This window comes from Cryptomeria japonica, chromosome 11, assembly GCF_030272615.1.
Source record: "Cryptomeria japonica chromosome 11, Sugi_1.0, whole genome shotgun sequence".
Classification (NCBI taxonomy): Eukaryota; Viridiplantae; Streptophyta; class Pinopsida; order Cupressales; family Cupressaceae; genus Cryptomeria; species Cryptomeria japonica.
Window position 1 is genome coordinate 506,592,950 of NC_081415.1, and position 144,179 is coordinate 506,737,128.

A 144,179-nucleotide genomic window follows, 5' to 3' on the forward strand; every position below is an offset into this window, starting at 1 on the left:
ACTTGAGAAATCTCCTTGTGTTATCTTTACAAATGAAATAGCATACATAATGGATAGTGACAAAGACATTGATCACTTGCAGTTTTACTCATCCTCATGGTTTCTTTTGTTTCTTAAATCCTTATTGCTTTACAGACTTTAGGAAGTGTTATGTTCATTGTTTCCTTGATGTTCATTTCCTTTCTAAATTTTCTATGCCCTTATTATTTTACATCCTTATGGTTTATTTTGTTCCTTAAACCCTTACTATTTCACATTTGTGTTACTTTAGTGCACAAGCAAGTTAACAAATAACATGTCCATGGATCATTGTCCAAAAAAAAACACATTATGTAATGGGAACCATACTTCTTATGTTCAAGCAACACTGTCATCTTACATAATATATTAATTGAATATAAAAATGCATAACTATATAAAATAAGCATGTAAATTTTGTTCTATTTCATAGTTACACATATTCAACAATACTTGAATCAGGCAGCATAGATATGCAATTTTATAATCTCAAACTAGTGAACTTTTTATTTTCTGGGTTTGATTAGTAACATACTGATTTTACTTATTACCTTCAGATGAGGAAGGTAGATCGGAAGACGACCTGTGTTGGAAAGAAAAGAGAATCCACAGGGTTGCATGCTCATAAAAGAGAAGGCAAATTCTTTACAGACTATGAAACCACACCTCCAAGTTTTAGTGATCTGCAACATGTAGCACCAACAATGGGTGTTATTACAACTAAGAGGCGACCAATAATTACAATGCAATGTAAGTTGTGGCCTTCCAGTGACATGGAAGGGGCACTCAAAGATGTTGAGCAAAACAACCTATCAATAAGGGTTGCATTAAAAAAAATGGCACATCCCAACAACCACACTCTCAAAATGGTTGGGTGGTCTCATAACCACATCCAAGAAAGGACCCCCAAAAATCCTCACCAGCGTGGAAGAAGACACTATTTTTGAATGGTACAAATAGATGGCAATAATTGGTCGCGAACTCGAGATTGTCAACTTAAAGGCAAAGGTCGCTCAGATTTGCCAAACTAGACCCAACCCTTTCAAGAACAACCTACTTGGGAAGTCTTGGTGGTTGGGTTTTAAGGCTTGACATGTAGAACTCACAATGCGGATAGATAAAGGCCTTGAAAAAGATAGGGCATTGAACTTCAGGCCAACAATTGTATCTGCTTTCTACGAGACATTGTCAAAAGCATATGTTGCAAATCCATACAGTCTTTCTCACATATGGAATTGCAATGAAATTGGTATCAAACGAGCAAAAATGGGGCAATGAGGTACTAGCTAGAAGAGGAAGTAGGACTATTTCTTACATAAATCCTAAGAGTTGAGAATGGACCATTCTATCTTGTGTTAATGCTTCCAAGAAAATCATTATAGGGTTCTACTTGTTTAAGGGCAAGAGGCAGTTACAAAATTACATCTCCAACTACCAACTATGTGCTTACATGGTAGCCTAGCCACATGCATGATTGACAAAGGAATTCATCGTGAATTGGTTTCATTAAAACGCCCGCTCTATTCCAGGGGGTGTTTCACCCACCAACAGGCAAATGTTGATTTTAGATGACCATGGCAGCCATGTTGCACTCAAAATCATCCACAGGGAAAGGATGTTATGTATTGATCTACTAACATTTTTGGACCACACCTAACATAAACTACAACCCCTACATGTGAGTGTATTTTCTCCTTTCAAAACATACTTCAAATATGAACGAGCATCATGGTTGGCAAGGTTTCCCAATGTTGAAATCAAGAGAAAATAAATTGCAGAACTAGGTAGCAAATTGTTGACAAAAGAAATGAATATTTCTAACATTGTATCAAGATTTAGAAGTACTAAGATATGACTCCTTAATCCTAATACACTCGTGGAGGACATGCAGCCCAACAACACATTCCAAATTAATGATGGCAAAGATGCTTCAATGGTGCAAAACATACTTAGCCTATATGGATTTGTTGTTTCAACAAAAGATATTAAACAAAGCATTTCTCAAAACAATCATCCACCACCTCATAACATGGTGGAAGGCTAGGTTGATAATATGGATGACACTCTTAGTCTTCCCTCAAAGACAATACCTCATAACATGGTGGAAGGCCAAATTGAGAATACAAAGGATAGTCTTGGTCTTCCCTTTGAACCAATACCACCATCATGATTGGTGGATGGGGCGATCAATCTATGTATTGATTTGCAAACCCAAGAATAACATGGGGCTTTTAGTTTCCCATCACCACCCACAACTATCCCACCAGAACTAGTGCATTACTACACTAATTCTATCATTTCAGATTGTGGAAATGATGCATATTTCACACAAAACTTAGCAACAGTTGGCAACAATGAAGAGGACAACATAGAGACACAAGTAAATGAAACCCAATCTTCTCGATCGACACCGACAATTAGTAAATTATTAAAGCTACTTGTGCACATTGTGAACCAAAAACATAGCAGGGGAGCGGATAATGAAATCGGGTTGAGTCGACAATCTCATCTTTTAACATCCAACGATTACATGAATCTTTTGATGAAGCAAGAGTTGAGGAAGAAAGAATTTGAGGAGATCAAAGTCTAAAATAAAGAGCACACGAAGGAGAATAAGGAAGCACATCTCTTGGCAAAGGAAAAGGAGCAGGACATAATAGAAACAGAAATTATGTGTAAAGAGAAGGAAAGGCTCAAAGAATAATAGAAGAAGGATGAGGAGGCCAGAAAAGAGCAAGAGAAGGCAATGAAGGAATAAGAGGCAGAGGAAAGGTCCATTCAAGATAAGGCAAGGGATTTGGCAAGAAAAAAGGTGGTTAACCAATCCATCCACTCACATACCTGAAAACCATGGCATAATGTGGGATATGATCAACATAAACATCCCTAATTTTTTAGATGCAATGAATTATCTAATTGGCTCATCATCCCTTAACTTTTCTACTCCTATGAATTATATTGCAAGGCTCCCATCACATGTAACCAACATTGGATATTCAAGCCTAACTTCTACTAAAGTGACTAGTACTAGATATTGTAACCCAACTTCAAGTCAAGTGACTATCACTCCACAACCAACATAAAGGGATGAGAACATGGTTCCCATTGCATCCTCAAGGGACCAACCTACATCACCCGCTACTCATTTCCCTGTTTGGTTTTCTTGAGTTTGGGATTGATGCATAATTGAAACAACAATGGACAATTTATAGAGGCATACTTGTTTTTTTTGTTTTTGATTTATACTAGTAGATATGAACTACAACTTTGTGTTATGACTATATAGATAGGACATGCTTTTTGTTTCCAACTATATTCAATTGGTCTCACTTATATGTGGATGCAATCTGCAACCCCTAAATGGATTATTTGACCAAGGTCTCAACAAGTGCATGAACATAGGCAAGAGGCACTATGTGTTATCGAAGAACCCTTTTTATTTAATTTTGTAGTTTGTTTGCCATGTGTAACAAGAGGATTCATCTAAGATGTCAAAATTTTGACATTTTAGTGCGGTGACTAAAACTTTCCATGGCCCACCCTATCAACGTGCGTGGTGTAGCCTGTGGCCACGTGGCATTCCATCCCATGGCTACCCTTGTATCCAACTTGTTCTCATTTATGGATTGTCATCACCCCACACCCTTCCTTACAATGGCATTAACTCTGCATCCCTTCTCCTTACATCCACCGCATAGCTCGCAAATTTCAAGTAGAAAAACATACAATGCTCCCGACTGCTCGTCATTTGAGCCAACTTTCCTTCTATTCTCTTTTGCCTCTTCTTTATTGTTCGACTCATTTCACACTAGAATGCGTTCACCTAGGGTTTGAAAAAATGCTCACTTCAGATACCATGCAAACTCTTCAGGTATATGCATAGGTATATATGTGAAATGTTTTCTTTCACTAGTTTTTTCTTGGGCAATTAACCAGGGGCACCATTCTCCCTTCCACCTCAGAGATGGATACACCATCATTCTTGGGAAATTCACATCCACCGTGAAGTGGTAGTGCAAGGAGAACACGCAACCATTAGAAGGCATTTTTAGTGTTGATTTGTGTTGCATACCACACATTTATTAGAAGGCCTTTTTAGTGTTCAATTGTGTTGCAGAGCTCACCCATTCAATTTGAATGGTGGAGTGCAACATAATTCAACAGTAAAAGGATATCAAATAGCCGCATGTCCTCCTTGCATAGACCGCATACTAGGGTGGACTGTGATGTTGTATTTGAAATAAATTTGCTGGTAGTGTTGTCCACATGTCCATATGTCTAATTCGTATAGATGTTGTTGGCACATTTAAGACCCCACACATGTATTGGTTGTCTCCCCTAGGCATTAGCAACCTCAAGGACCCAACTTGATTTCACATGTGCAATAAGGATACACAACCATTTGAAAGCACTTAAAGTATTAAATTGTGTTGTATATCTCTTCCATTCACTTTGAATGGTAGAGTGCAACAAAATTTAACAATATAAGGGTATCAAATAACATGTCCCGGTTTCTACAATCACAATACAAGGATATAATGTATTTGAAACAAATGTTGTTGGTAATGTTATGCACATGTGTATATGATGTACCACATATAAGCCCTTGCACAAGTGTCTTTTATCATTTTCTATGGCTTGAATGTATTAAAGAATTAAAGGCCAAATGTGTTGTATGAAATCATATATCTACTTTCAAATTAGATATTTGGTTTGTATATTGTTTCTATTTTGTTTCCAAGCTTATGTCTATACATACTTGTCTATGTTTTCTTTTTGTAGCACAATTCAAATTAGATATGTGCACAATTAACAATTAATCAAATAAGATATAAAATTTAGATAAGATTACAATTCAAATCAAGTTTACTATGTTACAAAATGCATGAGTATACTGCAACATAAATTCTCATGGAAATCGTTTGCCAAATACAGTCACCTATATGTATAAGGTTTACAATCCAAACAAGGTGTGTACAACTCAAATTAGATATGACCTTTCAATTCATTTATTAACATGTAAAGAATATTAGGGCGAGTGTAAAGAATAAAGGAATGGTGCCAATTAAGGGCGGTTGTCAATATGGACACAATTTAGGTATTATGGATTTGTCGAACGGTTATCCAATGATAACCATTGTTACAAAATACATGACTACATTGCAACATAAATTCCCATGGAAACCATTTGCCAAATAGGGTCACCTATATGTATAAGGTTTACAATTCAATTAAATTGTCAACAATTCAAAATAAATATGAACTTTGAAAAGAGCTACTAACAATTCAGGGTAAGTATATAGGTATACTGCAACATAAAGACTATGATTAAGACTAAGACTATACATGAGTGTAAAGAAAACTAAACACTAAGATGAAGACATTAGATCAAATGCGCATGTACACAATACTACCAACAACATTTTAATCTACATACTTGAAATGGTAAACAATGTGCATATAATTTAAATTAAGGGCAGAAGTAAACAGACTAAACACCAAGATGTGCATTTACATCTACATCTACGTTTGCATATGCATTTGCATCTGCATCTGCATCTACATCTACATGAATAATATGCATACAATTTATGGAATAGGGAATATGTAAATGGAGGGCAAAGGTAAGTATTGGTTTATGATCTGATGATGAGCGGTAATAATTATGACAAGTATGCATATTGTATGAAGAGAGTTTCAAAGTGATTTTGGTGCGTTGAGATAACGTTTTTTGTCTAGGGAATGAACAAGTATATTGCATGTAATGCAAAACATGTGATGAGTTATTGAGTTCGATGAAGTAGTGATCAAGGAGCGATCGAGGCTTTCTTGAATGATGTGCAGAGATTATTATGTAATCCAGCAGTCATACTTGAACCGACTTGTTTGTAATCACTATGAGAGAATTAGGTTTTTGTTGTGTTACCAACCTATTGATTTGTTTATAAGGTCGATGAGTTGTTTTGTTTCAGAGTTGGCAAAGTTTTAGTTGAGTGTGTGGTTGCAAAACCGGATGATGTATCTGCAATTTGTGTAAAGGCAGATAGGAGCATGAAAAAGATTTGAACAAGCAAGTGTAGTGCTATTCAAACAGATCGACAAACCCCTATTGTTTTCTAACAATTATAGCAGTTTGAAATCCCCTAACCGGGTAAGCTCTAACAAGCTTAGTGTTACTCAAATCCTCTAACCAAGTGGTTCATTAGCTTGGATTTCAAATCCTCTACCGAGGTTACTCCTCATAGGGTATTTCTTCTAACAAGGCATTATAGTCAATCCCTTAACCGGGTGGTCCCTAATAGGATCTGTTCTTAACAAGACTACACTTGCTTGTTCAGATCCTTTTTGCATGCAAAACATTTCAAAGGTAATTTACCTCTATATTTACTGGTACCTCTAGGAAACCTCTCGGCCAACAATGCTTCAATCTCAACCAAACTGTAATCATCATCAACTTCTCTGTTGGATCTAGATTCATAACTGTGACTGAAATCTCTACTTTCCTCATAGATGGGTTAGAAACTGAAGCTCTAAATGCAAACTCAAATTTGTGAACACTACCATCATAACCATTTAATTCAGAAACAATAAGCTTATCAAAGATGGATTCAAGGGTTACCTTAGTTTTGTCAATAGATTTTAGCTCTTGAATGGTTGCAACTCGGATAGCGTAGACCGGTAGCGGGGCTCTTAACACCTTACTAACCACTGTGGCATCTTCCACTTTACCACCAGCACTCTTGATCTCACCAACTATCTCTTTTATCTTCTGACCATACTGTTGTATATTCTCACCTTCAGCCATCTACATGTCATCAAACTTTCCTCTTAGACTCTCTTCCTTGGCAATCTTCACATGTTCATCACCGCTATAACTCTCTTCAAGTTTCTTCCACACCTCATATGCAGTCTCCAGACCATGGACATCTACATATTCTGCATCAGACAAAGAACTGATAATAGCCTCTAATGCTTGATTGTTTTATTGTTGCTCTTTTTTTTATCATCAGTCATGATCCCACTAGCTGCAACATATTGAGTACCAACATGTTCCCAGTATTGATTTCCTAGACTCTTGATATAAATTTTCATTCAGTCACTCCATATTCTATAGTTCTCTCTATTAAACTTAGGACCTTCCTTCTTCATCATGTTCTACAAGATCTTTACCTCATGTTGTTAGGCTTAGACCTTAGAGGACCTGAAAAGCTCTGATACCAATTGATGGTGGTATCACTGATGAGGAATATGAGGGTGATGCTAATGAAGACATTATATTTATAGCCATTAAAGAGGACACATCTGATCAGAAGGCTTTAGTTTCTCGAGTGGATGATTCTGATGATTGGATCATTGATAGTGGTTGTTCACATCACATGACCGATGACCGGAGAAAATTTCTTTCTTTGAAGGAATTTGATGGTGGAGTTGTAAGATTTGGTAATGACTCGCCCTGCATGGTTAAAAGTAAGGGAACTATTTCTCTAAATGGAAAGAGCAGTCCAGATGATGTCTACTAGGTTGAAGGTTTAAAGCATAATCTTTTGAGTGTTGCTCAACTCAATGACAAATGATATCCATTAGATTTTAAGAATGGTATGTGCAAAATCTATGGGAGCAAAGGTGAACTTATTGCAACCAGAAAGCAAACTAAAGGTAACATGTTTCCCCTAAATCCTAAAGTCAGCAACTGCTTAATTGCTAAAGTAGATGATAGTTGTCTTTGGCATAGGAGAGTTTGTCATATAAATTTTGATAACATTGTTAAAGTGAGTAAGTCCAAGATAGTGAGAGGTTTGCTTCAGCTAGACAAACCGGTTAATGCTTTATGTAAGGAATGTTTAGTTGGGAAAGATGACATCCTCAATTTTCAAGAGCAAACCTTTTTCAGCGGAACATCTGTTACATTTGGTTCATACAAACCTCTGTGGACCAATAAGGACTAAAAGTATTTAAGGTGATAGATATTTTATGATCTTCACGGATGATTGCTCAAGGATGATGTGGGTCACATTCTTGAAGGATAAAACAGAAGCATTTGGTAAATTCAAGGCATTCAGGGCCTTAGATGAAAAGGAGAGTGGTAAGAAGATAAAGTGTCTGAGGACTGATCAAGGCGATGAATTTACTTCTGAGGAATTCACTAGATATTGTGAAGAAAATGGTATCAAACTACAACTTTTTGCACCGAGGACACCACAATAGAATGGTATTGCAAAGAGGAACAATCAGTCAGTTGTTGAAGCTACTAGATCGATGTTGATACAAGGAGGTGTAGCGAAAACGTTCTGGAGAGAATTTGCCAGCACAGTTGTCTACACTATGAACCGGATTTTGGTAAAAAGAGGTAAGGACAAGACTCCTTATGAATACTAGTATGGTAGATCACCTAATGCTAGTTATTTTAAGATATTTGGCAGCAAATGTTTTATTAAGAGAGGTGACTATGTTAGCAAGTTTGAGGCTAAAAGTGGTGAAGGTATATTTCTTGGTTACTCCACCAAGAGTAAGGCCTACAAATGTTATAACAACCAGACATAGAGAATCATTGAGAGTGATAATGTTCGAGTGGATGAGTATCCTGAAGTCTCAGGGGAACCAGTGTGGAGAAAAAGGATGAAGACCCTTGCATTTTATTTTTGGAACCAGAACTTGTGAAACCTGAAACTGGGAAAGAGAATGTTGTTGTACCAATTCAACCGAAATAGGTAGATTCAGAAGAAAATGATGACAATGAAGAGAAGAACCTGAAGATAATGATCATGTTATTCTGAGGTATGTGAGACTCAATCATAATCTTGACCAGATAATTGGAGATAAGGATGTTGGAGTGTTAACCAGAAGAAGAATTAGAGAAAATGCTTACATGATCTCTACTATTGAGCCTAGAACTGCTAAGGAAGTATTTGGAGATGATCAGTGGGTCAAAGCTATGGAGGAGGAGCTTGAACAAATTGAGAAGAAAAATACATGGACCCTAGTACCCAGACCGGTGAATAAAAATGTGATAGGTACTAAGTGGGTATTCAGGAACAAGTTGAATGAAGATGGTGTTGTAGTCCACAACAAAGCTAGATTGGTTTGCAAAGGTTATGCATAAGAAGAAGGAGAAGATTATGGTGAGACTTTTGCACTAGTGGCTAGACTGGAAGGTGTCAGAACCTTACTTGCATTTGCAGCACATAAGGCATTCAAAGTATACCAGATGGATGTGAAGTCAACATTTTTGAATGGAATACTGAAAGAAGAAGTATACATTGAGCAGCCAGATGGTTATGCTGACTGATGAAAAAGATATGGTATGTAAGTTGCACAAAGCATTATATGGATTAAAGAAAGCACCAAGAGCATGGTATGAAAGGCTTCATTCACACCTGATGAAGATAGGTTTTTCAGAGAACCAGTGAAGATAACAACATATATCTCAAATCTGAAGGAGATAAGATACTGGTTAGTGAAGTATTTGTAGATGATATCATATTTGGAGTTAACGATGACATGAGCAATGACTTTGCAATTGAAGTGACAAGTGAGTTTGAAATGTCTCAAGTTGGAGAGATAAACAAATTCATAGGTTTGCAAATATAGCAAATGAAGAGTGGTATTTTCATCACACAGTCTAAGTATGTGAAAGCAGTATTAAAGACATTTGGTATGAATGACTGTAAACCAGTTGGGACACCAATGGTTACAGGTTGAAGTTGTCTAAGGAAGATGAAGCCACATCTATTGATGAAAAGGAGTATAGGTCAATGATTGGAAAATTGCACTATGTTGTTCATAGCAGACCAGATATAGCTCATGCAGTTGGTCTAGTTGCTAGATTTTAGAAGAATCCTAAGGAAACACATTTGATAGCAATCAAGAGGATTTTTTAGATATTTGAAAGGCACTATTGACTATGGATTATGGTATCCATATAAAGGAAACTTTGACTTGAAGGTGTACACAGATGCAGACTGGGCAGGTAATGTTGATGATAGGAAAAGAACAACCAGTGGAGCATTCTTTCTTGGAGGAAGACTTGTTTCATGGAGTAGAAAGAAGCAGAGTTGTATATCACAGTCTACTACTGAAGTTGAGTATGTTGCAACTTATATGAATTGTACCCAAGCTATCTGGATGAAGCACATTTTGGAAGGTTTCAAGATGAAGTTTACAGAACCTGTAAAGATCTTATGTGACAATACCAATGCCATAAAAATTTCCAAGAACCCTGTTTTTCATGCACGGACCAAGCATATTGAATTGAAGTATCATTTCTTGAGGGAAAAAGTGCAGAGTAAAGATGTGATCTTGGAGCATGTTTCTACCAAGGAGTAGCTTGCAGATATCTTTACTAAACCTCTTCCTAAGACTACTTTTCAGTATCTTAGAAGTCATCTAGGGGTTGTACCCCTTCATGAAGTGAATTGAGCATGATGTAGAGTACATCAGTCCCGGAGCTACTTGCAGAATTTCACATCAAGATTGGTGTAGGAGTGGAGTTATTCCACGGGGGGAGCATCAAGTTGTGGGTTGTTGAGGCTGAACAGTGCAGTGTGACATTGCTTGTTTTACTTTCAATTAGACATTGTTGTCAAAGGGGGAGAAGAACTATGTGATTATGGGGAGAAGAATTCAGAGAGAAGATCTACAGCCAGCAACAAGCTGAAGACAAGGAGAGTACATGGTAAAATGTAAACCAAGATTCCTATTCACAATCACAACAATCAATGGTATTGATATTTGTAGCCATTAATGCCAAAGGGGGAGATTGTTGGCATTTGCATGAATATTGCATTAATGAAATATGTTGTCATTGATGTCAATTAACCAGTAATGATATTGTTGTAATGTTGTTTTGTAACCGGTAGGAAGAGCTAGTGAAGGGAACTGTAACCGGTAGGTAAGTTTGTGGAGTGAACCGGTATTGCTGAGTATTGGAGAGTTGAACCAGTAAACCCTACCTGTTGATTTGATAAACCCTAACCGATTGAGTTTGGTGAAATGGTTGTATTGGTTTATGATCTGATGATAAACGGTAATGATTATGACATGTATGCATATTGTATGAAGAGAGTTTCAAAGTGATTTTGGCGTGTTGAGATAATAGTTTTTGTTAAGGGAATGAGCAAGTATATTGCATGTAATGCAAAATGCGTGATGAGTTACTGATTTCGATGAAGCGGTGATCAAGGAGCGGTCGAGGATTTCTTGAATGATGTGCAGAGATTGTTATGTAATCCAACGGTCATACTTGAACCAAATTGTTTGTAATCTCTATGAGAGAATTATGTTTTTGTTGTGTTACCGACCTATTGATTTGTTTATAAGTTCAATGAGTTGTTTTGTTTCAGAGTTGGCAAAGTTTTAGTTGAGTGTGTGGTTGCCGAACCGGATGATGTATCTGCAATTTGTGTAAAGGCAGATAGGAGCATGAAAAGGATTTGAACAAGCAAGTGTAGTGCTATTCAAACAGATCGACAAACCCCTGTTGTTTTCTAACAATTACAACTATTTGAAATCGCCTAACCGAGTAAGCTCTAACAAGCTTAGTGTTACTCAAATCCTCTAACCAAGTGGTCCATTAGCTTGGATTTCAAATCCTCTACCGAGGTTACTCCTCACAGGGTATTGCTTCTAACAAGGCATTATAGTCAATCCCTTAACCGGGTGGTCCCTAATAGGATTTGTTCTTAACAGGACTTTTTGTAAAGCTTTAACAGGCTTGGCTCCTAACAGGGCAAACTTCAGAAGAGTTCAGGTAGTTATCTTGTGAATCTCATCTCACCATGGTTTTTCCCATTTGGGTTTCTATGTCAAAAATATTATGTCAAGTGGTGAATGTTTTTGTGGTTATGTTTTCTATGGTTTATTTTCTTAACTACTTAATCCACTTTGATAAGTCAAGATAACCGCCAGCAATATGAAGTAAGGTTTTACTTGTGTCAGTAAAAGTATTTGGATGTTTGTGAAGTTTCAAGTTGTTTACTGTTAATCTGTTATAACAGTCAACTAGTTCATTCTGACAGTGATATTAAATTTATAGTTTACTTTGAGAGGTTGATTTTGAGATTGGTGAAATTTTATATAAGTTTTTCTATCTACTGATTCACCCCCCCCCCCCACCCACTCTCAGTAGTTGATCGGATCCTTATTCTTTCATCATACCATCAAACTCTACAAACAACATTTACATCTACATACTTGTAATGGTAAACAATATGCATACAATATAAATTAAGGGAAAAGGTAAACAAACTAAATACTAAGATGTACATTTACATTTACATCTACACCTACATCTATATCTACAATTACATCTACATCTACATGAATAATATGCATATAATTTATGGAATAAGGAATATGTAAATGAAGTTCATAGGTAAACAAACTAAACACTAAGATGAAGACATTAGATCAGAGTACACAACACTTCCAATAAAATTTACATCATATGCATATATTTTTTGTTAGTCCACTTGGTGGTCTACGTGGACAACAAAAAATAATAGGTTGGAGGTATATGTATACACATATATGTATATATAAATATGAATATGTATGTAAATACATACATACACACACATGTATGTGCATATATGCATGTATGTATAAATGGCAAACATAAATACATATATCAATAGGTATATGTATACAGAAAGGTCTGAATGTTTCTTGTAATCTATAACTATAATGTTCTTTATTTTTGTAGGTGCTTGTTCAAATAATATGTATGTTTGTATGTATACATTGGCCTAACAATAGTATACATGTGTGTGTGTGTGCGCGTGTGTGTGTGCGTGCGTGTGTGTGTGCATGTGTGTGTGTGTAAAATAGTAAAATAGTAAGGATGTAAGACAGTAAGGGTTTAACAAACTAAGACCGTAAAGCAATAAGGGTTTACAAATTTGAGGAGGAATTGTGTGTGTGTGTGTGTGTGGTATGACAAAATTTGAATAATTATGAAATGGAACAATGCAGTGCAAGTAAGGGGAAGGGACGCAGAGTTAATACCAGTGCAAGGAAGAGTGTAGAGTGATGGTAGTTGATTAACCCTAATTACATAAAAATGAAAAAACAAAAAGTCTATCAACATAAACCCTACTTCATTAAAAAATATGTTTCTTTTACTTTTATTCATGTAGTAAACAAGTGACTGTAAACTACAACCCTTATATCAACAGTTATGCCTAAAAACCGGAAATAAATTTCAGAGATTCATGTGAGATTATGCGAGAAGTGAGAACCGAGCCAAGATCTGATGTCGGTCGTAGATCACATGCAACTCCTCACGCAACAGATGATCAAAGATCAAAATAGTTGAATGAAGATAATTTCGATATGAGAGAGAAATAGAGACAAAGAAGAGAATTTGGAGAAGACTCTCACCGAGCTATCACTTCACCTGCTTGACTAGTGAAGGTGAGTGTATAGTGCTTATTATATAGAAAAATATAAGCATATACATCCAAGGGGTGCATTAACTCCTATTCCCCATAAAAAGTGGGAGGTTTTACCTTCTTGATAAATGCCAAAACATGTGGCATAACCTCCTTACATGAAGACAAAAAAGGAGTTGAGAAAGTTGGCACATAAGGCCAAAAGAGGGTGTGAAACCCAACTACCCCATAACCCACTTAGGAAATGACAAAATAGTGGTTATGAGAGGTGGCACAACAAGCCAAAAGAGGGTGTGTAATTCAACTACTCATGTGAGGTGGAGAGTTACACATGTAGCTGAAGTATTTCGCCACGTGTCCTCATACAAACCACTCCTATTAACCTAAGCAAGCTTAAATAATATATGTGTAGGAAAAAATAAATATCCCCTAACATAAGGAAAATAAAAAACCTACACTAACACCCCCCCTTAAGCATAGCTTAGGTGGGTGAAAATATGGGTCCCGGCAAATGCAACCATGTTAGGTACCCATGTACATAGATAGCCCCCCCATAAGAGGAATAGCCCCCCCCCTAAATAAGGAGAGAAAGAAAGGAGGACTAAGAAGTCCCTCCTGCAGTAGACACCTGTCGTATCCCAAGCAGAGATCGCAAATGAAGGAACTTGCTTTCGGTGAAGGGTTTGGTGAAGATGTCTGCAGTTTGCTCCGTTGTAGAACAATACTTAAGATCAATGATGCGTTCCTGAATGAGCTCCCGAATATAGTGCATATGTATCTCAATGTGTTTTGTCCTCTGGTGATGAACTGGATTTCTTGAGATCTGTATAGCACTTTGATTATCACAAAAGATGATAGTAGGCTTCCTAACTAGAATAGAAAACTCAGTGAAAATATTCTGAAGCCAAATAGCCTCAGTGGTGGCATTAACTGCCCCTTGATACTCAGCCTCTGTTGATGAAAGAGCAATTGCAAACTGCTTCTTACTCGACCAACAAACTGGACCAGAACCAAGTGAGAAGCAATACCCTGAAGTGGATTTGTGATCCTGAGAATCACCTGCCCAATCTGAATTCGTATAGCCCACCAAGTCAATATCCATGCCTGCTGCATACTGAATTCCATAATTGTGAGTACCCTGAATGTAGTGGAGAATCCGCTTAGCTGCTTTCCAATGCAACTCATGTGGCTTCTGCATGAATCTAGAGACCATGCCCACCACATATGAAATGTCAGGTCTCGTATGAGTCAAGTAGATGAGGCTCCCAACAATTTGTCGATATAAAGTGCTATCAACCAAGGGTGAAGAGCACTTAGCCTCAAGTTTGACCCTAGACAAAAAAGGAGTAGGTGCAGGCTTACAATTGGCAATGCGAAATCTAGAGAGCGTATCGAGTGCATATTTGGGTTGTCCAAGAAAGATGCCTGAAGAAGATTGAGTAATCTCAATTCCCAAGAAGTAATGTAGAAGACCCAAGTCTGACATCAGAAATCTATCATGTAGAGCAGTTTTCACTACCTTGATGGTGGATGAGTGACTCCCTGTGATCAACAAGTCATCAACATAGAGAACTAGAAATGTGAGAGTATCATCCTGGTGCAGAATATAGACGTTTGGATCAGAATGGCATCGAGTAAAACCAACTGTCAGAAGGAAGGAGTCCATCTTGGCATACCAAGCTCGAGGAGCTTGTTTGAGGCCATAGAGAGACTTTCAAAGACGACACACAAGTGAAGGATCTTGAACAAACCCTTGTGGCTGCTCCATGTAGAATTCCTCCTAAAGGTCACCATGAAGAAATGCACTCTTGACATCCATTTGATGAACTTTCCAATGATGGGTTGCAGCAATAGCAAGGACAAGCCAGATGGAATTCATCTTAGCAACTGGAGCAAAAGTCTCAGAGTAATCAACCCCTGGAACTTGGGAAAAGCCTTTTGCTACCAAGCGAGCCTTATACTTATCAACCGACCCATCTGCTGCAAATTTTGTTCGATAGATCCACTTGCATCGAACAAGTTTCCTTCCCTTAGGAAGAGGAACTAAATCCCATGTGTGATTCCTTTCTAAGGAATTAAACTCTTCTTGCATTGCAGCATCCCATTCAGGAACACCTGTAGCTTCTCGAAAAGACTGTGGATAAGAAGCTAAAGCAATGAAGAGATGTGGAGCTTGCTGAAATTGTGACCTAGTTCTTCTAGAATCTGATGGATCACCAAGCCAATCTCCTGCTGACTCAAAAGTTTGTCGAGCCCAAAGAGGCACTAAAGCTGGAGAGTCTGGGGAAGAATCATCAACCTCTGAAGGATGACTATGAGAAGAATGTGAATCCTCACCATCACTGTCACCATCTGAAGTGGAGGAAGAAGACTCCTGAATAGGATTAGGAGGATTAAGATCCTCAGAAGAACTATCAACATCATGCAATGTCTCCAATGTGATAGTGGATGGAGAAGTGGTATGAGAAGAAATAGAAGAACTCTCCTCAAAATGAACACTCCTCTCAATGAACAACTCAAGTTTAGAGGGATGGAGAAGTCTATACCCTTTGACATCATCTGGATACCCAACAAATATGCAAGGCTTTCTCTGCGGATCCATAGCCTTGCGTTTCTCTGCTGGAATGTGGGCCCATGCAAGAGAACCAAACACTCTGAAATGCTTAACTGTAGGTTTCCGACGGGTCCAAGCTTGAAAAGGAGTTACCCCCTTCACAGCTTTATGAGGAACTCGATTATGGATGTAACATGCACAATTGATGGCCTCTGCCCAATACTGAGGTGCCAAAGACTTGGAGTGAATCATACAATTTTCCATCTCCTTCAAGGACCTATTCTTCCATTCTGCGACACCATTTTGCTAAGGACTGTATGGAACTGTGTGTTGCATGTTGATACCTTCTAAAGCAAAAAATTGTTCAAACTGATTATTAACATATTCACCCCCATTATCTGTATGCAGAATCTTGATGAACTTCCCAGATTGTTTCTCTGCAAAAGCTTTGAAATCTAGAAAATTCTCAAATACCTCAGACTTTTGTTTGAGAAAGTAAACCCATATAAATCTGGAAAAGTCATCAATAAATGTTAAGACATATCTAGCCCTATTGAAATATGGTTGTGGAAATGGTCCTGCCAAGTCACTATGTACCAACTCCAATAGTTGTGGAGCTCTCCATGCTTTGCCTTTATCATACTTCTCCTCGGGATGCTTACCAAGAATACATCCCTGGCAAACTCCATCAGAAAATCGAATAGAAGGCAACCCTGAAACCATGTCTTGTTTACTGAGTTGTTGCAAGTAACGATAGTTCAAGTGGCCAAATCGTTGATGCCACAAACAACTAATCCCATCTGCATGAGTGAGTAAAACTGTCAAAGGAGAGTCAGGAACAAAGTGAGAAAACTGATATAATCTGGATTGATGATCTGTGTTTCCCACAGCAATAGTAGACCCATTATGCATTTCACTGATTACCACTGTATCTGGCGTGAACTCAACTCGCTTGCTAGAACCAGTGTGAGTGATCTGATAAACAGCTAGGAGATTAGTTGATAAAGATGGAACACAAAGGACATCCTTAAATGTTCCTTCGCCCACATCAACGGACCCTCTCCCATGCACTTCAATAGGAGTGTCATCACCCATTAGTATGGAAGGCATAGAACATGGCTCTAAAGAGGTGAAATCATCTTTTGAAGAAGCCATGTGGTGCGAAGCACCCGAGTCAATTATCCAAGAATTGGGTTGTGAAGCAACAGCAACTAGGGCCTTACCCTTTCCTTTCCCTTTACTCTTATTTGTATCCTTAGAAGATCCTTCTGATGAACTCTGTTTGACTGAATCAGGCACCTTGATATTATTCTTTTCAAGAAGATTTGAAAGGTGATCAATTTGTTTCTTTAAACACTTATGTTCATCATGACCAGGCCTTTTACAATAAGAACACTTGACCTTCTCCTTCTTAGGTTGTTCACCTCTTGATGAAGAGGTCTGATTATCTGCTTTTGAAGTAGCAGATTTCTGATCTTTTTTCTTCTCTCCTTGGTTCTTTTGTTTCTTATCTTGCATACTAGACCCTTTTTGTTCTTTCGTGCCTTGATTTACAACTAAGGCATGTGACTTAGAGGGTTTTATTGTACCCATTTGAACCAATTTGTCTTGCTCCCTAGTGAGTTCTGCAACAAATTCATCCAGAGAAGGCATTTTGAATGTGGTACCTAGGGCACATTTTGTAGCATAGAATGTAGAAACAAACACTAAATAGTTAGGACCAAGCTTAGAAAGAATACTCAAGATCAGTTGCTTATCATCTTTCTTAGTTCCACACCATTCCAACTGCAATCTTACAGACTTAAGTTTAGTGAAGAAGTCTTGTATAGTATCAAAATTGGTTGGATTCAACCCTATGAGTTCATTCTCTAACTGATGACCTCTTAGCTCATCCTGCTTACCAAAGAGGTTTTCCAAAGTGGTCCACACTGCATTTGGTGTAGTGGCAGATTCAATGTGAAAAAGAAGGTCTGGAGAGACTGACATACATAGAGTACCAAAAGCTTCATCACATTTATTAAACCATTTAATCTTTTCTGCAGCATCTTGAGGTTCAGTTTCAAGTCCCATAGTAACACGATGATATCCATGTCTTTTCAGATATATTATCATCTTAGATTTTCATTCAAAGTAATTATATGGTGTTAAAAGTGGAACTATGGATGCATCCATGATAGTAGAAAAGAAGATTGCAAAGAATCGGGAAAAGTGCAAGAAAGAAGGCACAAGAGACACCCCCCCTTTTCACTAGTCTCAGAAATCACCCCCCCCCCCCCCAAATATTACAAGGTTGACACTTTATAATTAGTGCATTTACAAGGTTTTTAATCAGATTACAATTCTTTAAGAAACCAATAGAGATTTCAAATAGAAATAATTTGAGACAAGATCTGAAGCAAATCAGCCTTATAACTGCTTAATTTATCTCAATACCTTTCCAACAACTATTAGTTTTTGAAAAACAGAGTTGTGAGGAGAAAGATATGACCAGTTGAAGAGAAAAAGAAGCAGCTGATACAACCTTTAATATCTGATAGAAAAAGGCAAAAAAATTCAATTAGACTTGCAATAATGGATAGTGCTCATTTCTATCTTTCCATCAAGTATTTGTTTGCAAAAATCTGACACTCGAGGCAAAAGTTGTGCAACTTTTAAGAAATGTTGTTGAATTTCCCTGATAGAAAAATGGCTTAGGCCCTATTCAAGCTCAATTTCTGCAAAATTTATTCATTTTCTGGAAATACCATCCGAAACCCAGAAGTTTTTCAATGCTAAAACGAAAACCCAGAAATCGTTTTTTGTGCAAATGAACAAAAGTTGAAACACTAAAGCCAAAATGAAAACAGCTCCAGTAAAAAAAATTTACTCTGATTTTTTATTGTGTCCTCCAAACTCTGATTTTGGTGAAGTAAAAGTCACTTTTGACTTTGTCAAGCCTTATGGACACTCTGGAAATTCTTATTAAGCTTCCAATATTACCACAAAGTTGCAATCACCCAGATCTTACAACGACACATACATGTAAACCAGATTTAACTAGAAGTTATTTTCCTTTAAACTGTTCTGATTCTCCAGATCACACGAGAATGCAGGAGAAGAGCATACTTAGTTTTTAAGGAAAATATTAGCTATATAAAAGTCTCAAATCCCTCAAATAAATTAAGAAAAACAATGAGCTATACCAGACAATAAGCTCTGATACCATGTGGGATTCTGCGAGAAGCTAGAACCGAGCCAAGATCTGATGTCGGTCATAGATCACATGCAACTCCTCACGCAACAGATGATCAAAGATCAAGATAGTTGAATGAAGATAATTTCGATATGACAGAGAAATAGAGACAAAGAAGAGAATTTGGAGAAGACTCTCACCGAGCTATCACTTCACTTGCTTGACTAGTGAAGGTGAGAGTATAGTGCTTATTATATAGAAAAATATAAGCATATACATCCAAGGGGTGCATTAACTCCTATTCCCCATAAAAAGTGGGAGGTTTTACCTTCTTAGTAAATGCCAAAACATGTGGCATAACCTCCTTACATGAAGACAAAAAAGGAGTTGAGAAAGTTGGCACATAAGGCCAAAAGAGGGTGTGAAACCCAACTACCCCATAACCCACTTAGGAAATGACAAAATAGTGGTTATGAGAGGTGGCACAACAAGCCAAAAGAGGGTGTGTAACTCAACTACCCATGTGAGGTGGAGAGTCACACATGTAGCTGAAGTATTTCACCACGTGTCCTCATACAAACCACTCCTATTAACCTAAGCAAGCTTAAATAATATATGTGTAGGAAAAAATAAATATCCCCTAACATAAGGAAAATAAAAAACCTACACTAACAATTCATAGTTAGACCAGACGACTTCGCTTTATCTTTTCGCTTAGTGGACAAATTAAAGATCTCATCATCTGCAAAGGTTTTCAAGGAATACAGAAAGTGATTAAGCGGCCAAAGGGAAGCCTAGGGCACGGCTGTGGGGAAGCCTAGGACACGACTGCATAGAAATCATATATTCTTGTGAACAGGGAAATTCTTAGCTGTCGTCTTCTTTTGAGCCTATGGAGTTATAAAAACTTCAACAACGGCCAAAGGGAAGCCTAGGGTACGGCTGCGGGGAAGCATTAGAATCGGGTTATGAAAAATGTGGAAGAATAGACAAGACATACAAACTGTTTGACAGAATGCCTCAAATAAAAGGCTTTAGAATGGCCATGGATTGTTTAAGCAACGGAAACTAGGCAACCAATACAGATCACAAGGACACACAGAAGATGGCGGATGGTGATGGCATCCACGGATATTCAAAGAAACCCCTAGGAATGGCAAACAGGCAGATATGATGGGCAGATGTGTCATTTGACGATCATGATTTGGCTCAATTACAAACTTCTGATCGTTCTCCTCAATGGGTTTTCAAGGATGGTCGCTAGCGTGACTTGGCTTATGACAAATTCCTGTCGGCTTTGTCATATTTTCGCAAATTTACAGGTAATTTTGTTCCAAAACCTTTGCATTCTTATTATAAATCTTTTGTTCCCAAGGCATTAATATTTCAGGGCATTCTGGGTCCTCATCCTGTTGATCACCCAAAGACTCCTTTTAAGCATTTTCATTCCTTTTTTGGTTCTAAAAAACCTAGGAAGCATAGATATGTTTCGCCTCAACCGCCATTCGACATCTGTAATGGCTCTCCATGTCTTGATGGTTTTTCCCCATTAGCTTCTTTTGGATCTCCCTCCCAAGATTGTAATCCTTCCCTCCCATCTTATGTCACTTGGCCAAATAACACTTTGGTTTCAAACCCTCACTTCCTTTCTTCCCTGAATGACATTCATGTTGCTAAACGAGCTCCCTTCCATCCAAATCCACTCTCCCTTTGCATTTTCCAATTCGATAAGGGGTAATCCGCATTCTTCTGTGCAGTATAAGGTTATATTCCCCGATTACATGATTCAGGACTCTGTGAAGTTATTGCGTTCTCCTGCCCTCATTGGTAAGCTTCTTTCTCCGGTTTCTTTTGGTAAACTGTTAACATGGGCAAAGTCTAATTGGGATGGTATGAAGGATTTATTTCTGTTTGATAAAGATTCTCTATATTTCACTGTGATTTTCGATTCTGAAAAGTATAGGGATTGTGTGCATAGATTTAAAGAGTGGTTTTGTTTTGGGATAGGAATTTTTACTTATGCTTGGTCTCCTCATTTTGATATTCAATAGGCAAAGCTATAGTTTATGCCCTTGTGGGTAACTTTCTCGGGTCTTCCTTTGGAGTATCGTGATGTGTATGGTTGAAATCTTGGCAAACAAATTGGGCATTTTTATTAAGCATGATTTAGTTCCTTTTGAACGACCTCATCTTCTGGTTAGGGTCTGTTTGTTATTAAATCTATCTAAACCCATTCCCTCTGAGATTACTATTTGCTCCAAATATGGTGCATGGATTCAGCGTGTGGTGATTCAAGATTCGATTGCTATTCATTCTTGTGCTCCGTTACTTGGCCATTTCACCTCTCAATGTTGTGGTGATTCTGATGCACCTTTACAAGTTTGTTCAGATTTTTCATCTGATTTTCGCCAATGTTCCCTTTTTAAAAGTAAGGATCATCAGTCTTTAAAGGATCATAATGTTAAGGATTCTGCTCTTTTACCTCTTTCTGTTACATCTCTCATTCCTTTTTCTGCATATACAGTATGTGGTGTGCCTCTGATGGATTTTACTTTTCTCTACTTGTTGGCTATGTTCTTCTCTGTTCTATCTGTCATTCGTCGGTTTTGTTCTGTTAAGTTTCTTCCTAGTTCTTTCAAGGATTATTGGTTTTCTGAATTTCGTTTTGAACCTTTTATGTTCTCCTCTGTTAGTTTTTTTCAAATTTCTTGTCCTTCGGTTCCGTTTCCAAAACTGTTGTTACCTTCGAATGGTTGCACAAATCATTGCTTTGTTAATTCTTCTCCTCGTTCTTCTTTTGTGGGTCTGGCGGATGATACCAAAATTGTTCATAGTTTGATTTTTGATAGTGATTCTTTTTTGCCCATTCCAAGGTCTCCTTCTTCTCTTTCCATTTCTGAAGAGAAGATTCAGCTTATTGCTTCAGATATTTTATTTTCATTTTCTTCAGATCTATTTGATGAGATTGTTGCAAAGGAATTTCCTAAATTTTCTTTTTCTTCTGCTTCTGCCTCTTCAGGGCCTGTCCATGATGGTTGTCATGTTTCCTCTTCTCAACCAAATTCAGTTGAAGGTGTGGATGCGAATCTTATTGATAGTCCTTCTTCAACTGTTTCTAATGTGTATGGATTTGATTTCTCTCAGAAGCTAGCCTTGGAGCAATCTCCTGTTGTTTCCCTCCCTATTGTTAAAACTCCTAAGAAGAGGGGTCGAAAACCAAAATTGGCTAAAATCAAGGAGGAGATTGCGGTTGGTATTCAATCCACTATTGTAGAGAAATTTTCTTCCCATGTCAAAACAAGGAGGGCATGATGCTCTCCTTGTGATAAATGAGGATTTTATCTTGGAATGTCAGGGGCTTAAATGCCCGTGACAAAAGGGGAAGGATCAAGAAATTTCTTGATTCTTCAAAAGTGGACATCATCTTATTGCAAGAGTCTAAACTTTCTCAGGAATCTTTTGATAACATAATTTCCAAATGGTCCCTTTTGAAAGTTGTTCATGTTCCTTCTTTGGGTGCTTCTGGTGGTCTTATAACTTTATGGAATCCTAAATCAGTCAAAGTTGAGATGTTATCTCTTTCTTCTCATTGGCAGTTGTTAAAGGTTGACTGGTTTGAAGTCTCTTTTGTTCTGTTTAATATTTATGGTCCGACTTCTCCTTCAGATAAAACCAACTTATGGGATTCCTTATCTGAATTTTTTTTACGATATGATGATTTTTTTATTGTGCTTGGGGGTGATTTTAATGCTCTCCTTTCCTCGAATTAAAAAAGAGGGGGTAATCCTACAGCTCAGAAGGTTATTAATGACTTTTCTTCCTTTGTACAAAACAATGTGTTATTCAATATTTTCCCTTCTAATGGTTCTTTCACTTGGACTAATAGAAGATCTAAATGCCAGATTGCCTCTCGCCTTGACAGATTTCTTATTTTCCTAAACCTACGTTTGAGCAACTTTTCCTTTTCTTCTGAGATTCTTACCTCCTCGGATTCTGACCATTTCCCAATTTTGCTCAATTTTGATAAATTGGATCATGTTCCCTCTGTTAGACCTTCTTTTAAGTTTGAGAAAATGTGGTTCACTCATCCTCATTTTCTTTCTTTATTAAAGCAATGGTGGATAAGTGCTCCGTTTTGCAAAGGTACTAAGATGTTCCAGTTTTATTCCAAACTGAAATTCGTGAAATCTCAAATTATGGCTTGGAATAAATTGGTCTATAAGAATATTTTTCATGAAAAAGAGGTAGTTGCCAATGATTTGAAGGTTGTTAATGAGGATATTATTAGACATGACACTAATTCCTCCACTAATGATGCTCAAAAGAAATTGCAAGCTTACTAGGAGATCCTTTGCTCTCGGGTTGAAATCTATTGGCAGCAAAAGTCTCGTGAGGTTTGGCTTAAAGAAGGTGACAGGAATATTGCCTTCTTTCAAGCTGAAGCCAAGCTTAAAAGAGTTGCTTCTACAATTTTTAGTATTAAGGATTCTAAGTCTGGTTATGTCCTTAATTCAGATCAACAGATTAGAGAGGAGGGGTGTCTTTTTTTAAGGAATTGTTATCTCCTTCTTTTTCTTCTTCCTCCATGGATCATCATGTGGAATTGCTTTTAGATTATATCCCCTCCCTTGTTTCTCATGAGGATAATGACTTTCTTATGAGGCCTTTTTCTTTAGATGAGCTTCATTTTGTTGTTTTTTCCATGGCCCCTGACAAAGCTCCAGGTCCTGATGGGTTTACTATCTTGTTCTTTCAGAAATGTTGGGATTTTATTGGTTTTGACTTATTAATGGCTTTGGAAGAGTCTAGGAGGGGTAGGTATATCCTTAAAAAATTTAACATCACTTATATTGCCCTTATCCCGAAATCTAAGAATCCCCAAACTTTTGCTGAATTTAGACCCATTTCTTTGTGCAACTCTATTTACAAAATCTTCACCAAGGCTATTTATTTAAGACTTAAAATTCTCCTTCCTCATGTCATCTCTCCTCAACAAGGAGGTTTTGTTCCAGGTCGGGAAACTCATGAGGGAGCAATGGTTGCTCATGAAACCTTACATTCCATAAATTCGTCCAATATCCCAGCTTTTGTGGTCAAACTTGATATGATGAAGGCTTATGATAAAGTTTGTTGGGCTTTTTTGCTCAAAGTTTTGAGAAAATTTGGTTTCTCTGAAAGCTGGTGTAAATGGATCAAGAGTTATATTTCTACTGCTTCATTTTCTATCATCATTAATGGAGCTCCCTCTGGATACTTTTCTTCAACCCAGGGTGTTAGACAAGAAGATCCTTTATCTCCTTTCTTATTTATCATTATGGCAGAAGCTTTTAGTCGATTGGTTATTAAGAAAAGGGATCTGGGCTTTTGGCAAGGGGTATTAATTCCTAACTCTGATATGTCAATCACTCATAACCTTTTTGTCGATGATACACTTTTATTTGGGTCTTCTTCTATTCAAGAGGCTACTCATATTAAATTTATTCTGGATACTTATACTGCTGGATCTGGCCAACAGATTAGCCCCCATAAATCCAAGATCTTCATTTTTAATACTCCTCAGTTGGTGGCTGATAGACTTGTGAATATCTTAGGTTTCCCAGTAGACTCTCTTCCTTCTACCTATTTGGGGATTCCTTTCTTTATGGGATCTGCTAAGTCTTCTATTTGGAATTCGGTTATTGACAGACTTAAATCTTGTATTTCTGCTTGGAAGGCTAGGTGGTTGTCTCTTTCAGGTAGGATACTTCTCATTAAAACAGTCCTAGCTGCCATTCCCAATTACTATATCTCAGTTCTTCAAGCTCCCAGATCAGTCATCTCCCAAATTGAAAATATTATTCGATCTTTTCTTTGGAAAAACAACATGACAGAAGATAAAAAGATTCCACTGATTTCTTTGACCAAGATGTCTCTTTCCAAGCAAGTTAGTGGTGCTGGGATTCAGGACTTATCTAAAAGAAATAGGGCTTTTAGGGGCAAACTAGTTTGGTCTATGTATACTAAGCCCCAATCTTTGTGGTGCCAAATTATGCAGGCTAAGTATTTGGATTCCCAGAATCGTGCTAGGATCTTCATAATTTCTAATCCTCCACATGGGTCTGCTATTTGGAACTTTATGATCTCATGTAGGGAAGTGGTCTCTAATTTCTCTCCTGGCAGATCCATTCGGGGGAGGATTTTTTTTTTTGGAAAGACTCTTGGAATGGCTTTCCCCCTCTTTCGCAGCATGATTCTCTTGCTTCTGTTTCAGTTGTTCTTTCTCAATCATGGGGAGTTAGATTGGTTGATTATGTAGATAGTGTTGATCTATTTTCTCACAAGGTCTCATGGAAGGATCCCTCTACTCTGCCATTGTCCTTGCAGGAAATTCAAAATTTTAAATCTGTTTTGCAAGACCGAGTGGCTTTCCTTTCTAACATCAAAGATCAACTTATTTGGTGCCCTTCTAAATCGGGAAACTACTCTGTTAAGGAAGGATATTTTGTTGTTCAACAAATGGCCAATCAAAATGCATCGTGCCTTTTTGTTATGTTGGAATAATTCAGTATTACCTAAAGCTGGTGTTTTTTCTTGGCTCGCGCTGCAAAATAGAATTTTGACTAGTGATCGTTTAGTCAAATTTAATATTGCCGTCTCCTTTTCTTGTGTCTTATATGGTAAAGCTCTTGAAGATGTCAATCATCTTTTTCTTCATTGTGAGTTTGCGAGTAGTTGTTGGCATTTTTTCCTCCAAAAGTTATCTCTTTCATTCCCTTTACCTTTATCTTTATGGGACATGTTTCAGTCTTGGCCAGTTTTGTATTCATCTTCTCTATTTGCTTGTTTGTGGTTTATAATTCCCTCTTCAATCATATGGGCCGTTTGGTGGGAAAGAAACAAGTGCATTTTTAGATGTGACTCGTCGGATTTATCGGTTGTTCTTGGGATTTTGGAAAGAAGTATTATTGAGCAAGTTAATGCTCATGTCCAGAAATATTTTAGCATGAATTCAGAGTTCTCGCATTGGGACAATTTTATGATCTCTTCTTGGAAAAGTATCATTATTCTTGTATCACCCACCTTTCCAAGGATTTGGAAAACACCTATAGACAGAAAATCCATAAAATGGCATCCTCCTAATGCCCCTTTTTGTAAATTGAATTTCCTCCCGTGGAAATCTTGGTGATTCGGGAATAGGGATAGTTTTTCGTGATCATTTGGGTTCTCTATTAGCATTAAAAGCTATCCCAATTTCTCCTGGCACAAATAATATGGCCGAGGCTTGTGCTCTTTTAGAAGGTCTTGTTATGGCTAAGGATTTGAATTTTAAATACCTTCATATTGAAGGTGATTCAGCTATTGTCATTAATGCTTGCAAGGCAAGAAAAGCTAATAATTGGCATTTCCGGTATGTTCTTGAACAAATATGGACTCTTCTTGAAATGTTTGAGCACCTCATCATCTCACATGTTTATTGTGAAGGTAATGCATTGGCTGATTGCCTCGCTAATATGGGTTGTGACAAAATTGTTATTGATTCCTCTCAATTGGGGGGTGATTTGATGAGCTTCCCAAACCTATTAATTATAGCCTGTAGAGAGTTGAGGATTTAATCTTTCTTATTATATGATTGCTCGTTTATACGAGTTGATATTCTCTTCTCTTGGTGAGGTATTTCTTTTCATAATTCCATTTGGTTTTGATTTGAGCTACTTTACCTTACTTGATCATCACTTGGCATTCATTAATGATGAGTTGGTTGTTATTGATGTTGTTCATGTGTTTGGTACTCTCTTCTGGTGCGAAATCTGGAGATATTTATTTTCACATTGGGAATCCGTCCTTCATATGTCATTTAAAGTTTGGCGTAGCGTTGTTTTCATGATTATCTCTGTACGCCGCTTCTTTTGGTTTGTCAGTTTTTTTATGATATATCTCCTCTTTCTTTTCACTTATGGCATAAAAATTTTGGGCTTCATTTCTCTCTAGCATTTCCACATTCACTTCTTCTCCTTTGGCATTTGTCTATAATGGTCGACCGTAGATCTCGTGTCGTTGGTGTCAGTCATGTTTTGGAACCTTACATTTCTTGTAAATTCTCTGCGTTCTGTAGTATATATATATTTTGGTTGCAGTTGTTTTTTTGGTGCAGGGGCATGTCAATTTTGATTGCAGGAGATCTTTGTTGCAGGGCCTTCAAGATATCCCAGGAACTTATCTTGTAAATAAGCTTGCATGCTCCTATTCTGTAAAACGAGCTTGCATGCTCCTATGTGTAAATGAGCCTGCATGCTCCTTTGCTAATCTCTATTTTGTAACTAGCTCCGGCTAGAGGATTGTTCACTACTTCTCTTCTATAATCATGTTGATGAGCAATGACCAGAGTTTTTCTTGCTAGTTCTTTTCTCTGGGAGCTTAGTTTGAACCAGTTTTTAAATATATTGTAAAAATTATTTATTATTAATAAAATATATTAAGTGGCACTGCCACCTTGCCAAAAAATAATAATAATAATAATTATAAATAGTGAGCTTCATTTTTTAACCAACAAAAATATAATTTGTAAATAGCAGTGAAGCTTGAATAGAAGAGTATTTCCCTTTGTGATATATGTGTGTTTATGAACATAGATTGTAGTGTTCATAAAGACAAAATACCTAAAAACTTTGCAAAACAAGCACCCACAAATAAAGAGAACATTAGAGCTACAGATAAAGAAAACAAGCAAGTTAACAATTTGTCAGAACGACAATCCAAACAATAACCCACAAATTTTCACAAGAATAACTGAAAAAATTAGGAGAAAACAAAACATACAAGCAAAAATAAATAAAAATAGGGCCTTAGTGAGGAATAATCCTCACCTGGGTTGAATGTAGGCTCTTGAAACACCCATCAATCCTCCTCTTCGAGGTCGTGCAAGATTCCTCCTATCGATACCTGCAAGACGCAAATGAGAGGAAGTAAATGCAACAATGGCGTCGGCATTTTCGCTTTTCATGCAAAGAAAAAACATCTGAAAGTAAATGTTTCACGTGCGCATATACCTTAAGGGTTTGCATGATGTAACAATCACCGAAAAGTCAGAACGTAGCCATTGTCGAAGATGAAGCTTGCATGGTATTTGAAGCAAGCATGTTCTCAAACCCCAAATGAATGTGTTATGGTGTGAAATGATTAAAAAAATTGAGAAGAGACGGGAGAGAATGGAAGAAAAGTTGGCTCAAATGGAAAAGAGTTGGGATCATTGAATGTTTTTCCACTCAAAATTTGTGAGCTATGTGATGAACATAAGGAGAAGGGATGTAGAGTTAATGTGACTGCAACGAAGAGTGTACGGTGACGACGGTTAATAAATGTGAACAAGTGGGATACGAGGGTGGCCATGTTGGAATGTCACGTAGCCATGTCCATTTCAGGGGGAAAATCATGCACATTGATGGGGTGGGCCATGGCAGGTTTCGGTCATCACACCAAAATGGCACAATTTTGACACCTTGGATGAATCATCATGTTACATGTGGCAAACAAGCCAAAAAAAAATTTTAAAATGTTTTTTGTTAGTCCACTTGGTGGTCTACATGGACTGCAAAAAGAAAGGGTTGGAGGTCCAAGTGGACCCACAAAGTTAAGGTGTGCAAGTTCTGGCTCCCCTCCCCTACCCTAAGCCTTTAACTATCTCTCTATATGAAAAAAACTAACTTGCAAGGTTTGCCTATCTAGGGGTCCGGTACTGGTCCAGTTCACTTTGGGTCCAGATCTCGGTCCGATTCACCTGCAAGTCTAGCTAGGGTCCATGCCTGGGTGAACCCACATAGTTGGGCACCCAAAAAATGTTATTTTGTTGCAAATTTTAATAAAAAATTTAAATCTGCCACTTGGAAAGGAAAAGTAAAACTCTAAAAGTGACATTTAAGACACAAACTTAGTTCATTTTTCCTCATTTGTTTTGCAAACAAACATCATTTTTTTCATTGCAGGTTGAGAAAAGTTTGGGTTCCAACATCAAATAGGAGTTGAAAATCAATTTTTGAAGCTTGAACAAGTGTTGCAACATCATTTCTACACATTTGCAAGCTTCCATTGGCTAAAAGAGGTAGGTTTTTGTACATTTTTTTCAACCATTTTTGTTTCACAATTATGAAACATTATTTGTTTAGTTTACCTTTTTGTTTTTTCATTATTTGTTTTTGAATATGTTGATATAATTTCTTGCCATAGGAACTAGAATGGCATTTACCTCTTCCTCCATAGGCACAAATGAACAACAAAAACATAAATCAGATCAAAATACTCCTCTATGGAAGTATGTTGACATTATACGACCACTTTCAGGAGGTGGGGGATTCCATTGGAAATGCCAAGGATGTGATAAAGAACATAATAGTTCATATTATCAGGTGGTAGGCCATTTGTGTGGAATACTAGGAAGAGGCAACAAAAAATGCCTTGGAAAAAATGGTGTGCCTATACCACAAGAGACAATGTTAAAATATATAGGAAGCATGAAGAAGCATAAGAGAGAGAAGCCCATTGATTCAATCAAACCATTTCGAAAAAAAACAAAAGGAATGCAGCCCCCATATAATCCCAATATTGCAGTAGAAAACCGCCCATTTTTTCCATAACTAAGCCTAAAAGTGAAGCACCCATTGCATGCAAAAGATCAAAGGAGCCTTTAGAAACTGCTTTTCAAAATGGAAGTCAAGACATTGTTGACCAAGATGTAGCAAGATGCATATATGCAAATGGGTTGGCTTTCAATGTTGTTCGCTCCCCATATTGGAAAAAGATGTTGAAAAATATTAATAAAGCTCCAAGAGGGTTTAAGAGCCTAGGTTATGAGAAGGTACATGGAACCTTGTTGGAAAGAGAGGTGAAGGGGGTTGAAGATGCATTGAAGTCCATAAGGGATTCATGGGCTAAGACAAGTCTATCCATTGTTTTAGATGGGTGGAAAGATTCCAAAAATCATCCCTTGATCAATGTCATAGCAGTGTCCCCTACAGAGGCAATGTTTTTGGAAGTTGTTGATTGTGAGGGCCAAGTAAATGATGGGCAATATATTACAGATATTTTCATCTCTTCCATTGAGACAATTGGACCTCGTAATGTTGTTCAAGTCATAACAAACAACACGAATTGTAGATTTGTTGGTTTATTGGTTGAGGAACACTATCACCATATCTTTTGGACACCTTGTGTGGTCCATTCACTCAATCTTATGTTGCAAAAGATTGGGAATAAGACTGATTGGATCAAACAGATGAATGCAAAGGTTGAGGACATCCAGATGTTCATCACAAACCATGACATGTCTCAAGGGATTTTTTAGATCTTTTTCGAGTTTGGAGAGCTATTAAAGGAAATTGAAATAGTAATTTAATTTTATATTTTCTAATTTTTATTTTTTTCCTTGTTCATAATTTGATTGTGTACACTATATTGTTTATTCTTCTTTAAAGTTATCTTTATTTTTTAATCATTTTGGCTTTAATTTCTATTATAGGTTGCTCAGACCCGTTTTACATCTAACACAATCATCTTTAAACGAATCGTGAAAGTTAAAGTGACACTTTATAATATGGTGATCAGCCAAAATTGGGTTATATGAAAGTAAAGCAACATTGAGAGAGCAACAAGAATTAGGCAAAGGATATTGGATGACTCATGGTGGGATCTTGCGAAATATCTCCTTAGTTTCACCGAGCCCATTACGAGCATGATTCGCTACACTAACATGGATAGGCCTTACATTGAAGAGGTTTATGATGGCATTGACTCATGCTTGAGTTGACGAAGTGCATTATAAATGCAAAAGAGTAAAGACCCCGAGGAGACTTTTTTAAAACAATTGCAAGCAATTGTTGTAGAAAGGTGGAATAAGATGACCACTCCTTTACATCTTATTGCCTATGCCTTGACACCAAAGTATTATAGCAATGAGTATCTTGATCAACCAAAAATGCTTGCACCATGGAGAGATTTAGAAATGTTTGATGGGTACAATGCAACATTCCTTAGACTCTACCTTGAATATGATGCGTGAGATGTTATTACAAATTATTCACAAATTTTGTGAACGCAAATGGTCTAAGTGTTGACACTCTTTTGTCATAGATTCAAGAAGGATGCTCATAATTGGTGGTACTTCCATAGTACATGCTTACAAAACCTACAACCCCTCACAATCAAAATTTTATCACAAGTTCGTTCAATTAACTTTATTTTATCACAAGTTTATTTATAGTTTATTTTGTCTTCAGAAGTTGCTAGTAATTTTATAACTTTAATTGTTTACTTTATCTTCATAGGTTGCTAGTTCATTTGCATCAAAAAGAAATTGGAGCACATATTCTTTCATCCACTCAATAAAGCGCAATAGATTGCAATAAAAAAGAGCAGAGAAATTAGTATATGTGCAATCCAACTTGCATCTCCTTTCACACAAGCAACATGACGACAAGCGAGGGGAGCCAAAGATGTGGGATATAGAGCCAAATAATACTGACTTGGATGCTTCCACTCCTCAACTTGTTGCGTTTATGAATCGGAAAATGAGCACACTAATAGTGCGTGTGGCACCAACATTGGTTCATCTCAAAGAAGCAAAAAACTACATAAAATCGCGATTATACGTGATTAATCGCAGATCGGGCAAGTTGCCAATTTTTTCCCTTAAAAAATTGTGATTTTATGGTCAGCATTTTTTAACGATTAATATGCGATTAAATCACGTTTTATTCGGCTAAAAAATTGCATTTAATCAACTTTTAAAAAGAAGAAAACTCTAAACGACACCTGCAAACAAAAATCGCACAATGGTTTTCCAATATCTCCAACGTGAAGGAACAGTCGGCGTGGACGAACAGTCGACATGACGGAAGAGTTGTGCTTGCGACAAGAGAGTCGGGTTGCATCGTGAAAAGTTTCAGCTTCTACATTTATCGTTTGAAATCACATTTTCCATCTTATACCTAATATTTTTTTTAAATGTTTTGTCAACATTATAAATAGGAATAGAGTAGACATTATTTTTTGTCAGGGATATTCAATAGTAAATTTATTTTATATGAATATTTTCTCATATACAAATTTTATTAAAACATTCAAATTTTTTTATCATATCTTTATTTTTATAATACTTTTAATTTTCTTATTGATTTATATAAATAAAATCAATATTTATACAATGTAAATTAAAGGAATTTAGAGATTATTGTTTCCTTTATATTTTTAAATAAAATAAAAAATATTTTTATTTCTATGTATAATTTAGAGAATCAATATAAAAATTATTTATTTTGGGATCCATTTTTATATAAAACAATCAATATATTGACTGGAACACATCTTTCTATTTAAACTTTCTTTTAGATCTATATGCAATCACTATATAAATAACATAATCAATTTTTTTAATTTCCTAAAATTTATATAACTCAACTTTCTTCTCTTTTCTATTTTTTCTTTAAAAAAATAAAATTCTAACCGCACTATATTTGGATTTTACTCACATTTAACCTTGTGTAGGGTATCATTGCTACCCATACCAAAAGCTTATATTTTAAGCAATATTATAATTATTCTTAAATCTAAATGCTTAAATGATAAATCTACTTATAATATTAATTTATAAATTATTAAATTGATTCAATTTTAATAGGATGTGCATTAGTAAATGGGTGAATACATACAATGAAGGTTTGCAAGTCATGGGTATAAATTGCAGCCACAAATATAGTACATCAATCAAGTCTTTTCACATGACCTTTTTGTACAAAGCATAAAGTAGTTTGCGTTTAAAATCTTATATGGTACAAAACTTTATATGTTTAGAAGAAAAAACAAGGAATATATTTTAACAATTCATGGGTTAAACTCTCCTTATATCTCTATGCGATGGAAATGTGCTTAAATTATAAAAAATATTTGTCTCTTTGTCTATATTTTTTCACTATTTTTTGCTGATTTTTTCAAAAAATCTTATACTTCTGGTTTGCCGATTTATTCCCCAAACAATTTTTGCTTATTTGGTTCATCTAATGTCAATGTCAATGACGAGGAGGATGAGAATGATGAGAATGATGATGTTGATGATTTAAAGAATCCATTTGATGATTAAACTTCAAAAATTAAAACTATAGTTTGAATTGTTTTTTATTAAAAAAGCAGCGTTATCTAGGGCGCCAACCCTTAACATAGTCAAAGACTATCAAAAAGACAAAACAAACCAAGGGAGCAAGCCCCATTACAACAAACAGATCAAAAAATAAACTAGACCCAACTCAAGGAGGGGAAGAGACACCCAAGCCTTGAGAGGGAGAGGTTAGGACAAGGGGGGAAGACCTCCCTTTCCGCCTTCGACGAACCACAGTCCAGGCAATACAATAATCAGGACCAAGAGAGAGATCAGGTGGAAGTGATTCAACAAAGTTGTGATCAGAAGTAGTTGCAGAGTGTTGATGTAGAACCGTAGTAAGAAGCTGAGAAACAACGGCAGATTGTTGCAGGGTAGGCTATCGAAGCAGAGCAACACTAGAAGCAAGCTCAACAGTAGTAGAACAAGGTCGTTGAACAACAGTGAGACGATCAGTAGAAGGTTCAGCAGCAGTGAGATGCTCTTCATCACAGGAGGAAGCATCATCCTCATGAGAGGAACAAGTAGTATCCAACGCATTGACAGTCAAATGTTCAATGGTGGCATCTTTCCACCAAGTAGCAGCACCCTTATGGCGAGGAAAAGAATAGTTTGAAGCAAGATGTCCCGTTGAGAAACATTTTCGACAACGGAAGGGCAGGCCCTCATAATCCAACAGCTAAAACCAAGGCCTATCCCCAACCATAAGAACAACATCCTTGGGGAGAGGCGAGGAGATGTCGATGTCGACCAACAAGCGAGCAAAGGTAGAGTGCCCCATAGAAGACGTGGCCTCATCCATTTTCAAGAAACGACCAATGGAGTTGCCAATGGCCTCGTAGCAAGAGAGTTCCCAAAAATGGAGAGGGAGATTAGGAAGGCGAACCCATATTGGACGCACAAACAATGATTCAGTAAGGGAATTGAAAGAAGTTGTCCAGGGCCTGACAGAAAGAGAGTGATCTCCCCAAGCCCACACTTTGTCCAAAACCAAGTTTCTATCCAAGGTAGAAGTAAAGGATGCAATAAAAAAACCTTCCCACAAGGAAAGAGCTCAATGTTGTGGGCAATCAAGGGTTTCCAAGAGTTACTCACCCAACAATGGAGGTCTAGAAGAGAGGGCCAGAGCCCAGAAAATCTACACACCAAAACATTACTCTGATAGAAGTCAATATTGTCCACAACATACTGGCCACAAACCACCACAGGGGAAGATTTGGCACAGGGAAGGGGACAAATCCCCTTACTAGTAGAAACCCTAGCCGCATGAGCGTAACTTCTTCCACTAGAAAGAGGAGGTTTGGGAGCATCCACACCTTTGCCTACAAAAGCAACAGCCGAAGAAGCAACAATGCCCTCAGTAAAGGGAAGACCCCCCGCACCAGAGCCCACGAGAGAAGGGGGAAGGTCCGGGCCAGCCAAAGCATCATTGGGAGAGACAACGTCAACCGACACAGAGCAGGAGGGCAAGGGAAGGTCACCAGCAGCCCCCATGCCAAGGAGGGGGGGAAAATCTGCAAATGAGGGCATGTGGGCAAAGATGGACGGAGCAGCCCACACACGAAACCCAGCACCAGTAGCAGAAGCATCAATCGAAGCGGGAGAGACATTTTTTGACAACTCTTGCTTTTTAAACTTTATTAGTTCCAATTGTTGAAACAATGATACTAGATATTATTATTTTGTCATTTTGATATTGAACTTGATGCATATGATGCTATATATATATATAATTTTTACATTGTTTTTGTACTAACAAACCCAAACCCCTTTTCAAAATCTTGACGTATTGGCATACCGGGTTCTCAAACCCAAACTGGCAACTTAAGAAAAAAAACGAAGTTGCATCTACAGATCTCTAAGCTGCGTGTCTACCAACCTTTCGAGTGTTGATTAAATAATAATATTAAATGAGTAGTCCCTTAGTAAACTGCATATCAAATTGGTCATTTTGTATAGGACCATGCCACTTGCATGTTCAGGAATCAATACAGCAGGAATACTTATCTTGTACACCTCCCAATGTGTGTTAGATCGAGTTCTATGTGAAGGATGCTACTTTTCAGGGGACTAATATTTTTTCTGCAAAAAAGGGAAAAACATTATCAGGTGGTTTACTGAGAGGCTTGTAGTTAGTCATTGGAGGCTTGTGAAAAAATATTTAAGCCTAATTTAGATTCAATCAGTGTTAACAACACAAAATTTATGTACTTGAACTGTTCAATTATCAATAATCTATAAGAACACTAATGTGAAACACTACCATAGTACCAAATACAGTACTACTACATTCCGAATGATAATTTTCATTGAGGTAACAATCAGACTCTCAATAGACATATTCCATTGAACACTTAAATTGCAGCAGAGTACAACCCATGTGATTTGTCATCGTGCGTTCCTTCAAGAGGACAAAGAAGCAATTAAGCCATTTAGACATTGATGCAACAAACTACTTTCAGGATCCTTGCAAAACAGAACAGTGCTCTTCAAAGGAAATAAGCACTTGCAAATTTTTACGTCTATCAAGACGAGTGTTGGAAAGGTATTTTTCAGTTGTAATTGTAAATGGTCATCAAATTAAACAAATGTCAAATTTGAGCTGAAATTCTCCAAAAAGCAGTTCTACGAAATCAATCAAGAACAAGTTAAAATAATCATTTGATCCACAAATTTGTCAATCAACTTCTGGTTGCTGTTTATTTACACGACTGCCATCCCTTCCATAAAGCCAGAAAAAAAATACCTGGCTATAAATTAAAATAATACATTGGAGAAATTAATGTCACAAACTTAGTCACTATTCTTCGAGGATTCTGACATCGATCCATCCTCGTCATCCTCTTCATCCTCATCTCCAGACTCGGTATCAACATCAACCGCTTCACCAGCCTCACTGTCTTCAGCTTCAACATCTCTGGCAAAGTATTTATTTTCATATTTCATATCTACATCCTCAAACTCGTCTTCTGTAGCTTGTGCATCTTCACAAGCCTCATCTATATCCTCATCCTGTTCAGATGATTCGCCAACGTTATCTTCTTCAATGTAATGGTGATCTACATTGTTCTCACCTTCTCCAAAATCATCATGCCTTCCCCATTCCTCTCCTTCAATGCTCTGGGAACCATCACTTGGTTCATCATCCTCACCCAATTCTACAGAAAATCGTTTTTCAATGCCCATACCTGAATTTGTGAAATGGTTTGGTTGCTTCTCTTTTACATCCCTCTTTTGTATACCTAGCTGCCTTTGTCTAGAACTACCAGTGCCTCGACCACGTCCCCGTTTACTTGCACGCCCTCTTCTTGCCTGGCCTCTTACTGTCTTTTGGTCTTCATTAGTACCAAAAGTTCCTCCTCCAGAAAAATGAAGCTTCCGCTTTGAATCCTTGTTGAATCCAGACTCTATTCTTGGTGTACTATTTTTGCCACCACGACCACGACCTCGAGGTCGACCTCCTCTACGACCACGTGTGTTCCGTCCATTAGCAGGATCTGTCCAAGTGTCTTCTTTTCTTTCTTCATCAGATGGTGAGCCTTTGTCACAAGCCTCCAATTCTTGAAAGTTCTTGACAGCAACATTTGACAGTATCTTCTATAAGAAACACATGCAAAGTTTTGGTCAACAGAAATTAAACTATTTACTTGAGTTTCACCTTTAATCAGAAGTGCAGCTGTGAAGTTATTAGAAAGTAAAGTCTGTAGAATGCTGCACTTAAATACAGATACAAGATCATTGCACATTCGAGCAAAAAACATCACTTACACTTGTATCCTCAAAATCATTTGCTGCTTGCTTCTCTGCTTTTTGGTCCAAGCTGTATGAAAGAGAATGGTCAAGTGCCATAAGGCGCAGGGCCACAGCTGCCGTTGTGTGAGGTATCCAAGGAAGAACAGGAACCTCACTTAAATGGAGATTATTTTCCTCAAGTCCCGTATCACCTGAAATAAAATCTAACAATTCTTTTGTTGTCTCAAAGGTTGAAGAAAGCCAATCACGGTTTACAGCTCCCTCTAATTGTGTTATTATCTGCAAGAATACAAAATAGTAATTGATTATGTATATAAAAACAACAAATCACACACCATTTCATCAGCAATTCCTTAAGCAGAATATATAGTGTCTTTGAATCACTCCATCCTTGAACAGGTAGAATAGTATGAAACACTAAATCAAACTCAACATAGTCTGCCAGTGTTGGATATTTACACTTTTAACCTATTATTGACAGCGACAGGTCGTACATTTTACACATTTAATATCCAGTCATGATTAAAATGATAGTCATCATGATTTCAAATCTTGTCACAAATGATAATGTCCTCAAAGATTGCAACAAGATTTTCAAACTTTATTAAAAACAATTGTCAATGCAAACAGTGAATGATACCATAATAGAAGACAACAACCCAATTTTATAATCTAAATTAAACACAAGTAACGAATTCAACATGAGGATTCGTTACACCTTTAATCCTGAGAAATAAACCAATTTTATTCATATACACCAGATTCAAAAGATGTCGGCATATGAAATTCTAATATCTTATGGCACATTTCACATATAGACTATCAGGAAGGATAAGAGCCCTCGTCTAAGCATAACCATAAGGCGTTGAATTATTGAGGATATTTGTGTAATCTCGGTGTTTTTCACTATGTTACGTAACAGTTGCAGAATATGCAAGATAATACACAGTTAGTCTGGAATCTCAGTTGTCCTTTTCAGTATATTTTTTTGAGGTTGCCAACTTCCACCATCTTGAGTCAAAGTGAAATTATGCAATAAAGACGTGAGAAAATATGGGCAAAAGCAAGCAGACCTGAAGGAGTTCAGCTGGAGATGTTGCAGATTTCAGAGACAGGCCCCATGACCTCCGATAACCCTCTGTCCAGAAAGTTTTAAGTGCTTCTGAAGGAATAGATGCCTGTACAACAATCATCACAGATAAGAGAGAGATAACTCTTGCAATCCAAATTATTATTACATTCTCAAAAGACATTCAAATGTCTTGTCAAAATAATACTCAAACGGGTCTAGCAATATTCACCAGTAAACAATTAAGAGATAAGAATTTTCTTAGAAAATGAGAAAGAAGTTGGAAATGTAATCTCACCTCGACTGCAGCAATTGCAACTTTTAAAAGCTGAACTCTTGATGGCAAGGCCCAGGTTGGACCTTCCAACCTCCAACTTGGATCTTTTCTCCTTTTCTTTTCTTCACAGTCGAGGACATGCTGAGGAAATTTTACTTCAAACTTATGTGAGCTTTCAAAAGTGCAATGGCAAAAAGAACAGTGTCTGTCTCTTGACCAGTATACCTCATGACACACTTCACAACTACGCAACAACTCTAAACATCTTTTCTTTTTCAGCTTTAGAGCATTAAGAGCAGATGGTTTTATGCATTCTATCCAGAGCCATTTTTCAAAATCCATGTACCTCTCCAGTGCATGTTTGTTTTCCACATTATTTCTCCCAAGGTCAATAGAAAACGATCTAGACATGTCTATAGTGCCTCCATGACCAGCATCCTCCATTACACAGCCAGGATAGGATGTCCTCTCTGCAAATTCTGTTTTGACCTCCTGTCCAAAAATTAAGTCAATCTCCTCTCCCAAAAATGAACGCTTTCTCACGGCTTGTTTAAATGAGCTCTCTAATTTCTGCAATACAACATGCAAGTGGGCCTCCCTCACACCCCGTGTATCCAATGATGCTAACAATGCATCAAATGCCTGCATACGACAATCCAAAACAGAGTGTTTTAAATAGTTAAACAGGCAAATATTTACAAAGTTAGGAATCTTCAAACAGAAGTATATATAAACTACTCAATAATAAACTGTACACCTTAGAAGCCCCTGCAGATCTGTTGATGCCAATTCCCAAGACCAATTTCAAAGAGGAAGTATAACGATTTAAAATAGGAAGAAAATTGCATACAAATTGGCTATGACCATATGCACAAAAAACTCAACAGTATAACATATTGTAAAGCCATATACATTTAATGTTCCTTGGAATTTGCTTATCCCTACATGCCAAATGGCATCTACCTATGACATGAACAGGATGATGACATACACCCATTACGTGATACCAAAAAACTTAATGCTGAGGCCATGCTCCTAACTTTTTACTTAGCAAGCTATTAGGGGGCTATGCTGCGATAATTTGATATTTGTAATAGCCCAACAGTGTCAAGACAGTTTGTACCATTGATGATAACCAATCCATCCATCGGCCATCCTTCATACAAATGTAGCAGTCCTTTAAATACAATAAAAGTTGACTTATTATTCTCTTGCTCTTATTTTGTTGCCCTGAGTTTTTCATGTTCCATTGGTCTTCTACTGTGATACCATCTTAGTTACTTTGCAATGCTGAAAATAATGGGTATATGACGTGGATCAATGTGTGGTATCAAAGGTATTTCTAAGCAGTTTGGAAACAAAATACTATAGAAAGCAAGAACAAATCAGGAAACCGTAACTAATGTTCTCGTATGACCAAAAGCACATCAATGTGACTCAAAAAGTACATTTTAGCTGTAAAAAGGTACAAGGGTAAAATGGACCCCAAAGGTAAATAAAACAGTTAATTCACAAATGTAAATATAACTAGAGGGTTACACAAAGTATTTATATCCCAAACCATAAGAACTAAGTTTCAGCACAAAAAGTCGTAATGGGAGCAATTCTTATGAAGCATGATACAGAAGACGACAAAAGTGCAGGAGACCAGTGATGTCACCACAGAAATGAAGATCATATGCTTCTAAATCAAAACAAAATATATTCAAGTTACAAAACAAAACAATATACAAGTTATATAAATCAAAATTACAAAAATCTTAATTTTTTGATTGCTCCCTGAAATCAAACTGAACTGCTTAATCAAACTGAACTGCTTAAAGAATGACAAAATACAAAATTTTTGCATTATTCAAGTAGTTATTTATCTTCAGAAAGAGGAAAATAATAATCTTCCATAAATAACTGAAAGAGATTAAGCGTGAGTAGTTCAATACAAGACCAAGTAGTTGAACCTTGCTCTGTCCATTGCCTTCAGGTTGTTGAATGGAATCATGTCACTTTCTCTTTACATATCGCAAGGATGAGATTTGCAAAAGAAACAAACAATTTGAGAGAAAACTTCCACAGCATTAAGCTATATGATTGTCCACTAAATTGATTATGATTATTTCTTAGTTGGGTGCATCACATAGCCTGCACTCTCAAAATACTTCAAACTTGGGGCATGATGTGCACTAATGCTTCTGTTTGGATAGGATAATGATTGGTATAAGTAGCTCGCATGTCCCACTGATCTTTCCACTTAAATGTGTTGTGTCACTAACAAATTTATGTTCAGTGTATATGTTTTGTACACCTAAAACACTTGACAATATTTATATATTTAAATTTATATATTCAAAAATGTTTCCTTAAGCCAAAATCCACTTTTGTGGTCACACAATTCATGCATACTCATGTATGTGATCAAAGTAGCTTCTATGTGATTTGCTTGTTCTATCTTTAAGATTTATTTATTCAAGGGTGCAAGATGGAAGTTTTAAATCCTTAAAAATCTCTATATCTCATAGTTTTTTCAATTTGTCAAACCTTGGTGATGTTAAAATAATATTAATATCTTCTATAATGGTCATCTTCTATTTTTAGCAGTCATCTTAGTTGTCGACTTATTTAGCTTGTTAAGTTAGCTTTTTATTATTTAGCCTTTTAAGCTTATTTGATTTCACTTTAATTACTAGTTCTATTTATAAAACATCGTCTTGTAACCTCTATATATATACGTGTGTAAATCGTTCAATGTAATTATCCGATTATTGAATCATTCATTCAATTTATTTTTCATGGTATCAGAGCATGGAAATTTAAAAAAATCGAAAATTTTTGTTATTAAAATTTTTCGAAGTTTTTATTGAAGAGATTTTTTTAAAACTCTTTTTTTTTAAAAGAGCAGGTTCTTTTTCTCTTCCTGGGCGGATTTTCTTTTTTTGCAGGTTGAAAATTTTCCTAGGGTTTCTACAATTTTCGACTAGGGTTTTGACCCTTCAATTCAAGTCAAAAATTTATTATGGTTGCAGATTCTTGGTTTTTCGAGACCTCAACTGGGTTGTCGTCGGATTTTTCTGGTGCATCGTTTTCCGTGACTCGATTTTTGAGCCATTGGATCTGCATTCTAATATCAGATTCTTGGTGGGTTTTTTCAGAGCTTTTCTGAGTTGGTCTCAGATTTTTTTGGGTGCCTCATTTTCCGTGCCTCGAATTTTGTGCCAACAAATTTGCCTTGGACTTTAAAAACAATCCCCGATTTCTGCTAATTCTGTGGACGTCAGGAATTTTGGTGTCTTCTGGGCGCCGTTTATGTTGAACATCCGACCTTAGGGTATTTTTTTATTTTCTGCAAATTATTATTATTTTCTGATTATTTTTAGCAAAAATTTCAAGTTTTAAGTTTGCAAAAAATTTTAATTTCTGGGTTTCTTCCAAACCTCGAAATTCGCACCTTTGAATTTGTGCCACAATTCTCCTCTAAGGTTTTAGTTTTTTTAGCAACTGCTTCTATTCTGATTTTTTTAAATCAGATTCTTGTCTCTTGCTTTCACTCGGTTGACCTTGTTCAACCTCGATTTCCGTGATGGCCTCTTTGACCAACATCATGTTGGAACACAGTTAGAAGCTCAGTGGCCTCAACTACAACACCTGGAAACAGCGCATGTTCACGATATCTGAATATCGTTACCTTTATCAGATAGATTTAGGCCAGACCTCATCTTACAGGTTCTAGGGTTTTCACGATTTTTTCCTGAAAAATTGTATGTCGGTTTTCTGATTTTTTCCACAAAAAATCATGGGTTAGTTTTCACAGATTTTTTTCCTCAAAAATTGTTCGTAGGGTTTCGAATTTTTTCCTTAAAAATTATTATCTGTCATTTGCAAAGCTTGCGTATGATTTCTAGGTTTTCATAATTTTCCCTTCAAATATTGTTTGCTGGTTTTTACGATTTTTTCCTCAAAAATCATTTGTAATACGCGAAGTTCGCGTGGGATTTGTGATTCGCGAAGTTCTTTGGTTTTGATCGATTTTTCTCCTCAAAAATCGAGCTTTGTTGCAGTCAATTTGGGTCACACCTGCCAGGGCGAACATCTGCAACCGTGGTATCTTGCAGTCAGTTTTGGAGTTGGTACTCTTTTGCAAAAGGGTTGGCTGATTTTTTCCTCAAAATCATGGTTTCAGGTTTCCGTAATTCGCGTGTGCCGGATCTCTAATTCGCGTGTGAACGCTACATTAGAGTGGTTGGCTTTTGGTACTCTTGGTCATTTACATTTTGTAGCAGCAGAGTGTTTTTTGCATTTGTGATCAAAACACATGCAGTGTCTTCTGTAGGGTATTGAGTATGATGACCATTAGGGAAGGTGCTAAAATAATACTAATATCTTCTATAATGGTCATCTTCTACTTTTAGCAGTCATCTTAGTTGTCAACTTATTTAGCTATTTAGCTTTTTAGTCGACTTATTTAGCTTGTTAAGTTAGCTTTTTATTATTTAGCCTTTTAAGCTATATTTAGCTTTTTAAGCTTTTTAGCTTATTTGATTTCACTTCAACAACTAGTTCTATTTATAGAACATCGTCTTGTAACCTCTATATATACGTGTGTATATCATTCAATGTAATTATCCGATTATTGAATCATTCATTCAATTTATTTTTTAGGTGAAGTCTAAGAACCAAATCCAAGTACAAGTAAAAAACCAGCTTGCTGGGTCTAAGCCAAAAGTCCAAGTCATGAAACAATGAACATATGACTCATATCCCATAAAAATTAAAATTTGCCATCAATATTTAGTATTTACTATTATGGAGTAGTATTTACTATTATTGTCATCCAACTATCTATTAACATGGTGCATTAACTGCAAATGGAAAAAAGTTTCTATGAATTAACTCATTTAGGTAAATAAACAAATTAATTATTCAAACTTGCAGATACTTCTTGTCAAGTTTATAAATATTATAAGAGAGTCTACTATGATGCACTGCACTTCTTTATTATCGATGATATATATTAGATAACTCATTATACTTAATTATTAACTAGATGGATTCCCTTATTTCTGCAACAAAAAACAAATTTACTAAGAAATTACTAATCAGTAAAATAAATTGAAACATCAATGACCCACTACCAAAGTAAACATGTGGAAAGTACAACATTTTGGTATAATAAATGTGTAATCGTTTAGAAATATGAATACCTCATCTGTATCAATGACCTTCCAGTGTCCCTCACCATGTGACTCAAAAAATATCCGACCCAATCCTGGATCATTCCCTGATGGACACGTCACAAATTGCCAATAGCGATTATGTCTGCGATCTTGTCCCAGAGGAATGGACCTATAAACATATAACTCTTCTGCCCTTAGACCTATTGAAGCTTTAAGTTGTGCACGTGATTTTTCACTCGTATATCCAACATGTGCCATGGAAGTTTCCTGAACAGGTGAATTATCTGGAAATAATAAATTCTTTTCTACTGGAATTGCAGAGTTTGTTAATGCTAAACAATGATTTGTAACTGAGATCACATCTACCAATCCCTCACATTTAGGTTGATGTAACACAGATGCTTCACTTCCCTTGTTATCCAATCCAACAAAAGGGTTCTGTCCACCTTCAAACAAAGTATTGTTATTAGCTCCTTCAGACTTTATCCCTCCAAATGGTAGAACTTGAGATCTTGATAATTGCTCTTCTTTCAGCCGTTTTTTATCAAGTTGTGCCTCTGCCCACATTTGGCGTTTTAATGCATTTGCTGCTTCTTGGCGTTCCTGCCAACAAAGATGAACTACAACGTTTCATATAAAGTTTAAAATGAATCAAATGTACATAGTGCTATCAGGATATTGACTTCAACCAAAAGGGAATTAACATAACCTTAATCAAAGCAATTACCTCGAGCACAATGCGTACAGTATTGCCTTCATTTGCAACACCAATTAAGGCAACAAGAGCATTCAAACGCTCTTCAACACTCAGGTCAGAATATTCCCCTTCCATCAGTCCCTGAACCCAGGGATCTCCTGTGTGACTCTCATCAATCTCTGTCTCTCCTAGCATATGATTCACCTTATGACTATCAATATCACCATCACCATTGGAGCTGACATCTTTAAAGTTATCTTGTTCAATATCTTTAGCACTTTCAAGAAGAATAGAAGATTTATGTTTTGGATCCCTATCAACTTCTGGTGACATACTTCTTCTGTCACAAGGTTCGTTTGCCTGACACTTTTCTTTCTCAATACTACCCAATGACTTTACAACTTTTCCTTCTTTAAGGCAAAAAATTACTTTTGCTGAGTTAACAGGACCATCTAAGTCATCTGCATCTGCATCTGCATCTGCATCTTCAACATCATCACATTCATATTCTTCATCTCTTTCTCCCTCTTCTACATCCTCTGTATCTTTCTCGGCTTCCTCTGAATCTGACAAACCACTTTGAAATGACTGTATTTTCTCCCTTGCTGCTTGTAGCACGGCCTGTGCATCATTAGGATCTTTCCGGAAAGCTGGCCGGACACAGTACGTAGAAGGGGCAACTCTTTCAAAAAGGTTTGAATCTCTTGATAGTGCAGCAGCTATTGATGCTTCTGGAGTCTTGCTTGTTGTAAGGTCTCGCAGTCCAGATTCCTGAATGGCCAAAGAAAGAAAAAAGATAAGAAAAAGAAAAAAGTCCAATAGAGCAATAATTTGCATGATGAAATATAGTAGGTTAAAATTTAAAATGACAGTGAATAATATCTTCATGTTTACCTGAATCTTTTCTGCAACTTCCAGGATTGTTAACCCATTGCCTCCCTCCAAGGACAGGACATGAAAGGCTGCATACTTGACTGTACCAGGTGTCAAGCGGTACCTGCATCTGCGTGAATGGCCTGAGCCTCTGCCTTGCATCATAGCAACAGCACTTGCTGCCGCTGCACCAGACCGGAGAGTTGATACTGCATCTTCACCTTCCTGGCTCTGTGCATCATAGCAAACAGGAGCAAATCATTTGTCATATAAACCAATCTCACACAAAAGGAAGTTTCCATAATGCTCAGTGATGAGCATCAATATGCAGTATAATACCAAATCATACTTCAAAATATTTACCTTTCAGTGTCTATGAGACATGATATCATACCTAAAAAGATTTATTTACCCAAACAAAATTAAGTGATTGCACAAAAAAATAAAATCTAAAGCCACAATGCCTAGAAACCATGTCAAATGTGCCAACAAAACATGAAAGCTGTAACAATAAAAACTTAAAGAAGTGATTTATATCATATTCATATTGTATTCAAACATCACCTGCAATATTTTCTTCACATGTTTAGCGTGTGTATAAATTTGACTAACAAGACCCATTCTTTAAATTCTTAGAAAGATTGTGAATGTTTAATAACAAGAGCAAACCATAATCAATTTCCTAAAGCTTTTATTTGCATGTTTAAAATTATCCTACCAAGATAATACTTCAATTTTAAATATAAACATTTTGTCTGTGAAGAACATAAAAGGATATATCCAGCAAGGTAGCATATCGAGGAAAGGTTTTAAAAATCTAATTTGGCATTTGGAAGAAGATAAACCATAAAATAAAGAAAGCACGTCTTGACCTGACAACATTTAATGCCTTTTTATACAAACAAAATAGCATGAGAAGAAAATTATATAATTTCCACCATATCATTCTGCAGTTAATAGGAGCCAATGGTAAGAATTTACGTTAATTGCATCTTTATAAGGTCATTATTTCAAATCTTAATAAATGTGGAAATATCAAACATCTCTCACACACGCGCATAAGCACATAAAAGTTATTTTTGAAGAGAATCACTTTTTATTTGAAAAAATGTGCAAGAGAATCACTCATTTTTAACTTTTTTTTAAGCCTACCAAAAATTTGCCACTTTTCCTTTTTAAGGGATGTCTCTGTGTGACCAAGAACAATGCGTGAGCTGTGGAAACTATGGCCAATAGGAAATTGAAGTTTAAAGATAGGTACCCCGTCCTTGTACCCAAATTTCCTGGTAACTGTATTTAAATGTAATATAGCAGTAGCCTTACTTGTGTTTCATATACTTCAGAAGGAGACATCTGGGAAGCATCTCCTAGCATTTGTGGTCAGGAGTATGAGCTTATAATAAGGAAGATGTAACCACAATCAGCAATTATAGTGTATAGTTGTATAGCTTAAAATTGTCAACTTTCTATGCCAGAGCAAAAGTTTGATCAAAAGATGTGTAGATTTCTATAAAATTCAAAGGTCAACACAAATCATCTACATCATTAGTTGGAAGCTTACAAGAAGCATCAAACACTTTACCTCGTTGTCATCTCTTAAGTGCTCATGAAATGATCTACATTTCTTCCACTGAGGTCCAAAGCCAGCTGCTAATGCGAATTGACGTAGAACTTCAGGCCAGGTTAAGGGATTTAAATATTGACGCCATTCTCTTATGTCAAAACCCCATGCAAACGCCTGTAACCATAAGTTTAAACATTATTTTTACTAATGACAAGAAGCATTCAATGTTCTATATCAGAACAATAACAAAAAAAACACCCAATGAAAGATGATGCTTACAGCCTCAACAAGTTGTGGATGCCCCCCTCCAGCCAGACCAACATTATTCTGGTTTGCTCCAAGTCCATTAGAAGTGGCACATGCCACATCTTCTATGTCCTTAACAATTGTTTTTAAAAGGCTGACATGTATCTCTCCCAATAATCTTGAATCCTTAAGTCCCATGAAAATAGCAAACAAGCATTCAGTATGTATGTATGTATATATATATGTGCATAAAACAAAACACTAACAGATAAAACCTCAGTATTTACATAGATAATATTGGCACTCACATAATCATGTAGGGCTTGGACAAATTCGTCCAAAGTGAATGGCCAAAGACCAAGAACATCTGCAAAGGTAATTATAAACCTCCAAACCTGTAGTACAAGTCAGCAGGGGCATTAAGTGCACTAAACTGTGAACATTCACAAATTTTCTATTACAGCCTCTCATAGCCAAAATATAATTGTTGAATGATTCTCAATTTGAAAATTTACTAGATATGAAAGCAATGGAACGTGTTCTAATGCTATGTATGTCATGTAGGCACACAAATATAATTATACTAAGAAAAAATCTTTAGGCTACCCAACACATCAAAACTGCTACAACTGGAATAATTGATAGCGCATAGTAGAATTACACTTGAAAGCTTCACAATGAACTCTGAGTAATCATGAACCACCACATTTGTGTGCTGTTTCCCACATTTTTCAAAATTTGTTAATGAAATGTTTTCAAGTACAACTATCCTTAGTTTGGCTCATTTTTCCAAGTAGGGGTACAAAGATCAAAGCATGACATAACTTGAAACTTTTAGCTAGTGATTAATGCTAGCGCATTTAAAATTTTCTTTTTTAGTTTCACTATGAATAGATTTGTTTTAGAGTTAAAATTTTGAACACCAATATGGATTTTTCTTTCAATTTATACCCTCATGTGAGCTTATGTTAAAAACATGGGGTTGCCCCTAAAAGCTGTGCTCCTTGAGGTACCACTTGACTATTTTAGGACCAGCCTTATGGTTTTACAAAAACCTCTTAGATGAAAGTAAAATGGCTTTTTGTAAAATCTACTCTTTTATAATTGGAATTTTTTGAAGTATTACGTCTATTTATAATCTCTACAAATTACATTTGCCATTCAAAAAAATCAAGATTTATATATTTTCATAAATGTTATATAGATTTTAGTTTTTCTAATTTTGTTATGTTTTTCCCATTATAAACCTGGGTAATTAAATTCCATTTACAAATCTACCATTCCATGTCAATAATGTTTAAATGGAATGCTACTATAAATACAGTAAAATACTTAAAAAGCCTAAGCATACCAACCTTATATGTAAGACAACATGGCTACCCAACTCAAAAAAATCAAGATTTATATATTTTCATAAATGTTATATAGATTTTAGTTTTTCTAATTTTGTTATGTTTTTCCCATTATAAACCTGGGTAATTAAATTCCATTTACAAATCTACCATTCCATGTCAATAATGTTTAAATGGAATGCTACTATAAATACAGTAAAATACTTAAAAAGCCTAAGCATACCAACCTTATATATAAGACAACATGGCTACCCAACTCTCTAAGATATCACTATTGAAGAATATTATTTAAAGCATACGGTTTTCAACATATATTATTTTCTTAAGCTGAAACCAACATTACAGCCTCCCTAAAAAATGTTGTGTGATGATAAATATGGATAATTCAGGTGACATCCGAACCACAATGATCAATCAAAAAAAATAAACTAGGAGGTCCACATTATAGATATTACCATCAATAAATTTCCAACATTCTGCTGAGAATCTGTCCAAGGACGAACTGCAAATGGTATCTTCATTTTAACTGATTTAGGGGGGAATACACCCAATATTCCTGCAGGTAAAAAATGCATATTGATCATTCATCACTTTGTAGACAGAACAAGTAGACCTAAATTCTACCAGATATTTTAAAAAGATAGACCATATGTAAATACATCAGAAAGGTAAAAACAATAATCACAAAAAGCAAACATGTATAATGTTGAATCCAGAGATATGAAAATGAAGGAAAAGATGCCATTGTATACATTAAGGTAAAAACAAATGATATAATCCTATTAAAAAATCAGAAATGAAAATTTGTGTTTAGGATCTAAAATGATGATAAACTATATGTTTATGTCCCATTGAACATATAAAAATTGGCAAATACATGTTAAAATTTTGTACCACATACACCATCCCTCATGCTTCACACTACATGTCATGTGATTTTTCTCTTCCCTTGTCAATAATTGACTTGCAAAATAAATTTGATTGTCCAGCTTGTATATTGCAAAAATGTACACCCAGTAGTGTGCATGCCTGATCTACAAACCATTAGAGTTTTTTTGCTTCCATTAGTGGATTATTCAAGAAGCTAATTAAATACAAAAAATTCATTTGGTATTCATACACTAACTCATTCAGTTGCAATTTTCTGCCTGAAATTTCATCATTCCTACTTAATCCCTTAAACCTAAGGCATCTTTAAATTGCTTCCAATGTTCATATTCTGCTCCAACTCCATTGATACAAGCCAATCCACAACTGTGCCTCTTAAGGTGGTCGACAGCAACAGTAATAAATAATCTTTCTCAAAGATCACTTTACTTGGCATGCAATTCCACATAGGAGGATGTCATTGTTCTTGATCCAATAAAGTAAGTTTTTGTATTTCCTGCTTAGGTGGTTAATTCAAGTTTAAACTTCAAATCTCTACAGCCTCTCTACCAACCCCAAATGTTCATAGTATGTCTTAGTAAACTATGATTCACAGTTACACTGCACGCATGCATTAACAAGAATGAGTAACAACCAATATGATTAAGACATACATATGGTACTAAGAAGCTCTCACAATAACTTTGAACTATGATAGCAGCCACTGTGAGCCAATTTATACACCTTTTGTGTGACATATTGCAATGTCTCCGTATTTAAAGATATTCAACATGCAATTAATTATCGTCCGAAAATGCAAGAAATTCATATGCTAGAATTGGAGAACAAAAAGAATAATTAGAGCACACTTTGATTTTCTAAGCTACAAAGAACCTCATCAGTATATTCGCACTTGCATGTTGGTGAATGTTGCCTCTGAATTAATCACTCAATGTTGCCTCTGAATTAATCACTCCAAAACCATCTAGGGGTCTCACCTAAAGACAACTTGACTCTAGCAATCCAAAAAATTCTACAAAGTTGTTTATAGACACCACAAACACTTTACAAGCAGATTAGACATCAGAGAATAGGGCAAGTGGGGTTCTACAATCTGTGTTTTGCCAGTTCAAATTCCACGCATCAATGTTCAAATTTACAACAATTGAGATTGAACCTGTGGCACTCAAGATTGAAAAACGGGGTTTTGAGCACCTATTTTGATTCTGAGACAATCATCATAGCAAGGCCACTGAATTCTAGAGATAGTGAAACAATTCCATACATCACTAGCATCATCCTTTAGTCATCAGTTTTAGAGCTAAGCCCTCCATCCTCTCATTTAATTATCACATTTACTTATTTCAATTATCAATCCTAGCTATATTTGTTTAAGTTTATTTGTGCTTTAATAGATTGTAGTTTATTTAATTGGCCTAGATAATTTCTGTGTTGGTATTTTGCCCAAAATTGTTGTTTATTTAATTGACCTAAATAACTTATGTGGTTGGTATAATACCCATTACAGAACTATAAAGCGATGTTATTGTATTGCACTCGTATTTACTAATTACCATTTTAATTAATTAAAAATTAGCTAATTAAAAATTAGCTAATTAATAATTAGCCATCATCAAATTTGAAGTTCAAACAATCAACAAATGTCAAAAAAAATTGAACCTAGGTTTGGCAGATAATTGCTAGGATTAAGGTGCCATCAATCTTGTAAATCCTAAGTATTTAATTACTCCTAGCCATTGTTGAAAAACTTGGACTCAGCAAAAAGTCGGTTAACCCAAAAAATTTAAAAACTCGGGACTCAGCAAAAACTTGGCAAAAAATTTGCAATAACACAGCAAATTTATTGAACATTTGAAAATATATAATTTCTTAAAATATGCTTAAAAGCACACATGTAAAGCGAATTTGTAGGACACTAAGTTACTGGTACGGGTACGGGTATGTGGGTACGGTACACCGGTACGGCAAAAAAAAATTGGGGTGGGGTCGGGGGGGGGGGGGTTGGGTACGTCCGTACAAAAAACTATAAAAATCATAAATACATATATGCAGCCTAAAAAGTAGAAACAAAAATTAAATTTAGAATCCTAAATATCATCCATATGCTAAACAAAACTTGGAACTATCATATAAATATAACAAATCTACTATAAGTCTAATTTGATATCCATTTATCAAAATTTGAAATGTTATGATAGATATATCGAATTCATTGTTCATCGGTTCAACAATAAAACAGCACAATTAATAATCAGCATCATATGGGTCACTAAGAAGATCAAGATCAGCATCATCATTGACATTAAATGATGTAGCTAGATTAGTGGAGCCACATGCAGCCTCACTACCACTTGCACTAGCAGCAAATTGGCTATTGGGCTCCCCAGAAAGTAAAGATGGTGTGGCAACTGAAAAATCCAAATCAGTTCGCTCTGGATCTACATCCCACAACTTTGTGCCCCCTTCCTTGTACTCATTTTGTCTATGAGTAAGAAGGTGCAAGTTTGAATGAACATAAACTAGCTCTTCCGCCTTGCTGCCAATCAATTGCATTTCACTGAGAGGATAAAGGAGTATGTGCTCCAATTTCGCCCAGATGAAGAGGAACTGGCAACCTATTGAATAATTGACACAAAGTTAGAGGGCTATAATTGACAATATAAAATTAGAGAGCAGTAAAAATTAAGAAACTTACTGCGATAAAAGTTTGATTGCAAGAGTTTGAAGGTGTGGTGATGTATGGCCATTGATGTACCACCAAGCATGAGCATCCTTCTTAGACCTGTCACGGAGAGCGGAAACACATTGACCATTGGAGGCTACAAACCAGCAAACTCACTTGTCATTAAATCCTCCATTTCAAAATCGGGGAAGAGTTTAGTAAGTGCTGTCCTACACCCTTCACTAACTTTTCAATCTCTATATGGTGGTACCCTTAATGGCTTAGCAAGCATTTCATCACTATAAAATTTGGGAGTCAATGCAAATGCAAGAAGATGTAGTGGGGTGGTCATTTTGTTCCACCGCTCAACACAAATTGATTCTCTTTGAAGAAAGTTTCTTTGGGATCTTGCTCTTTTGCATTGATGATGACTCTCATTTTCTCAATCATTGAGTCAAATGCCATCGTATACCTCTCCCAAACATGGGTGATCCATGTCAGTATAACGGATCATACTCATGATGGGCTCAATGAAACTCAGAAGATATTCCACTCGTTCCCACCAAGCATCATCTAGGATCATGTGCTTTACATTTGTTGCCCTTTCAGTATTGGATTGCCTCCATAGGGACCAACTATGACTAATTACCATGCTAGCAAGTGGCTCCTGCACCTTCACAAGTAGCCTCAAGACAATTGTGTTGGATGCAAATCGAGTCTCAGCAACCTATTCAAAAATTAAAAAACAAAGAAGACATGATCAAATTTAAAAAATAAGTTAGTGATTACTAAAGTGAAATGTAAATTTTAAAAATTGAAGTGTTTCAATTACCTTTAGCAACTCCAACTATGAAAATGATCAGAAAATGGCATGTGACATGCTATGGTTTGTGATGAACATTTGGATCTCTTTAGCCTCAACATAGATTTGTTTGATCCAATGTATTTTCTTACCCAACATTTGTAGCATGAGGTTGAAAGAGTGGACAGCACAAGGTGTCCAATATATATGTTCAAACCGTGTCTAAATCAACATACCTGTAGCTCTACAATTCTTTGCATTGTCCGTTATTACTTGGACAACATTTTCAAGTCCCACATCCTGAATGCATTGTATAAGGATGTTAGCAATAAATTGTGCATCCTTCACCTGTCCCTCACAATCCACAGCTTTCAGAAACATTGCCCCTTTAGGGCACACTGCAATTACATTAATTAATGGCCGATTTTTGGTATCCTTCCATCCATCAGAAATGGACACCCCTGTTTGTTTCCATGAATTTCTAATGGGAGCCAATGCATTGTCTATGTTTTTTACCTCCTTTGCTAGTAAGATGCTACGCACCTTCTCATAACCTAGCCCTGTGTGTACCCTTGTGGAGCCTCGTTTACCTTTCTCAACATATCCTGCCAATATGGTGATCGTACCACATTAAATGACAAACCGTTTGCATATAGACATCTTCCAACGGATTGATCTACAATCTCTCTAGCATCAATCTTAAATGCTCTCTCTAATGGTCCCTTGCTTCTCTTCACAGTAACAGGTTCTTCTTCACCAATTTTGTCCAGGAATGGGTGGCTCTCTACCACGATATTAGGAAAATTACTATGAGATGGAGAAGTAGGGGGCCTCTTTGATCTAGTTCCTCTTCCTATCAACAAATGATATGATTTGAGGCACGAGCAACTCTTGCATCTGCTTCCTCTTGCTCTCTAATACATCCTGCTATTTGTTGAGGTGGTAACCCATTTTCATCCTTTCTTGGACATGGTTTGATTCCTTTTTAGGGAATGGCACAAAAATGGGCTTTGACACGACTGTAGGAGCTAGTATATTTCACATTACAAAAATTGCATATCCAATTAAATGTTCCACTTCCTTTTACTTCTATTATTTTTACATATTTCCTCAAAGGTGAATTTGGGTTAGTTTTGAAGGTCCATTGAGGAATAGAGCTAGCAGTCGTTGCCATTATGCTATTTACAATAAGTTAAAAAATAATTATTAAAATTTAATATAAAATAATAAATTATAAATGTTAAATATTTAAAATTAATTTAAAATTTTGAAGTGAAAATGAAATTATTAATGATTATGAAAGTAAACATATAACAATATATTTACAAACCTTTAAATTACAAAATAACTAAATATTCCTATTTAAATTTTTTAAATAATAATAATACAAATTAAAATGAAATAATTTAATTTAAATTAGTATTCTTATTATTTTAAATGGAAATATTTAATTATTTTATAATTTAAAAATTTGTAAATATATCATTAGAATACTGAATGTATAATAATATATGTTTACTTCAAAATTATTAATAATCTTATTTTTATTTTATATTAAATTTAGATATTTAACATTTATAAATTTAATTCATTAAAATTATATTTCAAAATTAAATTGCTAAACAAACAAATAATTAAATAAACATAAAAACAACAATATAATAAACAAATAAAATAAACAAACAAATTAAAATAAAAATCTAAACTATAGTTGAAAAAAAAATTGAAACCAAAACACAAATGAACGCCTACCTCAAACTAACTGTGTTGTGTCGTTCTACTCCTCCCCGTCGTTGTGTTTCTCCTACGTCGTCGTTCTCCTGCCCGTCGTGTTGCTACTGGATCCTGCGTTGTGCTGCTGCTAGGTCCTACATCGTCTTTTTACCTGCGTCGTCTTTTTAACTGCGTCGTCTTTTCCTACTTGCTACCCACTGCACACGATAAATGAAAAATGTAGGGTTTTAGCGTTTTGGCTTGTTTTTCATCTAAAATGGGGGAAAAACCTCGAAAAGTGTGCCTCACGTCAAAAAAACACGCGATGGAATCACCACGTCACTCTTGAGGCGTCGAGATTTGCGATGACAAACATGGAAGCGTTTCAAGAGCAAATTTAAGGAAACATGTCCAATTCCACAGGGATTCGAAGGCGATTCAAATTCAGAAACGCCTCGTACCTGGAATCGCCAAGAAATCTGGAAGATTCAGTAACTTAGGTAGGATATATATTATATACTGATTTCCACCATATATAAATCAAAGTTTGAGTTAAATACATATCAGCTATGTACACATGTTTATATTATAAGATTATTCTAAAAAAAAATTTAAAATTTATTAGCAAGTCTTTAACTTTTGCAATAGTTGAAAAAACATGTTAAATTCAAGAGAAGCTGTGAGGGTATCAATTTCCAAAAAAGTTCAATGAAGGCTTAGAACATAGTTGATGAATAAATGAGAAGGTTTGAGGCTTTGAGCACAAAGAATGAGTTTTAAACCACATACAAACATTTTCGAGTCTTCAACAGAATATAGTAATGGCCAATGACTCGATGGAGACTAAACAAAATTGCTAATGGTTGATGGAGACTAAACAGACCTATCGTGCACTGCTGTTTGTCGCTCTTTCCTTCAGATTAGGTGCCAAACGTGGTCGACAATAACCAGAATCAGCTATACCTTTTTGAAAGTTGGGGTTTTTCCTAGCGAGCTTATAGACAATAACGTGTGATCTTCAGCAATTTTTTGAAAAAAATCGTGGCGAGTTAACAATTAAAATCGCTGCCAAGTGTTTTGATAATAATCAAACTCGGGACATACCTTTTCGAAAGGTGGGATTTTTTTCCCAGCGAGCTTATAGACAATAGCATGTGACCTTCTGCCAAGGGACATCCCCCTGCCGTCCCCAAAATTGCAAAAATTGTGGGAAACATCCCAGAAAGTTGGGTATGGCAGTGATTCTCAAAGGGGACATCCCCCCATCCCCAATATGGTTTGGGGACGTCCCTCCGTCCCCTAACCATCTCGGGGACGGCCCCTTTTTCCCAGCACATTTTTTTTAAAAAAAGACTCAAATGCTCAAAAAAAACATTTTTTAATTTTATTATAGGTCTGTAAAACTGAATTTTCACTAATATGACGGGTAAACATGTCTGAATCACTTCCAAAAGCACTTAGAAATAATGAGCAGCAGCCTGGTAATAAATTTTACAAACACTTAGAACTCGGTAGTGCGTCAAAAAGTAGTTGCAGGTCTGCAATATTGGACTTTTCACAATTATGAAAGGTAAACAGGTCTAAATCATAGCCAAAAGCACACAGAACTATGAATAACAGCTTGGTATAGAATTTCACAAACACCCAAAATTTTGTAGTGCATAAAGAAGTGGTTGTAGGTCATAATAGAAATGGAAGACTATCAAAATATCCTCCAGCCAAAAAGAAACAAAGAACTACATGCAAACAAGTGCTGGCATACGGACAATGTATTTTCAATTATGAATGCATATTGAGTATTGACAATGAATTTTGAATTATGAATGAATATTGAGTATTGACAATGAATTTTGAACACAAATGTGGTATGTTAAGGTTCTACAATGTACATAAACCTGCTTTATCCATGTTTTCATATGAATATAATTTATATATACATGCTTTATCTATTTTTCATATGAACATTTAAAATTTCCCTATAATTTATATAGTCATCCCCCTGCCATCCCCAAAATTGGTAAAAAAATTTGCTGTCCTGGAAACTCATCCCACCGTCCCCTACCGTCCCCATCCTGGAAACTCGGGGTAACATAGGTTAAAATCGCTGCCAGGTGTTTTGACAAGTGACTTGGCTAGGGTTTTGTTGTGACGTTTTCACACATCGCCCCATTGCAAATGGGGACCCTTGTTTTTTGCTTTTTAGGGTTTGTTTTTTTTAGGTCTTTTAGGGTTTTGTCAGTTGGCTTTTGCATTTTTGAGTGTTGTCGAGGAGATCAATAGGATAGCAGGTCCTGCTGGAGTGAAGTCCTGATCCTGAAATTTGGCTAAGTCTAAAAGTCCTGATCCTGAAATTTGGCTAAGTCTGGAATGTCCTGCTCCTGAATTTGACTAAGTCTGGAAACTGAAAAACCTCCAAAAACTAGATTTTGCAATATAACTCCTGGAGGTCTGAAACCACTCTCAAACATCCTGAAAGTATATATGGAATATAACTTATACTTAAATGTTATATTCCATAAAAATTATCCTGATAGAGAGTTCAAAAAGTCAAATTTCGCTCTTGTCCTTCACTGAGGATCCAGAGCGAATTTCGCTCCTGTCCCTCTCCAAGGGACCAAGACGAAGCGCTCCTGTCCCTCACCAAGGGTCCAGGGCGAAAAGGCTTATTTGAGTCATTCCTTTCAAATTGAAACATCAAAGACACAATGAAGGACGAAATGAGCATGATAGAGCATCCAGACTTGACAATGAAATGATGAAGTTTTTTGCCTAGAAGGTCAAATTCGCTCCTGTCCCTCACTGAAGGACCAGAGCGCTTTTCTTTATATGCACAATTTTAGACCTTTTTTGGACATTAACTTTTATTCATAGCATGAAGTAAGGTGAAATCTTCCCTAGCAAAGGAAATTTGAGATGAAAATTGTAGTGATTTGGCCTTGAGGACAAAAATCGCTCCTATCCCTCACTGAAGGACCGGAGCTTGAATTCCGAATTTGCATTATCCTCGCAAGATTTAAGTGATTTCGCGATTTGAAGAGGTCAAAAGAAGTATGTTTTGCCCGTTGAATATAACTTGAATAGGCCACAAAGGAGAGAATCAACCCAAGTTGCACTAGGCGCTCCTGTTCCTCTCCAAGGGACCAGAGCGATTTTCTCACAAGACAAACTTTTGGCAAAAGAAAAGCAAGTTTTATGTTTGAAATGAATGAAAACGGGCGTGATTTATCCATTGAATATAATTTGGGAGGCTAGCAAAACACAAGTAAGCTCATAGTTGCAAAATCGCTCCTGTCCCTCTCCAAGTGACCAGAGCGAAATCTTCAAAATGCCTAAGTGCCTAACATTTTGAAATGCTATTTCTTGTTGCCAGGACTCAAGATGAAGTGGGGAGTGATGTTCTACGTCTAGAAAGTAATTCGAGGTTGATATGATCATGAGTTTGTGCAATGAACCAAAAGTCGCTCCTGTCCCTCACCAAGGGACCAGGGCGAAAATGTCCTAAGGAACACTCCTTCCAAAGATCGAATAAATCAAACTCAAAGTTCCAAATGAAAATCCCATTTTGGACGTCCCGGAAGAGATTTTGAACGTGAAAGCAAGAAATACAAGGCCAAAATGAAAAGGCGCTCCTGTCCCTCTCCCAGCGACCAGAGCGAGGTTATTAACAAATTGATATTTTTACTATGCCTAAAAGCTAATGTCCTTCAAATCACATTAAATGCCAATTTCGCTAAAACTCCAAAATATTTTAAAAATCAAATTGACATTTAATAAAAGCGCATAGCATTTAATAATTAATTTTGAGCCTTGGAAAATCGTTTTTTTTTTAATTATTAATTGAGGCATTTCGAAGTTAATTATTATTAAATTAAAATTAAAAGAGGAAGCACTTGAGGTATTATTTTTATTCATTTTATCAAGTCGGCCTCTTCTTTTTTTAATTTTTTTTTTTTTTTTGCCTTTATTTGCAAGGTCGGCCTCATGGGTAAGTGGAAGGTGAGCGCTTTATATATTGGAGGTGTTTTTTTTCACAATTCAAATCATTCAATCATCCTTTCAAGTGCGAAATTGGAGAGCAATTTGAGGAGCGAAATCTTGAAGGCTATTGGAGAGGCGTATTTCTTGCTAGATTGGAGGATAATTTCCAGATTTTTGAAGACATTTGAAGGCGAATTTCCAGATCTTGAAGAGGCTAGTGGAAGATGGAGTTATTTTCCAAGCTAAAGGGGGCGCATTTTGCTAAAGGGAGTCTTGATCTACATTTTGCCTAGCGAATTCTCCTATTTTTGCATCATTTTTTAGAATTAATTCCCAAGTGGAGGTATGGCGTAATCACCTTAGCACCATTTTTGAAGATTTAAATTTTGCTTTGAAAATCCTAAATTAGGAAATGATAACTCAAGATTTATCATGAGGTTTCCTAAATTAAAATCTTGAATCTTCCTTTTAAAGTTTAATTTTTAGATTTCAAGATATATTATTAATTGTGAAATGTTGTGTAGGTATCAAGATGGCGACTCCCAAGCTCGAAAGATCTACAAGTCGAAAGACTCTTCTCAAGGAAAATCAAGCCAGATCAAGGACGGTCTCATCAAGGACGATCAAGCTAGGACAAGGGCAACCTCCTCCAGTCTAGCATTGACAAGGACGACCTTCTTCGATCCAGCATCATCAAGATAAGGGCGACCTCTTCCAATCCAGCATTCCAAGGCGAGGTACATCATCATCCTGCAAATCAAGGACACAAGAAGTCAGAGCAAAGGGTTCATTGAAGAAGCAGATAGTTCCAGATGAATTAATTAAAGCTAGCTTCTCAACAACATAAAGTTGAATATCTACCAAGTTACAAGTGTCGGACGAGGTGGCATCCTAGTCATCGCTCGTCCAGTCAGTGTGGTCCACCTCAGCATTTCCAGATTCAATGTACCTAACTCATGGAAGGTGGCACAAACTCCGATGTACCTACCCCAGCTATCCATTGGTGGAATTTTCTAGAGAGGACATGTGTCCAAGCAATACAATTTTATCATTGGTCAAGCATTAAATGTTATGTAATGGTTGTAACAAACCCTAATTAGGGTTTTCATTGTTGAATCTTGGCCATTGATCTCGAATTGATCTAAGCCATCGAATTGTATTGAGGGCACTATATAAGCCCTGGCATTTCATTTGTAAAGATAATTAGAAAGAGTTAGAATATAGTTGGAAGCAGTTAGAAGACAGATAGAGAGTAGTTAGAAGGTGATTAGCTAGTTGATAGAATAGCAATTAGAGTAGAGTAGAGAGAGAAGGCAAAGATTGTTGCCAAGATGTTGTTGTAAAAGACTTGTAACTTCATTGAAAAAATGGTGAAATTTATGGGTCGGTTATGTTATCACTGTTTTAAAATTGGGTTCTTCTTTTCCCATAATTGGCTATGGTTCATTAGAAAATTTTCGAATAGGGTATAGTCCCAAGTGCTTCAGTTTTATTCTAAACCAAGAGGGTTTAAGGGTTTTTTAAGTTTCAGACCTTATCTTTTTATTTTAAACCCTCTGGTTTCTATTTTGCCGTTACTTTATTTCACTTAAGTATGGGTCGCGGGGTCATGGGAAGTGTCCCCCCTTGTTATTAACCTAGGCGGTTACGTTGATTATTTGAAAAAATTTCGCCTTATATTATTTCGTTCTAAAGTGTCGGGCCCAGTAAACGTCGATCAATTTGAGAAAGGATCCGACGGTTGGCGCTATTTCGCAAGGGTAAAATGCTTCCCCTTTAAGGCCGCGAAATAGCAAGAATGAATGTCAGCCGTCCATGTGTCATGACGGAGGAAGTAAAGGATGTGGCTGTCAAAAAAAAAGTGGGCCCCCCGTGGTTTTCTTCTGGCGTATTAAAAGGTAGCACGTGGCACAAGTCACCACCGTCAACGGGTCAGGATTAAAGGTTCAAAAGTGGGCCCCAAAGATGAGTCAGGTTGCAGGTGGAGATGACCTGGCAGGGACAGCTCTTAACAATTTATTGAGACCCCGTGGCTCCTTCCAGCAAATGACAGAATGACAAGTCAGATCCGAAAGTGACAAGGCGCCAGGTGTCCATTACATGTCCGTGGGCCCACCATTTCTGAGAGCCTTTTCGAAGAGTTTAAATGCTGATCAATTTGAAATATGATCTAATGGTCGACGCTATTTCGCAAGGGTAAAGTGATCACTTCTTAAGGCCGCGAAATAGCGAAAATGAATAAGGATCGTCAACGTGTCTTGATGACACGCGGTCTGAAAGGAAACTGTGGGTCCCTATAGTTCCTGCTTGACAAATGAGAAATTGACAAGTCAGCTCCGAAAGTGACAAGGCGCCATATGTCCGTGACGTGTCCGTGGGCCCACCATTTCTGAGAGCCTTTTCGAAGGGTTAAATACCGATCGACTGCAGAGATGATCTGACGGTCGGCGCTATTTCGCAAGGGTAAAGTGCTCACCCTTTAAGGCCGCAAAATAGCGAGAATGAATGTCAGCCGTCCACGTGTCTTGATGATGACGTGGGAGATAGACCTGTTGAAACGAAAGTGGGGCCCCCATGGTTTTTCTTCTGGCAAGTGACAGAGTGACAAATCAGCACAGCAGGTGACTAGGTGCCAGGTGTTAGTGACGACTCAGCAGGCCCACCATTCCTGAGAACCTTTTCAAAGGATTAATTAGTGATCAACTTGAAGGATGATCCAACGGCCCGCGCTATTTTGCAAGGGTAAAATGCTTCCCCTTTAAGCCCGCGAAATAGCGAGAGTTAACGAGGGCCGTCCACGTGTCATGATGATGACATGGCCAAAAGGGAAAAATGTGGGCCCGTCACAGTATAAAGGGAGGCATTCGGCCAATATCGAAACGGAATGTGAAGGGATTTTCTAAGCCAATGGTCGGATGTCGCGTGGTATTATGTAGCCAATAGAATAACGGGACCCAGACTAAAGACAAAGCCGTCAAAATGAAATTAACAGTGAGACACTTGCAGGAAGGTTGCGACCCGTTGGAGCTAAAATATGAATTCTCGTATGAATTCGATTTTAAAAGGACGGCCGAAGCATGCGGAATCAATGTTATAGTTAAAGCCCAGAGTACAAGCATTTGATTTCCTAACAACCAAGTAAGGATATCTTTTAAAAGATTTTTGCAGAAGAGCAGACGTAGAGTTATCCTTTTCTGAAACAGAGCAAGCGGTTCAGTTGCAGAGCAATTTCCTTCAAGCAAGCATCAGGTTCGCTCATATTTTGTAGCAATTCTTGTAGGGTGTTTTAAGTAAAATCATTCTCGTGTTGCAGGATTGTTTAAGAGTGATATTCATTTTCTGGCATTTTCAAATGGCTCCTAAAAGGGAATTTTCCGGCAAGGTTAATTATTTAGAACGAAGTGTATGTGATGATTTTTTAGAACAGTTGACATTGTCAACTAACCAGGCATCAAAGGCCAAAGAGTTAGTGCCCAGGGCTCCCCGTCTGAAGATAGGAGAAGGATTATATGACAAAGGTAATTGGTTAAGAGACCCACAGGTTGGACTGTCTGGGTTGGGGCTGTTCAGAATCGGATTTGGGATGAGGAATTCTCCTGCTCCTCAAAATAGCATTTGGGAACTAGATGTCGGGAAATTGGTAGTCCCAGGGGTGTTCATGGATACAGACTTGTTAACCTAAATGGCATTGAACTATGATTCAGTCATGAGATGCATCCGGGATGTTAATGGAAAAACCCTTGTGGAAATCAAGGCAGAGAAATTGAGAACAACGTTTGGGCTCAATGAGTTCACCAACTTCCTGGAACCCATAAATTTCACACAATTAGCCCAAGTGTACAGTGCACAGAGGAGTCATCTTAGGAATGGGCCTCTTAAAGAACTTTTCCTAAAAATAGGAGGGTTAGCAGTTGTAGGGCCCAACACACGAGCCTTTTTCATTGAGTATGTTTACCTTAAGGGCTAAAGGCATGTATTGGGCACTTTGCCAAGTTCTAGGAGAGGATGCTGAAGCAAATATGCCAAATCATTACTTGTTAATGATTGTTCAGATTTTGAATCCTTCTCTTGCTATCACATTTGATTATGCTTCTTATATTGCCGATGCTATCCATGGAGGGTTGATAGGAATAAAAAATGGGAAAGTGGATAGGCCATTCGGATGGTACTCACTCTTGATACACCTTTTCCTCTTCAAAGGTGGTGATTATTTCGCTAGTGGAATGGACCTGGTAAAAGAGAAGGAAGGAGAGAAGATGCCAGTACAACTATGGAGCACTGTGTTGTCATGGGACAGAGAGGATGCTAGTTTCCTAAAGTTCGATAAATATTTTGCATCCAAAATAAGGACTCTCCTTTGCTCTGATAACCCAAGAGTCCCCAAGGTTCTTCTGGAATTCCTAAGGCCAAAAGAATTCGCAGAGAACATCAAAATTGTTCATAACTGGGGTGACATGTACTTATATCCAGTCTCCACGGTTTTCAGAGTTTTTGGTTTCAGAGGTACCCCATTTTTGTTACCATACCAGGTCCCTCTCAAAGTGGGAATAGCTGAGATCCTTAGACAAATTGGTGGCCTACAAGAGGCAGAGCTAACAGGCAGAGGTAAAGGGACTATTTTCCCTACAGCTACAATAGCCCACCAATTTGTAATTACAAAGGGAGGCTGGAATTGTTTTGAGGATTTCCTCAAACCCTACCATTTATCCACTGCAGTGTCCAGATGTGCTGATCCAGAGGACTTCTACAATGGTGTGTTCAAGAAGAAGGTAGCATGCAGAGGTAGGCCTCATCAATTCCACTTTCCTGAAGACCTCATTAGGAATGAATTTGATTTAGATGAACAGGAGTTGAGGAAAGAAAAATGGGTGGCTTACAAGAAAGCCTTGGATTTTGTGCATCAATTTGATGCTAGCTATGACCCATTGTCTAGCTTCTTCCCGTTGGAAGAAAAAATAAAATTTTTGATTGTTTGCTTCGAAGATGTGATGCAAACACTAAAGGAAAAGAGGGAAGCTGTAATTAAGAGCAACCCTGAAAAGGCTAGAATGATTTTGGGCAAGTCAGCTTCCACTAAAGCAATCCCTCCTGGTGACTACACCCTGCATAAGAAATCAGGTTACAGTGTGCTGGTGCCTACAACAAGGGAGCCCTCTTCATCCAAAGGAAAGAGGAAGGTGCAAGATGTCATTGACATCCAGGACAGCCCAAAGAAGCAAAGGGTGGGGAAGGAAGTGCAATCAGATACACCCTTGTATTCCCCATCCCAATCCCCTATCCACATAGGAGATGAACAAGCAGCAACTGAATACCTCTCGCAGTTGGGCAGCTTGGGGGAAATTGCATACACTTATGATGAAGTGGAAGAAGGGATGCCAGAAGAGCCCACTGAAGCACAAATGGACATCACCTCAACTGAACTTAAGGGCCAGGAGTGGGATGCTGAGATAAAGAAGGCCAGTAGTGCCTTTTTAGCTGATGATAACTTTGTCACATCTGAAGCATTCATGCAATTTGTCTGGAAGCAGCATATAGATACATATAATGCTAGATGTGAAACAAGAAAGGCAGAGCAGCCTAACAAAGATCCAGCCTCAGTGGAAGAAGAAATAAAACAGGAGATGATGGAAGAATTCAAAACCATCACTCCTGAACAGGGAAGGGATCTAGTAGCACAAGCTGGAGTGCTCATTTTACCAGAATGGAATATTGCTGATGCTCTGGTGCTAGATGCAGTAAGAAAAGAGACTAAACCCATGGAAGGGGTTACATTCAGTAAGGACAATGCTGCACTAGTTATGTGGTCCCTCAAAAGAAATGAGGACAAGAAAGGTAAAGACACTTCAGGGTCAAGTCACCTTGGTGGATTGATGGTCAAAAGAGTACAGAGTACAGGAGTAGTAGAGGCTGCTAGCACTGTGCTGGAAACTGCAAAATTTAGTGTTGCAGTGGTTGAGAAGGAAGCTAAAGAAAAGGAAGCCCTCCAGATTAAATTGGAAACAGTTTTGAAGGCCTATGACAGTGTCAAGGAGGAGGTAAGAGGCAAGGATAGCATCATTGCCAAATTGCAGAGCCAGCTAATGGGACAACACCAATAAGGTGAGTCTTCAACATTGATGATTGCCTCTTCTCCTGCAAGACCTCCACCTACTAGCCCCATTATTGAGCTCCCACCATCTCCTGCGCCTTCCAGCTCCCAAATGATTGAGATAACTCCACAAGAATTGGAGAACCTAAAGCAAGCTCAGGTCTTTTATGCAGGGAAGTATGAGGAGAAAATAAAAGCCACAATCTCCAATTTTGCAGATACTATAAATGCCTCACTGCTTCACAATAGTGTGGGAAGGGTCATGGAGATATGGAATGAATTAAGGAGAGATAAGGCCATTTTGACACCCATTTTTGATAGATGGAGGCCTAGGGAGCAAGATCTAGAGTTCATGTGTGTATCCTGTGATGAAGCAAGAGCTAATCCCATTATCAAATCCACTTCTGATATCGCTAAGATCTTATTGCAATTGACAACAGAAGTGGATAATGTGGAAAGAAGGGTTAAATTACTTAAGGAATACACTGATCAAATTTGTGAGTTGCTCCCAGGAATTTTTGCCAATCCGGATCAGTTGAAAGATAAGCAAATATGGCTTAAAGAGATAGAAGTCAAATTGTCAGCAAGGGTAAAGGGAATCATTGATCTTGATGATACCTCTTTCTTTGTTATAACAATACAGGAAATAGAAAAAATTAAATCACACTATAGTTTTCTTAATTCAGAAGTCAACAAACTGAGAAATTCTTGGAAAAGGTTGACTAAAAGTAAAGATGATGTGATTAATTTTTCATGGCCGACAGAAGAGACATATAATGAGTGGGAAGTTAAATATTCCACCCATGATCCGGAGCAGTTGGAGAGCGCCCCTGAAAAGCCAGAAGAGGTTGCAACTAAACAACCTGTTGAACAGACTGCAGAGGCTGAAAAGAGCGCATAACTGTTTCACGTAAAAATTGTAACCTCATCAATTTTGGAAATAATTGTAACAAACTCTCCTCGAGAAGTCCGAAGCTTTGTGCATCCATGGTGTTATAAATGGATACCAGGACTAGAGGGAAAGGGATCACAAAATTTTGTAAGAAAACGCTGTAGAAATTTATCTGAGCTTTTCTAAGTCTAATGGAGAATCAGAATTTATTGTAATACTCTTTGAAATGAATATCAATATACAGGCCATCGGTTTTGAGTAAAAGTTATGTGTTGTCTTCACGTTTGTTCACAAATTTATTTACTGTCTTTATTCTGAATAATCCAGGGTTGTTTAGTTTGAATGGAATTGCAAAGCAATCTCAGTATAAGTGTTTGTTAGCTTTTCTCTTTAGGAGGGAAATTAAATACGCGGGATCACTCATACCAGTAAATTCTTTGGAAGGAACTTTGAATTTTGAGGACCATAGCTTAGTCTAGAATGATTGAATTCTTGTATGTGTCAGGCATATATCAGGATTAGTGGAAACCAAGCCGACGGGAAGCATAAAGATATTTTGTTTTCAGGAGTTTTATTTGAGTTCAGGTGACTCTGTAATCTTGGATAAGGCACTGGTGTTAATCGAGGTTGTTTATTGCATACTTTGTTGATCAAAAATGCTGAAGTTAAGTACAGTTTCTATTCATTGTTTTCAGTTGATTTCAAGGTGAATAAATCCACTGGTTTTCTGGACTGGTTTGCTGTGGGTTTATTGTTTAAAAGTGTGAAGTTAATTCACAAAGGTATACCCACCTGGGCTCTAAGGAAGCCCGAAGTGTAGAAGGTTTAATCAAACCTTGTCATATGTTGTCTCTGGAATTTCCTTATCTTTGATGTTTTCTCTGCACCCAGTTTAGACCATATTATCTTAAGGACATTGAAGGGAATCAAATTTTGAGGACAAAAGGTTCGACAATTTGCATGGTCTCTATACTTCTCGTATTTGATTTCATGTTATTAGATGAGTGGAAGAAATGTGCTTGATTGATGGTGGAATTCGTATATCCATACTACTAGCAGTTTGTTGATTGCAGACTTGTCTTGCGTAGTCAACTGGAATCGTTCAGCTTAAGCCTAACTTCAATTGTTGATTCTTCATTGATATGCATCAACCTGATGGTGTCTATGCCTGCAGTGATGATTTGAACATCATAAAGCTTTCCTTCGAAGATCGCACTAACCTTGTGGAGATGTTCCTGTGATGTCAAAACAAGACTTAGTTAGATTTCCATCAAAGATCATTCATTGCTCCTACATTCTTAGTATTAGAATTAGATCCTCTCCTCGCCCTCGTCTTTTTTCCTTTTTTTTTTCCTTTTTCAAAGCTAGTAAGATCCTGTGTTCCAGCAATATTCAAAGCAGATCAGAAGTTCAGTCATCAAATGTAAGTCCCCTTGTGATTCCAGCAAATCACATCATACCACAAAGAGCTTATCCACACGTAGAGATGCTACAACGAAGAACCTTGGAGTCATCCTGATTGATCCTTTTTCGCGATATCTTCAGCAATCAGAGGCTTTATTCAAGAGAGGATAAGGTACCCTTGGGTATTTTATTCTGTGTTTGATAGTGTACAAAATACACGTCAACAGGTTTCCACCCCCACATTCTCACGAGTAAAGCAATTTTTTCCGGTTTTTTCAACACTGCTCCTAACATTGTTTGTAAATTACCCATAAGGTATAAGGTTTCGTTGATAGTGGTGATTATTTTTTACAACCACGATTTTGCTAAAATGATAACTTATATTTATTGGGGATAGTCAAAATTATTTACCAAAAGCTATTTACTATTTACCAGGTAAATCGTCTTAGTTCTACGAGTGGTTTTGGGTGCTCAACTTCCCATTAGGTTGTTTTGATACTTAAAATCAATTTTGGGATGGTTATCAAATGTCTTTAACCACCTTGGATCTAACAACAAACTAGGTGCCTAAATGGAGTAGATTAGTAATTTGATTGTAACCTACATTGGCCTATGTTAAGCAAGCTTGTAAAATTCCAAGAAGGTTTCTTGGGATGTGAAACCAACTTAAAGGTCCCATTTAGGGGATAAAAACACTATTTAAGAGATGCTTAAGGTGGTGAAAAGAAAGAGAAAATAAGTATGAAACGTGCTTGAGGAAGTGTAATATGTCAGGAATATCTCTATACACAGATGTTGTCGAATTAAAGACATCGAATGAGTGATGGCAGTGAATGCATTGCACTCTTTCATTTGATAATAATATATGCTCAGTCTCTCTTCTTGATAGGATTTTTCCACGTAACTCTGGTGTTATGATATGATCTTCTAGAGTTTCTTGCATTCTTATGTTGTTGATTTCTGCTTCTTTGTTGCTGCTATCTTATTACGTTGATAGGCATAACCTACAATGACAGCACTATAGGAGCTCAGTACATCCATGTAAGAAAAACAAAAGGCCAAAAGAAAACAAGGCAAACAACATGGACATGTTTCCATTTAGAAGATTTAAATATTGGATTTGATTTGTTTTTATTTCCACCATATAAAGCATAAGCATGTTTCTATTTAAAAGATTTAAATATTTCATATTGGATGTGATTTGATTTTAATGATTGCAACTTTCTTTTTTTTTAAATATAATAATTTTTAAATGGAATAATAGACAAATAAATAATTGCTTTAATAATGATATCTATTAACATTTTTCAGAAGAAAAAAAGTTCTAAATGTAGGTATGCATGGTGGTGTTATCTTCCTTTATATTATTATTTTAAGTTCATCTACGGTGGTTGTATCATGCATGTTAAAGTGGCTGATTTAAGCATCATAAAGAGGTTGGACATTTACATGGTAACTCCAAATTAAGGCAACTTAATTTCAGATATGGATACAGTTTTCAGATTTTCATATTGTAGTAGTCTAAGCCTTGTATCTAACCAATTGGTATCATAGTATGAATGGAGCTTTCATGATTAACAATTGAACTAGATATTGATCATTTATCCAACAATAATTAAGTTATTAACTAAATAATTCGTCAGATAATTGTTTAATTGATTATTTCATTATGTTTTAGCAATATATTCTTATGTTTGTTCTGGTAAATTTAAAATAACTGAATGAATTAAAGAAATGATCAAAAGATCATTAAAGAATTACAAAACGATGTTTCTATTATGAAACAATCATAAACTGAAGAAAATTACAAACTACCTAATATTTACATTAAGATACAATATTGACCATTAATAATAAGTAATTAAGATATTATTCCAATAATGTTAAACCTAGTGAACAAAGGAAAATTATTACAAGACACATCAATTGGATCCTTACACATGTTGGCTCAATGGTTCTGAGTTATTATACTGCTCCACAAGAATCTAACAAAAGATGGTCAATATGTTCAAACAAATGATAGGAGCACACCAGGGATTTAATTACATTTAGAAGGATCCACGCTGCAATAAAAAAGTAAAAAAGCAATACCTGATGCTCAGATTTTCTAAAACCTAAATCTCCAATAGCAGTAAGCTCCTGTGTGCAGTCTAATTACAAACAGCGTATTGCCCATATGAAAATAGTACAAATTTAAAACTATAATAATAGATGCTCTACTGACAATTTGTGACAAAAAACTAACAGGAAGTGCTTGAATCCTTACATAATCTTTTATCAAACAGTACCATAGTAGATTGATAATTTTAGTAAAAATTATAAAGTGTTAAATCATGCTAGCTTTTACAGTGTCTAGTGAAGCTTCTCAAGCTAAAAAGTTGGTGGAATCATTCTCATTTGCAACAAGAGATTGATATTTTGCAGACTATATCCTGAAATGTTTTTAATACCTTGTCTTAAAGATGAAAAGCAACGTCCAATGGGAAGTTCAACTAGGTTTCATCAAAGGATAAAACTCTAAACCAATTTTAATTCTCTTGTTTGTCTACTTCTTATCCAGCCATTAAATGCACATCTTACTCTCAGCTACAATGTGAGCTGGAGTCTAACAATAAGGATCTCTGTAAATATTATTATCATCACAAAACTGACAACCATTTGAATGAACAATTTATCAAACAAAAAGGACAGAAACACTTGAAAATGCACAAAAAAGTTAAGTATAATCATTCACAACCAGACATGTCATTCTCAAGAAAGTTTACATTGCTAATTCTCAATTTGTATTAAGAGCAAAAAGGACCAATAATAACAAATTTTGAAAGCATACCACAAAAAGGGGAAAAATCCAGTATTTGGAGCCCTTCAGCACAAACTAATAATTGAGGACAACATTCAGCTGCAGAAGACAGACAAATATTCTCAAAATCTATCTCGCCCATTGCACTACATGTCAGCCTCTTTCATCATCTTATAACATAGAGCTATCAAGACAGCCAAAAATATCCACCATCCTTTATAGAAGATGAAATGTAGACTCAAATAACATTATACAGCCTTAGAGAGAAAAATACACCTCCCAATCTTATTATTAAGGAGAGAATTTTCATTTATATCATAAATGGGAAAATTCCTCCTTGAGTTGAGGATATGATAAGGACATGTGCATTGGGATTACTTTTCTTATGCTTGCAAAACATTAACAGTTGCCATACATCAGTTCTTAATGTTTTTATAAGACCTCAGTAATTGGCCTACATATTTTATGTCTTTGTGACCATTGTGTCTTGAGAAGGTACTACTCCTTGTAAGAAAATTTTTTGACCTACTACAAATTCCATCTAGTGGATTTTAACTTGAATTTTCTAAATCCAGACCTCGCAGTAAATTCATTTTTCTATTGACAAAAAATTTCTTCCCTTTAAAGTTGGACATTTGTCTTAGTTTATTGTCTTGCTTGGTTACCAATATAATTGCCTTCTGTTGACACTAGAGAGAAACAACTAAATTTTGAAGCGAAGTGAATAAAAGGAGCTCAGTCCCTCTAATTACGACAAGCTTGAAAAAAAAAAGTGGAGAGAGACCAATCAAGAAATTGCCACAATTAATAGTAAACTTGAGAAGGAAATGGATGCAAACCAAACAGCAGATGAGGAAAAATATTGTTTGAGGCACTTCTCATATTCACTCTCAAGAAATATATGATCAAAAAGATATAAAAAACCTTTGTATGCTTCAAGTTGTAGCAAGATATCATCATCAAGCAGAAATATTGATGAGAGGCCTTTAGCTGATGCAGCTGCTTCCATAAGCTCTAGGCGCTCATCTTCAATAAGTTCCATGGATTCTCTGGCAAGTTTCCGTGCTGTGGCCCTCTCATTGGCAGCTTTTTGCCTAGCAGCTTCCTTTTCTCTTCGAAGTTCGTCCTTGAGCCGCATTTTTTCAGCCTACATCAACAACAACGGCGATAAGACTTCTCATCAACCACAGAAAGTTAGACTTCACTTTAATCTTCATCTGATTAAAATCATCAAAAATTACCCGTTTGCTTTCCTTCTGAAGTATCTTTTCCCTTCGTTCAATCAAGCGCCTGTTTTCCCGCTGCAACCGCTCTTCCTCACGCTGTTTTTCACGCATCATCCTTTCTTCTTCTTTACGTTTTTCACGATCTTGCTTCTCCTCCATCTGAGCCAACAACATATTTATAAATATAGAGATTCTCCAAACAAAATTCTCTTAAATTTGCTATGTAATATGTCATATACCTTCCGTCTCATAATTTCCTGCTTTTCAAGCTCCTTTCTGATCCTCCTCTCATGAGCTTCAACTTCCTTTGCTATTCTTGCTTCCTCGCTCTGAAATGGATTGACAAGGCTCTGAGAAATAAGCCCTTTAGATTTAGAATGATAAACAAAACCATGCATTCAGAATGTAGAACTAGCTCTTCATGATTTTTAAGCATACCTTGCGTTTCTTCTCTATCCGAGATTGATCTTGGTCCTGATAGAAGGCACGTTTCTCAGAGTGCAAGTATGCCTCATCTGCCCCTAGACCTTGATGAGATCCAAAGTGACCATCATACCCAAATCCAGGATATGAATCTTTGTGCTGCAAGCCCTCATAATCAACATTATCTCGAGAAAACATGTGAGCAGACCTGTTTTCTTGAGGTAACATAGTAGAGTTTGAAATTTGGTTCGGGAAGCTATACCCTCCAGTCAACTGATCATGTCCATGCAGCAGATTTCCTGTAGTAGATAATGAGGGGGCATTTGATGACAGTCCTTCAAACGAAGTTTCATAGAACCTTGATTTCGTGGCCCTTTCATAGGCATCATGCCTCCCACTTGGTTGCTCTGGAAGGAATTGGTATTCTTGAGGGGCTCTACTACCAGGTTGACTATGAATGGTGGGCACATTAACCATAACTGCTTTCCTCTTGTTGGATGTGGTTGCCAATGGTGCATGTTCAGTATGAAGCATCCCAGATGATCTCTGACAAAACAGATTACCATGATTTTCAGAATGCTATAGGAGAAAGCTAAACACTAATGAAAACAATGTGGAGGCCTTCAGAACTAAACAATCAATATAATAAGAACATCCTACTTATAGCTTCTTGTGTTTCATGCTTAACCACTTGACTAGCATTAGTAAAACAAAGGTATTATAAAGCTTATTCATCTTATTGTCTCTGATTTAGATATTGTTTCACTGCCATTTCAAACCAGCATCCATTCATCTCAAACATGTTTGATTTTTTGGATGTAATGTCAGTATTGTAGCATAAAATGTTATAGTTGATATGCAGCTCCCTCACAAGTAGTGCTTGATACTCTTCAATGTTAGACAAAGTCACCAGACACAAGATGTAGTCACATGTTTCATAGATAACATGAGCCACCCACCGAAGTTCCAGGTATGGTACAGAGAATGCTGGACTCAAAACATATAGAAATTGTTTATTTTTGTAGGGAAAAAGATTTAAATCATGGTTATCAGAATGACATGCATGTCATTTTACTGTCTCATTGTATTTCTGAGCTCAGAGAAGGGGTCCAAGCCATACACCAGGTTGATTAAGATTGCGACAATGCTCAATCATAACAAGTTTCATCACTAACTTTCTAAGTATTGTAACTTGCCAATCCATCTGAAATTTGAGATATATCCTTTCTTTTCTTTAGGACTTTACCCCAAATGCATAAAGTGAAAAGGTTGACAAAGAAAAAGTAACTGTAAAAATAACTTTACATTATCCCACACTCCAAAGCAAAAATTCACAGAGTGAAACTCGTTATAAAAAGACCACCAGACTGTAAGACTGTTATGGTTTAGAAGAAAGAAGCTCTTGTGCACAAGCCTGAAGGCTCTGTTTGGCCAAGTCATCAACCATACTGCCCTGGATTAGAACTGAACGAGTACCCATAACATCTCAGAAAAGCAAAACTCTTTCTATTAGAAATTTCTGTACTTTTCCCAGTTTCCCCAAATATTGGTCCCAGAAGTTTCAGATTTTTCAATTCCATTGTATCATTTACAGATTTTTTAATCTACAGAAAACTCAGAAATATTTGACTATTGATTTCCTTTTCAAAATTTTAGTTTCAAAACCACGAAGCGAAAAAGATCCTGAACTGTCTGAACTTCAACAGCATTTGGATTTAGTTTCCAGGTCAGATTTCAAGTTTCAGACCTAGGGTTTTCAGCAGGATGGCCAGGCACAACTGGGTTTGCTACAAAAATGAAGCTACATCCATTTATTGCAATCTATAATTTTTGTTTTCTGCCTCTTTTTAAAAAAATTACAAGTGTACGTTGCAACAATATATAAAGATATTAAATAAAACCTCCCAGAATAATTATCAGTCTTTCAGAAACCATGACATCCACCAGAAGACAAAACCCCAAAATGGAAAAACGAATTGGAACATTAAAATTCAAATGTCACTTAAACGAGTTCATGGTCAATATAAAATCTAAGCGAAAAACTGTAGTCAGAAATTTCGAGAGAGTGATAGGTGCCTTAACAATGATTATTAGAAACTTAACTGTTATTTAGAACTGCTATCACAAGACCACCTGTCAATATAAGCACTAGTGTTATTTCATAGAATATAAAGTACATCTTTGATTAGCTTCTGTGTTTAATATAATATGAGAAGCACGCATTGCAGAAAGCACAAGTTGCTCACAACTAGCAAAGCTACATTGTTTTGTACAATTGGCATTACATCATTCAGAATAAACAATAGAGAATGAATACATCCCAAGTATTAGTATCATGGGATTTATCAGCTCCTGTGAAAGATTAAGGTAAAAATGCTGTGGAATTTATGTCCTTAGAACATGTTAAAAATATTGCCGGGTTTTATGGTGTTTCAAGAACTAAACAACCAAAGGCAAAAGACACTGCAAAATACAGTATAACAGAAGACATGCAGCTTTGAATCATAAATGTGCATTGATCTACAGATACTACAAACTTTTAAACTCCCATTTAGAACTCAAAAAATGTCATGTGCCATTGCAAGAACAAAATAAAGACCTGGCAATAGGAGCTTGAGAACTAACTTTGTTGGATCTTGCATCTTGTCCATCAAACAATTTTTCATAATGATGCCCGCCCTGCTTGTATTGCTCCAATATAGGTGCTGCGAATAACAACATAAGCAAACATAAATTCTTACTAACTTATTAAGCATCAATGTTTTAGTGACCTATAGTTACACTAGGAAGTAGAATTTTATGGACCTAGTCAAATGTTAATGTATGCACCCTTAAATTGTCCAGTCTACCAAGGTTTGGACTGAATAATTATTTTGACAACAGTGCCTTTGCAAAATCATTTTTGTGTCTACTTGACTTGGGACAAAGTAATCACAAAAAAAAAAGATTTCCAAAATAGATATGGTTTTCAAAATAGAAATCTGCCAAAAAAAAGTTGTGTTTCTCATTCATGGTATTTTCCATAGGCATTAGGAGACACAATATATATGTACTGTGATGGAGACATGAAATATGGTACAAGAGTCTATATAAATAAAGGTATGACTATAGAAAATATAGTCTCCAAGAGATTTGTAAATGTCAGAAATGAGGTCCCTCTGTTAACTACAATGAACCAAACCAGAGGTCATTCAGTAACAAACACTTTGCATACAATCTCCCATAGCAGCTCACAACATATATGCAACAAAATAAATTGGAATGAATCTAATTTCAAACTTGAGAGGCCTTCCCCCGCTCAAAATCAAAACAAACAAACCCAAAATAATCAAGGTGAGGTCACTAGGTAAAATGTGTTCAAACGAAAAAATTGCAAATAAAAGTTTCACCAGGGTGATTCCTCCTAGGATTAGGTGCAAACTCTTAGTCATCAGGAGGAATGAGATGAGTTGAATTTCAAACTTGTGAGACCTTGAGCCTCGCCAGCTCAAAATCAACAGGGTGAGTCAAATAAAAAACTTGAGAGACCTTAAGACACCCCAGCTGAAAATCAAAACAATCCTGAAAAGCTGATGGGGGATCAATTGGTAAAAATATGTTCAAACCGAGAAATCGTAAATAAAAACTACACCAGCGTTATTCGTCCTGAAATTAGATGTAATCCCCTGGTCATCAGGATCGGTGGGGCTAAGGCGAATTTCAAATTTGAATCACGTTGAGCCTCCCAAGCTCAAAATTAAAAGAAATGGAAAAAATCACAGTAGGTCAATCGGTGAAACTATGTTCAAACAAAGAAAATTGTAAATAAAAACTACACCGTTAGGTTGCTGTTGGTTTCTATCACCTTACCACGGTGACCAGTGCCAAAACTATTCGAGCTCAAACAGGTCCTCGGGCATTGCATAACGAAGAATTTTAAAAAAGAAGAAGAAAAACCATTGCCAGAATTATGAAGCGTGACGACATACCGGTCGGTGAATCAAAGGCGCCGGGAGGAAGCGGATCAAAGTCGACGCCGAGAATGGGGCCATCTTCCTGCAACGGCTCCCCCAGCTGAGCTTCCACTGCAGCAATCGCCCTCACTTCCGCGGGACTCAAATGCTGCAGAGCGGGCACCTGCGCCTTCTTTTTCCACACCCCTTCCTCGCAATTAGGCTTTAAACCTCTCTGATTGCGTGAGGCATCGAAGTCACCATAGTAATTGGCCATCAACGCCGAAGGAGGAGGAGGGGAAGGCGCAGGTTGTTCTTTCTCTTTCTTTGGCTTCTTGTCCTTGAGCCGCCTGTGACAAAACCACATCTGCAGCTGCCTGTCCGAGAGCCCCAACTGAACCGACAGCTCCGCCCTCACTGCCTCCGACGGATAGTTATCATCTGCAACACACAAACAATAAGCCTTCCAATTTTTCTCTCTCTTCTCTCTACACAAATTGAACAAAAATTATGGATCCAAAAAACAAATCCTACTTAAATACGTTCTCTCCAGCGTCTCGAGCTGCGTGGGAGTTTTCATTTTTCTCTTGATGTTACCACCGGTTTCCTTCCTGTCGGCCTCTGCCTCCGCCTCCATTCTTCTCCCGCCCGCTTAACTCGCCCTTCGCCTTCACAATCTACAAACTTTCATGGCTTCCACGAAAACCTAACCTAATATTCGATCAATCTAGGGTTTGGGAAAAAAAGTGGTAAATTGCATTCCGATACGAAAACTTGGCTGACTGTCTTCTCTCCGTCTTCTTTTCCTCGGAAAAAGAATTAATTCATCGCTTTCCATTTCTGACGTTGATCATCTAAACTTATTTATTCCTCGAGAACTAAATTCCATCACTTATCAATCCAAATTTTCCACCGTTTTAACTTGTTTAAATCGACCTTGTCCACGACGGATTTTTATTTTTTGTTTCGCACGCACGAACTCCATCTTCCACTTAATTCAAACGTGTGTGACCGCGCTGTATTTCCATTTTTCATTCGCATAGCAGATCATAAACCACAAAAAGTACACCAAAAAGGAGAATTTTTTGGAAATTTGGTATGACGATCCGTTCGCGGATTTCAATCGCGTTTAAACAAATCCGTTCATCATCATGCTTAGACAAATCAAATCCGTTCATATCTTTACCTGCACATTTACGTGAATAAATATATATAAATCTGGAGGAAAAAATATTTCCTAACGTGCAATTCATTTAAAACTATTTTGTGTTTACAAGTGGCACGTCTCCTTCCTTCACCCAATGTCTTTGGAGTAATTGAAGCAAAAATCTTAACTCCCAAAATTAAATTCATAATAAATAGCAGTTGCTCCCGTACGTCGATGCCATGGAAAGACAAAAAGTGGAGTCAAATGTTTAGTTGGTTGATTGAATGTTCCATTCGAAAAGAATATACCAAAGATTTTATTATTATTTTTTTGAAGGTTCAAAATTATGCAAAATTTAGTGCTTTCTAGCATTAGTTAAGCTGAAAAAAGAAAAGACAGGGGAATGTAGAGTTATTTTTCCTTTTTTTAATTATTGTGGAAAATTCCAATTTAGTATCATTTAGGTATCTATAATAAAGTTTTTGTTGTTAAATTAATTTGAAATTATTTTTTACATTTCAATAAAGGTTTTGTTGTTAAACTAATTTGAAGTTACTTTTAATTATGGGAAAAGGATAAATTAGAATATTTTCTTATAGTTGTTTTTAAAGAAATTGACATGTGGCTTCATCATATTTTTCCCTCTTCTTTTTATTTTGCCTACAAGAAATATTACCAATAATTTCATTTACAAAATGATATAAGAAGATTGCATAAAAATAAGCAGCAATAAAACAAGTGGCTACTACTTGCCTTGTTTTTAGTATAGTTTTAATAATAATTATGATTTAATTTTGATAATGATTATATTTTAAAAATTATAATAATTAAGATTAAAAATTAAATATAATTATTTCATAATAATTAAAATTTTACTAGAAAAAAAATATAAATTAAAGAAATCCTAATAAATTTTTAATTTCACAAAATAAAGTTAAATAATTGAAATAGTTTTAGATTTAAATCTACTTTAAAAACTAAAATATATTAAACAAAAATGTGTAAACAAAACTATATTAAAAATTAAATATTAAGAAAAAATAAAATTAATAATAAATAACAATAGTCTTGATAGATAATAATTTTATTAAGTCAAACTAATTAAATAAAAATAGTAATAATTTTTTAAATTCATTGTAATTTAAATATAATAAAATATGTATAAAAGTATAATTAGTTTTAAACATATTAATTCAATAAAAGAAAACTGTAACTAAAAATAACAAATCAATTTAATTTTATTCAATTTCATACTTTTATTATTTGATTTGATTATAGATCTATTTATTAAAATGCATCACAAAAATAAATAAAATGAGACCAATAAACTTAAATTAAATTAAAAAATATGGATTAAATTTTAGTAAAGACTCTTGAAATGAAATGTCTTTTTAACATGATTGGTTCAAATTAATTTTTTTAATAACTAGTTAAGTGGAAAAACAAAAAACTCATTACAATAAGTGTACAAAAAATAATTTTTGTAATTTATAATGTTAAAAATTGTACAATTAGACTTTGGCAAATTAAAAGATTGAAAAAATTAAAAGTTAAAATTTGTTTGTGATTGGTTCAAATTAATTTTTTTAATAACTAATTAACTGGAAAAACAAAAACCTCATTATCTAGAGAGAATATAGCGAAGAATATGGGGTTATAATAAACATCTATTAGGAGAGGAGAGGTGTGAATGTTAAAATATAGAAAGTAAAATTGTAGACATAATTTGTGTGGTGTAATTTTGAAAAATGTAAAAAGTAAACATATTAATAAGCATTTATTAGGAGAGGAGAGATGTAAATATTAGACTAGCATTGCACCAAAAGGAGGTGCAATGGTTACACAATAGTAAGATATCTATATGTAAAATAATATATTAGAGGGTACAAATTGAAGAAATAGGGATAATTTATAGTATGTCATGGTAAACATAAATCAACAAGTTGAGATCTTCGTAATTCCTTTAGGATACTTTATTGTATTATGTAGCTTTTTAACAATATAAGAAAACAATTAATTTATGAAAGAGATTATAGTGAATAGATTTGATCTTGATCATTGATATGTCTTCTTTGTTAGTGTTAGATATAGAATTAGGGTTAGGGTTATTGTTAAGGTCAAGTTCAGGGTCGTGGTCACAGTTAGATTAAAATTAGGGATAGAGTTGAGATTTGATTAGGATTAAGTTTAGGGTGTTAGTTAGAAATTGACTTAAGGTTAGCATTAGTTTTAGGGTTAGAATTAGGTTCGAGGGTTGGGGATGGGGCTAGGGTTACGATTATGATCATAGTTAGAATTGCAAATAAAACCATGACCTTAATTACATCCTAACCCTAATATAATACAATTAACACTGATCATAATACTAATCCTAACCTTAATACTAATTGAACCCTAACCCTAACACTATCTCTAACCCTAATTTATACCTTAGGAACACCAACTCCAATCATAATTGAATCCCAATGCTACCCCTAACCCCAAGCTTTATCCTAGAATTGTAATCTTGTACTTGAATCCTAACACTAACTATAATCTGAATTGAGCCCTAACAATAACCCTTGCCCAAACCTAAGCTTTATTTTATAATGGTAACCCTAATTTTAACCAACCCTAATACTAAACTTAAGTTAACATTAACCCTAACCCTAACTACAATTAAAAGATGGTATATATTATTTGATATTTACATTGCATTCAGAATTGTAATCCAATTCATAAAAGATGGTGTTCTATATATTGTAATAAAATAATTACACAAATTTTCTTCAAATTAATTTTTATTGTAAAATAATTTTTAAATCATTTAAATTTTCAATATTTTTAAATTTGTAATAATTCTTTTTTAAACTAAGTTTAGTCAAGTTTTAGTAGGACAATTCAAATATTATAAAGCATAAAATAATTGTATTGAAAAAAAAGAGGAGAACATTATATATTTTCAAAAATTAAAATAGTTGTACATTGTTCATTATTTATTTTAAATAGAAAAATACTAAGACATTTTTATAATAATTTTAAACTAACAAGTATTATTTTTATTTTTTTTATTATAATAATTAAATTAAATTTAGGCAACACTAACTCTAATGCTAATTTAGCCCTAATACTAACCCTAACCTAAAATTTATCTTATAATAGAAATCTTACTTTAAACCAACCCCTAGCTAACCTTAACCCTAACCCTAACTGCAATTAAAAGATGTACATATTATTTAATTTTGGTATATATTATTTAATATTTACATTAGATTGTATTTTTCTTAAAATTATTCTCCAAATCATTTCTTAACTATCTTTTATCAAGTGGAAAAAAAAAAGCAGGAAAATGCGAAGTTGCAGAGAAAGGAGAAAATCAGCGCCAAATGCATCGAAGGAAAAGGGGCAAAGGCAGGTGTATGCCACACGGCCACAAAGCATTACAATTTTCAGTCCTGCGCGAAAGCCCTGTCATGCCAAAGGGTTTGTAGATGACAGGTTGAATCTTAACGCCCGTTGCGAAAAGACATTTCAACAAAATGGGCTAGGTTCTGGGGAAAAAAAATTCATTCGGCAGCACGGCCTTGCCTCTGTCCAACGGAATTTGGCAGACTTTTCATTCCAAAAAGGAAAGAAAGAATATCAGAAAAGCTCGAACAGTTGTCCACAACCCCCGTCATGCATTTCCTCCACTGACTGGCTCGAATCGGATTCCATTGGGAAGAATTAGGGTTTGGAGCCCTAAGGCGGGAGATATATTCAGTTCCCAAACAGAGGTGAATGGTAAAAAATGTAGTATCCACAGCAATATGTTGAAAACCATATGGGACCAGTATGAGCAGAATGGAGTATATGTCAAATGGACGGGGAAGGGCATTGAGTTCGAGCAAATCATTGACTGGTGGAATAAACAATACCCATATCAGGTAAGTATCACTAGGTTAGAAAATGATTTTTTCTTCATCTTAGGAAATAATAATAAGATTAGAGATGATATACTGTTTGGTAATTTGAAATTATGCTATGGTTATGGTTTCATTTGTTGTGCATGGCATCCGCATTTTGATCCTTGGACATACAAACCTGGTGATTGTTTAAAATGGTTTGACCTAGGGTATATCCCCATAGAATTTATAAACCCTAAAATCTTGGAAATAATAGGCAACCAATATGGGGATTTTTATGGGTGTGAGGGTTTAAAAAGAAAGGACCTAACCAGTCATGTGAAAATTCTTATCAGAACAGCCTTGGATATAAGCAATATCGAACCACTGAACATTAACACAGAGAAAGGATTCTGTAATATTTACCCCAAGCTTTATACCGGGGCTTTAGACTGTACGGACATATGGCTCAAAAAAGGGTCAGATATGAACGTTCTAAGTAACATGAACCCTAGCAATAGGCCCGAATCAGAGAACAACATCATCCAACCTGAGGAAAAGATACCGGCTTCTCAAAATCAACAACATTCAACACGGCTAAATGATAAGGAAATTGTCGTCAAGGAAATAGAGAACCTTAAAGAATTAATTAAAGATACAGAGCTGCTCAAAGCGGAAGCAGAATTAGCTTTAGGCAATATAGTCACCACACAAGATGAAGAAGTTACATCAGGTCTGAGGTCACCTAAGGTAGATTTAATCTAGAACCCTTCTTACGAAGAGGAGATGGGCACTGAACCTCTTTTAAATGCAGCTATGGAAGTTTTCGATAATAATATTGTGCAAGATCTTACACCAGAAGAGGAAGAGGAACACTGCTTCTTATTCAAGGAACTAATGTCGTCTATGGAGGATGAAGACATTAGAGAAGCTAGGAGAGAACTTCGTTACCCTGAAATCAATAATCATAGGGTGGACCCACTAAGCTCTCCTATACCAGTCAGGACTGGTTCTGGAATAGAAACTCAGGATGTACTAGGGATTAAGAATTTCTATTCAGGGAAAACTCAACCTGATTGTGCCAAGCTTGTCAAATCTCGAGGAAGGAAATCCCTAGGAGAGTTAAGATCCCAGGTGGGGAATGCAAAGGATCAAGGCAAACTAACTGCCTTTTTTGAAAATGGGAAAGGGAAAAGCCTTCCCATGACACAATGAAAGTCATAAGTTGGAATGTTAGGGGCATGAATGCCCCTAACAAACAGCGCTTGGTTAGACGCTTCATATCTAACAATTATAGTGAATTCATCCTTCTCCAAGAAACTAAGCTAGCTTCAAGCGAGATTGAGGCCTTTAAAAAAAAAATAGGTATATTAGAATCTGTATTCGTGGAATCTACAGGTGTAGCAGGGGGTTTGGGAATCATTTGGAATCCGAGGAAAGTTTCATTCCTTCCAATGGTTGGGAACAGACATTGGCTTGGGGGGGAGGTTATTAGACACAATAGCAATCTTTCCTTCTACCTTATTAATGTGTATGGGCCAATTCATGATAGAGACAAACGAAGGGTCTAGTCTGAGATTAGTAATTGGCTGAATAGGGATCTGAATAAGAATTATATTATAGGGGGTGACTTTAATGCAATTTTGGACTTATCGGAAAAGAATGGAGGTCTACGAAGAGAGTCTCAATCTCTCAAAGACTTCCGAAATTGGGTAAATCAGGATAGCTTAGTAGACATTAATACCAATAATGGGTTCTTTACCTGGAATAATAGAAGAAATGGATTTACCCAAATCGCAGAAAGACTAGACAGATTTTTATTCAAAGGTGTGTTGACAGCCTTTCCATTCAATTTATCTGCATCCCTATTACCATCCTCGGGATCAGATCACTTTCCGATACTCCGTCACATAGAGGAGGCGGCATCACCCATCCGCTGCCCATTTAAATTTGAGAGAATGTGGCTTCAAAATCCCAGATTCTTTAAGCTTGTTGAAAAATGGTGGGGAGAAGCAAATTTTCAAGGATCCAAAATGTTCTGCCTAATAAGCAAGATGAAATATGTTAAGAATATGCTACTTAAATGGAATAGGGAAGAATTCGGTAACATATTTCTGGCTAAAACATCTATAGAAAAGGAACTAATGGACCTAAACGAAAAGGTGTTTAAGGAGGGGATGAATCAGGACTACTTTCTCAAAGAGAAAGAACTTCTTGGGAAATATGAAGATATCCTTTCCAAAGAAGAAATATTTTGGAAGCAAAAATCTAGAGCGAACTGGTTACAATATGGAGATAGAAACACCAAGTTTTTTCATAATTGTACTAAAGTGCGAAGAGCAGCTAATACCATAACCAGAATTATGGACACCAATGGTAATCTGCTGGAAGATCCTAAGAGTATTGCTGCAGAGACGATCCGATACTTCAAAGGGACCTTCAATTCGGAGCATTCTGACTTGGACAACACAGTCCAAATAATCAGGAACATCCCCAAAGTGATTACCGTAAGACAAAATAGTATTCTAAATAGGAAATTCACAGAGATAGAAATAAAATCAGCTCTTGACCAATTTAATCCGGATAAAGCTCCTAGTCCAGACGGTTTTCTAGCTTATTTCTTTCAAAAATGTTGGCACTTCGTAGGAAGGGATGTGGTGGAAGCATTAGAAGCAGTAAGAAACTCAGGCAATATTCTTAAAGAAATTAATAATACATTTATTACATTAATTCCAAAGAATACTGAGGCTAGGAGCCTGGATGATTTTAGACCGATTTCTCTTTGTAATACTATCTATAAATTACTTACCAAGGCTCTTGCCAATAGGTTAAAATCTGTGCTTCCAAGTATCATATCAGAGGAACAGACAGGGTTTGTACCAGGCAGATCAATATTTGATGGTATAATAATTGCACAAGAAGCCATACATTCATTACAAAAAAATGGTAAAGAGGCGATGATGATCAAACTAGACATTAGGAAAGCATATGATCAGGTAGATTGGAGGTTCCTTTGTAAATGCCTCGAAGCCTTTGGCTTTTCAAAACAGTGGGTGAATTTAATATACTCATGTATATCCTCACCAAAATTCTCTATCCTAATAAATGGATCTCCAGAAGGTTTTTTTGGAATATCCAGGGGTATCAGACAAGGAGACCCGCTATCACCTTTTCTATTTATTATAATGGCGGAGGCCCTTGGAAGGACCATAACCAAGGCCAGATTAGAACATCACTTAGAAGGGATCAAGATCACTGAGAATACGGAAGCCCTCACGCACCAACAATTTGCGGATGATACTATGCTCCTGGGTAGTGCTAATAGAACGGAAGCTATGACATTTAAGAGCATACTCAACCAATATGCATCAGCCTCTGGGTAGAAAGTTAATCATGGGAAGTCAGAGATTTTTTTCTTTAATACCAATTATAGGATAGAAACTGAGATAAGCAGAATATTGGAATTCCCAGTAGGGAAACTCCCTTGCAAATACCTAGGGATTAACTTAGATGAAGGTAAAGACAAAAAAGATTTATGGAAAAACTTCACTGAAAAAATGAAACGAAAGCTGGATTCTTGGAAGAATAAGTGGTTATCTTTTGCAGGAAGGCTGACGTTGATCAAATCTTGTTTGTCAGCTATACCAATATATTAGATGTCATGTATGCAACTCCCTAAATGTGCCCAGGTTGACATGATTAGAATCATGAGAAATTTTTTCTGGGGAACAACATCAGAAAAGAAGAAATTCGCCATGGTTGCATGGGACAAAGTCAGTCAGCCAAAGAACAAAGGGGGGGTGGGTATTAAGGATTTGGAAGCCCAAAATATGGCACTTGGAGCAAAATTGGTGTGGAAATTATTCTCCGAGCCCAATCTTAAATGGGTAAAAATCATTAAAGCTAAATACCTGGAAAATTTTGACCCGGACTGTTTTTTCCGTACTGAAAACCTCCCAAAAGGGTCGAAAGTTTGGGACTTCCTGGTTAAGTGCAGGGGCCTAATTAGGGATTGGCTAACTTGGGATATAGCGGATGGTAACAAAGCTCTCTTCTGGGATGATTCGTGGGGAGGGCATGTGATTCTAAGCAAATCAGGAATAAGTGAGGAAGGTATCGATTTATGCAAAGTCCAGAGGGGGATGCATGTAAGGGATTATGTATCCTTTAACCACAATGATCCGTCATTAGGATGGAAATGGAAGTCCCTGGAAGATTTGAACTTAACTATTAGAGATAAGGAGATTCTAAGAAATACATTAAGAGAAAGACAAATAGTCTTCCGTAGCGGGGAGGATAGGTTGATATGGGCTGGTAGTTCTTCAGGATTATACAGGGTTAAAGAAGGATATGACATTTTAAAGGGTAGACAAATTAACACAAATTCCAATTCTAACCTGTGTTGGAATAATCTGGGGCTGCCTAAGGCTGGGTTATTTTTATGGGCCGTATCTCAGAAAAGAATCTTAACCTCAGATTGGTTCAAAAAACTTAGCTATTCAGGGCCATCCAGATGTCCGTTATGTGAAGCAGAGGAAGAGAATGCAGATCACCTTCTTCTTAATTGTTCATACAGCCAGAGGTGTTGGGATTGGCTTTGTAAGAGTCTTGATTGGCAGACGCCAAGGCCTAATGATATAAAGGATTGGATTGCCAGTTGGCAAACCCCTTCGAACCTAAGTGTTTATGCTATGATTTGGAAAATAGCACCTGCCATTATAATCTGGGAAATATGGAAGGAAAGAAACAGAAGAATTTTTAAGGATAAGCAGATGACTGTAGAGTCCCTTATTAACAAGATTGAAGCTTTTATAGTAGAGTTAACTAACAATAGATTAGATGCTTTGCAGTTAAGGAGCATTAACTTATCTAGGGGTGACGAGTTAATCAGAATGAAATGGAATGGGCTCAAAATCCCACCTTATATTGGTCCCGGGGGGAAACAGACGTCATCCCTTAGGGAGGAAGTTAAATGGTTACCACCAAGATTTGGGTGGTGCAAACTGAATTTTGATGGTGCCTCCAGAGGCAACCCGGGTAGAGCAGGAATAGGTTGTGTCATACATCAGGATAACGGCAATATTTTGGCTAGCCTGAATAAACCTATTGGGATATCTACTAACAATATGGCTGAAAGTCAAGCTATATATGAAGGGCTTATCCTAGCCAGGACACTGAAAATTAAGAAGTTGGAAATTGAAGGCGATTCAGCGCTGATTATTAACGCAGTTAGAAATGAGAAATGCACTAACTGGAAACTGAATGCAGAGATTGGTAGGATTTTGGACATAATCAAACATTTCGAAGAGGTGTCTATTAAACATATTTATAGAGAAGGAAATAATGTGGCAGATAAGCTGGCAAACGCTGGGGCTGATGGGAACTCATCTATAAACATAGCAGGGGATACTTAGGATATTAATGCGAAGATAGAGGGGCAGACATATATTTATAATTATGTGTATATATATATATAACAGTATATTGCTTACTATCTTTCCTGGTTTGGTCCTTTTGTATATAGATAAATATATAAAGATACATATATATATATATATATACAAATATATATATTTATATATATATATATATATATATATATATATATACAAATATATATATTTATATATATATATATATATATATATATATATATATATATATATTTATATAAATATAGATTGAGATATATCTCTCTATAAATATATAGATATAGGTATAATAATTAGCATTCTACATCCATATCCATGGTATGCTTGTATAATATATATATATATATATATATACATATATATATATATATACATATATATATGTATATATATATATGTATGTATGTATATGTATATGTATATATATATATATGTATATATATATATAGATATATATACTTATATATTCTGTCATTGATTTATATATAAATATACCGAAATACCTTATATAGCTGTATATATATATATATATATATATATACCCATCATTGGCTGGTTGTCTCATAAATATATCACATTAAGCACATCCTTTAAATTGCGGGACAATCTCAGGTCATGATTACCTATATCATGATATCCTTCCAAACAATCATAGCTTGCGAAGAGATATTAGGGAATATTTGCGGATGTATAACAGGTGGATTGGCCTCACTCGGAGGTACGTTCGAAAACACAGATAGTTAAGAAGAGGACATGGTAATAATAAGGTATGGTACAGTTGAAGCAAATTGTTCCCAGAGTCCCGATCCCGGTGGTGGAAGATAATGAAAATTTCGAAGCCAGAAAGGAAGAAATCTGTAGGAATGTAGATTTGTTCTGGTTGTTGCAGGTTAAACCACCACACGAAGAGGATTGGTTCGAGGATTTTCTTCAGAAAGAAGGCATTAGTATCAATGCCGAACATAGTCCACCTGGTCCTTTGGGTTAAGTTATAGACTAGTATAGTATTTATAGATAGTTACAGGGTTATAACTAAAAACAGTTAATACTTGTTTACATGGGGTGCGGTATTCTTAGTAAAGGAAGGAAATGACTGTTTTGTTCGCTCCTTCCAATTTTGATAGGATTTACGGTTCCGTTAATTAGTCTTAGCATAAGTTTGGGCCCTGTTTGCTTTGATTTTTTGTAAAATCTTGTGACCCATAGATTATATGTGGATAGATATATAAGAAGACATATTACTTCTAACATGGTATGCTCTGTCAATGATTTTGATATGGATTGTGGGTATATTAGGTAAAAGAAGTGGAAATGGCTTAGGCATATAAATGTATGCAGATATATAGAAGGATGAATATATGTATATGCATAGGTAATTGCTCGTTTGTCATTCTGTCTTTTCATATAGATATGTAGATGTATATGCAGATATTTATGGCAAGTTTGACATAGATGAATGTATAAATGCATATACATATATATATGCATGATGTCTTTATCTAAAGTATGGCATTAAGAAATTGGCTATGGCAAAATATGCATACACAGATATATATGTGGGATAGAAAGGCATATAAACGTAAGCAGGATGTATACTTGTATATACATAGGTAATTGCTCTATGGTCATTTCGGTGTTATCATATATATATATTTAGATGCATATGCAGAAATATATGACAGGTTTGTAATATATATATATATGTATGTATAAATGCATATGCATATACATATATATATGCTTGATGTTCTATCTAAATTGGATATGGCAGAATATGCATAAACAGATATATATGTTTCAGTTCTTATCTATAAGTATGGCAAAAATGAATTTGGTTATGAAAGAAGCAGTAGCTTTGAGAATGTTATGTTGGTACTAACCCCCTCCTCACAGCTGGCTGAATTGTAGCCTGGCTAATCTCTTAATTTGACACCTACTTGACTAAAGGGGTCTCAAGCTAAGGGATAGCGAGGCTATAATCCCCCTATAGAGGGTGGTAGGTCATAGATATTTGTTGAATGATTTTGAAATTATATATGTATACATTGCTACTAATTGTTTGGTGGAGATATATGCATTAAGATTTTTACAGGTTCGAGGGAGAGGATGGAAAGATAAGGCCCTTAGCACTAAAGATCTCGCCAAGACAGACTGGACTGAGCCTCCAAGGAAAGATTGGCAAAGAAACTTTGTATAGAAACTTTGTGAGAATTGATATGTATATAAAAGTCAGTCTGTAGCCTCAATAGAGGAATTGTAAATAGTACAGATTCTTTGTATTATCTGATCCTGTAAGGGATCTGGGCTAGACCGGAGGTTTTCTTATCTCCATTCTTTCCTACCGGTGCCCACACCGAATGGAGATGTAATATTTATTATAATAAAAATAAATTTGGCCTCGGCCTTTTATCGATCAAAAAAATATTTACATTAGATTGTGGATTGTGATTCAATTCATAAAGATGGTAATTTACATATTATAATAAAATAATTTTATAAATTTTCTAATGAATATTTTCAAAATAATTTTTAAATCAATTAAAAAAAATTAAAGTTTAAATTCTTTAATAATTATTTTTTTATTTTTTAATAATATTTTTTAAAACTTATAATATTATTAAATATAACATTTGGTTGATATCTTAAAAGAAACGGCAGAGAGGAGGGAGCTAGGGTTTCACATAAACCAGGGCCTTCATGGACCTGACAAATGGCAGAGATTGTGGCCTTTCAACCGGAGAAATGGTGCTCATACTCATATTTTCACGTGGTGGTCACCACAGTAAGCATGGAAGGCTCCGAAATTTTTTAATAGAGGCAATCGTAATAATAGTAATGAGAATCCTCCTTGGCAGGGTTTTAACTCATGAAATAGATGGGGGTACGTTGATCTGCAGACAAACAAGCCAATGGACTTAAGAAAAACAAAGCAGAAATTTTGGAGGCCTGAATCGCAAGGTGTCGCTCAACCAACTGAAAAGATAAACCCTACACCTGAACATACAATGGTTATTTCTTTATTAGTTAATGGCCAAGCCTATAATGATATGGTTAGTCAGTTTAAGGAAAAGGCCTTCTTTATGAAATGGGGTGGTGCTTGGCTGGCTTTTTTGAAGAGTTGGGAACTGGTGTAATGAGCATTGGGGTGAAGTGTTTATTTTGAAAACCTTACCAAATGGTTTTTATCTTGTCATATGTCCAAGTGCCAAAGAAAAAGAGTGGGTTTTTAACAACAGTCCTTTCTTAATGGGGGGTAAAGGTTTCTTTATCAAAGACTGGACTCCAAATTTCAATCCAAAAACTGAAGCTATGATAGAGGTGTCGATTTGGATATGGTTGTATAACCTACCCCGTGAATATTAGGCTTTGGATACCTTAAAATTGATTGGAAATAATTTAGGGGTTTTTAATAAGGTGAACAAAGCTATAGAGAGCAAAGACTTTAGTATGTATGCTTGTATTTGTATCCTATGGCAGGCGGTGCATCCACTTCCCAAAAAAGTGGAACTTGAAATAGGGGAAGGAGTCTGCAAACAATCGATTGAAGTTGGGGAAACAATGGAAATGTGTTCCTTTTGTAAAGGGTTTGGACATCCAGTAGGAGAATGCACTCGTCTGGAAAAAGGCAAAGGTTTAGAGCAAAATACATTAACAGATATAATGTTAGAAAAAGAAAGTGCATTTTAGGCTGAAGATACCGACTTCCTAGAGTCTATGTTGAATAGGTGGGATTGTCCAGATGGGGAAGCTCTTGGTGCAAGAACCTTTGGAGGATGCAATAGTTTGGGGTCTGAGAGTAAGGATTTTGGTGCTCTCATGGAAGTTGAATTTAATGAGGGAAATGGAAGGGGATCTACTCTCCCTGATGGATTTGGTCTTTCGAGTTACCCTTTGATTGGAAAGGAATCGCACAGAGGGAGAGTTGTTTGGCAAGGTGAGGGCGGTCTCTCTTTGAATGCGGACACCGATTGCGAGTAGATTATGTCTTTATGTCTCCTCAGGGGATAGGTTTGGAGGAGAAGTCAGATTGTGGAATTGAAACTTTAAAATAAGGGTTTGATAGCTTTTTCAAAAAAGGTTGCAAACGAGGAGGATCTTAGTTTCAAAGGAAAACATGTTGGGGAATGCTCCCTCAGTCAGATGTTATCTCCTAGAATCGACAAATAAGATATTTGGAATAGTCTAAGGATGGAGAATCTAGTTGAGGAGGTGATAGAGATCTTGAACTCTATAAAAAGGCCTCTTGTAGAAAAGGTTCTTCCTGTTTTAACAAATGATGTAGTCAAAGATACCTTCAAAAATCAAGTCATAAAACTAGATAGTTCTTTAGCATCGGGAATAATGGAGGACTCTTAGATACAGTGTATGGATGAAAATATTGATGATAACAAACATGTATTCAAAGATATCTAGATCTCCCCAATTATAAATTTGAATAGTTCCTTTGAGGAGGCCCAAGAAGAGGGTGGCTTCTATGAAGATTTGGATTCAGAGACTCCAACTGATGAAGAGATAATGGCGGTGATGATTTGGGTTTTGGTGCGGAAGTTGGTATTGTCGAGAAGAGAACACTAGAGAAATCTATGACAAGATAGGTAAAGGTGAAGGTTGGTGAGAAGAAGAAAAGAGGACCATTTAATTCGTGCAAGTGAAGCTAGAGATGGTTGGCAATGCAGTCGGGCAAAAAAAACTAAGATCAAGAAAAGGCTATGCCTTTTCCCGGGAACAATGAAGGTCCTTTCGTGGAATGTCAAGGGTTGTAATGTCCCTAACAAGATTTGTTTGATCAAAAGGTGCCTTGATCAAACGAGACTAGATGTTGTTTTTCTACAAGAATTGAAACTCGGCGGGGATGATGTTGATTCCTTTTTTGGTAGCTGGAAGTGTAGCATTGTTGAAGCTATGGGAGCCTCTAGTGGCTTAGGGATCTTGTGGAGGGATGATGTTGTTGAGGTTTAGGTAATTAGATCTAAAAGGCCTTGACAATGGGCTAATGGTTTTTCCAAACAATTACTATCGAGTTTTTATGTTATGAATGTTTATGGACCGAATAATTTAGTTGACATGAGAGGGGTTTGGAAAGATATCTCAGAGGTTTTGTCTACTGAAGGTGACAATTTTTTTCTTTTGGGTGGAGACTTCAATGGCATTTTAAGACCTTCAAACAAAAAAGATGGTTCAGGATGGATCAATCTTAAACAGGGAGACTTTACTGACTTTGTGAGTAGCAATGGTCTACTAGAAATACAATTCAAGAATGGAGAATTTACTTGGACGAATAGGAGGAGTGGTTTTTTGAATGTTGCTGAGAAATTGGATAGATTTTTCCTAGCTAGGAATTGGGCAGATTTTCAATGGATCTTTCAGGCTGACATCCTCCCTATTATGGGCACTGATCATTATCCTATATGTGTGAGAATTCAGGAGGAAGATGGACCTGATCAGTGTCCTTTCAAATTTGAAAAAAGTTGCTACATGATGAAGGTCTCGTGGAAAGGATTGTTGATTGGTGGCTAGGGGTACCACCACATACTGGGAATAAAGCCTTTATTTTTTTTTTAAGTTGCAATTTGTCAAAGAACAACTAAAAAAATGTTACAAAGAGGTATTTAAGAATGTTTTTACAGAAAAGTTTCGACTTGAACAAGCATCAGGGGAGTTGCATTTGAAAGTGATTGAAAGGCGTATGCTTGAGGCAAATTTTCCTAAATTAAAAGAGCTCAATAAGAAATATGCAGAGGTTTTCACTATAGAAGAAATTTATTGGCGACATAAATCAAGGAAGACTTGGCTTAAAGAGCGTGATTATAATACAAATATTTTTTTCATAATTCAGTTAAAGTTAGGAGGTCCTGTAATAAAAAAATTTCAATCCAAGACAAATATGGAAATGTTCTTAAGGAAAAAGATGAAATATGTACTGAAGTGGTGCGCTTTTTCTTGGAAACTTTTATGTGTAGTCAAATAGACACTTCCCAGATGGGTGATTTTGGAGGTAATCCCTTTGTGTGTATCGGAGGCCCAAAATGCAATGCTTGTAAAGGTTGTTACTTTGGAAGAGGTCAAAGTTTCTCTTTTCAATCTTGGTGGTGATAAGGCGCTTGGGTCAGATGGCTTTCCTACTCTTTTTTTCCAGAAGTTCTAGGATGTTCTGGTTACAGACCTTTGGGAGGTTGTGGAAGAATCTAGAGCAGGTGGTTTTATTTTGAAATATTTAATTAATACTTTCATTACACTTATTCCTAAGAAAGATGATTTGCTCTCTTTCAATGACTTCAGACCCATTTCCCTCTGCAATACGATTTATAAGATTATTTTGAAGGCGATGGCTAATAGATTGAAGAGTGTTCTAGATGCGGTGATTTTCCCAGAGCAAAGTTGTTTCTCCCTAAATCGATCTATTTATGAGGGTATTATTGTAGCTCGTGAAGTGATGCATTCTATCCATATGGCCAGAATAGAAAGAATGTTGGTGAAGCTGGATATTAGGAAGGTGTATGACGAGGTTAATAGGGACTTTTTATTAAAGGTCCTTAGGAAATTTGGGTTTTGTGATGCTTGGGTGAGTTGGGTTGAAAGTTGCATTAAAACCCCTCATTTCTCGATTCTAGTAAATGGAAGCACACAAGGTTTATTTGAGTCTGAGAAAGGATTAAGACAAGGAGACCCAATTTCACCCTCTTCGTTCATAATAATGGTTGAGGCACTGGGAAGGTTGATCTCTAAGAAGCAAAGAGACGGTCTTTGGAAAGGTGTTAAGGTGGTAGATGGCATTGATTCTCTCCCCCACCTTCAGTTTGCGTATGACACACTTTTGCTTGGGGAAGTATCATGTAGGGAGGCCCGAGTGATGAAGGAAACTTTGGATAAGTATAGTCAAGTTTCTGGATAGTGTATTAATTGGAGAAAATCTGAAATCTTCTTTTTTAACACCAACTATCAAAAACAAAGGGAGATTTGCTCCATTATGGGAATGAAGATGCGCTCTCTTCTGGGGAAATATTTGGGAATCCCTTTGTTTGGGGGATCTAATAAATTTGTAATTTGGAAAGAATTGGTGGATAGTTGTTTGAAGCGTATGGATGGTTGGAAAAGTAAATGGCTGGCCTCGGCTGGTAGAATTCTAATGTTAAAATCTATTATCTTTGCAACCTCAATTTTTTCAATGATGTGTCTCAAGTTACCAAAGAAAAGTTATTAAGTTTGTTGGGTGGAGAATGAGAAGATTTTTTTGGAATGGTGTGAATGATCGGGATAAGATCCCCTTACTTTGTGGGATAAGGTTTGTATGGCAAAGGATAAAGGTATGATTGGTTTGAGAGATTGGCATATTATGAATGAGGCCTTGGGTGCAAAACTAGTGTGGAATATTTTTATCTCAACCAAATCAACTATGGGTTCAGATCCTCAAAGCAAAATATTTAGATTCCATGGGAGACAATAGGATTCTTACAATATGTAACCCCCCTCTTGGCTTGACAGTATGAAATTTCATTATTTAATGTCGACGGGTTATTACTAATCATATTACATGGCGGATTGGGAACAATCGGATGATGAAGTTTTGGGATAATTCTTGGGAAGGGTATTTGGCTTTAAAAGAGAATGGGGAGCTTCATGATCTTAGACTCTGGTTTCAACAACATTGGGGTGACGAGGTGAGCGACTATCTGGAATTTCATGGGGATGATTTGGGTTGTGATTGGGGTTATAAATCTCAGCAAAATATCATGATTTTAGATCAACATCGGGCTTGAATGCTGGAAATTTCTCCTGAAGAAAGTTAGTGAGGTCGAATAAGGATGATAAGGTTGTTTGGTGTGGTGTTGTGGATGGAAAGTATTCAATCAAAATAGGATACCAATTCCTAGATATAGGTGTAAGGGGTGAAGAGTGGTCGGTCAGTTTATGTTGGAGGAAGAAATGTTTACCAAAAATAGGAACCTTTGCTTGGTTGGCGATAAGGGGGTGGATTTTGAGTGGGGAAAGGAGGAAAAGACTGGGCTTTTGCGGGGCGTTGAAATGTGTTATGTATAATGAGGCAGAGGAAACAATAGATCATTTGCTCCTCCAATGCAAGGTAGCTACCTCATGTTGGTAGATGATTCTGGGAGCTTTGGGATGGCAGAGCCCACTTCCGGAATCATTAAAGAAAGTCTTTGAAGGTTGACCTCTAGAATGGAAGAAATTGACTCTCTCTTGCATTTGGAAGGTACGCCCATTCATTGTAGTTTGAGAAATTTGGAAAGAGAGAAATGGGAGAATTTTCTTAGAAAAGGAGGAATCGGTTGAGAGATTGAAACTTTGAATTAACCTTTTTTTTTTAGGAAGTTGTTGGGGCAGCGACCTCTCAATTATTCAACTCAGGTATTCCTTATACTTTAGAGGATAAAAAAGTGCAGGAAAGTTGGATAAGCATTCGTATTAGGCCCGTTAAGGGGCTTGGATGGGTTAATTTAGCTTTGAAGGAGACTGATGATGTTGTTTGGGAAAAAATGACAAAAGGGTGGTGGAAGATTAACTTTGATGGGGCTTCCAAAGGAAACCCGGGGCCATCAAGAGCTGGCTTCATTGTTCGAGATTGGGAAGGTAATATTATGGCCCTAGGTAAAAAGATGTTGGAGGAAGGGATGAACAATGTGGCAGAATCACTAGTGGATTTGGCAGATATCAGACTTGGTAAGAGGTTGGGTTTTCCAAGAATTCATTTAAAGGGGACTCTCTTACTATTATTCAAGCAATTACGAAGGGGAGAATTGATGTCTGACATCTTCAGAATATCATTGTGAATATTGTGGAGGAGTTGACATCTTTTGAAGATTTTCGTATTAGCCACGTAAGGCGATCTGGCAATGTGGAAGCAGACAAAATGTGGAAGCAGACAAACTCTCAAAATGGGCATTAACCTTTGACTGGGTTGGTGAATTGCAGGTTGAAGACTTTAGGAATGTAAGTTTAGAGGGGAATGTTTAAAGGAATGTTTTCAGGTATGTAACATTAATGAAACTGCAAAAAATACTTAACCAAAATAAATGCAGATTTTTGGAAGGGTGGCAGTGCAATTTTCATATTTAGCATTAATGACAAATTTAGGATTTTGTGGAGGTTGGTTTAATGTGAAATTAATTCATTTTTCTTCTCGATGCTTCAATTGAGTTTTTTGTGGAGGAAAAATCTTGAAACAACGAAGTGAAAGGCAGTTTCATTGCAGACATAGGAAAATGGAAGCAAATTTTACGTTGAGGACAATAAAGCAACTATGCTCGTTTATTGACCCTACGTCAGAAAGTAGGCTTAAAGGAATCTTTCATTACAAGGATGAAAAATTGGTGAAGTGTGTTCAATTGATTTTAGGTGAGGGTTTTGGTGATTTAAGGCACAAATATCAAACAAACATGGATGTTTACTCCTTAATAATGGTGTGGGGCTTGGATTTGGAGGACTCGGTGGACACTGCTAAGGGAGTAATGGAAGCAATTGTGCCTTAAGATTACCTGGAAGGGATAGAATCAATACTTGAATGGGCAGTCCTTGGAGTCAGGTTTGATGTGCGGGAAGGCATTGAAAATACCAATCATGAAGTCTTTGAGAAGTGTGTTGCCTTTGTACGGTGGTCGGAAGGGACATATAAAGCTTGTTAGGGTTTCAAGCAGATCCGAAGCAAATATGAACTAACAATTATATACAGATTTAAATACAAAAGATAAAGAAATAAAACAGGACACAGATAACACAAAGATTTAACGTGGTTCACCCAGAATGGGTTACGTCCACCATACACAACCGTCCAATCTTTCTTATTATCCAGCAAAAATAGTACATCAACCTTACAATGCCTTAAGCATCCTAGCCGCTTATAACATATCAACAATCTCCCACTTGGAGACTGATACTAGACAACACCACTATACTTGCAACATCCACTGGATAAAATACTTGGACTTGACTGGTATAAATTCCACACTTATCAATCAACAGAAACTGATGAAGAAATCAGCTTCTCATGTGGGACTGTCTTCGTGAACATATCAGCAGGATTCTCACTTGTGTGAATCTTCTCAAGCCGTAATTGACCCTCCTCCAAAATAGTCCGGATGAAGTGGTACCTAAGTTGAATGTGCTTTGTCCTTGAATGAAAAGCAAAGTTCTTTGCAAGATGAATGACACTCTGGCTATCGGTATACAATGGGCGATCCTCCTGTGTCAGACCCAATTCCTCCAGAAAACATTGTAACCAAATCATCTCCTTGTTGGCTTCTGTAGCAGCAACATACTTAGCTTCAGTGGTTGAAAGTGCAACAACCTTTTGCAGCCTAGAAATCCAACTGACTGCAGTTCCCCCTATAGTAAAAACATACCCTGTAGTACTCCTTCGTGAATCAATATCACCTGCCAGATCAGAGCCAACGAATCCTCTCATAGCAGCATTAGATCCTTTGAAACATAAAGCCTTTGTAGTAGTTCCTTTCAAAAACCAAAGAATCTATTTCACAACATTCCAATGTTCTTTACCCGGATTACTCATAAACCTGCTCACAACTCCCACTGCATGTGCAATATCTGGCCTTGTGCAAACCATTGCATACATCAGACTACCAACAAATGATGAATACAGCATGTTAGACATTTTCTTTACCTCTTCCTGTGCCTTTGGGCACATTTCCTTAGTCAATTTGAAATGACTAGCCAAAGGTGTACTAACTGCTTTTGCATCCTGCATGTTAAATCTTTTCAACACTTTCTTTATATATTCGCTTTGGGACAAATTCAAGGTTTTATTTTTCCTGTCCCGTGTAATCCTCATACCAAGAATTTGCTTAGTTGCACCCAAATCCTTCATAGCAAATGACCTTGCTAATTTATGTTTATGATCATTTATATGTTGCATGTTAGACCCAACAACAAGCATGTCATCAACATAAAGCAACAGGATAATGTAACTGTCATTATCCAATCTCTTAAAATATACACAATGATCAAAATGACATCTATGATAATTGTGTTCAGCCACGAAACTATCAAATTTTAAATACCATTGTCGGGGTGCTTGCTTTAGGCCATACAAACTTTTCTTCAACCTGCACACCAAGTTCTCCTTACCTTTGACCTCATATCCCTGTGGTTGCAACATGTAAATTTCCTCCTCCAAATCTCCATGGAGAAAAGTTGTTTTGACATCTAATTATTCAAGATGTAAATCATCTGCAGCCACAAGACTAAGTACAGTTCTAATTGAAGTCATTTTTACAACTGGAGAAAATATTTCATCATAATCTATACCCTTTTTCTGTGTAAAACCTTTTACCACAAGTCTAGCCTTATATCTTTTCTGACCTCCTTCCTCCTTCTTCAGCCAATAAACCCATTTGTTAGGCAAGGCTCTTTTTTTTGTAGGTAAAGGGTAAGTCCCAAGTCTTATTTTTTATTAAGGAGTCCATCTCCTCTTTCATTCCTATCTCCCACTGTTGTTTGGCATCCACCTGCATTGCTTCTTCATATTCTTCTAGTTCACTAGAATCAGTTAATAAAATAGAATACAAAGAAGAAGAAAATATTTCAGGGGGTCTACTTGACCTCGTAGAACGTCTAACACTTGCAAGAGTTTGTGGGACAATCTGTTGTTGCTGAGCATTAGGTACCTGTGGCATTTCTTTTTCAGGAATCTCACCCAACACCACATATCTTGTTTGTCCTATTCGTGCTTATTTTCTTGCATCTATTCTTTATACATAACCCTCTCATTGAATATAACATCTCTACTTCTAATTATTTTCTTATTTTCAAAATCCCATAACCGATAGCCATATTCATCTATCCCATATCCAATGAAGGTACATTTATGAGATTTAGCATCAAGCTTGGTTCTGTTTTCTTTGTCAATATGGACAAAAGCTTCACAACCAAAGGTTTTTAGAAAAGAATAATTTACCTTTTTACCAGTCCATGCCTCCTCTAGAATACCACCATCCAAAGGGGTTGAAGGTCCTCTATTTATCAAATAGATAATAGTATGTACAACATCTGCCCAAAAATATAAGGGCAATCCAGCATGCAATCTCATGGTCCTCGCGCGTTCCATGATAGTCCTATTCATTCTCTCTGACACACCATTTTCCTGTGGAGTTCTTGGAATTTTCTTCTGCTTTCGAATCTCATTTAAGGAGCAGTAATCTTCAAATGCTTTGCTGCAATACTCACCTCCATTATCCGATCTGAGACACTTCAACTTTTTTCCTGTTTCATTCTCAACCAAAGCTTTCCATTTCTTAAAAGTTTCAAAAACATCTGATTTTTGTTTTAGGAAATATACCCATGTTTTTCTGGTTGAGTCATCAATAAAAATAACATAATAACAAGAGCCACCAAGAGATGATACCTGAGCCGGTCCCCATACATCTGAATGCACAAGCTCTAACTTCTCACTCTTCTTCTCTTTCCCAACCTTGAGAAATCTGACTCTTTTCTGTTTACCATAAACACAGTTTTCACATAACTCTAAATCAATCTTCTTTAGTCCTGGCAATAGATTTTTGGAGTGAAGGATTTTCATCCCTTTCTCACTCATGTGCCCAAGCCTATGGTGCCACATTATCGAATTTGTTCTTGCAACATCTATTGTTGTTGTCCCTACAGTAACTTTATCTATAGCAGCTAGGGTAGAGTAAGTGTTACCAATACACAGATATAATGTGCCTACCTTCGCACCTTTAGCTACTACTAATGATCCTTTACTGACCTTCTAGATACTGTCTGGGAAGGTAACTATACAACCTTCACTACCTAGTTGCCCTGCGGAAATTAAATTTCTTCTTAAATTAGGAACATGTCTTACCTCCTGCAGAAACCAGTCATTTCCATTTTGCAACTTGATCTTTATCTTTCCTTTTCCAACAATTTGACAAGGCTCATCATCACCCAAATATACCTGTCCAAAATCACCTTGAACATAATCTAGAAAATATTTTCTATGGGGTGTAGCATAAAATGAAGCCCCAGAATCTATTACCCAGGAATCATGAACATTATCCAAATATAAGATAAAACATCTTGTAAAGTATTACTTGCAATATTAGCTTCCTTACTGTCATTTTCATTTTTGTCTCCTTCTTTGTTTTTTCGAGACCAACAGTCTTTCTTTAGATGACCAAGCTTTCCGCAGTACCAACAATCTTTCTTTCCTCTAGATTGAGAGCGTCCTTTCTTTGACTTCCCTCGTGACTTCTCATTCCAAGGGCCTTTTCCTCTTTCCTTTGATCTTCCTCTGTTTTCCACATTCAAAACACTACTTGATGATGTTGGAGTCTCACCTGTGCTTTTCCTTCGCATTTCCTCGCTTAGGATAACACCAACAATATCATCAAATACCAAAGTATTTTTACCAGAGATAGAGTTACTTACAACCATAACCAAGCTATTCCAGCTTTTTGGCAAAGAACATAAAATCAAGAGAGCCCTAACCTCTTCTGTAAAGGTAATTTTTACCGAAGACAATTGACTGGTAATTGTATTAAATTCATTTAAGTGCTCCGCTACAGATCTTCCCTCACTCATTTTAAAATTAAACAAACACTTCATAAGAAATACCTTATTCGAAGCCGAGGGTTTCTCATACAACTTAGCCAATGTCGCCATCAAATCTATAGTCGTTTTTGCTTCTATTATATTGAATGCTAAAGACAGTGCAAGGCACGATAGAATGGATCTCAGTGCCTTTCTATCTAAAATGTCCCACCCTTCATCTGACATTGTGGTTGCTTTCTTTGCCTTTCCTTCCAACAACCGCCACAAATCCTTTTGATATAGGTAATCCTCCATCTGCATTTTCCATAACAGATAATTCTGGCTGTTAAACTTTTTGACCTTGAATTTGGAATCCTCCATTGCTCCCACTCAAATTTGAAAGTCCTTCCAATTTACAGAAAACCTCGTTCTGATACCAATTGTTAGGGTTTCAAGCAAATCTGAAGCAAATATGAACTAACAATTATATGCAGATTTAAATATAAAAGATAAAGAAATAAAATAGGACACAGATAACACAGAGATTTAACGTGGTTCACCCAGAATGGGTTACGTCCACCATACATAGCCATCCAATCTTTCTTATTATCCAGCAAAAATAGTACATCAACCTTACAATGCCTTAAGCATCCCAGTCGCTTATAACATGCGTTTTTAGGGCAACAAACAAAGTCGGCCTTTTTAGAGTTTTATTACAATGTCAGTTTTCATCAACAAAAAAAATGGCTGAGTGTACAGTACTTTGCTGATCAGTCGCCACATATCAACAAAGCTTGTTGCAGAGAGGAAGCTCGACAAGAGGGGGTGGCATTGAAGTTGTTCGTGCAACTGATGGAGGTGGAGGCAAAGTTGAACTAGGCAAGGTTGGAGGCGGGACTCGTGGAATGCAAAGCTTCTCGATCGAGAAAGAGGAAGGTGGCGGATTTACAAGCTTGAGTTTGGTCCCGAGTAGTTGTTTTTTGTTGAAATTTTTTTGGATGCAAATGTATCTAGCAGAAGTTCTTGGTGGGGCTTAGCCCTGTAAATGTCTAGGTTTTAACTGGTTCGATTGAGGGCAGGACTATAGAACCCTGTTAAGATTACTTTGTTAATTTTGTTCTTTTTGAGTGGTGTTTTGAGCTCAAGGTGATAGTTTAAGCAGTTTTTTAGAGGGATTTTTTCCTTGGATGGTACTAACAGTGAAAGGCTATTTTTTGAAGTTTGGGTGGTTTTATGGTTTTATAGACTTTAATGATGTACCTATCTTTCTTTTATGAGCAATAAAAATCAACTCTTATTACCGATCAAAAAATATATATAACATTTAAACATTAAGTTTTTTAAAATGACAACAAATAATATAATAGAATGAAACATATCCTACAAAATTGAATTAAATCAAAATTAAAAATCACACAAATTTCGTTACAATAGTACTACAACTTTTATTGATATTTATTTTTTTAGAATTACAACTTATTAAACCATAAAACTTTTAAATTAACTCTAAAACTAACTTAAACTCTAATTATTAATAATCATTTTGTCAGTTGATTTTTCTTTAATCGTCAAATCTTGTAATTCCTTAATATTTTTAACATCTCCATATCTTTACGGTTGTGATAAGCATTTTAGTATAATCCAATAATTTAATTTTTTTTGTTATAATTTAAATTATTAAAGAATATTTTTAACATACTAAATATGCAATTCTTCAACTCATCCCTTTCAGGTAGGATCTTTAAGTTAAATTTATAAAATTTAAATATTTAAAACTAATAGATTTTGAAAAAACCCTTATTTTAAGGGAATCCATTTCATGAAAGTTCCATAAATAAGAAAGAACATTAAATAGGATTTTGTCCAATTGCACAGAAAGAGGTGAACATTCTGAAATGACAAGGGACAATGTTGGCAAAGGTAGGTCATTGTATTCTCATTAATTTCATTGTTGACTTTTAAACTTTTCACTGTTGACTTTTAAACTTTTGTTGGCAACCAGAAAGAGGCGAACATTCTGAAAGGACGTGAAGGAGCAGTGTTGTCAGTTACTACCTGAGTTATGGCAAAGGCAAGTTGTTATATTCTCATTAATTTACTGTCGATTTTTAAAACTTCACTGGCAATTGGTAAAGTTTTCAAGCATGAGAAATGTGGAATCTAGTGGAGAGTTATCCACTATATATAGTTTGTCGGCTAAATATAAAAAGTAAAAATGTAGACATAAATTATGTGGTGTAATTGTGAAAGATGCTAAAAAGCAAACATATTAAACCATTGTTCTGTTTTATCCATTCATTCATTTATTTATTTGTATTGTAGAAGATTTGAACTTCGCACCATTTAGGTGCCTACAATATGGACTTTGCCATTGAACCAAATGCCCTTTGGCTAAACCATTGTTTATGTTATGGTGACTTTACATACCTGTATCATTTCCTAATTAGGATAGGTCCCTGTGTAGCTACTTAGCTTATTTTGGCTAGTGACCATTGCTCAACTTTTTAGCAACGATTTGTGAAGCTATTGACCCCATGAACGTTCAATTTTGTTGGTTATTTTTTAGTAGTCATCCTAAGTTGTGTTTTTAAATGAGATTATTACTAAAAAAAATTATTGCAATTAAAATTTGGTCCAAAAATTCAAAACAGATACAAAAGAGGGGAAAAAAATTGTGGAGTCATGTGTCATTTTCCTTAATATGCAATTGTTGCTTATTTCCAGCCCCTTCCCCCCTTTTTAGAGATTTTTTTCAATTCTTGAGCAGGCGTTGGTCTACTTAAATAGAGAAACATTCCAATTTATTGTTTTTCCTCAATGAAAAATTTGCATGGGAAGACTCTAGTTGCTTTAATTAAGTAGAAATTGTACTTAACCGATTGCATGGGGACATGGGGTTAGTTTTGAACTTATTTTGAGGAGAGTGACTTAATACATAGACATATTACAAATTGTATATTTTTCTTATACAAAGTCGAGTCTCTTGACCTATACCTCCTACATATATGTTACAAACCTTCTTATACACTTATCTCTCACCTTGTCCTTATATTCACACATTCTATAACATTTGCCTTGTCCATACATTAGTTACACCTATATATGCATATATTGTTGGGACTTAGGAATTATATTCACTTGCAAACCAACTTGGGTGTGTTATTGAGTAGAGGAATGTTCTACAATAAGTTCACAAAGAGAAAGAGTTTATCTACAAGCTGGGAAACAACTGTAGAATCAAATGCAGTAAGATATAATGATTTTCATGTGTTGTAGTATAGCATGCATGTTGGTTTACATGTGATGATGGTGTGGTAGCAACTGCAAGTCATTTAGAGGAGATTTCATAAGTGCATATTTAGTTAAGTGTTTCTAGAAGCATAGATGATACAAGTGCATTTGTGGCAGAGCTAAAGTTTTGTAACATAATTTGGTTCAATTATGATAATATTTTAGAATGACACAAGATACCATAAACAATTGAAAGTCCTGAAATATCTGTATGACTTGCCACAAGTTTCAATGTTGTCAGTGGTTGCTATACTAGAAAATGTGTACATTGATAGTAATTGATGACTAACTATTGACTAACAATGTGTGGTAATGTTTACATATATACAATTATTTTCTATGTGGATACATCGTGCATAGTTATGTGTGATATGCTAACATCACTATAGGGATAATGATTAGTTATGTGACTTTGGTATTTCATGAGTTGGTTGGATAACTAGATAGTCATGATTCCATAGTTATATGTATCATCTCATGTGAATGTGTTAAGCTTGGACAAATGAGTTAAGGTAAGTTAGATTTAACATTTAGATATGATGTGTTGTTGGTGTAAGACTTTAGAGTGATTGCAAAAGAGGTATGTTGTAGCTATAGATTAAGACTTTGTAAAAGACTCGCTGCATTGAAAAAAACCTAGTTCTAAAACAAATAATGGTGATTGCCTTTTGGTGATGGGTTTTCTCCTATAAGGATTGTCGATGTAAATATTCATGTCTTGTGTAATCTTGTGTTTTTATAATGTTCCATTTTCTTTTGTCAATATTGTCAAATAGATTCAATAAATACTAATAATTATTTTTTAATCATATTATCCTAAGTTGTTTTATCCTAGTATATTGTCCATTTTTATAGGGGTTGAAATAGCTAATATATGGTATCATAGCATATCTAGTTGTTTTGGCATACACTACATTGTTAGGAGTCCAAACCCTAGCGTGTGTTATGGTAAATACTAGAACAATTGATTTTTGGTAGCTCATGTATAGCTAGTCACAAAGAAGAAATTTGAAAGATTTCATGAGACAATAAATTAGTATTAAATGTATGGCCAACACACAAAGGTTTGAGGTTAAACATTTAAATGGTTAAAAACTATGAACTATGGAAGTCGAAGGCGGAATATCTTTTGGCAAAGAGAGATTAGTGAGCTACAATTTTTTTCTGGTAAACCCTTAGGTATGTCTAATGAAGAATGGGTAAATTTCAATAAAAGGGTTAGGAGCACCGTTCAATTATGTATTTTAGATTCTGTGCTTATGAATGTGTCTAAGTAAAATATTGCCCTATCATTATGACGCAAGATGAGCACATCATATCAATCTAAAAGTCTAGTTAATAAACTTCTCTTGAAATAGAAGTTGCATTCTCTGAAAATGAGAGGAGACTCGATAACTAGTCACTTCAACACTTTCAATTAGTTTTCAAGTCATGGAAAACATTGTATTACTTTGGTCTTTCTCTAATTCTTGAAAAAACTTAATAATGCTTATCAATAGTAATGTTGTGTCAATGAAACTAGATAATTTTATAAACATTATGTTAAGTAAAGAAATAAAAAATAAGTCCGTTGATAAATCTCTCATAATGCCCCAGTGGTTAGATGCAAGTCTAAGGAGAAAAGGAGTAGACAAAAGAATGGAAATAAGAATTCCAATGAAAAAGGCATGCCAATTTTTTTAAGTAAATCTAAATTAAAATGTTAGAACTATGGAAAGACATGTTGCATTAAGAAGGAATGTGAATCAAGAATAATATCATTTGATTATTTTGTCACATCATAATGATGAGTATAATAGCAATGCTTTCATTTTAGATAATATCAATGTTGATGACTCTTGGTTAATTGATGTATGTCTTATCATATGGCACCTCATAGAGAGTGGTACTCTAAATATACAGTGCAAGGAAGGACAAGTTCTTCTTGATGATATAACTATTTAAATATAGTTGATTGAAAGAAAAGGTAAATATTTCTTTCATGGTTTGAAGAGCAAGAGCAGTTTTAGATGTTCTAAATATTACATATTTGGCTTGGAACCTCATGTATGTGACTAAAATGACTAGACTCTTGAATATATTTTTACATTTGATGGTAAAAGTTTGTAAATTGGCAAGATGCAACTTGGTAATTTCTAAGGGAACTTATGACAGAGTACTCTACTTGGGTTGGATGTGTCATCATTATCAAGATGTGCTAACATAACCCAATTTGATTTGGGAATTTTATGGCATCGTATATGGGTCATTTGAGTGAAAATGTATACAAAACCTTAGGGGGTAGACATCTATGGTGTATGGAATAATTTTTTGTTGGCATGACTTTTGTGAACATTATGTACTAGAAAAATATAATAAGGTGTAGTTTATCTTTGAAAGTACAAGGGTTGAGAAATATTGGAGGTGATACATGTATAGTAGTGTATTTGGTCTCATGAATTTCAATTTCATTAGTAATTCTCTATATTATGTATCATTTATCGATAATCATTTTTTAGTACACTTGGGTGTATTTTCTTAGGAAAATATATAATGTATTGCTCAAGTTTATGGATTTTAGAGCTCTAGCTAAGAATCAAACTAGTAGGAAAATTACATTACTTAGATTAAATAATGGCAATGAATTTTTCTGAAAGGTGTTTAAGGCATTTCCTTAAATACACTATAAATATGAAGCAAATAATAACACCCTATACAGTACAATAAAAAAGAGTGCTTGAGAGGTTGAATCGAACCTTATTAGACCAAACTAGAAGTATGTAATAAGTATTGCCAATTTGAGATAGGATTCATAGATTGAAGCAATAAGCAAGACATACTACTTGAAAAATAGGTCTGCTACTCTTGCACTAGAAAACAAGACGCGATATGAAATGTGGGCTAATATAAAATGAGTGTTTGTAAATATTTAGATGTGAGGTATTTATTTTTTCCCTATAGAAAATACAATCTAAGATGAATTTAAAGGGAAAAAAGGTATATTTTATTGGATATGGTGAATATTTTAAAGGTTACAAACTTTGGAATCCTAAAATACTCAAATTTTTTTATTCTAAATATGTTAGATTTAAGTAACATAGATTCTCATCTAAGTAAGAACAATCAAAGGAGAACTAAAGGGAAAAGTGTCATATTCCTTTTTGGAGATTCGGAGTTGTGGCTTCCACCTATCCCATGTCAAAGAGTTGTCAGTGGTCGAGGATTGAACGTACTTCATGATGCATGTCAAGAAGTCATCAATAATTGAGGATCAAACCCGTTGCCTAATGCATGCCCAAAAGTTGGTGAAGATTGGAGTTTGGGGATATCGTCTAACTAGTTTTGGAAATGAAAGGATAACATGAACTTGATGATGCAATGGGTTCAGGGATTTGAGCTATCACTTGACCTGGGCCTAGTTGAAAGGCTGGAGAAACTTGAAACCCTAGACAAAGAAGTTTGTAAGGCCTATAAGAATGACGTGTGATGTAGCATGTAAAAAAATAAATTTGGGCCTTGGCGCCATTATAGGTCTTGGTCAACTAATTGGGTATTTGTGTGTTAGCGAGCATATATGATTGGGAAAATATTTTAATTGTCAGCATGCATGTTATGTAGTGTCCACCCTTGATTTGACTTATTTTGACTAGAGTTGACTTTTATATTATGCTTGATAGACTTATCTAGACTATATTTGATAATTTGGATGATGATTACTCATGTGTTTCGGTGACTTATTATGGATGTTAGACACTATTGGACATATGCTATTTTGATTATCTATATGGATGTTGGTACTATCATGATTGATCGTATGATTTGATGATATATATACTCGATGGATTTTATATGCTCACTTTGTGATGGTTTAATAACCCACCTTACTTAACCCAACAAAATTTGACCACCTTTTTTTTTGTTTACTTTAATCATTTGTGTTTGATTCAATCGCATACTCTGGGCATCCATCCATTAGAATTAGGCATTCATCCATCTGGGATGAGCATCTAACCATACGGGTTAGGCATCTGTCCATACGGAGTAGAAGGTTTCATCTATCCAATACGGAATAGGCATCTACCCATACGGGGTAGGCATCTATCCAATTGGGATAGGAGGTGCTCTGGCCAAAGACTTAGACTCATCGGGACCATTCGGGTCCCGAGTCACTCACTAAGCACTACACTCTTCTAATAGGAGTGCACTGAGGTCACCGTCCTTAGGAGAAATCAAAATAACATAATACAAGCTTGAATTCTACCTTGGAATTTGGCTTAAAGCCTTGGGAAGTCAAGCGAATCCATACGGGATTCCTTCCAAGTATGCATTGAATTACTTTTTCCTTTTTATTATACTTATCTTTCAAATTAGGATTCTTCTCAATCCTTCTTCTTACCAAAACCTAGACCCCATCCACCAACGCCTGAGTACTAGGAGCAACTCCATCCCTAGACTTCCTACATACCCGTTTCGGCACGAGATCAAGGCGTAAAGTATGTAGTTCTATTTTCTACTCTATGGTTTGATGTAAACTGATTAGTGGGTACATGGTGCAGGAGCACCCATGGTGGAAGGCAAATATATGGTCAAAGTCATCATTTGAAATATAATTGATATTTGAAGGTCATTTATAATGTATTTGAATCCATTTGGAATGATTTGTAAGGCTTGGAAGCCTAAAAATGTAAGCAAGTCCTGATTATGTCCTAGTTGTCCATATAGGCCCTTATAGGTCAAGATGGTCAAAATTGTATAAAAGGCCATGAGAAGGCTATCAAGTATGTAAAAGGTATTAAATATATTATTTGGACATGTTTAGGGGGTTTTTACAATTTGGAGAGTCATTAGGAAAAAGTGTCAAAGTTGCAAGAAAATTGCAAAAGTGCAACATTTGCAAAAATTGCACATAAAGTTGTAAGAGGGAAGATGAAAGGTCATAAAGGTAGTTGGATAGTTTATAACTACCAAAGAGTCTATAAATATGTTGTATTGGTTGAACCAAATCATTATTGGAAGAATAGAGAAGAAAGGAGAACATTTTGGATACATTTTGGTGCATTCTACTATTGTTATTTTGGTTGGCTTTCCAGTTTTTGTGTTGGTTCCAGGCCTTGTATGACCATGTATGGCCTGGAAATCTTTCTATATGTATAATGGATAGTTAGATATTTTAATTACCTTTCTTTTCCTTTTGGTTTGAAGTTATTATGTTTAGAAATGAAGAAGATATGGAAGTTTTGGTGAAAGTTGTTAATTGCAGATTTGATACTTCCTGAGAACAGTCACATTGCAGTGTATGGTATGAACTCATATGAGATTATTCAGACCTCTAAATAGACTCATTGGAAAGATATGTGAATCATATTTCTTTTCCCTTTATTTTGAGGCGTTTTTGTTTTTATTTGTGGAAGTTATGAAGATTTTGGTGAAAACTGGTTTTAAACTGTCTTAAATGGAGTTGCTGGAAAGGGTTTGTACTTATCTTGTGATTTCACCATTGGAAAAATTAATGACTTGAATATTATGAAATTATACTCAGAGGGATTTCATTTTAGTATGGTATTTTTTTATTTTGGTTAAGTATTTGTTGTGAAATATGATGCCCTAGCAGGCAGCAAGCATACATTTTCCAGATTTATGACAGTCAAAATTGGTCTCGGTGAAAAGATGATAACTTTTTATTGAACCATTGGATCTTTATGAATTTTGGATATGTTGTCTATAATATAGTTATTCAGGGTTTGACCGAAGGGATTGAGATTTTTAGTTATTGTTAAAATTTTATAGACCTCTGTGTATAGGTCTATCCAAAGGGGCAGCAAGTTGGCAAGTTTGATACCTAGATTAAGTTTTCTTGATTGATTGATTGTTGAAGAATGAGGAAATATGCCTCTAATTAATTGTTATCATGATTAAAATATGGATGTATCAACATGATCCTAGAGTTGTGATTGGTTTTTCATGATGCTCTGCATTAGTACACAACCCTTTCTAGGGTCAATATCTTAGACAGTTTCTCTGCAGTTGCTACCCACAGTGGTAGCACTTAAGCAAAGGCTCAAGGTGGCCTATTGCTTGTTGCCTAAACAAAATAGATCATAATACCTATCATAAGTGTCACCCTTGACCCAATTGCCAATCGTTAACAACTCTTTGAGATTAAATCAATTTCATAAAAGCTTTTCACTCAATCAACCTTAAAGGGGGTTTACTATGGTTTAACTCAGCGGATGTAAAATCATTTAAGGATTATCTTATTAGATTATCGATTCAAGGGGGATTACCCGCCCCTTGGATTTTAACTTCCAAGTGTCCCTTATTACTCCCCGATGATTTATAGGGACGATGCTACAAACGTCGTTGATGCAGCTTTATTAGGTGTTAAGTGTAGTAGTTCAACATGACGACATTACCCATAAGCGTGACCCAAAGGCACCGTAAATACCGAATGCTGCTAGGTTTTGGTTTTCCGACTTCCTTTATTTAGTTTTCTTAACTAAGAAGCTATGAAAAACATCATGCTTGGAAACAATTATGAATTGAACGTGCATAATTAGACATTGCAAAGCTTCATTAATTGAAATAACTACTTGATGAACCTTGTGGAATAAAAACCATAACTAAATTATTTAATATTCAAAACTTGAAATATAACTTGCATAATAATGACAATTATGAAACTCGCATATTAATAACTAAACGTGTAACTTGCATGAAGATGAAGAAAATGTAACTTTGTCATTAATAAATACAATTAATGTATAATTAATTCACATGAAGCAAGGATAGTGTAAGTTACATGCAAGGTTAAGCAATGTGTTGATTTCTACCATGAGAATAATCACTTACAGAGTCACTGGTCCCAAAAATAGCAATTAGTTTAGACATTTGGTTCAAATCATATTAATAATGAATTAATTGCTAAAATGCCAACTAAGTGCCCCAATGGATTCTTAAATAGATTGAATAATTCTAATTATAAAATTTGATATAATTTAATTTACAATTATAAAATTTACTAAAGACAAATTAATTGTAAATTTACTAAAGATAATTTAATTATGAATTTACCTAAGTTTAAATTTTATTAAACTAAGATTTAAATTAAAAAAAAAGAAACTAACAAATCTGATTGTCGAAAATTAAATTTATGTAGTGGCTTTATTAGTCAAGTAGGAGTGGGGGCCACGAGTCCCATCACCAATGCGGATTTGCGGGTGCAGGCCCGCAGTGATGAGGGGACCGTCGTGGTCCCCTCCACTCCCCTGCGGCCACTGTCGTAGCAGTGGCTGCAGGGCAGTGGAGGGTACCACTCCCGACGGTTGTCATAACTCCCCCCCCCCTTGCGTTAGCCCGATATTTTATCCAAAATAAATTTTGAAATCACTTTGTAGTATCATTTGGCATAAATTTAATAATATATATATGATTTTTGTTCCAGTTTATTTAATAATATAAGAGAGATATGTATATATAAATGTTATTATAAAAAAAATAAGAATAAGAATTTAATCACAAGAATGAAACGAAATAGAGAAATTTGTTTCAACAATATAACAGATAACTAGATTATCACAGAGATAGGCAAATGTTTAAATTTTGATTTCACAGAGATCATATCCAACAATTTTGCTCTTATGTTGAGATAAACAACTTTCTTTGAGAGATTTTCAAGAAAATAGTATTCACAGAGAGAGATTTTTGGAATAAATAAATAACAGAACAATAATGAGAAGAATTCATACTTGATATACTATTTCTCATAGTGAGATTCCTACATACAAATGATTATATGCATGGAGAGAAAAAAAATTACTTACAGAGATAGAAAAAATTTGAGTTTTTCAAAAAAATAAATAGAGATGTTGAAAAGCATGATTTATCTTCTTTTTTTTAATTCAAGATCTTCTCTAGATTTCAAAAAAAACAGAAAAGCAGAATCCGATTTCTTTCTTTTAAATAGATTAAATAAATAGATTAACGAATAAAAGAGAAATCTGCATTTGTATTTTAAAAATAAAATAAATTTTTATCACTGCATTTCTTTAATGAAAAATAGATTTCCTTTCTATCTAACAATTAAGAAATGATTTCTTTCAGAAAGCTATATTCAACTAAAGAATCTAGGAGGAGATATTTCCTTTGAAAATAAAAAGGATTTATATAAGGAATTAACAAATGCGAAGAGGGAACCTGGAGAAGCCTTTTGATGTTGAATCCTCTCCAAATCTTCAAGCCTAGCCTTCCTTGATCCTTCCTTCCAAGCTTGGAACAAAATTCTTTAAAACAACCTTAACTATTCTTCCAAATGAAAATATGACTACTAAAAGCAAACTATTGAGAAAACTTTCTTCAAAGAATAACCAACTCCCTCTTTTGAATACTTGCATACAATATATAGGAAAAATCCCTTAATTCCACTATCTAGAGAAATTAATTAAGAATGAGATTCTTTTTCCAATATTGGACCCATGCAAAATTGATTAATATCCTAGTGGGGGAGTTACATGCAAGGTATTGAAGATTCCTCTAGAAGCTTCTAATTCCTCCTACATGTGCCATAATTGGGAATGGAAAAATAAAAAATAAAACTAAATAATGCCTTTTGAATTATATTCTCCAAGTGTGTATGTGGGTCCATTATTTATTTTTTTATAATATTCATTTAATTATTTTCAATAGCTCAACCAAAAAAATATAATAGAATTGTATCAAATCAAAAAGTGATAAAGGAGGGTTGTGACAGATGGATAATTGATAGATTAGATTTGTTATAATTTTGATGATGATTATGATTACGCTAACCCTACTTCATGATTACATTTGATGAGATGTGTTTGACTATTGTTTGACTATCTTCGTGATAGAGATGATTCCACATCACTTATTGCAAGCGGGATGTGTCGTCATGATTCTCTATCACTTGCTTGTTCTATATATGTATATGTATATGTGGTGTTGTCGTTTTGTGGTTGTAGGATTTTGCAGGTACCAGACATTGACTCCACCTGGCTTCACAGGTCTGAGCCTATCTTTTGTTCCAATGGTTTATGTGGTTTTGAGATGGCATGAGTTCCCTTCACATACTCTAGGTCTAAGTTGTTCACTATGAGTAGTTAGCGTGTTGGCATAATTCACCATGTCAGTTAGTAAGCTTGGTCTTCTTGGTATTGTGAGTCGGTTTATGTCGGTTGATTTACTTGTTTAAGTATTTATGTGGCTCTTGATGTGTGGTTTTATATTTAGTAATGTTTATTTTAATGTATTTTAATTTATTAGTTTTAAATATTTAATTAATTGACATTTATATTTATTTGATAATTAACGTTTATTGATTTATTTAATATTTGGTAAGCTTTATTGTTGTTTAAGATTTATTTTATATTTGTGATTTAATCTTTAATGTATTTGATTATTTAATTATTTATTTGACTTTCTATGGTTTAATATTTATTTGATATTTTATCATTATTTGGTTCTTTATTTTTATTTTTTTTATTAGTAATTTTGGATATATTAATTTTCAGAAAGTTTCAACAATCTGCTAGGGCCAAAGAGATATCAACATCAGCCCAAAAAATAGTTTGAACCTACTATGCAAATTCAGCTAAACAAAAAATAAAAGTATAACAGTACTATGCATTAATGCACGAAATATTACAGTAATCCATAAAAGTTTTTTAACAGAAAATTCAAAAGAAGCATAAAGCAAGAAAAGCTCCATATTTTGCACCATGGCCGCTCAGTCCGAGTCACTCTGGTTCAACTTCTTCAACTCCATGTCATTGATATCCGCCAATGCTTTCCCTTTGGCCGCTTTCATCTTCATTTTCGGGATGCAGTCCAGGGTCCCAAAGTCTGGGTCACCTTCCTGACTGGCTAGGAACTGAACCGCTCTCCCCTCCTTGTAATGGTCCCGGAGCTCTCTTCCCACCTCCATTCGCACCACCACCTTCAATGCCTTTAGCACCTCGTTCGTTCGAATCAACTTCTCACAAAGCTTCATGGCTTCCCAGCCAATACGAGCTCGTTCCCTACATTGCTCCTTTAGCCGACTCTCAGGTCCTCTAACAAATGGTAGAATCTCCTCGTTTGCTTCTCCTTCCCGGATACAGATTCTAGTTTGGGGGATCACCCATTCCAGAATGGAGTCCATATTGATTAGGTAATCCCCATCAACGAGCTTTGTCATTGTTAGTTTGACTTTCTCCACTTCAGGTTTGAATTCACATACCCATGCCATTATCAGGGAGTAGACTTCCATGTTTGTTCTGTACTCGAAATGGATATACACCAATTCCTCCCCCAACATCAATCTAGCCGCACTCCACAGCTTATCATCCTTGTATTTGAAGAGACCCTGTAAACGTTTGTCCGAGACCTTTCCCAGGAACGGGACCAATTTCTTCTCTGTGCGGAGCGTGAAATTTGCCTCCATTAAAAGCTGCTCGAAACCTGTAAAAAACCAAAAAACTAGACTGTAAAGACACCAACAAGCTTTATTAAACTAGATTTTGGCAAATACAATGCACAATAATCGAATTTGTAATAAATCTGTCGTAGTTTGCGACATGATATAAATGCATGATCTGTGAAATAAATGGAAAGATATTTCACATCAGATTTCCTGCCCTCCGCCATTGTCTCAGACCAATATCTGTGCTTTTGAATTGTCACATTTATTACCAAGCCAGTGGGATTGATTATTTGTCCTTGTGAGCCGTCAAGAATGCTTGCTTGTTTAGCATTTCACGAACTGCATTAATACCACTTCCAAACACTCCCATTACCCTTCCACCATCTGGCCACTTGATCTGACAAATCACATCCGACATTTGAGAGGAGATCCACCACTACGTTCGCACCTCTCTAGACATGGGAAACCTGAAAAGCTTCAAATGAGGTGAGTTTTTCGCATATTATCTCTACCCAATGAGCTAATTTCTAGGAAGGGGTGGTACCTTTCGCTATTGCATTGATAACTACTTGAGAATCTCGTTCTAAATGTAGTTTGGACACTTTCATGTTAATAGCCAATTACGTAGCCATTAGTGCCGCCTGTGCTTCTGCTTCGTTGTTTGACCCATTCTGAAGCCGTCGAGCCCCTTTGAATAGGATAATCCCCTTATCATCTCTTGCCACTACTCCCACTTCGGAGATACCCGGGTTTCCCTTAGACGCCCCATCAAAGTTGATTTTAATCCACTCCTTAGCTGGCGGTTCCCATTTAGGCTCGATTTTTGTTGGTTCGGACAGGGGACTAACCTTCCAGGACCCATTAACGGGTTATTTGGTTCTTTATTTTATTTAATTAGCTTTTGGTTTATTTAATTTTAATCCCCATTTGGATTATTTATTTATAGCTTATGTTTATTTAATACTTTGACTTTTATTTCCTAAGTGGGGTGTATGAACACATTAAATTTAAAATAATAATAAAACACTCTCACTTAGTTGGATACGTATATTTTATGTTTACTCTACCTACCCTTTACTCTCATTGGCTAAATTCAAAATGGGAGAATAAATTATAATATATGGTGGGTTAGTAAAATATATTCCAAAATGGAATATTTTGATTGGTTGAGATTGAGGCTAGGGTTTTTTGGTTATTATTGCTTTTTATTTTCATTCTCGTGATGGTTTTCGGGTTGGCTATTCTTTGGAAAATTTTCCAGCAAGCTTTCTTCCTTGGTTTTGGATTTCTTCACCCTTGGTTTTGGCTAGAGCTTGGATGGATTTTGGTTTGGCTTTGTGGGAGCTCTTCTTCAGCTTCATTCCATAACTTCAGGTTGCAAGTTGGAGTTTTATACCTTTGCATTTTGATTTTAATGGTTTCTTTGTGTATGCATTGTGTCTGGAAGTGTTTTGGGCTCGGGTTGAAGTATTAAGTTATTCTATAGTTTTTAATATGGTTAAAGATTAATATTTGGGGAGGAAACCTCATATTATTTGGGTTTTCATATAGTTGTTGGATATATATATATATATATATATATATATATATATATATATATATATATTGGGTTTTTTCCCGTGTATGTCGTTTCTCGACTCTGTGAAATTCTTGTGAAAATATCTGGTGATAAATCTTTGTTTTGGTATGGGAGTTTGAGTGAATAGCTTTCCCCTTTCAGTTTGTGAGTGTTTGGTTTTGGTTCCATTGGATTCTCTATGAGTTTTCCAGCGGTTCTGTATGTTTTATGTCGTGAAGACATTTGATTGAATCTTGGCTTATAGTCTGAGTTGTTTCATTTTGTTTTCACCTACGTATTCCTTGTTTCTGGGTGTCTCTTTTCATTTCTTTTTCGAGCCCTTTGGTTAATTGTGGATTTTATTATTTTACTCGAAAGTTTTCTGAGTTTTCCGTGAGATTTGTGTAAATGTGATATTTCTATAAAAGCGTTGTTTTAATGCTTAAAAGTGTTGTTTTGTTTTGTATTTGTGCTACTCTGCGCAGCATAAGTGTTGTTTCAAAAGGCATAAACATGAATCTGGGTATGAAAGCATTGTCTCAGGATACGTATGTGTGATTCTAGAAATGAAAGCACTGTTCTATGGAATGAAAGCGTTGTTCTTTTTGACAGAAGCGTTGTTCTATGGGACAAAAGCGCTAAACTGTCTGTGTTCTGTGTTTTCTCAGTTTTGGTCATTTTTGAGGTATTTTCTCGAATTGATTTTTGTACCAAAGGCTTTATTTGAGGTTTGTTAATATTTTCTAGTTTTGAGTTTGATCAGTTTTGATGTATTTTTATGGTTTAAGCATTTTTATTTATTTTTGATCGATAAAAGGCCGAGGCCAAAGAATTTTATTAATTAAAAAATAGATAGATTTACATTTACACCTCCATTCGGTGTGGGCACCGGTAGGAAAGAATGGAGGGAAGAAAACCTCCGGTCTAGCCCAGATCCCTCAAGGATCAGAAAAAAAAATTAAGAATGCGGTACAAAATGGAGATACAAGATCAGAAAGGGAACATATCCAAAACAATGAAGATTGTATGTAGAAATCCTCTGTGTGAAGTTGAGCAACAGATTGCCCATCTCTTGGGGTGATGCTACCATTTGTGGGCGATGGTTTAAGTATTTTTACTTCTCTACGCCATTGTGGATATTTTAGACTCTCTTCCATGTGGATAGGCCATGCATGTTTGAGACAATTATTATGCTGTTTTGGATCAACAAGTAGGTAAGCCTTGCTGTGATGTTATCTTTTATTTTGATGGCTTGATATGCCTTTGTTTATTGCTGGCCGAGAGGCTCATTTTGCTATATTGATGTTGTTGTAGCCTTGCATATGTTGTGAGAGTATGTGTGGAAGTTTTTGGCTGCATTAAGTATTATTTTCATGTATATATGTTGGTAGAGCCTCTTGTGATTTATTGTTGGGCCATGTTAGGAGGAGTGGGCTTGCTTGTGATGACTGGTGTCACGAGAGATAGGCTTGCATGAGGTTCCTTGTAAGGATGCATGAAGTTTAGACCACCAGGGCACACTGGAATTTTCCATGATTTGTAAATAAGTGATAACCTAATAATTGATGGGTTGGGTAGTTAGATTAATTAATAAGATGATAAATTGATGTGTGCCTCATGACTTAGTCCTAGGGAGGATGTTTTAGGATAAGCATGAGAAGGTCATGAAGACGGTAAGCTAATCTCCCTTAGTCTCTCATAGGTTGAGATGGCTCTACATGTCCATCAGGCTAGTGCCTTGTGTAATTATGTTATTATGTTATGAGGATGGCATGTGATGACATTCCACTCCTACATGTGTTCCCCTTTATGATGTATGATTATGCTTATTGGATGCATTTATGTCTTGATGAGTTTTACGCCTCTGGGAGTTCTTTCTTGTTGTATTGTGTGAGTTCTTGCTTGAGAGTCCTGGTGTGGTTAGTCTCTTTGGTTATAGGTGCCAGCTTAGGTTTAGAGTGTGTGTTGGGTGTCATCTCCTAGCACAGGGGGTGGTTCCTTTGGTTCCATATGGTCGGGAGGTTGGTGCTTTTTAGCCATTGGGATGTTCTCTTGGATTCTTCTTGTGTGGATGTGGATTCTTCTTCATGATGGACTATGGATGTACCTTGTAGCAGATATATGTAATGGATAAGATGAAATGTATGTAATGTAATATTCTTGTATATAGTAGACATATTCTTGTAGTAAAAAGAGCTATGCTCATGATGTATTTAATGTATTCATATTTGTAAGATGATTTGTAGTTGGAATTAGAATTAAGACATATTTATAATTGTACTATTGTAGAGATGTGATCTTATGAATCATGGATATAAGTGAATTATAGTTGGAATAGAATGAATTTGCATTATGGTTCAGTTGTATTATTTCATGGAATGCTAGGAATCAAGTTAGAATGAAAATTAATCTTGAAAGAGAAATATTCGTAGATAAGAGATGTACATGTTAGAAGATGTTAATTGGATCTAGTGAAGATGAATGATTCATATAGATGCATTGGTAGAAAAGAAATTATGCATATCATGAGGAATAAGTAATGTTGTAGGTTGCATATCTCATGGTTAGGGAATGCAAATATGATGCATTAAATGAAGATGAAATGTACCTATCATGTGTGTAGTACGTTATTGTGGTAATAAATTAAGTAATGATGTTGAAGTACCCTAGGGAAAGTTTAATGATGTTATGTTAATTCCGCTTGCATTATTTGATGAAATGAGAAATGATGTATGTTCATATTGGTTAAATGGTTAATTAATGTAAATAGATGGAGATGTTATGTGTTGCATTAGTTGTTATTAGATGTTAATTAAATTTTTTTTTATCTCCATTTGCATATTATTGTTTAGTTTCTTTAGGGTATTTTGGTGGGCATTACATGCTATGTTATTATTATCTTCTAGGAGCTTATGTTTAGTGATCTTATATGGATGAAAACCCATAAGATACTGTGATCAATGAATGCAAACCCATTGATTATTGGAATTAGAGGACAAAAACCATTTGGTTCTTTACAAAATTCTCATTTAGGAAGTGTATTGGAGCTTCAAAAATTTGTATGAAATCTCAATGGGTCAATCTATGCATTTTTGGTTAATGTTTTATGTTGTTGTGTAATGATTTTAATAGCAATCCCTCATTGTAGAGATCAAATAATAATAAATATAAGTTATTGCTAGAATTAGATCATTTGGTCAAGTTTATTTGTGTTGTTTGAGTATAACTAATTATTGTAGTTTGAATAGAATTTTGTGAAGCATGTTTTTATGCTATTTGGTGACTATTGTAGTATGTGTTTCAAATTTGTTATTTCATTATAATTTTAGAAAGGGACATTACAAAAAGGTACATTTTGAATCAAAGTTAGAGCAACAAAATACATCTAAAGATGAATAGCTAAGTGGACATGATGGTCTAGATGAATATGAGGAGAGAACATATGATGTAAACTCTAAATAAGAATATGGTGTAGACATACAAGGATATACTTCACTAATAATTATAAGGTCTATATGAAAAGTTATCTAAATGGTAAAATCCACCTTATTTTCATTATTTTTTCTCTAATCTATATTGATAGTAAATCAAGTCTTTTAGAAGAAGATCTCATTTCCAAAGAGTATAATTCTTGGAACAATGCCATGCAATGGGAGATGTTGGTGTTAAACTAGTATAGGAATTAGTACTTGATAGATTTACTTAGGATGGGAAACCCATTAGATATATATGGGTGTTCAAGAAGAATTTTAGAGAAGATAAATAACTTGAGTTGTACAAGGTGCATTTGGTGGCAAAGTGGTATTCCCAAGTTGAGCAAATTGACTTCAATGAGATCTTTTCTCTAATAGCTAAGTTGATTTCCACTAGGTTGTTGGTATCCATAGCTATGACATATGATTTTGAGATTAAGAAAATGGATGTGAAGACAACATTCTATGATTTAGAGGAGGAAATTTACATGGAGCAACTCAAAGGATTTAAGGTGAAAGGTAAAGAGAGACTAGTTTATAAGTCAAAAAGGTGTTTATATTGATTAAGGCAATCCCTATATATGTGAAACCAAAAGTTTGACTTGTGTTTTTTAAAGTTAGATTTTGCTTGAAACGATGGTGATCATTGTGTCTTTTACAAGTAGGTAAATAATAACATTTTGATTATTATTTTAAATATCCATGACATATTAACCATTGTAAATAACATTAATCAAGGAATTCAAAGCTCAAATTTTTAGTAAGTTCGATATAAATGTCATATACTTCTATATAAATAACTGATATGGATATATATGATATAAGATTAATATGATCATGGCAAAATTAAAGAAAGTATCTTGAAATTATTCTACAATTTTTCAGAATGTAGGAAAGCAAATTGGTAAGTACATCCCTACTAGCTAACATCAAATTGAGTGTGTAATAGTATCCTAAATGTGTGGAGTAATGTTTCATATTGGGAATATTTCATTGGCCAATGTAGTAATAAGTCTCAAGTATATGATGACCTACACAAGAATAGACATTTCCCAAGTTGTAAAAGTTCTAAGTAGGTTCATGGAAAAGTCAAGTAAGGGACATTGGACATAGGTAAAGAGAGTGTTCAAGTACTCGAGACATAAACTCTAAATTAATATTTGACTTATCATGGTATTGATAATATAGCTACAATGTTTTGATTGAATGAAAAACAGGTTTTACAGACCCGAAACCAGTACAACATAGTTAAAATAAAAAGCTGAGAAAATAGAGTCCTCATACAAAGTGACTGGTCCAAAAAACCAATGAACAAAAAAAACAGCTAAACAACAAAAAACAACTAAGAACCCAAGGAGACACTACATAGTAATTTTCTTCAGCAGATCCTCTGCCTTAGTCACCAGCTCATCATAGGTCGCCCCAACTACTTTTAGCTCCTCCAGGTCCTTATTCACTTTCTTTTCCTTCCTCTTTCCACGGGTACGAGTTCTGGGACCTTGGGCTTCCCCGGTTCCTTCTGCATCCAGGTCAATTTCCTGGGTTTCCTTTTCATCATTGAGCTTGCTGATGAGGGCATGGGTGTTGTTGGCTGAAATTTTCAGAATGTTGAGACTCTGCTCTGCAATGTTCTTGAGGCACTCCTCTATCTCGTCCACTTTGGCAACTGTATTCGAGAGCATTTTTTCGTTAGTTTCCTCAAACTGGGGATTAAAGGCATCTCTGATGTCTTCTGCTTTGGCAATTGTGTTCTTCAAATCTTCAATATAATTGGCCATAGTGTTCCCCTCTCCAATGTTAATGGTCTCCAGGATCATGACTCTATTGCAAAGTTTTTTGTATTCATCCACAGTATTCTTATTCCCGTCAATAAGCCATTCAATGGTTTTCATAAAACCCTTCAAGGCCTCGGGGTGAGGACCAGGAGAAGGAGTAACTTTACTAGGGGTTATCTGTTCATCTTTAGCAATATGGAGGGCAGAAATAGTGTCAACGGCCCTGAGGGTCTCCTCCATAGTCTCCATCTCTAGACTTTGTTCAGCTTCCAGGGTTCTTGTTTGCTTGTCCTCTTTCGGTTCCTTGCCTGTGTCCTCTGGATCTTTGCCAATCTCCTCTGTTTTCTTTTGCTTCTTCCTGGGTTGGGCTTGGATTTTAATTTTTTCCTTCAGCAATCCCTTAGGGTTCTTCTTCTCCTTAGGGAAATCAGAGTCCTCTTCTTCCGAAGAAATACTACTCAAGGGTTTGCTTTGGGGTTTTTTACTCTTAGAAGAAGAGGGTCTTGATTTCCTCTTCTTGCTCCTCTCATACTCTGAGTCGTCAGAGCTTTCCTCATTTTCAGTTGAGGAATCATTATCTGAATCCTCCTCCTCTGAGAAATCAGAATCAGACATTTCTTCTTCTGAATCCACAGAGAGCTGCATTCAATTGATTTTAATGGCCTTTAGATGATCATAAATGAGGACCATAAGTCCTTGGTGCATTGCAGTGTCACCTCGAGGATTTTCTTTATATGCTTTTAGGGATGCATTCATAGAATAGAGCAAGAAATAAGGGAAATTCACCTTATCGTTATGCCTAAAATGATTTAAGAGGACAAAGTGATATCCATATACTTTCGTAAACCTGCCATCTAGAGTTATATACCTCATTAAAACAAAGAGAATTTCTCGCTAGGGCTTTGCAAAAGCCCCAGACTGGTAATAGGTTTTGCTCAACTTTACCAGTCTTTTCTTCTCTTTCTCTGTGACCGAGTACCTTTCAATGGCTTCCCTGCTGACCTTCCTGTCTCTGTAGAAATTGCAGCCCTCCCTTTTGAGTCCCGTAGCTTTAGCTATTAACTCTTCGTCAATTTCCACCAGTTGGTCGCCCATTTTAAGCTTGCCCTTCTTCCAATTTTTGCAGAAGAAGCTGGTTATCTTTCCATCACGGCCATGGAGTCTCTCAAGGAAGCTCGAAAGACCACCCTTCTGCAAAATTTCCCACACCTCTTCTTTCTGTTTCCACTCCTTGCAACTTCCTGGCTCATATCTTCTCCTATTTCCGCCCATGGTGTCGTTTCTCACAGTCAAGTTCAAGTTACAGAGCTGGTGAAACAGAAAGCTTTTCGAAGCTAAACAAAAGCCCAAAAAGTGTGCGTAGCATTATTGATTTGACAAGTTATAATGCATGTTCTGATAACTTTGATGTTATAATGAGTAATTCCCTCATTATCGAAGTAACTCGAAGAGCTTACTTCAGCACATATAATAATTGCCTTGTCAATTAAGATTCTTTGGGGTACTTCAATATCTTTCATTTATTATGATTTGTCTTACATCTCCGGGAAGACCGCTCTCACCTGTCCACGTGGTTATTGTATCATTCTTCACCGCCACGTTTGCAGCCCAATCAACAGAACAGTTGGCCTCCCGATATATATGGGATATGTGGCATTTTTTGAAGGTTCTGATGATGTCAATGGCAGAAAAAATTATATTGTGGATCGACCAAGAGGGCTGAGAGGTCCCATTGAGACACTTAATAATATTGTTGGAATCCCCTTCGATCCAGAGATGGGTACAGTTCCATTTTTTGGCTAGAATAATACCTTGAAGGGCTGCCATAGCTTCTGCCTTATGATTGGTTTGAATGTCAATAGGGACAACAACCATACCTTTGCAAATGCCTCTGTTGTCTCTGAGAATAGCTCCACAGCCTAAAGGACCTGGATTTCCTTTGGCTGCTCCATCAAAATTGATTTTAAGCCAACCATGGGGAGGGGTTTGCCATTTAACTTCAAGCCTTTTATTGTGGCTAATATTATGACCATCAGTGATCTTCATATTCCAGGCTCTTAAGATATTTGACTCCAAAGAGTTGTTTGAGTAACAAGAGACCTCCATAGTTCCCATGTTTTCCTTAATAGCCCTTTGAATTTTTTGAAAAACAATGTCTTGATTTAAGGACACATCCCTGAAAATTCGGTTGTTTCTTTCCTTCCAGAGACCCCACAGAATGTGAGGCAGAGAGAGCTGCCACATACACCTCAGAAAAGAGTTGGTCCAGTGAATTTGCCAGGAAGAGAACAAATCTCTGATGTTACTAGGAAACACCCAAGCAAGACTAAAGCTTTTGAGGAAGCTTTCCCAAATAGAGGTTGAGAAAGAACAGTGGAGGGCAAGATGGTCCATTGACTCTTCCTCTTGAAAGCACAACACACACCTATTTGGAAGGGCAAAACCTCTGCATTTAAGGTTGTCAACAATAAGGATCTTATTCTGGAGAATAGTCCAGAAGAACATATTGATTTTAGGAGTTAGCCCTTTTAACCAAGCTTTAGACTAGAAAGGATTCATAGGAGGGGAGGGGGAGAGGATACAATACATTGAAGATACAGTAAAGGTACCTTTGGGGTTATATCTCCAGATCAGGGAATCCTCTTCCTTATTCAGCCAGATAGCAAACAGATGGGTTTTGAGCTTGGAGAGACTGGGATGAATACTATCAATGTTCTGCCAGTTGTTCCCATCCCAGTAATCTGCCACTAAGGTACCAAAAGAGTCAATACAAGAGGGGGCATGGGAAGCCCACTCATAGAAATCCATTAGGGGTTTGTCAAAAAGCCAGGGATCCTCCCAGAATCTCACTTTTCTACCATTTCCAAGTTTCCATGTCACACCTTTAGCAAACACCTCTTTACATTTAGAAACATGGTTCCAGATATGAGATCCATTTATACTAAGATCCGAATTAAGAAAATAAGATAGAGAAGAGGACATAAGAGAATACTTACTTCTCCAAATTTTGCACCATTCAGAATCAGAGTTAAACCATCTCCAAACTTGTTTTGACAAGAGAGCTTCATTTAAAGTGCGAATCCTCCTAAGCCCCAGACCACCTTTGCTTTTTGGCTTGCAGACTCGATCCCATGCCACCAAGGACATTCTTTGCTTTTCCTCCACCCCAGACCATAGGAATCTTCTTTGAATTTTCTCAATAGCTTCAGCATACTTGACTGGAATTCTGAATAAGCTAAGAGCATAAATGGGGATACTTTGAAGAGTAGCCTTAAGAAGAAGGAGCTTACTAGCTTGACTTAAGAGAGCCCCTTTCCAACCTGCAAGTTTTTTGTGAAATTTATCAACCAGCGAACTCCAATAGGAGTCAGGAGGGGCAATCCCCATGGGGAGACCAAGGTAGGTAGCAGGAAGGTCAGCAATCTTACACTCTAGAATTCTGCTGATCCTTTGTTGTCTTTTCTCCGAAGTGTTAATGAAAAAGACATCACTTTTGGCCCAGTTAATAAGCTGCCCTATTGTAGAAGCATATTTACACAAGGTATTCTTTAGAACTTTAGCTTCTGAGATGCTTGAATCCCCCATAATTATTGTATCATCAACAAACTGCTGGTGTGAACAAATAAGGTCAACAGAAGAAGGTTGGAGACCCTTAAAGGATCCTATCTGCACCAAATTTTCCATGGTCCGTCCAAAGAATTCTGCCATAATAATGAATAGGATGGGGGAGATAGGATCTCCTTGCCTAAGACCTCTCGAAGCTTGGAAAAAGGTTGAAGGAGAACCATTGACAAGAACAACAAAGGACGCAGTAGTGGTAAGTTGGGATAAAAGATCCACAATTCTTGGGGCAAACCCAAAAGCAGTAAGGACTTTCTGTAGAAGAGACCAATCCACCCTATTATAGGCTTTGGAGAGATCTAGCTTAAGAATGAGACCCTGCTTCTTCGCTTTAACAAGAGAGTGAATATTCTCATGAACAGTAATAATGGAATTGAGAATTTGTCTTCCAGGAACAAACCCATTTTGCTGGTGTTTAATAAAAGTCGGGAGAATAGACAAGAGTCTAGAGGTTAGGACCTTAGATATGATCTTGTAAAAGGAATTGCAGAGGCTAATAGGTCTGAACTTGTCCAGAGAATCAACACCTTGAATCTTGGGGATAAGAGCAATAAAAGTACCATTTATTTCCTTCAAGAGTTTTCTAGCCCCAAAGAATTCCTTAACCCCATTAGCAACATCAGTCCCGATAATGTCCCAGAACTCTTGAAAAAAGAGCATTGGGAAGCCGTCAGGACCAGGAGCTTTGTTTCCATCAAAGGAGAAAACATCATTTTTAATTTCTAAGGTGGAAGGAATGGAAGAGAGAAAAACATTATTTTGGGCATCAATGAGACGAGGAATGTTCTGAAGAAAAGAGGACCAAGCTTCAGCATCCAAACTTTGATCCCTCGAAAGGAGGTCCGAGAAATACCTCTTAGCTTCATTCCTTATTTCATCTTCCTTGACCAACTCCCCATTGTCCACAACTAACTTGTTCATCCTGTTGGTAGCTTTATGTTTGATAGTTGACATATGGAAGAATCTTGTATTCCTGTCTCCTTCCTTGAGCCATTTGCATCTCGATCTCTGCTTCCAGAACATTTCCTCTTTAGTAATAATATCATGGTAATTATTAAGAATCTCATTCTCCTCAGCAATAGAAATAGTACTAAAACCATCCTTTTGGATCTGGTCCTGTATCTCTTTTAGGTTTTCCTAAATTTTACTCTTAGCCTCAAATATATTCCCAAAGTTGTTCTTATTCCAGATTCAAATGTTGTCCTTCACACTTTTGAGCTTCTTAACCACTTTGAGCATTGTCATTCCCTCAACTTGGATACTCCACCATTTTTTAATATACTTTTTAATATCAGGGTGAAGAGTCCACATTTTTTCAAATCTATAGGGATAGTTTTTTCTTCTTTTGATCAAATCAGCATTAAAAGTAATTGGAAAGTGATCGGAACCAACCTGAATATGTGCAGATAAAGAACAGAAATACCGACTGTACCAATCATCAGAAATAAGAGTTCGGTCAAGGCACACTTGAATAAGGTCATTACCATTTCTTCTATTTGTCCATGTGAAATTACAACCCTGTATCTCCAAATCATTAAGAGCTAGAGAATTAATAAAATCCATGAGAGCCATTCTACTTTCCAACTGAGGCAGGCTGCCTCCAAATTTTTCCTCCTCTTTTAAAGGCGTATTGAAATCCCCCATAACCATCCAACTTAGATTTTTGAAACTTTCCCTAGCCTGTTTTATCCTTTTCCAAAAAGAGTTTCTAGCCTTTAAGGTATTAGGAGCATAAATGTTTGTGAGAACCCATGAAAAACCATCTTTAAGATGCTCAAATTTAATACAAGAAAAATTACCTTCCTGAATAATGACCTGGCCTTTAACAGTGTTAAGATTCCAGATGGTAGCAATGCCTCCAGAAGCACCCTCATAACTTCCCCCACTAATTTTACCATTTTTGAAAAACTTCAAAGATTCAACTTTTTCTCTACTCATTTTGGTTTCTTGAATGAGAAAAATGTCAGGATTGCTATCTCTTATCATATTCCTAATAATATCATGTTTATGGGGATTGTTTAGACCCCTTAACTTCCAAGAGATTATCTTCATAGTTACTTACCAATTCCCAGCTCCTTGAGAGTTTTCTAAGTTCCATCTGCTATGTTCTTGCTGGCCTCCATGTCTCTAACTTTGTGATTAGATGGTCGCCCTGGGGAAGAGGAGACGTATCCCACATCAACTTGAGCTATTTTGTTGGATTTCCTAATCAAGGATATTGAGGGTGTTGCTGCTTTCTTACTCTTGTGTTTAGGCTGCTTCTATTCTGTTTCTGACACAGGAGCCACTTCTGGATTGGTTAGGATTTTGGAACTTTCATCTTCATTACCCCATTTAGGAGTTCTGGACTTAGTTGAAATAATATTTGTTGTTCTTGAATGCTGATCTGAATCCAAAAGACTCAATCCCAAAATTGCACACTTTTGGGCTTCTTGTATTTCAAAACTAGGTATGGCTACAAAAGAGTCTATCCTTTCAACTTGTTGATATGGGATCTCACCTTCCTCTGGTTGATAGTCTCTAGCTTCTACTGCCTGATTTTCATATGTGTCATCCACCACTTCATCTTTTGCTTTTGGAGGATCATTCTGATCGTTCAAATCCATTTTCTGCGTAATTTTTATGGGACTAGCTTTGGTTGTTTCATTCCTATCTGCCTCCTAAACAGTGGGACTGAGGATAGAGTTTGAGGCTTCCTTTTGTTCCCCCAAAGGAGAAAAGTGATTTGGATTTTTTTCCTTATTTTCTATGTTTTTAACTTGCCACACCCTTTTCTCTAGCATATTCTGGCTTTCAATATGAGGTTTTAACTGATTAGGCTCCGCCTTTTGCTTTTTTGGACAAGATTTTGCCCAATGACCTACCTTCTTACAATGGAAACAAGCAAAAGGAATAGTTTCATATTCTATATGTTGCTTCCAGGTTCCCAGTTTTGAAACGAGATCAATCTGTTTCAGCATATTTGCCTCAGGGGCTACTCCAACACAGAACCTTGCATGGGTTAATCTTCTTTTTGAAGCAGTGACTGGGTCAATAGATAGCAGCTCACCAAAAGAACTTGCTATTCCAGAGAAGATGCTTTCTGCCCAATACTCGAGAGGCAATCCTGGGAGTATTATCCATACTGGAACCTGCGCTGAAATAGAATCATTCATATTTAATTTCGGATGCCATTTTCTTAGAACCAGGGCTGTCTTTCCTACCATCCAGGGACTCCCGCATAAGATCTTAACCTTATCTTCTTCACACGAAAAAGAGAAAGACAGAAGACCTTTGGGAAGAGCCGAGAACTCTACATTTCCTTTTAGTGTCCATTTTCGATTAACAAAGGCCCTAACAACTTCAATATTTGGGCGCAGACCCATAAACTTCCCTACCAAGGAGTTTGACATACTGTTGATATTATGGTCCAGAACCTGGTCAGGGATGGAGATAACAAACTTACCACCAGAAGGGTCAGAAATGTTCTTAACAGGAGGAAGGGAGGATTTACCAGTTGGTCTAGATCCAAAAAGGGGAGACCATTTTTTTCCCTCCCTCCCGTTATCCACGGAGTCTACAAGTGGCATAGGCCCCCCATTGGACCCTACCCCCAAATGTCCTGAAGAATCCGTTGTCACGACAAATAGAGTACCACCAGATTGTGAGTCAGCAACCAGAACTAGGATGTCCGGGGGCTTGTCCTTATCATCTATAGGACCAACACCATTGATCTGGCCGCTCTCACCATTGGAACCAGGGTTCCCGCCTTGATGGAAATTTGAAATTTGAGCTCCCGCTCCTCCCTCTCCTCCCGCTCCTCCCGCGTCTCCCATATTTCTTAAACTACTAAGGATATTATAGCTACAATGTTGAAAGAACAATGATTTGTGGATTCTAATTAGGCCAACAATCTTGATAACTAAAGGTTGGAAAGTGATTATACTCAGATTATTCTATTTGGTGGAGTAGCTATTGGATGAGAAGTTGTAAGTAGATATTTGGGATAATCATGACTAAAGTAGAATATATGGATGAAACACATGCTCATAATTGGTTTTGAGAGTCACATAGTGGTGGAATAAGATTTGCATGGTTCAATTTATTTGGTAATTGTGTAGGGGGAAAAGTGAGACTAAACAAACAAGTCCTAATTCCACTCTCATGTACACACTATGGAGTAAAAAAGAGCCTAGGGAGGTAACACACTTTGGTTATTTCTTGTGAGGAAGAGAGAGCCAAGGATGACCTCTTAGGGTTTCTATTCTTTTATTGTAAATGAGGGGAAGAAGTGATGCAAGAGTGCAGATTTGAATGATTCAACCTAGAATATAAGTATGCATAAACAACCCTAATCTGAAGATGCAGAACTGAGAATAACTGATATGCTGCTAAAAAGCACAAATTAAGAGGCAAATTCAGAGGTGCACCTATGCCAAAAATCTAAGCAAAAATGTCTAGGACCAGGGTGCTACGCCACTGTCCTAATTCTGCAGGCCTGAAGTTGTACTGGTGAAACTGGAAACTGAGATTTGAAACCTGCTTCTCTGTCAAACCTTGTTGAAAATGGGGATGACCAGGGTGCCATGCCCCTATCCTAGGCAGGACCAAGGCACCACGCCCTTGTCCTAGGGGTTTTTGGTGAATTCTGGCCCTCAAAACAGTCCATGTGCACTCTGTCGGTCCTGAAACTTCCAATGACACTTGGATCTGAACTTGCACCTGTAGCTGAAAAATAGGGTTATGGGTGGCTATGTAGGGTTTTGCCTTAGTCAAACCCCCGTTTTGGTGATTTCCACCTCAACGAATAACCGATTTATAAAGTAAAATAGTGTGTGCAAGAACCTTGTGTGTGTGCAACATCCTAGGATGAGAGTAAACAATCTAGAGCAACCCTAAGAATAAACCCTAATTGCTTGTAATTGATAAAGTAAATGCTCTAAATCAATGATGCAAAGTGATATAAAGCATGAATGTAAATCAAATTTATGTAATGAAGCTCATACAAAGACATAGAAACAACATGAAATCATACCCAACCCCAAGGGAGAGGTACAAGCCAATCTTCAATTGATGATCTCCTATTGCTTTCCCATATCTTCAAAATCCCCCAATTGATGAAATAATTCTTGATGAATACTTGATAGGTTTGTTGAATTTTGTTGAAGACTCCAAAGATCTACTCTTTCGCTACATAGAAGGCTCATTGCAATCGCTCCAACAGCTTTTTCAGATTTGATTCCTTAGACCTTCAAATGAAGAAAGAGAGCTCTTATGTATGAAACCCTAGATCTTAATTTCATCTTTAGGATGACTTAAGATTTGAATTTCCCACCAATATTTTGGGGTTAAGCATTATAATATCATAGAATTATACTCTCGAAATTTCGAGAAAAATATCCAACCAACTTTTTGCCAAATTTTTGGGGCCATTAGATATGATGATATTAGAGCGAATCCCAAAGTTACAGCTGATTTCAAGGTCTTTTGATATGCGAAATCAGGCCTTAAAGATCAAAATAGGACATAATTAGGGTTTATGATAAAATGATTACTTGGAGGAATAAAATGAAAAGGGGCACGCTTAGGATAAAGGGCCCAAATTTATAACATATGAAGAGGTGAACTATGAATTTATATTTAATTAAATTAATTAATTAAATACTTAAAAGAGATGAGAAATGCAAGATGCAAAACACACTAAGGCGGGTGCTAAACCAAGCGTGGAATTGTACCACCCTAGCAAGGGTGTACAATTTATGACTCTACAGTAATAAATCCTATTTACCATGCTATAACCAAATACATTGATGTTTAATATAATTTTGTGAGTGAGATGGTTAAGACCAAGAAGGTTTAAATGGTGAAAATTGAATTCAAGTAAATATTATCAATTTTTTGGAAAAAATTGTAAGTACTACCATGTTCACGTGATGGAGGGATGATCTCTATAAATTTCTCATTCCTAAGCATGAGGTTAATTTCTTGGGTTTTATACCACATCTCTCTTGTGTTAAATATAAAGTGGTAGAATATCAGGACTTAAAATAAATCTTTATTTATAATAAACGATTCCACATGACCCCATCATATAAAAACATGTATATAAAATATTTAGAATCTATAATGCATTTGAAAACATAAACAATCAAGATGGCACTATGTAAATAGGGAAATCTCTCATGAGGGAAAATCCTAACCTCCAAAAGTAGTTGCACACTCAATTTATTATTTCATAAACAAATATTATTAATTCACTTACAAAGTCTCTATGCAATACTTTTGAATCATCAAGATCTCCAACTGTACTTGATGTGAACAAGAAAATGAGAATGACATAACCAAACATCCCAAGTCTTACTTCCTCTCCCCACATATGAGACTGACAAGAGATGCTCAATCAACCTTAGCTAAAATCCAAAGGTTATGATGCTCAACCTCTATAATTACTCATGTGCTTGCTTTTATAGAAATAATATTACATAAAACAACCAAGTGGCACTATATAAACTATGTACCTAATACCATGTGATTTTAAACCATTTCGTCTTCAATTATATTTTGGTAAATTTAAGTTTTCCTAATATCAAGTACTTTTGCAATGTGCAACTCACATTAAATATAATCCTAATGCTACATACATCATACAAAGTGACCCCTAAGGATGTCTAACCCATGTGATGCAAACATACCTAAATTCTCTAGGTGAACCACTAATAAATTCTAAAAACATATTAAAATCATAAGGTAAGGTGAACAACACACATTTTTCCTATGTGGTTGGTTGTGTGGGGTTGTTTATACCCTAGGCTTGGGTGTGGATGAGTGGCAGAGTTTTGGGAGCGGCTCCTTTGGCGGCTGGTGTTCTCTTTTGGAGACACCCACTCCCCCGTGTGATGATCCTATTTTTTCAGGTGTTTGAGACTTTTGAGCTCTTTGCGATGGGAGACAGTTGTTGCCCTGCTTCATGAGGATGGGGGTCCATTTATGGTCTATGATGGGAGTGGAGGGGAACTGACTTGGTTGCCTCTCTAGTGTTTGTTTGGGGCTTTTGCTTGCCACCTTTTATCTTTGTGCTCTCTTGGCATGGAGGGGAGGTTTGGGATCTGGGTGGTGTTTCTAGGGCCTGGTTATTTTCTAAGTTGGGTGTGCGTAGAGGGATGTGTTGAAGGGGTGTTGTTCTCTATTAGGCCCTGATGGCCTCTTCTGTGGTGGTTTGGCTAGGTGATCTAGTCCAGACTTCTGATGGGTTCTTCCCTTTTGAGGTCTTTGTCCAGATTGGGTCGTGTCTGTCTGTGGGATTGATGGATGACTTTTTCCTGCACAACTTTGTGATCGTTCGGGGGTTTGTTTGCTTTCCCGATTTCTCTCTCTATTTTCTCTCTTTTGGGTCAGGTGTTGAGATTTCTATTGAGGTGATCCCAACCCCTTTTGAGGTGGAGTTATTTCTCGCTCTTCTTCCCAAGAGCAGATGGAGGGAGTTTTTTTGAATGGCTGCCTTCCTTCGGTGATTGATCTGGTCTCTTTTCTTCATGGTTATGGGTTTTTTGGGTTTGGGGAGCCTGTTAAAACCTAGTGGGGTGGATTTCTTTGGTCTTGAGTTATGTATGATAGCCCCTATTTTCTTTTTTCAACAAAAGGTTAAGGGAGCCTTTTCAAAAACCTTATTTTTGATTGTTTTGGGAACTGATCTTTTCTATGCTTGTTTGGTTTATCCTAGTTCCCATTTTGATGTTGGTACTTTTATCCCTATCTACCGTAGCTTCATGGATCAGTTTATTATGCTTTTATATCTGCATCTTGGGGTTTCTTCAATTAGTCCTATTAAGGTGGACCTCTCTTCTATGGAGGTGGAGATGGAGGTAGTTGGAGGAGACCTTTCTCTTATTGAGTTGGATTCAGATGTTGTTGGTTACACCTGGAAGCCTATATCTATTGCTGAAGGTACTGGGTGTTGTGTTAAGACCCTATTAGGTTGTGGGAGCCTCTTAAAACCCTCTCTCGAGGTTAAGGGAGCCTGGAAAAGCCCTTGTTTTTCTACTTTGGACAGGCTGGATGTTGGCAATTTTCAAGGGCCTAGTTTGGCCAGTTTGTGTTTTTGGTCAGGTTTAGGTTTTATTGCTGGTGAGCTGGAAATTGCGTTACAGGTTAAGGGAGCTTGGAAAAACCCTATTTTTTTGCTGGTGGTGCCAGATAAACCCTCGTTTTATGCTTCTCAGGTCTATAAGGCAGTTTAGATATGTTGTGGTTGCCAACTTGGTTTGTATTATTTTTCTTTTGTCTGGATGGCGGTTGTTTCATTTTGGTTGCTCTATCCTACAGCCTTTGGTGCCACGAGTGGTGTATTCCTTTTGTATATGATTGTGGCTTTGCTACTGGTTAGCTCTATTGTATCTATCTGCAGTGTCCCTTTGATGGTTTTAGATCCATGAAATATCCGAGGGTTTCAGGTCCCTTCAAAACCTGTTGTACAGGGTTTTTGGTCCCCTCAAAACCTGTTTATCCTAATAAAAAACACACATTTTTCCTATAGGAAATTGGACATGATATTCATCTATGGAGTAGCTTGGGTGTGTTATTCACCAATGAAATGTTATGCGATGAGCACTTGAATAAGAGAGTATATCTACAAGTTGGTAAGCAACTGGAAATTTAAATGCATTAAGATGTAACAAGTTTCAAGTGTTGTGGAGGATAGCGTGCATGCAGGCTCTCGTGGGAGGCCGAGCTAGGACTTCGATGCCCTAGCTCGAGGGAGGTGAAGCTGCAGGTGGGTCATCAGGGGAGGGAAGTGCAGGCACGACAGGGGTGTGGAGTTGTAGGCGGGGTTGGGCAGGGTTCGGCGGAGGGAGTGGAGGGTGAAACGGGAGGCTGCGGGTGAAGCGGTGACTGCGAGCGACTGGGCTTTGGGGTTGCTGCAGGTCATGGGCATTCAGGGGGACAGGGGTTTCGATAGGTTCCCTCTCACGGTGGGCTTGGGGGGTGGGGTTGCGGGTTCAGTGCTTTCCCGAGTGGCCCTTTGGGGTGTGGGCCTTTTTTTATATTTTTTTATCTTGTATAATTTTTCGGAGCTCTGATGACGAGTGTTGGTGGTGAGGACTCACAAGTACCTCCAGCCATGGATTTTTGCGCTACAGTGGGCTCAAAACCCCCATTCCAGAGTATAAAGACTTTTAATATTAACCTTTTCTCATCTGAATCAGGTTCAGGGATTGCTGGTAGTTCTCGCATTATGAAGATTAATGGTTGTCTGGAGAGATGCAGGGAGAGACCGAAGTTGGTTATTCCTCATGAGTTGATAGCTGAAGACGTTGAGTAATTTTCAAAACACTCGCTTTATTGCAAGTTTTTGGGAATGAGGGTTTCTTTGCAGTTTTTGGAAAACTGGGCGTAGAGGACTTGGGCTCCGGAAGGGGAAATGGAGATTATGATGCTGGCAAACAACTATTTCATGGTTACCTTCAAATGCACCAAGGATCGCAATAGGGTATTTGAAGGAGGCCCATATTTTTACAACCAGGTGGGGTTGTTCATCAAACCTTGGCATGCGGGGTTTAACCCTTTGGAGGAGCTCCCAAATAGGGTTCCAGTGTGGGTTCGTTTGCCACGTTTTCCTGTGGAATGCTATCGGGAGGATGTGCTATGGTTGTTGGCCGCACTGCTTGGGAAGCTAGTGGGATCTTCAACGCAAACCCTAGGGAGAAAGGTAATGACCTTTGCACGTATCTGTATTGAAATTGATCTTAGTAAACCTTTTCTAGATGTTATAGATATGTGTGCGGGCTCTTATTCATGGGTTCAACAGCTAGATTACGAGACTTTACCTTTTCATTGTCATCTATGTCATGAGTATGGTCATTTACAGCGTAAGTGCCCTAGATATAAACCGGTGGTATGCCAACCTCAACAACAGGCCTAGAGTCAAGATAAGGCTGATAAAGGAAAAGCTACTATGTCGGTCGAGGTAGAGGGTGCTGATGGTTTTGTCTTAGTTAAGACAAGGAACATGAATCAATGACAAAAGAGGTCCTTACAAGAGAGACAAGAGGAGGATACCTTTAACAGATTTGAGGCCTTGGACGACCTTAGCCATCAGGAAGTGAATCTGGGGTTAACTCCTTTGGACTAAGGTGCATCAGGGGGGGGGTCTGGAAAGAGGTATTGAGGATTTTACCCAGGCCCTGCAAGTGATTGGAAGCCAACAAATGGAGATGGATCAGACAGTAGGGGTCTAGTTGGGAATCATTCCTGGTTCAGAGGTAAATTTGGTTGGGGGGGAGGGCTCTCCGATAGCCCTGAAATTGAACTGGTTGGGGCTAAAAGTAACAAGTCTTCCATTCACCTGGGTCTACATCAAAAAGATATTAAGAAAAGTGCTATGAAGAAGAACTCAAAGGTTGGCAGAAAGAAGGATTTGGATAAAATCAAATTGATGGGTGAAAATTTGGTTGAGTGAGGGTCAGTAAAGACTTTGGATTCTCACTTTTCCAATCCTCCTAAATGATTGTGATCTCATGGAATGTAAGGGGCTTGAATAGTGGCCCTAGACAAAAAGTTATTCCGGATTTGATTAGGAATCATTCACCCGAGGTCCCGTTCTTGCAAGAAACTAAACTCTCGGTGGAGAGTATGATGGGTCTAGTGCCGAAGCTCTTGGGGTCAGGTGAATGTCAGTGTATTGGGGCTGCTGGTTCCTCTGGAGGGGTGGCCTATCTTTGGAACCCTTCAAGGATTTGCCTTGTTTGGTGGGTGGCTTCTAGATCTTCACTATCCAGGGTTGCCTCCAATCTTGAGACTGGAGATCTTATTTTGTTTACTAATATATATGCTCCCACCGATCTTCAGGACAAACAAAACTTCTGGTCTCATATTTCTTGTATGCGAAGGCTGATCCCTTTCCATTCTTGGATTATGGCAGGAGATTTTAATGCTATCCTTGAGTTGGGTGAGAAGAAGGGGGTGTCATGTAGTTGGAGCCCTCTTCTCTCCTTTTTCGTGATAGTATTTCATCATTGTATCTTGTTGACATTAAGCCTGGTAATGGTTTGTTCACTTGGAACAATAGGAGAGTGGGGGAGTGTTGGATTGCAGAGAGGTTGGACCGATTTCTGGTTTCTAGTTTTTGGGTTGGTGGGGGTGGTCCACAAGTTCTAAGATTCTTGACTGGAGAGGGTCAGACCACTGGCCTATCAAGTTGGTTTCTCCTTCTTCCCGGGTTGCTCGCTCTCCTTCATTCAAATTCCAACTTATGTGGCTTCGGGATCCTGCTTTGCCGACTCTTGTTGAGTAGTGGTGGAGGAAGGGGAGGCCGACCTTTGACACTACTATGTATACTTTTGTCAAGAAGTTGTAGTTTGTTAAGTTCCAGCTTAAACAATGGAATTAGCAGGGTTTCGGGAACATTTTTCACACTAAGAAAGCTGCCCAAACAATGTTAAATGGCATCACCAGTGAAATCAGAGAGCATGGTTTGTCTGAAGCTTTGCTTAGGGAGGAGGAGAGGGTTGTCAAGGCTTTAGAGGAATGGGAGCTCAGGGAAGAAATTTACTGGAAATAAAGAGCCTGTATTGATTGGCTTCAAGTGGGCGATAAGAACATGACTTTCTTTTTCAACTCTGTGAAAGCAAGACGTCATGGAAATTTTATTCTTCCTCTGGTCAATGATAGAGGTGAGGTGTTATTATCCTTGTAGGAGATATCTAGGGAGGCTTTACAGTATTTTCAATCCCTCTTCAGTGAGGATTCTCAGGGGGAATCAGTGGAGAACCAGGTTCTTGCTTGTATTCCTCCTCTTTTTACTGGGGAGATGAATGAGCAGCTTATGGGCCCTATTTTGCTGGAAGAACTCGAGAGGATTGTTTTTCATATGAGGAAAGGAAAATCCCCTGGACCGGATGGGTTCCCGGTTGAATTCTTTCAAGATTTTTGGGATATCATCAAACTGGACTTACTGGAAGTAGTCCAAGAGTCCCAGAGGAATAAACAGATGCTTCCGGCCTTAAATGCGACTTTCATTGCGCTTATCCCTAAGTGTGAGGGGGCTGACAGGTTAGGCCAGTTCTGCCCTATATCTCTCTGCAATGTGATTTATAAGATTATCTCTAAGTTGATTGTAGAGAGGCTGAAGAAGTGTCTGGGGGGTGTTATCTCTGAGGGACAAAGTGGGTTTGTGGAAGGGTGTCGAATTCTAGATTGTGTGGTCATTTCTACAGAGTCCATTCATTTTATGGCAACCTCCAAGGAAAAAGCTATGTTTATCAAGTTGGACATGGCTAAGGCTTACGATAGAGTTCATTGGTCATTCCTCCAGAAGATGCTTAGGGCTTTTGGCTTTGCTAAGGAATGGATTCAATGGGTTATGAGTGGAGTTATGTCCACCTCTTTCTCAGTGCTAATCAATGGGGATCATATTGAGTTGTTTGGTGCATCTAGGGGCCTTCGTCAGGGGGACCCCCTCTACCCTTACTCATTCATTCTCTTGGTCGAGGGCCTGGGGAGGGTGATCAAGCATAATGTGCGTTAGGGCAGTATTCAGGGTTGGAGCTGGGGTAATGACTTGCAACTGTAGTCTCATTTGCAATTTGTTGATGACACGACCTTGATGGGACTTGCTCGAATCAGAGAAGCTACGAATCTGCGTAAGGTTTTAGATGTTTATCTGGCGGCCTCGGGCCAGTTGATCAATGAAGATAAAAATTCTATCATTTTCTTCAACACCCCCGAACTATTCAAAGGAGGATTGCTCTTATCTTGAGATTCCAAGTTGGCTCTTTGCCCTTGACTTATTTGGGTATTCCTATCTCTCCTGGTAACCCCCCTCGGGAGTCATGACAGGGTATCTTGGATAAATTTTGTTTGAAGGTTGAATATTGGACTCATAGATGGTTTTCATTTGCTAGGAGGGTTCAATTGATTCAGTCGGTGGTTTAGGCTCTTCTGATCTATCGATGTATGCTTCAAGTGGCTCCTAAGTGGTTCTTGAAGGGCTTGGACTCTTTAGCAATACAATTCTTATGGGCAGGCAATCTATCCTCATCCAAATGGAGCCTTGTCAATTGGGACTTGGTATGTAGCTCGAAGCAATTGGGGGGGCTTGGTTTAAGGCAGGCTATTCTATTCAGGGAGGCGCTGGCAGCGAAATTATACTGGAGGTGGTGTGTCGAGAAGGATTGTGGTTGGGCTAAGATTTTGGCCTTCAAATATATGCAGAGTATCCCTATATGGGAGGTCCCAAGATATCTGCTTGAGGATAAAGGCTCTACGATTTGGTATACTCTCAAGAAGGGGGCCTCTCTAATTAAGGAAGGTCTCTTTTGGATCTGCAGGAGGGGGGAAGAGGTCCTTTTCTGGAACAACTCTTGGAATGGGTATCCCCCCATCCTTGATCAGTTTCCTAATCTTGGGAACCTTTGCTAGAGGTTTTTGGAGGTAGGGTGGTCAAGGGTGAGTGATTTCAAGACTGTTTACAGGTGTGGGTGGCTGGAGATGGAGCGGTGGAAGGATCCTAATGAGTGGTCGGTTGCTGGGATGGAGGAGGACTGTGTTGAGTTACAAGGCATTCTGGCGAGTAGACACTGTAGTGGCATCAAGGGTAGGGATGGACTTGCTTGGTCTCCGAATCCTAAGGGCATCTTTATTGTAGCTAGTGGATACAGGGAACTGTTGAACTAAAGATTGGAGGGAAGAGAGGTGCACTAGTGGAAATAGGTTTGGAACAATTCTTCTTGGCCAAAGTGCAACTACTTCTCTTGGACTCTGGCCTTGAATAGATGCCTAACTTAGGATAACATTCGCAAGTGGGGATTCTTGGGGCCTTCAATTTGTGCTTTGTGTGGTATTGGGGAGGAAGACTCCTCACATCTGTTCTTCAGATGCCCCTTCTCTATGCTTATTTGGCATTACTGGTGGGGGGTGTGGAAGTGTCCTTGTGTTCACGTAGAGTCTCTGGTGGAGTTTTGGAGTAGTTTGGGCAGACCTCCTATCTTTTCCCCCTTCTTTCAGACGGTCTGGTATATTGGGCCCATTTTCATTCTCTGGTAGATCTGGCTTGAGAGGAAAAAAATGATATTTCGTGAGGCCAGACTGTTAGTGCAACAAGTGTGGAATATAATCATGGTTATGATTCAGGAGACGGTGGAAGCTAAATGTGAGGTGAATTTTCCTTTGGATAGAGATGAGGCAAATATCCTGAGTAGGTTTGGCTGGCAGGAGTTGTCTCCCACCCCTGCTTGTGTCAGAAGAGGTAGGTGTGCTATGAAGAAGGTCCAAAGGGTGGGAAGGTGGAGACCCCCCCAGGATGAGATTATCAAGATTAACATTGATGGCTCCTCTGGGGGTAACCTAGGCCCTGCAAGGGTTGGTGGTGTTGGTAGGAATTGTTTGGGGGAGGTGGTTTTCTTCTTTTCGATGCATAAAGGGAGGCAATCTAATAATTTTATGGAGGGACTTGCTATTCTCTATGCCCTGGAGAGAACTTGGGAGTTGGGTAGAAGGAGGGTTATTTGTGAATCGGATTCACAAATTATTATGAATTTGTTGACTAAGAAGGAGGTGAGTGGGATTCATTGGCAGCTGACAAGGATTGTTCATCAGATTCTTCAAATTAGTTCTTTAATCGAGTAGGTGTCCTTCATCCACATTCCTCGTGAATGGGATAGAGCAGCTGATTATTTGGCTAAGTGGGCTTCGAAACATGACAATGATTGGAAATTTGAAGGTTGGAAGCATCTTTCCCTGGATTATTGTGAGGTCTTGCAGAAGATTTTTGCTGAGGATATGGATAGTAATGATGTGGGCTGATCTTGGTCAGAGCCAGAGGCTCTTTTTGGGAGCCTTGGGGCTTGGGCCCTCCTTGTAATTTTTGTGTTTGTGTTTCAATAAAGTTTTTACCCCTTTGATTCAAAAAAAAAAAATTCAAGTGTTGTGATACAAAGTTCATGTCAATTCACATGTGGCAATGTTTTGGTAGCAACCACAATTTATTTGGAAGGGAACTCATAGCCACATACTTATTTTAGTGCTACTAGAAGCTGTTAGGGTTTCAAGCAGATTTGAAGCAAAAATGAACTAACAATTATATGCAGATTTAAATACAAAAAGACAAAGAAATAAAATAGGACATAGATAACATAGAGATTTAACGTGGTTCACCCAGAATGGGTTACGTCCACCATACACAGCCGTCCAATCTTTCTTATTATCCAGCAAAAATAGTACATCAACCTTACAATGCCTTAAGCATCCCAGCCGCTTATAACATGCATTTTTAGGGCAACAAACAAAGTCGGCCTTTTTAGGGTTTTATTACAATGTCGGTTTTCATCAATGAAAAATGGCAAAAAAAAATTTCTCGGGGGCTACCACCCCCGAACCCCCACTTTTCTCGGGAGCTACCGCCCTTGAACCCTTGCTCGAGGCCCAGCCCCAGACCCCGACGAGGATACGTGCAGAGTGTACAGTACTTTGCTGATCAACCGCCACATTTCAACAATCTCCCACTTGGAGACTGATCAGGCTCCACATCGAACAATCTCTGACTTGGAGACTGATACTTACATGACACCACTGTACATACAACATCCGTTGGATAAAACACTAGGACTTAACTGGTATAAATTCCATAATTATCAATCAAGAAGACCAACAGAAACTGATGAAGAAATCAGCTTCTCCTGTGGAATTGCCTTTGTGAACATATCAACAGGATTCTCACTTGTGTGAATCTTCTCAAGCTGTAACTGACCCTCCTCCAAAACAGTATGGATGAAGTGGTACCTGAGCTGAATGTGCTTTGTCCTTGAATGAAAAGCAGAGTTCTTTGCAAGATGAATGGCACTCTGGCTATCAGTATACAATGGGCTATCCTCTTGTGTCTGACCCAATTCCTTTAGAAAACATTGCAGCCAAATCATCTCCTTGCTGGCTTCTGTAGCAGCAACACACTCAGCTTCAGTGGTTGAAAGTGCAACAACCTTTTGCAGCCTAGAAATCCAACTGACTGCAGTTCCCCCTATAGTAAAAACATACCCTGTAGTACTCCTCCGTGAATCAATATCACCCGCCGGATCAGAGTCAACAAATCCACTCAGAGCAGCATTAGATCCTTTGAAACATAATGTCTTCGTAGTAGTTCCTTTCAAATACCGAAGAATCCATTTCACAGCATTCCAATGTTCCATACCTGGATTACTTATAAACCTGCTCACAACTCCCACTGCATGTGCAATATCTGGCCTTGTGCATACCATTGCATACATCAGACTGCCAACAGCTGATGAATACGGGATGTTAGACATTTTATTAACCTCTTCCTATGCCTTTGGGCACATCTCCTTAGTCAATTTGAAATGACTAGCCAAAGGTGTACTAACTGCTTTTGCATCCTGCATGTTAAATCTTTTCAACACCTTCTTTATATACTCACTTTGGGAAAAATTCAAGGTTCTATTTTTCCTGTCCCGTGTAATCCTCATACCGAGAATTTGCTTAGCTGCACCCAAATTGTTCATAGCAAATGACCTGGCTAATTTCTGTTTAAGATCATTTATATGTTGCATGTTAGACCCAGCAACAAGCATGTCATCAACATAAAGCAACAGGATGATATAACTGCCATTATCAAATCTCTTAAGATATACACAATGATCAGAATGACATCTATGATAACCGTGTTCAGCCATGAAACTATCAAATTTTAAATACCATTGTCGGGGTGCTTGCTTTAGGCCATACAGACTTTTCTTCAACCTGGACACCAAGTTCTCCTTACCTTTGACCTCATATCCCTGTGGTTGCAACATGTAAATTTCCTCCTCCAAATCTCCATGGAGAAAAGCTGTTTTGACATCTAATTGTTCAAGATGTAAATCATCTGCAGCCACAAGACTAAGTATAGTTCTAATTGAAGTCATTTTTACAACTGGAGAAAATATTTCATCATAATCTATACCCTTTTTTTGTGCAAAACCTTTTATCACAAGTCTGGCTTTATATCTGTTCTTGCTGAGCATCAGGTACCTGTGGCATTTCTTTTTCAGGAATCTCACCCAACACCACATATCTTGTTTGTCCTGTTCATGCTTATTTTCCTACATCTATTCTTTATACATAACCTTCTCATTGAATATAACATCTCTACTTCTAATTATTTTCTTATTTTCAAAATCCCATAACTGATAGCCATATTCATCTATCCCATATCCAATGAAGGTACATTTCTGAGATTTAGCATCAATCTTGGTTCTGTTTTCTTTATCAATATGGACAAAAGCTTCACAACCAAAGGTTTTCAGAAAAGAATAATTTACCTTTTTACCAATCCATGCCTCCTCTAGAATACCACCATCCAAAGGGGTTGAAGGTCCTCTATTTATCAAATAGATAATAGTATGTACAACATCTGCCCAAAAATATAAGGGCAATCCAGCATGCAATCTCATGCTCCTTGTGTGTTCCATGATAGCCCTATTCATTCTCTCTGACACACCATTTTCCTGTGGAGTTCTTGGAACTGTCTTATGCTTTCGAATCCCATTTAAGGAGCAGTAATCTTCAAATGCTTTGCTGCAATACTCACCTCCATTATCCGATCTGAGACACTTCAACTTTTTCCCTGTCTCATTCTCAACCAAAGCTTTCCTTTTCTTAAAAGTTTCAAAAACATCTGATTTTTGTTTTAGGAAATATACCCATGTTTTTCTGGTTGAGTCATCAATAAAAATAACATAATAACAAGAGCCACCAAGAGATGATACCTGAGTCGGTCCCCATACATCTGAATGCACAAGCTCTAACTTGTCACTCTTCTTCTCTTTCCCAACCTTAAGAAATCTGACTCTTTTCTATTTACCATAAACACAGTTTTCACATTACTCTAAATCAATCTTCTTTAGTCTTGGCAATAGATTTTTGGAGTGAAGGATTTTCATCCCTTTCTCACTCATGTGCCCAAGCCTATGGTGCCACATTATCGAATCTGTTCTTGCAACATTTATTATTGTTGTCCCTACAGTAACTTTATCTGTAGCAGCTAAGGTAGAGTAAGTGTTACCAGTACACAGATATAATGTGCCTACCTTCGCACCTTTAGCTACTACTAATGATCCTTTAGTGACCTTCCACATACTTTCTAAGAAGGTAACTATGCAACCTTCACTACCTAATTGCCCTGCAGAAATTAAATTAGGAACATGTCTTACCTCCTGCAGAAACCAGTCATTACCATTCTGCAACTTGATCTTTATCTTTCCTTTTCCAACAATTTGACAGGGCTCATCATCACCCAAATATACCTGTCCAAAATCACCTTGAACATAATCTAGAAAATATTTTCTATGGGGTGTAGCATGAAATGAAGCCCCAGAATCTATTACTCAGGAATCATTAACATTATCCAAACATAAGATTAAAGCATCTTGTAAAGTATTACTTGTAATATTAGCTTCCTTACTATCATTTTCATTTTTGTCTCCTTCTTTGTTTTTCCGAGACCAACAGTCTTTCTTTAGATGACCAGGCTTTCCACAGTACCAGCAATCTTTCTTTCCTCTAGATTGAGAGCATCCTTTCTTTGACTTCCCTCGTGACTTCTCTTTCCCAAGGCCTTTTTCTCTTTCCTTTGATCTTCCTCTATTCTCCACATTCAAAACACTACCCGATGATGTTGGAGTCTCACCTGTGCTTTTCCTTTGCATTTCCTCGCTTAGGATAACACCAACAATATCATCAAATACCAAAGTATTTTTACCAGAGACAGAGTTACTTATAGCCATAACCAAGCTATTCCAGCTTTCTGGCAAAGAACATAAAATCAAGAGAGCCCTAACCTCTTCTGCAAAGGTAATTTTTACCGAAGACAATTGACTGGTAATTGTATTAAATTCATTTAAATGCTTTGCTATAGATCCTCCCTCACTCATTTTCAAATTAAACAAACGCTTCATAAGAAATACCTTATTCAAAGCCGAGGGTTTCTCATACAACTTAGCCAATGTTGCCATCAAATCTACAGTCGTTTTTGCTTCTGTTATATTGAATGCTACAGATGACGCAAGGCACAATCGAATGGATCTCAGTGCCTTTCTATCTAAAATGTCCCACTCTTCATCTGATATTGTGGTCGGTTTCTTTGCCTTTCCTTCCAATGGCCGCGACAAGTCTTTTTGATACAGGTAATCCTCCATCTGCATTTTCTATAACTGATAAATCTGGCCATTAAATTTTTCGACCTTGAATTTGGAATCCTCCATTGCTCCCACTCAAATTTGAAAGTCTTGCCAATTTACAGAAAACCTCAATCTGATACCAATTGTTAAGTTTTCAAGCAGATCCGAAGTAAATATGAACTAACAATTATATGCAGATTTAAATACAAAAAGATAAAGAAATAAAACAGGACACAGATAACACAGAGATTTAAGGTGGTTCACCCAGAATGGGTTACGTCCACCATACACAGCAGTCCAATCTTTCTTATTATCCAGCAAAAATAGTACATCAACCTTACAATGCCTTAAGCATCCCAACCACTTATAACATGCGTTTTTAGGGCAACAAACAAAGTCGGCCTTTTTAGGGTTTTATTACGATGTCGGTTTTCATCAACGAAAAATGACAAAAAAAAATTTCTCGGGGGCTGCCACCCCCAAACCCCCACTTTTCTTGGGGGCTACTGTGCCCAAACCCCTGCTCGGGGCCTGACCCGGCCTTGGACCCCGGCGAGGATATGTGTAGAGTGTACAGTACTTTGCTGATCAGTCACCACATTTCAACAGAAGCATGAATAGTGACACAAATGCATTAGTGATAGAGGTAGAGTTAATGTGGTACAATTTATAAGTATGATAATATTTAGAATATGATACGTCATGAAATGTTAGTGTAAGTTATCGCGATCTTGGTGTTGGTAGTGGTGGTTGCAGACACTAAAATGCATTGTGGTATTTCGATCATCATTAAACCAGATCAATCTTGCATATCTGCTTTTAACATCATTTAAAATACTCTTTTATTTAATTACTCAATCTAATTATTCTTTTCATTTTAACTAAACACAATTTTTTTATTTGATTAATAAATCTAATCTTTATTCTAGTTTTAATTAAATAAATCACTTTTATTTATTTTTGTAATTTAGCCATTTCAATTCTTCTTTTAAAGTTCAATCAAGTAATTTAATAAATTATATTTATTTAATTAAAACAATCATTCCCCCAAAATTTTCCTATATATTAAACTTCATTTAATTTCTTCAAATTCCCCTTCATCATTAGTTGAATAAATAAATAGATAAGCCAAATAATTAATCGTGTACATATTCCTCCAAAGTCAATCTTGCACAAACTTCCAAGTGCACATGGATCCAAAAAGAAACCTTTTTAATCCTCACCATCCATTAAATTTGAGGAAATGTTCGACCTCCATCTCTTCTTGATCACATGCACCAATCACAAGACTTCAATTATAAGCCTTTCATTCTCTCTTACAAATGGACCAACAACATCCCTCAATTGAACAAGATCAAATCTTATTCATCTATCATTCTCATCCAAAATCTATGATTAAACCATTTCACGAGTCATTTTCAAGAATAGGATTCAAATGTTAGGCAAGGTTATAATTTTGAAAGGAGCAACCACATCTCCTCTCAACCATAATCAACCATATTGAGCATATCACATGGTCTACAAGGTTTATTTTATTTGGAATTTTATTCAAATTTTGTAATTTATTTGCTTACTTTAGCTCAATCAATGGTGTAACTAGATATATAATGAATCTTTATTATTGTATCAGATTTATTGATTTATTTTATATTATGATGTAAACCTTCTAATATGCCTGATGAGACATGCTCTCAATCTAATTTTTACCTTTTCAAAGTGTGTTTTGAGTATTTTTTATAGTTTTAACATGGATTTACCATTTTTCTAGTTTGGTATAGACTATGTATAACACATATACATTTCTTTTTGATGCTACATCCTATCAAAGCTTGAACCCTAAACCTTGTCCCATGGTATATGTGCTTTGTGTAGTGGCACACTTACATTGCCCCTTGATTCATGTTCACATGGTGTGTCATATGCACA

General features: G+C 36.7%; 1 protein-coding gene across 3 annotated transcripts; it reads right to left on the reverse strand.

Annotated features, from left to right (window-relative positions):
• Window positions 1-35,874: 35,874 nt before the first annotated feature.
• Window positions 35,875-76,235, reverse strand: LOC131068361 (homeobox-DDT domain protein RLT2). 3 transcript variants are annotated; one of them, XM_058003547.2, is made up of 18 exons: window positions 75,590-76,235; window positions 75,092-75,496; window positions 73,749-73,828; window positions 71,139-71,669; window positions 70,940-71,029; window positions 70,716-70,859; window positions 70,399-70,621; window positions 48,703-48,803; window positions 47,204-47,290; window positions 46,929-47,081; window positions 46,668-46,823; window positions 45,107-45,316; window positions 44,243-44,983; window positions 43,543-44,118; window positions 38,372-38,992; window positions 38,078-38,182; window positions 37,020-37,283; window positions 35,875-36,848 (listed from the first exon to the last, which is right to left on the reverse strand). In XM_058003547.2, the coding sequence occupies exons 1-18, from the start codon at window positions 75,690-75,692 to the stop codon at window positions 36,045-36,047; spliced, it is 5,394 nt and encodes a 1,797-aa protein (XP_057859530.1). In that variant the 5' UTR covers window positions 75,693-76,235; the 3' UTR covers window positions 35,875-36,044. The 3 variants fall into 3 exon arrangements, with proteins under 3 accessions (XP_057859530.1, XP_057859529.1, XP_057859531.1); XM_058003546.2 differs by having other exon boundaries at window positions 70,940-71,050; XM_058003548.1 differs by lacking the exons at window positions 75,092-75,496; window positions 75,590-76,235 and having other exon boundaries at window positions 70,940-71,050; window positions 73,723-73,828.
• Window positions 76,236-144,179: the final 67,944 nt, after the last annotated feature.

Excerpts from the sequence above, each read along its gene's own strand:
- LOC131068361 (XM_058003546.2), bottom strand. The coding sequence starts at position 75,692 with ATGGAGGCGGAGGCAGAGGCCGACAGGAAGGAAACCGGTGGTAACATC. Across the intron at positions 75,497-75,589 it reads GCTGGAGAGAACGTATTTAA|ATGATAACTATCCGTCGGAG; the intron begins GTAGGATTTGTT and ends TGTGTGTTGCAG. Across the intron at positions 70,860-70,939 it reads AGGAAATTATGAGACGGAAG|ATGGAGGAGAAGCAAGATCG; the intron begins GTATATGACATA and ends TTGTTGGCTCAG.